Here is a 137,283-nt window from a genome sequence, read left to right on the forward strand (position 1 = left end):
GGGCTCACCTTTCTTAAATCACGACAAATTACGTTCTAAGAAATCAAAAATGGATCTCAATTGTCAAAAAGGAATAAAGATTAGGAAATCTTGAACAATCCAGCAAAAATAGATACAAAGGTATTTTGGAAATTTTTTACTTGGTGAGCCAAAGGTCCTTTTCTGGATCTTTGAGCGCACAAGTAGCCATGTGGCATGATCAAAGCCTTTGCCCACATGATCAAATTTTATGGCCACGCGCTGCTTGGAGTAAAAAGCTTCAAGTAAAAAGCTTCACGTAAACCAAGTAATAAAGCCGCTGCACTTCACAGCCACGTTCGCAGCAGCATCAGCGCAGTAGGCACGTCCGCAGAATCAACGCAGCAGATTCGCACTAGGTAGGTTCGCAAGTCCGCAGCAGCCACGTCGTCACCAACCAGGTATGTACCAGCTGTGCAGCAGTTTCGTAAGTTCACAGCAATTCAAAAACTCCCAGCAGGTTCACAATTCATCATCAATTAAATTCTGTTGCCTTTCACTTGAATCTGACGGCAAGCAGCAAACGAAAAGCGGCACAGCACACAACAAACAATAAACATTAAAAAATAGAGCTGGGTGCAACAATAAAAGCGTCGTGCAACAAAGTCACCGAGCAGAGTTCTAGCAAATCTGGCAATAACAGACCATCGAGGACAACAACAGAGATAAAGTCCGAGGAGAGACGAGTTACATAAAGCAAGGAGCTATAAAACAAAGAGAAGAGGGTGCTGGCGATTTTGGCTGAGAAGCTTAAAGCACCGATGGCAAAGCGTAAAAGTGGAGGAGACGGGCCAGTAGGAGCCGATAAGCCAAATAAGAGGAGAGCCTCTAACGAACATAGCAGAAGTGAGGGCGACCAAAGGGCGTTGTCAAGGCCATATGCAGAGAAGAGGAGATTGACAAGCACAGAGAGAAAAACCGATGTGCAGTAGCTAAGAGGAGAGAACTGCATGCCCCTTTGCATCACAGGAAAGTTATAGACAGAGCCAAATGCTATGAGTTTGACTAGAGTGGGTGGAACTCGAGTATGTTGATGAGTGGTGACAAGGACATCGTGCAGAGAGGTGGCTGTCGTTGGAAAGGGTCGAAGCTCCAATTGAATCGCTGGCAACAGATCTAGTTGCCCCTTTGGATCTCCATCATCTTCATCAGGAGGAGTGAGAGGATCATACGGAACTCCAAGCAAGAAATTACTCCTTTACCTGCGGCTTGGCTTGAGAACTGGCCGATCATAGTCTGGGAGTAGCGCACAACCTTCTCCTCAAAACTAGGAAAAGGCAAATAGATTTTTATTTTTAATCTCTTAAAGGCATACCTGAGCGGATTAAAGGGAAATTTGGATTTTCAAGAAGTGGCAGGTCCATATGATGTACTTTCGTGAGGGTGCCACATTTGACATACACACTCACCACTGTAATCCTTAAATATGTGAATACTGGGCTCAATGTGTATCTTGCTGATTTTGTAGGGATCCTTCCTTTTAGCATGGGCGTTTAGTCCAATCAATATGCTTGTGTTGTGGAGCACATGTTGCTTCTTTCCTGGATTCGACAATGGATTTACCGTTGTTCCATGCACACCAAGATGCAAGCATAGGTGATTACATATGGAGAAATGCCCTTGCTTTGCATCTGATAAAAACAACCCATAGCAGGTTTTGTGCGGGAAGAAGGCAAACTTTCAGTGCTTGCCCACAAGATTGAGCACCATTTCGTAGAGATAAAAGAGATGTATCCTTAGGTAATTGCAAAACAATATATGGGAGGCTGGAGGAAGCACACTGGATGCAAAGGAAAGGATTCTCGGCCTTGCACAAGGCATTGACATGGGTAAGAGAATTCATAGTGAGATTGGTAGCCGGTCTGTTGCAGATAGATGTCATGCTTGGTGGTGCTTTGGTCATGGACTCAAATGGATTTTTAGTGTAAAAAAGAGGGTGTGTATTTATCTCTTAATGCGTGTTTTGGGTATGGTAGGGAGGACATATATTCACAACACTGGACGTTTTAATTGCACAAATGCGACTCTATCTCAACAACACTACAAGGTTCGTTATCTGCATCTAGCACCCCATGACTATACGTTTGCTTGGCGCAACACATAAACGCTACGGGGCAAGGCACGACTTCCGTTTCTTATAATTTTTGGAGAGACCACAGTGCCAACTCTCCACCATACTTTTGTATGGCACCTCTGCATGACGTACACTACTTTGCAGTTTCAGTTTGTGACATTTCATCGCAAGAGGATATGTTTAACTATTCACATTGCTTTTTTGTAGCTTGAATCAAACATTGTCCTCCGGCTTGCATAATTGGATGACATTCGTACAAGATTATCAGGTCGGTAGTATAGTTCGATTTTTATACTCTATATATGGTTTTCGCATTTTTTGAGTTTGTCAAAGCTTCAGTTTAGCCATATGTTTTCCTCACGAGTGCATGCTCAATTTCGTTCATCGTATCTATATACCAAATAGACATACGTTTCTTTTCGCAAAATCTGAAAATTCAACCTATATATTGAAAATAAAGGAAAATTGACTACGGTTGATTGAGATAAGATGGGTGTCTCAAAGATCGTTCCACAATTTAGAGACTAAATGGTCGATATTACTAGATTGAATGGTGCCATTTGCAAACAACTACCAAACTAGGTTAACTTGCAACCCTTTTGCTCTATTCAATCACCCTCTTTAGTAGCTCAATTTCCTATATGGAGCACTATGGGGCATGACAACTTGCTTCTTTCCAATGTTCATCAAGTCCCAAAATGAGCTATTATTGGAGCCTGTCAATTGGTTCTATTCATTTTCTCGAGTCACCACAACAAAACCCAATGCGGCAGCAATCACAACCAGCTAACCAACTAACCAGCTACGCTCCAAAATCTATCAGATTATAAGTGGCAAAGGCCCACCAAGCAAGACTAGTTAAATTTGAGGGGTATTTTGGGAATTTCCACAAATTAGAGGGATATTTTGGTAAATTTCCCATGTTTTTAATAGTGAGCACTGGAGCGTCGACATCTTTGGAGCATATGCCGGGATAAAGTTGTACGCGGCGAAAGCATATGCTGCGCTCTCTCGCGCTGCGCAGCTTTCTCTTGGTTGAGAAGCCGCAACTCCCTAGCTCGTCGAGCAAAAGCCCACTCAGGTGTGTATATGAGAGAGAGAGAGAGAGAGAGAGAGAGAGAGAGAGAGAGAGAGAGAGAGAGATGTTTGCACGTAGAATGCAGACAGCACAGGTACTAAACCACGTGCAGCACACAAAGAATGCATAGGGCCTTGGATTTTTTAAATCGGGTTTATATTTCATCTTGGTTGGGTGTAGGTTGGTGTGGGCTCTCTCTCTCTCTCTCTCTCTCTCCTTCTTGTCCTTTGTTGCGGTCGTGTTTGCAGTCATGAAGGTGTTTGCTACAGCCCCACATGAAAATAAGATTCTTGTTGAGAAAAAGAACTTTGTTTTAGAGAAAAGTTACTGAATTTTGAGAGAGAGAGAGAGAGAGAGAGAGAGAGAGAGAGAGAGAGAGAGAGAGAGAGAGAGAGAGAGGGAGGAAATCAACAGATTGGCCGTGGCTGTCTTGAGCATTCTGGAGAGCCAATCACATAGCTGGAGGAGTTCCCTTTAGAATGGGTAACTTGCCTTCACATCAAATTTGATTGAAAGATCTAAACAAAAGCAAAAAGTATCGAGTTGTTCCTCTTCCTTCTTCCTGGAACAGCACGTCTTAGAATAAACTGCAAGAAGCTTGAATGCCCAAGTGAGAAATCAATAACAACACACGAATAGAAATGCAACAACTGAACTTCAATATATATATATATATATATATATATATATATATATATATATAGAGAGAGAGAGAGAGAGAGAGAGAGAGAGAGAGAGAGAGAGAGAGAGAGAGAGAGAGAGAGAGAGAAGAAGAAGAAGAAGAAGAAGAAGAAGAAGAAGAGTATTTAACGTCGTAGGAAACTATCCCAAGAGACCTTAAAGATCTATCCGCTAAGGAGAGTTGAACTCAAGACCTATTATTCAAGAGGGAAATGGCATAACCAATCTACCACACTTGGGTGATAGAAAGGTTATACCATTTTCCTCTTTTATTAGAGAGAGAGAGAGAGAGAGAGAGAGAGAGAGAGAGAGAGAGAGAGAGAGAGAGAGAGAGAGAGAGAGAGAAGAAGAAGAAGAAGAAGAAGAAGAGTATTTAACGTCGTAGGAAACTATCCCAAGAGACCTTAAAGATCTGTCCGATAAGGAGAGTTGAACTCAAGACCTATTATTCAAGAGGGAAATGGCATAACCAATCTACCACACTTGGGTGATAGAAAGGTTATACCATTTTCCTCTTTTATTAGCGCGCACATACGCACATCCCCGAGAAGAAGAGTATTTTAACGTTGAGGAAACTATCCCAAGAGACCTTAAAGATCTATCTGACGAGGAGAGTTGAACTCAAGACCTGTTATTCAAGAGGGAAACGGCATAACCAATCTACCACACTTGAGAGAGAGAGAGAGAGAGAGAGAGAGAGAGAGAGAGAGAGAGAGAGAGAGAGAGAGAGAGATGTTATCGTCTTCAAAAGGCCTAAATGACGTATGAGACCAAACTGATACAATCCTTGTGGATCTTGTCACGAGCACATCTAACCCTATGTGTACGTGGACAAGCTACTTCATGACTAGGGTTCAGTTCAGTTCAGTCAGCTTAGAAAGTGATCTGGCACTTTTGTGAGTCTGTTCGCAGACCGTGCATGTCCAGGCTCTTAGAGTAGATGCATATCCTCTGGTTGCACACAACATGATCATCATATTACCATCAGAACCCATCAGGAGCATTTTTACAGTGCATAGACCTATTTTCCCTATTTTAGCCATTTTTTACTTATTATTAATAAGTGACTTTGTTGAGAAACTGGGTAAGGCAAATTGGCCAAGCTAATATATAAGAAACCTAGCGCTAGCATTTTCTGGCAGAAGAGGCAACATACCAAGTGCACCTTCTCAGCAAGACCAACAAGAAGACCTAGCGTTTTCAAGCTACCAAGACCAGCCAGCGTTTTCTCAGCATTGTAGATCAGCCCAGCATTTTGCATTTGTAGATCAACCTAGCGACAACAGGACACGACAGGACCATATCGTTTTTGCATTAGGCCTCAAATCAGCTCAGCGTTTTTGCACCAGATTTTCAGCCTAGCATTTTTGCAGTTTCCGACATCATGACCTTCTCTGCATCAGCGTTTTCAGTTTTCAGCGTGGACTTCGCATCGCAGCCCCCAAACTTCGCAGATCTCACCTTCCCGCAGCAGATCCTCGCCGCACGGTCAGATCAGCTAGCGTTCGCAGATTGCTATTCGTAGATTTCAGCATCTGCGTTTTTGCCGCGTCGTCGTCGCATCGTCGTCGTCGTTACCGACATAGAGTCAGAATTCAGCAAATATAAGATTTGCAGATTTCAGCCCTTAACGTTTTCAGATTTCAGCCCGTCTCGTTGTCGTCCTCATCGTCGTCGACATCATCGGCAAGTCCATAGCATTGTAGAGATTTGTGCAATCAATAGTAGACCGTTCTCGCCATAGAGAGTGGGGCCCTTGGAGGAGGGTTTGACAACATTCTGTTGTCGTATTCTTCTCTCTCTATCTCTCAGTTTCAGCACCTTCATGCACAGTGTTTATCCACTTTGTTTGTGATCACTTGCACTCTCTCACTAAAGGAACGGAAGGCTCTCCCTTCTGTAAGTAAAAGGAACCCTTGAGCATAGTTCGGAGCACTCATTCTGAGCAAAGTTCAACATTCACATCCGTTGCACCTTACAAATCTAATCCAATGTCTGGGTACAAAAATAAAATGAAATAAAGTGAAAGACTAAAACTAAAAGACTTAAATCGTCAGCCTGAAAATCATCATCATCATCATTATCATCAACATCCATGCCCCACGATGCTCGGCATCGAGTGTTGTCCGAGAAAGTATTGCATCCGTCACTGAAGAGCTTCGTCAATGTCCGCCTTTTTAAATAATCATACTGGGCGTCTCCCATGTCGTGCTGGAATAGTTCTGATTCTCTGGTGGAGCCTCCGTCGATGTCGTGGTCGCCCCCGTAGACGTGGGCGTCTAGCTCTCGTGAGCTCAGTGGCTCTGTCCACTAATATACCTCTGGTATAAGTAGGCTCTAAAGTTTGTTATGGAGCATGCTCTTCTGGCTGTTGAGTCCTTGCTCTAAAGAAGTGAGTAATCTCCCTCTGTGAATGTCTTCCATTGCCTGATCTCCTCAAGCGACTCTCCCTGTGTCTGCGGAGCTCTAGCGAAAACAACCCGACGCATCTCTGATCCTGATATCTCATGACTCTAGCCAACGAGCCAAAGCCCTCTTTGAATAGACAATGAAAGTGGCCTCGTATCTCGTAGTATACCGGACAATGACAAATGTGATGTAACTCTGGCTCTGGCTCTATATGACATAATTGGCATATCCTGGCTTTGCTGGTACACTCCTTGCCAGTCTCAATCTCTAGCTCTAGTTGATGCAATGATGTGTGCATCTGACCAAGAGCACATCGTATCCCATAGGATAAATGAGTGTCCAGGCATAGAAAGCCATCTTTGTGCCCAACTCTTGTACCGGCTGTATCCATGTGCTTTTGGTATCTAGTTGAATCAAATTCTGACATTTAAGTCTAGTGGTCTCCATCCATGTGAGAGAAAGGGAGGGTGCATCCAAGGAGTAATGGAATGGAGGCAATCTATCCATGCTGAATCCGTCTGACTGAAACCATGATGTCATCTGCCCATACCAACATGCTGTGTCCCCTTGTAGCGCTAGCTGTCGGGATGACTCAAGTGCTAGCCGAGCATATCTGTCTCTGGGAAGGTCCCATAAATTATGCATGAAGGAGATTGATTTTGTAAGGGCCTCAACTACGAGAGGAGGGGCAGCTAGCTGAGCCCGAATAATCTCATGCTGCACTGAGGCCTTAGCCCTAATCATCTGAGAAATCATAGAGACTAGAGGCCTCTCTATATATCTCCATCCATCAGTGCTACCAGATCTGTCCTGGTGGTCCATTGAGGGCCCCCAAATCTGAACCCCATAAAGCTTAGCTGAAGCCACTAGAGTGTCAAAATTTCACAGCTTTGTTCAAGGTTCTTGAAACTGAACCTGCGAACACATCTTCTCCAAACCTCCCAAGGCTGCATAAGCTCTCGTCAAGCTAGTCTGTGCCGCTCTCTTCAATGAAAATGCCAGTCCACTGAAGACTACCCCAAGATAGGTGTATGCATGTGTATACGCCACCGTCTCCTGGCCATATTTAAAAGTTGGTGCTGACATCCTGACCCACTCTAGTGTGGTGTGGTGACAAACACCATAACCTTGGTTTTCCCATAAAGCTTAGCTGAAGCCGCTAGAGTGTCAAAAAGCCACAACTTTGTTCAAGGTTCTTGAAACTGAACCTGCGAACACATCTTCTCCAAACCTCCCAAGGCTGCATAAGCTCTCGTCAAGCTAGTCTGTGCCGCTCTCTTCAATGAAAATGCCAGTCCACTGAAGACTACCCCAAGATAGGTGTATGCATGTGTATACGCCACCGTCTCCTGGCCATATTTAAAAGTTGGTGCTGACATCCTGACCCACTCGAGTGTGGTGTGGTGACAAACACCATAACCTTGGTTTTCCCCAGGTTAAGAGACGATCCACTATCGTGGGCAAATGTGTACAAAGCATCTAAATGACGCTGCATCCCCTCCAAGCATCTAAATGACGCTGCATCTCCTCCGGGGAGTCGGAAATCATCACAATATCATCAGCATATAACAGTAGTGGGATCCATGTCCCTGCCAATTGTGCTCCTCTATCACCATCCCTCTCAATGTAGTCAGCAACCTCATCCACATACATGCCAAACAGTGTAGGAGATAGCGGGCAGCCCTGTTTCACCCCAATAGTGGAGTGAACCAAATAAGAAATTCCCTCTGGAGTGTACATGCCCCACTACTGACGTGTATAGAGCCATGATCCCCCAAGTTAACTCTCTTGGAACCCCCATCTCTTGCAGTCTGCGCGTTAATCTAGCTCTGGGCACTGTATCTAAGGCTTTGCGGAAGTCCACAAAGCAACAATAGAGCTGTCTCCCACGTGATCTCCCCTCCTCAATAATGGCTCTGAGTGTCAGGATATGATCAAGAGTAGAGAGACCTCTCTTGAAACCCACCTATCATGTTGCCCGTACACCCTCTCTCTCTGCCCATCTACTCAACTGTTGCTCAAGGATGGATGCGTACAACCGTGCCAATGTGTGTCCAATCATGATAGTGCGGTAGTTCCCAGGCTCCATAAGGTCCCCTGACTTGAAGATAGGTCAATCGTGGACAAACTCCAAGTATCAGGTAGGCCCTCAGAGAGAGAGAGAGTTGACACAAAGCAGTGGAGTTCCACTTCTAGATGCACCAGTCCCAAAGTCTGGCACCCCTTTCAGTATTTCTTTCTTGATTGATGATTATGAAAGTTTGACGGCTGGGAAGAGTTGCTTTGCAATCTGCTACTGAAGCCAGAGTGTTCACCCAAGGCACATATTTAAAGATACAAGGGCCCCTAAATTTAGGCACCCCCAAAATTGCTTTTCATTTGCTAAAAGCATGTCTTCGGAAAACTTATGCGCAAAAAGTTCGAGTTGGCTGTACGGGTCTCCGCATTTTGCGGCACGCTTTTTGAAGCTGCAACATTAGCGTGTTTTACGGCTAGAGTTCCCACGTCAACATGTCCTCAATTTTTGGGCCGACTTCTTTACTTAGTGGCCTTTTAGGTTCACCAGTTGCTCACCATGTCATTTGTAATCACTTACAACGAGGGATGCGACGAAAACAGAGGGATAATTGCAATTTACACACTTGGAAGTTGGCAACACTTAAGCACTTCAAAACAACTTGAATAACACACACACACACACACACACACACACACAGAGAGAGAGAGAGAGAGAGAGAGAGAGAGAGAGAGAGAGAGAGAGAGAGAGAGAGAGAGAGAGAGAGAGAGAGAGAGAGAGAGAGAGAGAGACGCAGAGTGGCGGAGTTCCACCCCTATACAACATTACCCTCAAAGACTGGCGCCCCTTTCAGACTTTGCTTTGCTTCTCCACGTGGCAAAATGCCAGAGTGAGAGCCTTGTCCTCATATTTAAAGGCCTTGGCCGAAATCAAAAGCAGCATATGAAAAGTAGCAAGTCTAAAAGCTGTGGAGCCAAAATTTAGCATCCAAGGGGTTGGTTTGTACGCTGCTGCTACGTGGCACAACCTCCGAAGAACAAAGGCCATCCATACAACTGCCATGTTGTAAGGTGCAGCCGAAGTGAATGTTGAACTTTACTCAAGATGAGTGCTCCGAACTGTGCTCAAGGGTTCCTTTTACTTACGAAAGGGAGAGCCTTCCGTTTCTTTAGTGAGAGAGTGCAATTATCACAAACAAAGTGAATGACACTATGAATGAAGGTGCTGAGACTGAGAGAGAGAGAGAGAGAGAGAGAGAGAGAGAGAGAGAGAGAGAGAGAGAGAGAGAGAGAAGAATACGACACCAGACGGTTTTCAAACCCTCCTCAAAGGCCCCCCCCCCCCCCCCCCCCCCCCCCCCCCTCCTATGGCGAGAGAGGTCTATGTTATTGATTGCACAAATCTGGTACAATGGTCTAGATGCAATGGACTTGGCGACGATGTCAACGGCAATGATGACGAGGACGAGGACGGGCTGAAATCTGAAAACGCTAGGACTGAAATCTGCAAATGCTGACTTTCTGCTGTATACTGACATTGTGTCGGCGAGGACGGCGATGGCGACGACGCGACGACGATGTCGCTGAAAACGCAGATGCTGAAATCTGTGGACAGCGGGCTGAAACTGAAAACGTTGGCTGATCTAACGGTACGGCGAGGATCTGCTGCGGGTAGGTGAGATCTGCGAGGCTAAGGACTGATTCTGTGAGGCTAAGTGCTGAAAACTGAAAAGCTGATTCTAGGGGCTAATCTGTCGCCAGAAACTGCAAAACGCTAGGCAGTCTGCAATCTTCAAAAACGCTAGGCAATTTGCAATGTGCTGGCTTCAAGTCCTAGGATTTGGAAACACTGGCTGATCTGGGAAGTCCAAAAACGCTAGGCTTGTCTTGTGGCTGAAAACGCAAAGTCTTCCGCCGCCTTGCTGAGAAGGTGCACTGCAAGTCGCTGGAACTTCTGCTGCCTCTTCTGCTAGAAAGTGCTAGCGCTAGGTTTTATTTATAGACACTTAGCAAATTTGCCCTACTCAGTTTCCCAACAAAGTCACTTATCAAATAATAAGTGAAAAATGGATAAATAGGGAAAATGGGTCTTGTGCACTGTAAAATGCTCATGATGGGTATTGACTGTCATGCTGATGATCATGCTGTGTGCAACCGGAGGATATGCAACTACTCTAAGTGCCTGGACATGCACGGCCTGTGCACCAAGGTGGTACCAAACGTACTGTACGTGGCGTATATGTACGTACTGTACGTTGTTCCGTACAGGAAAAATTTTTACGTACGTAAAAATACGTACTCTTGTAAAAAAACCGCAAAGTACTAAATTTTCTAGGACATTTCCAATAAAAAACAAGGGGGAAGCTAACAACTTATAGAGACATTCAAAGACACATTTTACAAGACAACCGTATACTGTGTAACTATTGCAAGAGATTTGGATTTTTATTTTAAATCAACACTGTACGGGCTTCCCACACCCCCTCCACAAAAAAAAAAAAAAAAAAAAAAAAAAAAACGACGTACGGATTGTTCCGTACGGTATGGATCTGTACATAACGTCCGTACAGTCAACCTTGCTGTGCACAGGCTCACAAAGGTACCTGAACGGTTTAGAACACTTCCCAAGCTGACCTGAACCCTAGACTTGAGATAGCTTGTCCATATGCACATAGGGTTAGATGTGCACGTGACACATGCCATCTTCTCCCTACACAATTTCCAGTGTGTGTGTGCTTTATTTTACTCTTTAGGCCCCATCGGCCGGGGTACTGTAAGCCAATATCGTTTATTTCTTATATGCACGCAGTACGTCGTGCGGGATTCTTGAAGGTGAACTGTCGGAACCTTGGCCTCTTGGTTGTTGAGTTAGGCAAGGCTGCCCCCTTAGTGCATTGTTGCATGCGATTGCAACTCACCCCTTGTTGATGCATCTCGATCACTTGACTTCCAATGCTTGTCTTCATGGCTTGCAGTTACCCTCGGTTTAGAACTTCATTGGGTAGGCATGTGAGTGCGCGTGTGCGGAAGCGTGAGAGGAGAGAGAGAGAGAGACAGTAGACACAAACACAAGGTATGGTGAAGAGGGGGCGATCAGCCCCCCATGACTACCATGAGCAAAAGACCCAATACAATCAGATGTGTGATCTCTGTGAGATGTGAAATGTGGAAGTGGGTACACCCCTGGCCCCATAAATAGGTGTGCCCAAGGGGAGTGGGGAAAGGCCTGATAAAAATCCCCACGACCCAACCAAGGTTGGATCAAAACGTACGTACTGATCCGTTCCGTACCGTACGAACGTTATGTACAGATCCGTACCGTACAGAACGATCCGTACGCCGTTTTAAAAAAAATAAAAAAAATAATAAATAATTTGGGAAGCCTGTACAGTGCTGATTTAAAATAAAAATCCAAATCTCTTGCAATAGTTACATAGTAAATGGTTGTCTTGTAAAATGTGTCTTTGAATGTCTCTATAAGTTGTTAGCTTCTCTCTTGTTTTTTATTGGAAATGTCCTAGAAAATTTAGTACTTTGCGGTTTTTTTACAAGAGTACGTATTTTTACGTATGTAAAATTTTTTCCTGTACGGAACAACGTACAATACGACATATGTACATATACGCCACGTACAGTACGTTTGGTACCACCTTGGACCCAACAGAAAAATGATATATGGAAATATATGTGGGCGCCCGGACAAAAGTGGGGTGGCCAGATTAGGTACAACCTAGACTATGGGTGGCCAGCCGGGAGACATACTAGCCGTACAAGTATGCCGAGTGGTGGATTCATCTAGGTAAATTTTTTAGTCGTACGGCGGACATGCAGACTTCACATTGTGAAGTTTTCGTCCGAGTTACAACCAGTTGATATTGTGTTAATTCTTTCTATCTTTTGTGGTGTGTATGCCCTATCAACTACCTCATTTTTGTGCTAATTTTTCTGATTTAATGCTTCTTTTAGTGCTAGGCTTCATTATGGCCGAGTCTGCCCTTGATCTCCGGAGTCATGACAGAAACTCAGTATGCTGAACTTTGTGTTGATGTATGCGCATGTGTGTGTGCGTGTGGTGTGTGTTGTGTTGGGGAGCATATGTTAGTACCTAGTTCTACACCCACTATTGGGCACTGACGACGTTAGTGGGGATGTCGTGGTATTTAGTCAATACTATGGATGATGGAGCTGATGGTTATATTGTCTTGTGGGTGACTACCATGGGTCTATACCTTGCACTTTCCTTCAAGGGTGAATCTGGGCTTATCCTGGATTCATCTAGGTATATTTTTTAGTCGTATAGCGGACATGCAGACTTCACATTGTGAAGTTTTCGTCCGAGTTACGACCAGTTGATATTGTGCTAATTCTTTCTATCTTTTGTGGTGCGTATGCCCTATCAACTACCTCATTTTTGTGCTAATTTTTCTGATTTAATGCTTCTTTTAGTGCTAGGCTTCATTATGGTTGAGTCTGCCCTTGATCTCCGGAGTCATGACAGAAACTCAGTATGCTGAACTTTGTGTTGATGTATGCTCATGTGTGTGTGCGTGTGGTGTGTGTTGTGTTGGGGAGCATATATTAGTACCTAGTTCTACACGACTATTGGGCTCTACATCACTATTGGGCACTGACGACGTTAGTGGGGATATCGTGGTATTTAGTCAATACTATGCATGATGGAGCTGATGGTTATATTGTCTTGTGGGTGACTACCATGGGTCTATACCATGCACTTTCCTTCAAGGGTGAATCTGGGCTTATCTTGGATTCATCTAGGTTTATAAATCTAACACCCCCTCTTAGCACCGGATGCTGAACAAACCGCATGAAGCCAAAGATGTGAGGCAAATGATGAAGATGTCTGCTGCAATGTCCACGTAGCAGCAGTCTAGGGTGTCCTGATCGCCAAGAAATCTCTGTGGTAAAGTGCCGTCACAAGCAGTATAGCAAACTGCTGTACTCCGCCTATACAGTGTGAAGGTACTGCGTGAAGGTCCCGAAGTGAGTGTGAAAACAACTCCTTGTCGTGAGAGAAGTGCCAATAGACTTGCAAGTGTCCTGCCTAATAGGATCTGTGGTGTCTGTAGTCAAACCGTCTGGAGAAAAATGGTGGAAGTCCAGGAACCGTCATGAGAATGACCGGAAGCCTATCAATGCATGAACTTGTAACCCAGTGTGGCTAGGTGGCTAAGGTGTGTGAAACTCCATGAAGGCCAGATGTAGTAATCTGTGCCGTAAACTACTCCAAATCAAGGAAAGCCAGACTAAACAGTCTGCACTGTAGAAGCTACCGTAAGCTGCAGCAGTCACTGATAAACCGCACGGACCACCACCGGATGGTGTCCTGTCAGTAGGTAGGGTAATCCAAGATGAGGGGAAAGCTAGACTCAACAGTCTGCGCTGTGAAGGGCCTTTGAGAAGAGGTGTGGTCAGACCAAGCTGTCTGCATCGTAATCATCCTATAGAAATAGGGAAGCCAGACTGAGAAGTCTGCGCTGTGAAGATCCTCTGAGAAGAGGAAAGGTGTCACGTGACACATCCAACCCTATGTGTCTGTGGACAAGCTACAACATGACCAGGGTTCAGTTCAGTCAAGTCAATCTAGAATAGGAAGTGATCTGGCACTTTTGTGAGTCTGTTCGTAGACCGTGCATGTCCAGACACTTAGATTAGATGCATATCCTCTGGTTGCACAGAGCATGATCATCAGATTTCCATCAGAACCCATCAAGAGCATTTTTACAGTGCATAGACCTATTTTCCCTATTTTTGTCATTTTTCACTTATTATTTTTAAGTGACTTTTGTTGGGAACTAGGTAGGGCAAGTTTGCTAAGTTTGTATATATAGAAACCTAGCGCTAGCACTTTCTAGCAGAAGAGGCAGCAGGAACTCGGTTCAACATGCACCTTCTCGGTAGGACCCCCAGCAGGCCTAGCGTTTTTGCATCACAGCAAGGACCTAGCATTTTTCATCCACATGACCAGCCTTGGCGTTTTTGCATGGCAGATCAGCCTCGGCGACCACAAGACACAGCAGATCAGCCCCAGTGTTAGCAGATTCCTACCGCAGGATGACATTCAGCCCTAGCGTTTTTGCATCAACCTAGCACCCTCAACGTTTTTGCAGATCTTCGCGACAGAACCAACCCATACACCAGCGTTTTCAGTTTTCAGCATAGACTCACTGCAAAACAAGTCCCAAACCTCGCAGATCTCACCTTCTTGCAGCAGATCCTCGCCGCACGGTCAGATCCTGCGAAGTTTGCAGATTCAGCCCGGAAAACGCAGATTTCAGCATCTGCGAATTCAGCGCGTCGTCGTCGCATCGTCGTCATCGACATCCTCATGGACATCCTCATCGACATCAGCCCGGAAAACGCAGATTTCAGCATCTGCGAATTCAGCGCGTCGTCGTCGCATCGTCGTCATCGACATCCTCATGGACATCCTCATCGACATAGAGTCAGAATTCAGCAGATAAAGATTTGCAGATTTCAGCCTTAGCATTTTCAGATTTCAGCCCATCTCATCGTCGTCCTCATCGTCGGCAAGTCCCAAGCATTGTAGAGATTTGTGCAATCTATAGTAGACCACTCTCGCCATAGAGAGTGGGGCCTTCGGAGGAGGGTTTGACAACATTCTGGTGTCGTATTCTTCTCTCTCTATCTCTCAGTCTCATGCACCTTCATTCACAGTGTTCACCACTTTGTTTATGTCCATTGCACTCTCTCACTAAAGGAACGGAAGGCTCTCCCTTCCGTAAGTAAAAGGAACCCTTGAGCACAGTTCGGAGCACTCATCTTGAGCAAAGTTCAACATTCACTTCCGCTGCACCTTACATTGGTATCAGAGCTTTGGCAGTGTTTTGTACTTGTTGCGATCGCACGTAACCCAAGTCCACTTGGGCGTGTCGATTCCTAATCTTGTTTTGAAGAGTGACAGGAAACCCAAGAAAGAAGGGCTTGTCCAGCCTCCCCTTCTACCTCTTTTTACTCATTGAGAGCGGACCGTGCACTTAGCGGCCGGCCAATCGACGTGAGGTGGGAAAAAGCAACCTTAGTGTGAGCGCAAGGCCGCTAAGGGGTGCGCCCGCGGAAAAGAGCAGAACTCGGGTGAAGAGAAGATCCTTCTCTAACACAGATTGCAAGCGAAAGAAGAACTCAAGAACCTCAAGACCCCGAAGAACCTCAAGACACCCAAGAAACCAAGACCCACAAGAACCCAAGTTCCTCGTGAACTTCAAAACCGAAGACTTCAGTGGATGGTCATCACTCGAAGCGGAATGGATACTTCGCTTGTAGGTGATGAGCATGAGAGTGGCGAAGAAGAATTTTCTCCTCTAGGAGGTTTTTCCGACTCTCCCCCTTCCCCATCTACGCCTCCTATGGAGGAATTGGAGGAGATGTTTACGGACGGCAAGTTCGAACGCGAAGCAAGAAAAGCAGAAATTGATCGTAAGTACGAAGAAAGAATGGAAGCCATAGCACGTGAACGGTAAGAAAGAGAAGCAAAATCTGATCGCGAGAACAAAGCAAGACAAGCAATGAACGACCGACACATGAAAGAGATGTTGCGACTCTTTTCTCAAGTGCAGGCACAAATGCAAGAGATTCGGGAAAAGGAGACTCTCTCAGTCTCTTCTTCTCCCAAGCATGACACACAGGATTTGCATGATGATAAGCATGATGAATTGCCTGATAATGATGAGCATGATGATGTGCATGATGTGATTTCTCATGAGCTGATGATTTGTATGATCAAGACGTGATTGTTCACAAGGATGATGGTTTAGTTGATGCTTTTTCTAGCAAAGCTAACCTCATTGCAAATTCGATCAACCACTAAGAACCGATCTTGGCTCTCGAGTCGAGGTTCACAGAACCCCCTCAGGAAGAACCGATCTTGGCTCTCGAGCCTAGGTCCAAAGAACCCTCACAGGAAGTATTATGTGTTCGAATGATTAGTTAGCACGCATTGTTCGAGTGTTCCATTCGTGATGCTTTCCTGTATTTTAGTCACTGTCCTTATGTGATCCCTTTTTACAGGCATGACATATTGTACGATGAGCACGATTCACTCGTGAATGAGCACGGATGTATGCGGATGATTCATGAAAAGATGAAATGTTTGCACCCAAGGAATTCACATTCCATGTCTCTTCCTTGGCATGACATAGTCTCAGAAAGAGCACAAGGAGGATTGAGCATCAAGCATAGGCATTTCCATTGTGTTTTGCCACAGTCGATTGATTTAGATCAGAAAGACAAGTTTTGACGTTTGCATGTGTTTGATGAACGGTTTTGCACTCCGTCACTTTGTTCATCTGCATTGCATGCACGGTTTTTCCGAAGGAATAGTATTTTTTTAGTCACTTTACATGGAATGGGTATGTTCATGTTTTTGTGTTGGAAGTGGTTTCAGGAATTTTCAGCCTCAGAGATTCTTGAAGAAGGTAGATGCATGACTATTGACGAAGTTGGAGCATTGAAGGAGCCACATATGACTTTGTCGCTTTCAGCGCGGCCCAAAGAAGAAGGCATTGTAGACCTTTATGAAGTTCAAGTATGCAACGAGCCACACATCAGCGTGGGCCGGCGAAGAGTCCTTTCCAGGAATCCGGATGTTATTGGCGATCTCCCGCGACGCCATACAGTTCGGTATCAGTACCTCACTTTGAAAAGGAGGGGATGTCACATGACACATCCAACCCTGTGTGTCCGTGGACAAGCTACAACATGACTAGGGTTCAGTTTAGTCAAGTTAGTCTAGAATAGGAAGTGATACTGTGATCTGGCACTTTTGTGAGTCTGTTCGCAGACCGTGCATGTCCATACACTTAGATTAGATGCATATCCTCTGGTTGCACACAACATGATCATCAGATTTCCATCAAAACCCATCAGGAGCATTTTTACAGTGCATAGACCTATTTTCTTTATTTTTGATATGTTTTACTTATTATTTTTAAGTGATTTTTGTTGGGAACTAGGTAGGGCAAGTTTGCTAAGTTTGTATATATAGAAACCTAGCGCTAGCACTTTCTGGCAGAAGAGGTAGCAGGAACTCGGTTCAATAGGCACCTTCTCAGCAGGACCCCCAACAGACCTAGCGTTTTGCATCACAGCAAGGACCTAGCGTTTTTCATCCACATGACAGCCTTGGCATTTTTGCATGGCAGATCAGCCTTGGCGACCACAAGACACAGCATATCAGCCCCAGCGTTAGCAGATTCCCACCGCAGGATGACATTCAGCCCTAGCGTTTTTGCATCCACCTGACACCCTCAGCGTTTTGGCAGATCTTCGCGAGAGAACCAGCCCATACATCAGCGTTTTCAGTTTTCAGCATAGACTCACCGCATAACAAGTCCCAAACCTTGCAGATCTCACCTTCCTGCAGCAGATCCTCGCCGCACGGTCAGATCCCGAGAAGTTTGCAGATTCAGCTCGGAAAATGCAGATTTCAACATCTGCGTTTTCAGCGCGTCGTCGTTGCATCGTCGTCATCGACATAGAGTCAGAATTCAGCAGATAAAGGTTTGCAGATTTCAGCCCATCTCGTCGTCGACATCGTCGGCAAGTCCCAAGCATTGTAGAGATTTGTGCAATCAATAGTAGACCGCTCTCGCCGTAGAGAGTGGGGCCTTCGGAGGAGGGTTTGACAACATTCTGGTGTCGTATTCTTATCTCTCTATCTCTCAGTCTCATGCACCTTCGTTCACAATGTTCACCACTTTGTTTGTGTCCATTGCACTCTCTCACTAAAGGAACGGAAGGCTCTCCCTTTCGTAAGTAAAAGGAACCCTTGAGCACTCATCTTGAGCAAAGTTCAACATTCACTTCCGTTGCACCTTACAAAAGGCCAGACCAATCTGCTTGCGCCGTCTTGCCTGTATCTCCTGTCTTCAATCCTTCGGTGTCAACCAAAACAGAATCCGTGCCAACAACGCCACCAAACCGCAAGTCAGTGTGGCTCTCAATGTGAATGAGCTGGGAGTGGCTTACTGCCCAGGTCGGGGGATAAGTCTGCTCTAAGGTTATCGAGGGTGAGTGTAAGCAACTCTGAAGGTAGCAATCCAAATGATCAGGAGTGTAGAAGAGCAACTGCACTACCATCCAAGCGAAGCTCCGAGTGACTCCGGATGTAGTCGCGTAATGATGCTTGATCTCCCTCATCTTGCGGGTAAACTCTCCAAGAGAGTCCAAAGCGCTGAAGTCCCACTCCAGTCTGTAGATCCAAGCAATTAACTTGTCCAAGAAGAGATCCAAGGACCTCTCCCTAAGCCCATGTAGATGCTCTTGTGTAAGCAAGTGATCTGACGTGTCGAGGTCAAGTGGTAAGTGTCTGTCCACCCAAGATGGTGGCCTCCTCTCTGGGAATGTCGGAATCCCATATGCCATGAGCATGGTCATATCTCGTGTGAACTCCTCTAATGAGTGCATAGGTGTGTCCATTGCAAACCACAAGTCACCACCCCCTCTGGAGTGTGCAACCGCCGAATGATGGCTGGAATGAATGGATCTCCCAAGGATCGTACGCCTATAGATGATCAAGCCGATGTCGAAGATACCGTGTACTGCAACAGTCATCGAGGCCGCACGGACCACCACCGGATGGTGTCCTGGCAGGAGGTAACTTCATCCTCTGTGAAAAACACAAGCCACATGGTTGCTCTCCACCCGGAAACGCAACTGTGAGGTGATGAAAATGCTGCTGTCCATCGATTTTCAGCGTGCTCATAAGCTCCCGGAAGGGTCCGGAGCGGTGCAGAGGGTGTAGGCAGGGGTGGTGAATTACTGTCACGGCCCCATATGGGCTGAAAACAGAGAGAACAACAAGGGGTAATGGCTGAAATCTGTAGATTTGAAGAGGAACTTCGCCGGCAAGGCTCCGGATGCCAAGGCTAGGTAGGTGGTGGCAAGATCCGGGGTGCAGAAGCTGAGCGCTGCCCTCCTGCTGCAAAAACGCAGGTCAATTTGCAGTCCACTTTTGCTGCACTTGTTGGCACCAAGAACCTTTTGTTTGCTGGAAAAACAAAGGCTTGATGGGTAGCCTAGGTGCCCAACAACTTGTGGAAGGTGTCGACGACACAAAGTGACCAATAAAACCGCCGAAAATGGGTTGAAAATCCAAAAACGCAGATGAAGGTCAAAAACGCAAATGGATCTAGTGCAACAAACTGCTGACGTGTCGACCTACTGAAGAACGGAGCTACTGGCCGTGGGGCCTAAACCCTAAGAAGAACAAGTAATAGAAGAAGTGTCACAAAGTGATGACGTGGTTGCTCGAGAGCAAAAACCCTAACCCTAATTTCTACCAGAAACCCTAATTTTGGAAACCCTAATCATAAAATTTGCAAACCCTAATTTTGTTGCCAGAAACCCTAAAACTGTAGAAATCCTAACCCTAACCCTAAGGGCAGATTTTCGCGTTTGGCATTGGTTGATGACGTGGCAGGTTGTACGGATTTCCGTGATTTACGTTGGCAGCTTTTGGCTTTGCTTTTGGACCAAAAGCTTTTGAGTTTTAAAGGCTTTTTATTGTAACTGCTTTTTAGGCCAAGGGCCTTTAAGTATGAGGCTAGGGCTCATTCTCTGGCATGCTTCTTGGCGAAGGTGCAGAGTCTAGAGTACCGGCTTGTACTGTGTTGATGCAATATAAAGAAATACCGAAAGGGGCACCAAGGTTTGGGGCCAATACTCTCTGGGGTGGAATTCCGCCACTTCGTGTCGCGTGTCGTCTCTCTCTCTCTCTCACTCAGTTCAGTTGTTATTGAAGTGCTAAAAGTCTGTTTAGTTTGTTCTTTTCTATTGGCACGTGGTGCCCGTCTTGTGACAGTGGTATTAGGGCATCAGGCGTGTGCTTTTCTGAAAGCATACCGGTCCTACAAAAGAGCAGACAAAGCTATTGATGGAATTTTCTTTGAGAGATCTTCGCCCTCCAACCTGGACCTATTAGCCACTCCATAGTTACCCGGAACGCGGAACGGGAACGGCGACGGGATCCTCCGCGGAACGGGGGAACAGGGTGGAACGGGAGGCATAAAATCACCCAAATAATGCAATTTCAAGCTCTTTGTGATTGAATAGAAGTAGTATCAGAGTCCTTTGACTCTTAACACTCACAAAACACTTGATTTGAAGACCATTCAGTCTTACTATGACAAACGTGTGTCGTGTAGACTTGAAAGCTTGAGAGGGGGAGAGAGGGAAGGGGGGAGAGACTCGAGAGAGAGCTTAAAGTTGAGAGAGAGAGGGAGGGAGCTTGAGAGAGAGTGGGAGAGCTTTTAGCCTTGTAGACTCTAGAGTGTAGACTTCAAAGCTTGAAAGAGGCTAGAGCTTGAGAGTCGAGAGTCGAGAGGGTAGATCTTTAGCTTTGGCTCTTGAAAGCTTGTGTGCATAGTGAAGGTAAGGGGTGGGGGAAGGGACATTTAACAAGGGGAAGGCTCATAAGACAAATCACCAAAATCTGAAAATCTGCCCGTTCCTGACCGTTCCGGGCTGTTCCGGGCCTGCCGTTCCGGTACCAAAAGTCCATGCGGAACGTTTGGCCGTTCCGGGCTGTTCCGGACCATGTAACCCCCCCGGAACGCCGTTCCGGCGTTCCCTGCCCATGGGATGGCGTTCCCCGGTAACTCTGAGCCACTCCCACCCTTACTTCATCGCGCATTGGGTGTGCTCCCGTCTTCACCGCTCATGTCTTACAGGGCATAAGCCAATTAAGATCACTTGCAAGAGAAGGATCTTGATTTATTTCAAGTCACTGTTTTTCTCAGAAGCAGTGCCATGCAGATGTTGATGACTACAGCTACCAAGTTGCATACTCCAAGTACTTGGCAAGCTTTTAAGAAAAAAAATAAAATAAAATTTGCCCGAAGTTATACGGTTTCTGACATCTTCCTTCGGAATGCAACTTTTGGCAGAGTGGGGTATCTTGAAATGCTTGCCATGGAAACCCTAGCAGATTATAACTTGAAATTTTCTCGACATCTCTCAGTAGATGTCTCTTCACGAGCAGACGACCTTGAAGGTCCGGTACGATTGTTATGTCTTGGGATCGGCTACGACCTCATGGAAGGAACCTAACCCTAATTTTTGGTGCAGGTTTCAAGATGGAAAATCAATCGACTTTTCGAGCTCGATTGATGTCGAGATTGCTTTTTAAGTTTGACTTCTGTTTGATCTTGTTTGGTGATCCTGTTTGTAATTTATTGATGGTATCTGTTTTGAACCTGTCTTGGTGCCGATTTGAATTGTTTGACTCTGGTTTTAATACTGGTTTCAATGATTGGTGATTTTACTCCTGGGTGGAGTAGTGAGAAATTATGTTTGAGAATGCTTGTTCATACTCATGGCTCGGACCCTTGTGGTTATTTGCGGGGGGAGTATTGAATGATTGAAAAGTGTTGTTTTTTTACTCATGGCCCGGACCCTTGTGGTTATTTACGGGGGGAGTATTGTTGTTGTGACTCTCGGCCCGGACCTTTTTAGGTTATGCGGGAGGAGTGATGAGGGAGTCGTTGAATATCTTCTGGCCCCGACCTTGTTAGGTTATGCGAGAGGAGTTTTCATCGGAGACTTTATGTTTCTATGTCTTGTAACATGTATATGTGAGCATTTGTGTTGCATTGTGATGTGCCAAGTACTGAATATTCCTAATTGGATGAGATTGCCTGGGTATGTAATTTTTTAGTGCATCAAGACACCCGTGGAAGATCAGTACGGTCTGGGTGCGATGGCTAATTTTACTACACCGGAATATCAAGAGTTTCGATCTGGACGAAAGGAGAAGCTAACTCCTTGATCAAAAGAGCAGAAAGGAGAAGCTAACTCCTTGATCAAAACAGCCGAAAGGAGAAGCTAACTCCTTGATCAAAAGAGCAGAAAGGAGAAGCTAACTCCTTAATAAAAAGAGCAAACTGATTGTCCCTTGAAATGTCCCTCGGAAATTTTTGACCTAACTTGAGTTGTTTTGCAGATATGCTGTAATCGCGGACGATTACTCTCTTTCAAGAAGGGGAGATGTAACAAACTGCTGACGTGTTGACCTACTGAAGAACGGAGCTACCGGTCGAGGGGCCTAAACCCTAAGAAGAACAAGTAACAGAAGAAGTGTCACAAAGTGATGACGTGGTTGCCCGAGAGTAGAAACCCTAACCCTAATTTTTGCCAGAAACCCTAACTGTTGAAACCCTAATTTTGGAAACCCTAACCCTAAAACTTGCAAACCCTAATTCTGCTGCCAGAAATCCGAAAATTACAAAAACCCTAACCCTAACCCTAAGGGTAGATTTCCGCGTTTTGCGTTGGCTGATGACGTGGCAGGCTGTACAGATTTCCGTGATTTACGCTGACAGCTTTTGGCTTTGCTTTTGGACCAAAAGCTTTTGAGTTTTAAAGGAATCTTTTGAGTTTTAAAGGCTTTTTACTGTAACTGCTTTTTAGGCCAAGGGCCTTTCAATATGAGGCTAGGGCTCATTCTCTGGCATGCTTCTGGCTAAGGTGCAGAGTTTGGAGTACCGGCTTGTACTGGGTTGATGCAATATAAAGAAATACCGAAAGGGGCACCAAGGTTTGGGGCCAATACTCTCTGGGGTGGAATTCCGCCACTCCGTGTCGCGTGTCGTCTCTCTCTCTCTCTCTCTCACTCAGTTTAGTTGTTATTGAAGTGCTAAAAGTCTGTTTAGTCTGTTCTTTTCTATTGGCAAGTGGTGCCCGTCTTGTGACATCTAGAGGGGTTTTCCATGACAAAGATGTCCAGAAATGGTAGCGTTAGCAAGGAAATCAGCAGATCTGATATTTCTTGCAAAAATGTAGGTGGCAAAGCATTCCTTCACGATGGAAGCTCTCCAAGTGTTGGCGCCACCACCTCTTGCAGGCAGATTTGCAGAAACGCTGATGCTTTCCAAAAAACGTTGGCTGTTGTGATCCCTTGGGAGGAGAACCTTTGCAGGTGATGAAGGGCTGGTCCCATGGAGAGCCTGAAGCTGCTGATACCATGTGATGCCTGAGCTCTGATACCATGTCCTGGGCTCTGATACCATGTGAGTGCGCGTGTGCGGAAGCGTGAGAGGAGAGAGAGAGAGAGACAGAGATAGTAGACACAAACGCAAGGTATGGTGAAGAGGGGGCGATCAGCCCCCCATGACTACCATGAGCAAAAGACCCATTACAATCAGATGTGTGATCTCTGTGAGATGTGAGATGTGGAAGTGGGTACACCCCTGGCCCCATAAATAGGTGCCCAAGGGGAGGTAGGGCAAGGCTTGATAAAAATCCCCATGACCCAACATAAAAATGATATATGGAAATATATGTGGGCGCTCGGCCCCAAACTCGGGCGGCCGGACCAGGTACAACTTAGACTATGGGTGGCCAACCCGGAGACATACTAGCCGTACAAGTATGCCCTAGACCTGTGAAGCAGCAGAGTGGTGTAAATCTAACAAGGCATATGCAAACGACTCTTTGTTTATGCCTTGCAATCGTTAGACTAATGTTCAAGTGATTATGGACGCTTTGGAGCTGTATGGACTTGCGGCTGGTCTTAGAATTAATTTTTGCAAATCAAAGCTCCCGCTGCTTAATCCTTGTGATTGGCATAATCTCTTGTGGCCAGGAGAGATTGTTCCTCCGAATGTGATTGCCCGGCATTTGGGCTATCCAATTGGATGGAATGTCACTCACATTCAAAAAGCGGATTGGGTTATGCAATAATGCAACGTTTGAATGTCAAATTGCATTACTGGAACATGGCCTTGGCATGTTAGACTACGAATCGTTCAAATTGTCATGATGGCCTACATTTAGTTCTACTTGCCATTGTTGCATTGGCCTCGTCATTGTATGAATTCTCTTATGTCAGCTATTTTGTCTCATATGTGGCGAACCCATGCTCACAAAAAAGGATTGCATTTGTTGTCGATTGGGAAACCTTGCACTCCTAAGCGCTTTTGGTGGCCTCAATATTTTGGACTTGTGCCGGCACGCTCTTGCTAGGAAAGCCATGTTGTTGCCTACCCTTGTGCAACAAACTCAGCCTTGGACTCATATGCTTGCCTACTTGTGTCAGCATGTTGTTACTTCCTCTTTTGGTCATTGGCAATCATCTCTCCGAGAGGTAGTGTTTGGTAAGATGAAAGGGTGCACTCCTGGATGTCTGTTCACTTCCAGTTTGATCTTTGCCTGAAAAGCTGTTACAATGCATTTATCATGGCATGATCAACTGCAGCCGGAAGGAAATTCGCTTCGTTTGGAGAGTCTTCGTTGGAGTCGGGCATTCTCCCTTGCTTTGGTTGACCGATTGCCTCAGTAGGCATATTTTCTCTCTTGTGGTGGCCTTCACGTGTTGGTGATGTGGATGATGAGGCAGTCTACACTCTCTAGTTTCCCCTTGCTGCTCGCCGTTTTGGAATAGGCATGCATAACCGTCAGCTCTGGAGAGAGCTTCATCACATGCTGGCTCACTTTTTACCCATTCTGCCTTTGGCTAATGGTAACCACATGTCTGATTGGAATTTCCGGTTCAGGCCTTTTGAGGCCATTTCTACTTGTCAGGTTTATGCTCTTCTTCTACCGTGGCCTTGGCTTGCGGACCATTGTAATGCCCTATGTTCCATGCACAAGTCTAATACTTGGTGGAAGAAGCCTCTCTCTGCCATCTTGAAGAGCCACTTGCCTACGAAGGAGCGATTGTTTCTTTGGTAATACTTGCTTGGAGTTCTCCTAGTGGGCACACGTCTCAGTGCACGTCATATCTACTCTTCTCCTTGTGTCTGCTGTTTGACATCGAAAGAGGCTGTTAGTCAACTGCTATGGGATTGATGCATTACTACAGTTTTTCTTCGCCGCATATCAGCTTGTATGTGGCTCCATTTTCCCTCTATGGTCTTCCACAGGCGGTTCTGAGCTTTTGTCATTCTCCCGCCTTCCTTGCAGCAATTTGCGTTCTTCATGTGGGTCAGATTTTGGGCCTATTGGACCCTGTGACGCCAGCGTAATGGCTGCATGCTCCACCGCTCTGATGCAGATCCTTTTCTGTTTTTCAAGCTTTCCCTTAGGCAATCTTTACATTTTACGTTGGAAGTTGGTGATATCTTCCTTGAGATACATCGGCTTTCCTATGAATGCTTTTGGCTTTCTTTCACAACTGAACGCTTTTGTGTTCTTTCTTTTGTATATGATCCTTTCCGTGGGTTTTCCTCGCCTTGAGGTTTCCCACTTGTAAATTAATCCCAAAGATTTGAGAGAGAGAGAGAGAGAGAGAGAGAGAGAGAGAGAGAGAGAGAGAGAGAGAGAGAGAGAGAGAGAGAGAGAGAGAGAGAGAGAGAGAGAGAACTGGTTATCGGCGAGGGAATTTGGCTATGCTACCACAGATTGCTTGGTAGGGGGATTCTCAGACACGTGATGAAGTTTTTTCAGTCATCACTAGTATTACACTATGGAATGTTTGGAGAGCTCGTTGTCTTCACATTCTAAGTGCGGCTCCACAGCTCCTTCAGGATACTCTCACTGCCATTTGGCTGGACATCATTCACACCCTGATTTGGCAGTGGGATTCTTCCTCAGGTACATCTCGAGCAGCCGAGGCTCGCCGATTTGCCTTCCTTCGGCGTTGGGCCCGATCCCCACTCTTCTTCACACTTACAGGTGGCCAGATTACGTGGCATTATGCCCCTCCTCGGTGGTTTCTCCTCCACTCATCACACCGACCACCATGAGATTGTTCTAGTCGAGTTGTCACTATAGTGGCTCTCATCCTTACATTCAGCTTGTACACCCCACGTGACAGGCTATTTTGGCATCCGCTGGGGATTATATTGTACTCAGTAATATACAGCCCTGACTTTTTCCAAAGAGAGAGAGAGAGAGAGAGAGAGAGAGAGAGAGAGAGAGAGAGAGAGAGAGAGAGAGAGAGAGAGAGAGAGAGAAATGAAATGTAATAATGTCTTTAAAAGGCCAAAATGACCTATGAGACCAAAAGGTTACATGTGGTGAATCTAATACCAGGGCCCTCTCGACATTGACGCAGATCTCGACAGAGGATCCATATCATACTGGCGCGACATAGGAGCCATCCAGACAGAGTGCTTACCTTGGAGGACATTGAACCTCAATAGCCTTTTGGATACTGATGTATATGTATATGATGCCTCTACTGTCAGAGAGCTCCATTGTATCAGCTCACCTTTTGTATTCCCTTTGTATCAGCTTTCACCCCAGCCCTACCCACTATTTTCCTTTTCAGTTCTTTGTACTTTTTGTACCCTCATCCGTGGGCGACGGGACCACCCCAACTTGGAGGACATTGAACCTCAATAGCCTTTTGGATGCTGATGTATATGTATATGATGCCTCTACTGTCAGAGAGCTCCATTGTATCAGCTCACCCTTTGTATTCCCTTTGTATCAGCTTTCACCCCACCCCTACCCACTATTTTCCTTTTCAGTTCTTTGTACTTTTTGTACCCTCATCCGTGGGCGACCGGGGAAAACCGTCGGGTTTCAAAGGCAGTTTAGTGAGGTGAGCGATAAGTCACCTGGAAGAGGCAACTCCGAAGGGAAGACCGAAGCAAGTCCCGCAGTACGTGGGCCTCTGAACAGAGGTACTTGGTCACTGTCACGCCCACCGAAATGGGTCTCTCAAGGGAAAAGTCATCGCCCTAAGAGTGTAGATAATTCTGGCCTCCCGAGTCCAGAGGAAACTAGTGACAAAAGCGTCTGCCTTCGGTTTCTCGGGGCATAGTCCTGGTCGTTCTTCTTGTCCACTTTTATGGTGGTTAAGGGGAGCGGCCGGGCTTGCCCCGCCCGACTCCGAAAACAAAACAAAAAAACCACCCCAACTCTATCGCTCGATCAAGCAGTATGCCTCTAGTGCCTTTGGTGCTCCTATGCTGTGGGTGTGGGGGCTCCTCTGTCTGTGACTGAAAGAAATCTGTAATTTGCTGCTGTCACTGGATCTCTCTCATTGTGCTCATGACTCTAGAAAGTGGTCCAAAACCCTCTCTAAATAGATAGTGGAAGCGGCCTCATATCTCATAGTATATTGGGCAGTGACATGTAATGTAGCTCTGTCTCGGGCTCTATCTGGCACACTTGACAAATTCTGGACTCAGTGGGTACTCCTATAAGTCTACCTGTCTCGATCCCTAGCTGATGTGAGGATATGCACATCATATCCCGTGGGATAGATGAGTATTCATGTATCCTGGTATGATCACAAAACCATGTAGCCTGTGGAATAGATGAGTATCCATGTATCGTGGTATGACCACAAAACCATCCTCCGTAAGCTGGAGAAGATGATCTCTACAGAAAGCCATCTTCGTACCCAACTCATGTGTAGGCTGTATCCATGTCCTCTTCGTATCCAACTGAATCAAGTCCTGTCTGATGAGCCTAATAATCTCTACCCTAGAGAGAGAGAGAGAGAGAGAGAGAGAGAGAGAGAGAGAGAGAGAGAGAGAGAGAGAGAATGAAATGAAATGTTATATTAAACGTCTTCAAAAGGCCAAAATGACCTATGAGACCAAACTGATACAATCTTGGTGGATCTAATCCAATGTCTGGGTACAAAATTAAAAATAAAAATAAAGTGAAGTAAAGTGAAAGACTAAAATCATCATCATCATCATCAATGCCCAACATCGGGCGTTGTCCGAGAAAGTATTGCATCAGTCGTTGAAGAGCTTCGTCAATGTCCACCTCTGTAAATAGTTGTGCTGGGCGTCTCCCATGTCGTGCTAGAATAGTCCTGATCCTCTGATGGAGCCTCCGTCGATGTTGTGGTTGCCCTCGTAGACGTGGGTGTCTACCTCTCCCGAGCTCAGTGGCTTTGTCAACTAATATACCTTTGGTATAAGTGGGCTCGGAAGTTTGCTGTGGAGCATGCTCATCTGGCTGCTGAGTCCTTGCTCTCAAAGAAGTCAGTAATCTCCCTTTGTGAATGTCTCCCATTGCCTGATCTCCTCAAGAGACTCTCCCTGTGTCTGCGAAGCTCTAGCAAAATCAACCCGAGGCATCTCTAATCCTGATATCTCATGACTCTAGCCAATGGTCCAAAGGCCTCTCTGAATAGACAATGAAAGCGGCCTCGTATCTCATAGTACACCAGACAATGACAAATGTGATGTAACTCTATCTCTGGCTCTATATAACACAACTGGCATATCCTGGCCTTTGCTGGTACTCTCCTAAATCCGCCAGTCTCAATCTCTAGCTGATGCGATGATATGCGTATTTGACAAATAGCACATCGTATCCCATAGGATAAATGAGTGTCCATATAGGCCGGTCTGATCACATATCCATCTTCCGTTAGCTTGAGAAGATGCTCTCTATACAAAGGCATCTTCGTTCCCAACTCATGTGTTGGCTGTATCCATGTGCTCTTGGTATCTAGCTGAGTCAAATCCTGACGTATGAGTCTAGTGATCTCTGTCCGTGTGAGAGATAGGGAGGGAGCATCCAAGGAGTACTGGAACGGAGGCTGTCTATCCATGTTGAAGCCATGTGGCTGAAACCATGATGTCATCTGTCCATACCAGCATGCTGTGCCCCCGTGTAGCACTAGCTGTCGAGATGACTCAAGGGCTAGCTGAGCATATCTATCTCTTGGAAGGTCCCATAATTTATGCATGAAGGATACTGATCTAGTAAGGGCCTTGACCACGAGAGGGGGGGCACCTAGCTCGGCTCAAATAATCTCATGTGGCACTAAGGCCTTAGCCCGAATCATGAGAGAGAGAGAGAGAGAGAGACGATTTGGCGTACTACGGCATCCTTTGATGGTTGACAAGCTGTTGCTGCTCGTCTTCCTCCTCTCACCGTCACGCTCCGTGCTGAAAGCAGCTGAATGTCCTCGTTTAGCCTTTGCGGGCGCCACCATCTGCTGGTTGTTGCACTACACCTCAGCATGAACCCACCCCCCCCCCCCCCCCCCCCCCCCCAAAAAAAAAAAAAAAAAAACCCCCCGGTGGCCCCCTCTCTTTTCCCTTGCTGTTTCTTGTCTTGTCTCTGTGTCATTTGCATTGGGTAACTCGTTGTGTCTCTTTCTTTCCTTTTCTATTCGTAGGTGTTTCTTTGTTTGCGTGTTTGTTGTGTGTGTGCATGTTTCGCCCGCGTGTGGCTTTTGTCTTTGTACGAATTGCTTGGGATGCATGTGTTCGTGTGGTTGTGTGCAAAAAGGGTGTGTGCGTGTATGCTTTCCTGGTTGCATGTTTCTGCATGTTTTGTTGTTTCTTTCATGAACTTGGCAGCTTCGTCTCCAGATTGAAGACCTCATTGTTTGCCTTTTTCTTGGCTTGTCGCTTTATGAGGGGCTTAGAATTCTTTGAGATGGCTGCAGGATTTTGGTTATGTAAGGTGCAGCGGAAGTGAATGTAGAACTTTGCTCAAGATGAGTGCTCCGAACTGTGCTCAAGGGTTCCTTTTACTTATGGAAGGGAGAGCCTTCCGTTCCTTTAATGAGAGTGCAAATTATCATAAACAAAGTGAATGATGACATTGTGAATGAAGGTGCTGAGACTGAGAGAGAGAGAAGAATACGACACCAGACTGTTGTCAAACCCTCCTCCAAGGGCCCCACTCTCTATGGCGAGAGAGGTCTATGCTATTGATTACACAAATTTGGTACAATGGTCTAGATTCTTGATGGCTGAAAACGCTAGGGAGTTCCGCCGGTCTTGTTGAGAAGGTGCACTGCCAGATGTTGGGTCTCTGTTGCCTCTTCTACCAGAAAGTACTAGCACTAGGTTTCTATTTTTACTTGCTTAGCAAAAATGCCCTACCCAGTTTTCCAACAAAGTCACTTATTAATAATAAGTGAAAAATGGATTAAATAGGGAAAATGGGTTTTGTGCACTGTAAAATGCTCATGATGGGTACTGATTGTAATGCTGATGATCATGTTGTGTGCAACTAGAGGATATGCAACTACTCTAAGTGCCTGGACATGTACGGCTTGCGCACAGGCTAACAAAGGTGCCGGAACACTTCCTAAGCTGACCTATTTCTGGATTTGAAGTAGCTTGTCCACATGCACATATGGTTAGATGTGCACGTGACATCCCCTTCTTTTTAAAGTGAGGTACTGGTACCAATCTGCATGGCTTCCTTGTAGGCTGCCAACAATTCTGGGTAATCTTTGAAAAACTCTTCATCGACCCACACTGCCTCGTGGGTTCCTCGATCCTTGAACTTCAAAAAGTACTGTCTGACTCGCTTCTTTGAGCCATGGCGAAACCGATGCAACAACACTTGCTCCGGCTCCATGACTTCAGCTTCATCGACAATCTCCGGCTCTTCTTCTTCGAAAATTTCCTTCGGAGGTGTTCTTTGAAACACTTTCAACGAAGAAACATAGAAAACGTTGTGCATTGACCATGAGTTAGGCAATTGCAATTTCATTGAAACCTCATTTATCTTTTTAATGATAGGAAATGGAGACAGTGACGAAAATACAACAAACCATCACGAATGAGATAGTTGCTAGGCCCTTGGGAAGCAAGAGCCTCGCAACCAGTGCTTACCAAACTCGGAATCTGCGTACTGGTTCTTCATGCTGTCGAAAGACACACCGTGAAGAGAAACTCTGGATCTTGACTCAAGAGCAAGGATCTGTCCTTGCGACTTAACGCATTTGCAACAGGGTTAGCTTTTCCAGGCACATACTCAATCAAACCTCCAAATTGCTCAAAAAGTTGTGACCACTTTGCTTGGCGATCACTCCAATGTGTACTAGGCATAGACTGGAGCCACTTGAGGGGTTGGTTATCTGTGCGGACTGTGAACTCTCTATCATACAAAAAATGCTTCCAATGCTTAAGAGAGTGAATGACAAAAAAAAGTTCTTTATCATAAACTGAATAGTTCTTTTCTGCACTATTGAGCTTCCAACTAAGGAATGCAACTGAACGGCCATGCTACTGAAGCACAACGCTTATGGCGACATTGCTCGCATCCGTCCATATCTCAAAGGGGTCATACCAAGAGGCAAGGATAAGACACGGCGCTTCTGTCACCGCAACCTTGAGAGCTGTGAAAGCCTCAGTGGTTGCTTCGTGCAAATTCACACGCTGTCGGCAAGTCTTTACCCCTTTCAAAACATCTGTCATGGGTGCGGCAATGCATGCAAAATTCTCTATGTGCGAACTCTATGCTTGACATAAACCAAGAAAAGAACGCACATCATATGCAGTTTTGGGCTAATCCCAAGTACGTACTTGTTCCACCTTCGTGGGATCTAGCTTGATGCCTTCTACAGAAATGATATAACCCAGATAAGTAACTTCAGTGAGAAAAAATCCAGATTTTTTAGCTGCAATGTACAACTGACACTCATTCAAACGGGTTAATACTCTTTCTACATCCTTTTCATGTCATTCCCATGATGCACACATACACCAACCATATCGCCAAAACGGCCTACCATGAGACGGTTAAATGTATCCACGACACCTGTCAATCCAAAAGGCATGACTACATACTCCCATTGCCCTCGCTTTGTGCGAAAAGCGGTCTTGTAGATGTCGCCTTTGAATACCCCTACTTGATGGTATCCACTTTTGAGATCGACCTTACTAAAAACCTTTGTCCCATTGAGCCTATCAAGGATATACTCAATGCGAGGCATCGGAAACTTGTTCTTGACGGTCATCTTGTTCAATGGCCTGTAATCAACACACAAACGAGACGAACCATTCTTCTTGCGGACAAACAAAATAGGAGCAACAAAGGGACTTACACTAGGACGTATGAATCCTCTGGCCACCAACTCCATGAGTTGCCGCTCTAACTCTTCTTCCTGAGTCTTCTTCAAACGGTAGGGAGCCTTACTGATTGACTGGGCTCCATCCGTAAGTTCGATGCGATGGTCCTCCGGCCGCTCGGGTGGGAGACGGGGTGGAAGAGCGTCCTGCAAAAAGAGATGCTTAAACTTGGTAAACAAAGCTGAATACCTGTCTGGAGCCTGAATGCTCTGGGTAACTGGAGAGGCATAGATGAATGCCGCTTGTGCTCCTCGTCGTAATTCACGCTTCGCTTGCACATGAGAAATGAGAGGCAAAGAATGCAGACCCTCCTCACCATGAATGATCATGGGAGAGTCACTTTTGGCATTTAGAGTGAGAGTATTGTCTGCCCAATCAACGAGAGGGTTATGCTCACGAAACCATCTAATGTCCAAAAGCATATCACATCCTGAGAGAGGAGACACGACAAATTTTCTACGGAAGGCAGCTTGTTGAATCGTAAACAACACATCAAGGCACTCTTGCGTGATGAGAGTCTCCATATCGGGAGCGAAGCCCGACACCTCGAGTGGAGATGTCTGACTAACCTCTAGGGGGGCTCTCTCTACAAGAGAGCCACTAATCACATCATGCATACTGCCTGAATGAAACAATATGACAAAACGCTGACCCTTCACATGACCATAACACTTAAAGAGAGACTCATCAATGTGTGTGTCAGAAACATGTGAAGATTCAAATTGGTTCAGTAAAGTGCTTGTGGTAGATGTTGGCATTAAATTGATGCATAATAATGAATAATAGTGGGGTTGTTGGAATCCAAATCTCTGCTTGAGCTACTTGATGAACTACCAACATCTTTGACCGGCTCGGGTTTCGAGGTAAGTACCTGTAGGACTTGGACCAACTCTTGCATGCGTTGGTCTCTTTGCGCCTCACACTCTAACTCCAAGGCCGCTCGTTTGTCTTCGTCCGCAAAGCGCGCTTGCTCGCGCTCACGCTCCAAGGTTAACCGTCTTGGGCTAGGTGAGATCTGCGAGGTTTGGGGCTGTACTTGCGAAGTGCTGAAATCTGGAAACGCTGATGCAATGGCTGATCTGACACCGAGAAACTGCAAAAACGCTAGAGCAATCTATAGTTTGCAAAAACGCTAGGGTTGATGGGGTACCGCTGACTGAAAATGCCAAGTGCACTGTAGCAAAAACGCCAAGGCTGATCTGTTGCTGAAAACCTTGGATGTCTTGATGGCTGAAAACTCTAGGGAGTTCCGCCTGTCTTGTTGAGAAGGTGCACTGCTAGGTGCTGGGTCTTTGCTGCCTCTTCTGCGAGAAAGTGCTAGCGCTAGGTTTCTATTCATACTTGCTTAGCAAAAATGCCCTACCCAGTCTCCCAACAAAGTCACTTATTAATAATAAATGAAAAATGGATAAAATAGGGAAAATGGGTTTTGTGCACTGTAAAATGCTCACGATGGGTACTTACTGTAATGCTGATGATCATGTTGTGTGCAACCAGGGGATATGAAACTGCTCACAAGGTGCCAGAACACTTCCTAAGCTGACCTAAACCTTGGACTTGAAGTAGCTTGTCCACATGCACATAGGGTTAGATGTGCACGTGACAGGTTAAGGGCCTTTAGTATTAGTAGTTGATGCTGTATTGCCTGGAGTATATGTAGGAAATGTATTAGATATTTCATATTGATGATGGAGGAGAGAGAAGAATTAGAATTAGTGGGCTGATTTCCTCTTTGGCTTCCTTGAGCATCTTGCGCTCCTGGTGCTCTAGCATGCATGCACCTTCCTCTTGTTCCTGCTGCTCTTTTGGTAGTTGAGCATCTTGCTTTGGTTGCTCTTGCTGGTCTCTCAGTGCTTGAGCGTCTTGCCCACGTTGCCGTCTTAGATATTTTAAAGCACTCTTGCACCTCTATAAAGGGAGCTCCTCTTTGGAAAGGAGAGCGTCCAATTTTAACTTGCCTTTTTCATAAGTGGCTGCTCATTTTGTAGGTTTGGGCAGCCGATTGCCTAGTCAAAAATTAGGTTAGTGACGTATGCTTGCACTGACACTACCTAGTGTCCCTGGATGCAATCTCATGAATAGACGCATTGCTGACAAAGAGTCCTTTGCGGGTAAGAACTTGCTTTCTCGAAAAGCAACTAAAAAGAAATTGCTTTTCCGAATAGCTTTTTGAGAAACTATCTTGGTTCATGTGCCTGGTCTGTAGTGCGAATTCAAATCTACTCAGACCATGAAACATTATTGTACCAGAGCTCCCATCACCCACCTTGTGATGCACCAAAAATGCTCATAACTTGGTGACTTTCTTATTGAATCTACGGAACAAATCTTTAGTGATGCTCTATGTGATCCAGTGATGCATTATGCATGCCCGTTTTGGATTGTTGGATACTCCTAGATGTTCAGTCACCAATTTGATCAAAAGTATCTGTTCTAAGTGGCCTAGTAGATATTCCCATTGGGAGTTGTCACAAGTTGCTGATGTGGCATGGTGGGCCATGGTGGACAATACTCGCAAAATCAGTGAAAGCTGTAAAAAATCTGGTGACATGACTGAAAGTCTGATTTTTGTGTTAAGATGCTGACATGGCATAGCAATACTGACATCCCGAAAAATCCGCTGACATGCTTAGGTGGCAGTACTTCTGCGAATCGCGCTGATACATACTGATGCGGCAGAAGTTTGCGCAAGGCCAGTTAGCACCAGCATTTGGGGGCAAAGCGCTTTTAGAATCTGATGCTTCTCAGGGGTTCTGCTTTTAGACCCAATGTACTCTTCCTACATGTGCCTAGGGCCTCACTCTCAGACGCGGAAGCCGTAAGAGCGTGTGTAGAGAAGGACCCTTGAGAGTTGTAATGGGATTGAGCAATAAAGAAAGAAATACTGAAAGGGGCGCCAGTGTTTGGGGCCCCAATGCATCTGGAAGCGGATGTGTGTGTGTGTTTTTGCGTGTGCATGTCACAACCTGGTGACATGGGATGCTGGCACTGGACCAAAAAAATAATGAAGAGCAGGGCCCAAACCAGGTGAAGCCTGCAAAACACGGGGGAATTTGCTTTGCGGTGAGATTCATGGGCTGTACGGATTGTGACTTGGCAGTTTGGGCACATGAGCTTTATGACGCGAAGTTTAAAGTGTTAACTTTTTTGAGGGGGTCAGCTTTTAGCAGATGATTTTGGGGCTTCTAGCCATTAGAAAGAAAGATGCCAAGGGCTTAATGCCTTGGGGGAGTTATTTTTAACTTGATGTTTGCATGAGTGGGCTCTCTCTGACGGTTGTATTTGAGAAGTTCGATAATAAAGGGGAGCCTGGTTGGGGGGGAGTACATCTGGGAGTGGAACTTCACCACTCAATGTCTTGTCTCAAGTGTTGAGTTTTCTTTTAGTTCAAGTATTTAAAGTGCTACAGATTTGTTCCAGTTGTTAAAAAATCTGGCCAGTCGTCTCAAGTGTTGAGTTAAAGTGTTGCATATTTGTTCCGGCCTAGCTAGGTTATGTCATATGATGTCACTATCTAATTACACTTCCGTGTTAGACTTACCCTTTTTGTCCAATTGGAAAGCATATTGATTGGTTTGATCTTTATTGTAGCCGGTTGTGTGCTTTATGTGATTGTTCCTTTCTGTATTGTGGTGTTTCTTTTGAAATTTTCAGGTGATACTATGGATCAGTTTTTATCTGTTGCTGTGGATGCTGCAAGGCTTGCAGGCAAGGTAATTTGTATGTAATCATTCACACGCGCGCCACCCACACGCACATGCACACGCGCACACGCACACGCACGCACGCGCACACACACACACACACACACATTTTTTTGTGTAAATCTGCTTTGATTAATTTACGAGTGGGAAACCTCAAAGTGAGGAAAACCCACAAAAAGAAAGGGATACAAAAAGCGGAGCACTATGAGGCTCCGAAGGCTAGAAACAGTCAAAGTAAATCCTGTAGGTATCAAGAGTGATGTCTCCAACGTCATAAGCAAAGTGCAACGCTTGACCAAGAGATAATCTAAAATAGGGAAAGGGGTCAACATAAGTGCCTTGGAACATTAAGGAGTTCCTATGGTGCCAGATGACCCACAGAGTCCAAAATCTGACCAAGGTCAAGAACACCGCAAACTGAGATTGCGGTGACTGGAGCACCCCAAAAAGCCAAAAGCATCTGTGAAAAAAGCCGGAAGGAAAACGCAGCCGAAGAGCAGTCAACACTTGCCGAATGAAGGCTTTGGAGTGGCGACAACACCACAATAAGTGTGGCACGGTCTCCTCAGCTTCAAGGCATCTGGGGAAGCAAGAAGGCGCAATATGCCGAGCATGTAACACACTGCCTACAGGTAGAGCTCCCACCAAGCAACGCCACAAGAAAACACATTCCTTCAAAGGTAGATGACTTTGCCAAATGCGAGACAATGTGTGTTGCCACCACAAGGATGACTCGGAAAGCGACCACAGTTGATTACCATGATGCACAATCCATACATCAGACTGAAGGATGGCATATACACTGCCAGCTGAGATGCAGCCCAATCTGGTAGTATCCCGATTCCAATAAGAGAAGCGAGAGTCCACATCCATAGGAGGAAGGGGTGAGTGATTAGCAAGCATTCTTTGAATTTCCCGCCAGAGAGGAGAATAGTGAGGACCCAACCGAAAGCGGGACACTGCATCAACGAACAAAAGAACATAACCCAAGTCATCGACCACCTGATGCACCTGACAGATTCCTTTTTGGGAAAGAAAATACACTTGGGAGGAGACCGTTGAAGCGAAGGCCTTGCTCCAATGCAGACTCTCCAATCGAAGAGAGTTACCCATAGAGGATTGTCGACCATTCCAAGCCAAATGCGAAGTGACAACCTTCCAATCAACAATGAGAGAAGAAGTAAAGGGACATCTAGGAATGTGTCCTTCAAGCTTCCCAAAAACATCCCAATAAGTCAGTTTCCAATGACCAAAAGATGGGGTGACAATGTGCATACACAAATGTGTGACCGTGAGGGCCTAGGGTTGTTGCTGCTCCACCAAAACTGGCAACAGCACAACTTTTCGAGCCAAAAGATGACGTCGCAAGTCCAAAATATTTAACCCTCCAATCCGCTTGGGAGAACTCAGCTTGTCCATAGATAGAAGCCGAAGACCCTTCTTGCCAGACGAGGTCCGCCAAAAATGCTCTAAAGTATTGGACATGAGGGACTGCAAGCGCAACTGAGGCCAGGATAACAAAGGCAAGTAAAACTGCTTATAAGACACAAGGATGCATTGGACAATCCTGAGACGCACATGAAGTGGCCACGTGGACAACTTCCAATAATTTAACTTGGAATGCAGACGTTGGAGCACCCAATCCAGTTTCTGCATAGCCGATACATTCCAACCCAACAGATAACCCAAATGGCGAACCAGAACATGTGGAGGAACAATCGCGCCAGGCCACAATATCTCATGCCAGTCACACTCTTTCAGAGGCAATAGCTTGGATTTAACTTCGAGACCTACTGCCAATCCAAACAAGTGAAGAGTGCATAATTTGCTGTACATCATCATAGTGATTGCGAGGCATAAACAAAGAGTCATCCGCATAGTCCTGACCAGTGAACGGACGTCCAGAAGGTAAAGTCAGGCCATGTAGCCTACCAGTGGAAGTCAAGGAATTCAAATACATAAACAAGGGATGAGTAGCGATCACATAAAGCAAAGCACTCAGAGGGCAGCCCTGCCTTACCATCAGACCCAAAGGCCAAGATTCTGTGACAGATCCATCCAGCAAGCCTGCAGAAGTGCTGTGTGCATACAAGAAAAGCACGACATTGGATAGCCTAGGCCCAAATCCCTTGTGTTGCATGGTATCCGCAATATAATCCCAAAGAACAATATCAAATGCCTTTTCAATGTCGACCTGCATGACCAAGACATCGTGTCGAGTATATTTTGCATATTCCATACCATTGATGACATTCGCGAGGTTATCAGTAATTTGACTTCATGGAATGAAGCCGTATTGATATTGATGCAAGCCTTCATGCCCAAAGCACTTGAGTCGATTAGCAAGCATTTTTGCCATTAATTTATATATCACAGGCATGAGTGTAATAGGCTGTCAATGAGAGAACTCTTCACACAATGCATGCTTAGGTATCAGCTTGAGCAAACCTTCTTTCCAAGAGGATGGCAATTCCTGCTATTCCTAAGCTCTATTCATCATGAACAACAGAGGCAGCTTCAAATAATCCAAGAAAGACAAGAAAAATTCCACAGAGAGACCATCCCAACCAGAAGCTCTCCATCGACCCAAATCAAGCAAGCTGGCATACAATTCCGATTCAGTGAAGACAGCTTCCAAGTCTTGAGCCTGCCGCATCGAAAGAATGGGAGTAACAAACTTGGACACTCCAAGTCAAGATTCTACCGCGACACAGCAGAGATTCACTTCAAAACAGTTCACAGTTCACAATTGATTCGACACGGCCCGGCGGAGTTCCTTGCCTAGAGATATTGGCCCCAAAGACTGGCGCCCCTTTTGGTATTTCTTTTTGTATTAATCTGAGTTCAAAGTACAAGGGAGTGGGAGGTGTCTCACTCTCAGACTCTGCGTCTAGATGCTCTGCAAAGTGGGAGCCCTACCCACCTATTTATTGATTTACAAGGGATGCCAAAAGCAGAGCCCCAAAAGCTGTCATATTTTAAAAGCATTAAAAATAAAGCAACTATTCAAAAGCTCTCTCTCTCTCTCAAGCATTGCGTAGGATTTTCCTTGCTTTTCCCAGCGCAAAACTGAGAATCCGTATAGTTGCCGCTTTTTCGTATGCTCACCCACGTCAGCATCCGCTTTTTGCGCCGCAATTCAGGGATCTGTACACTGCTGCCACGTCAGCACTGCAGCGTGTTTTACGGGATTCTGCAGCCAGCCGGGGTGTAAGTGTGTGTGCATCCGTTTTGGATTGCCCATCTGTCTGCAGGTGGAAAGATGACGAGAACTGCGCGAATGTTCTCCCAAACAGCCTTCCAAAACAAACTCGTGAATCGGGGATCTCTATCAGAGACAATTATCTCAGGTATGCCATGTAATGTGAAGATCTGGGCCACAAATAGTCTCGCTAAGTGATCCGGCTTGACTGTCTTCTTCACTGGAATGAAATGAGCTTGCTTGCTAAATCTGTCAATAACAGTCTAGATACCATCGTGCCCACTTTGTGTTCTTGGGAGATCAAAAATGAAATCCATTGCAATACTTTCCGAGGGGCGGGTGGGTATGGGTAAAGGCTGTAACAATCCTTGTGCTTTATGCTTGTCAAACTTGACCTTCTAGCATACAATGCAACTGCGTACAAAATCATCCACGTCCTTCTTGAGTCTCCGCCAAAAGAAGTTTCTCTCCACACCTTTCAAGGTGGTAGCAATGCCGTGGTGACCCGTAAATGGTGGACAGTGGCATTCAGTTAAAACCTTTTCCCTCAACGGCTGTGAAAGCACAACATCGTTTTCTTCATCAAGTAGCCATCCCGAATGGAATATCCCGCTACTATCTCCCCATTCCGTATTCGAGTGAAAATATCTGCAAAATCTGTATCTGTTTCATACTGATCGACCATATCCTTGAAGCTCCTATGATTTATCACGGAAATAGCCGGAACCAATGGCTTCCGGGACAAAGCATCCGCCACCAAGTTCTTCTATCCCTGCACATGGACAATCTGGAAGTGAAACTGTGACAAGATCAACACCCACCGCATCTTCTTTTCCGATAGCTGCTTCTGTGACTAGAAGTAGCGTAAACTCTGGTGATCTGTGAAGACTGTAAAATCCCATGAGAACATCACAACCTTCCAAAGGCATTATGTAGAAGTCCTCGTGCCCCAAATACCCCTGACAATGCAACCGAAGTTTTCCAATGATAGGTGTAATGGCTGCGTCCCTGTCGGGTGCCGCTAGAACTGCCTCTGCTTGTGGTCCCATCCCATCGGGTGTAATCTCGAGCCGCGCCGCCAATTCAAGTGAAATGAAGTTGGCCTTGGCTCCTCTATCAAAGAAAATTGGGGCTTCTTGATCTCACTTTGTCCCAAGCTCGACAAAGTTCTGTACTCTCATCAATCGTGCTTGGGTCAGTACCCATGCAATCTAGAACCAGTCCTGCTTTTATCTTGCCTTTCCGTCCACGTTCCTCAGTTGCTTTTGAACTCTCTGGCCTTTCTTCCTCTTTTTCTTTCTGTGCCTTTTTAGGGCACTTCGCGGAGATGTGTCCTTGTTCCCCACATCCAAAACACTTCCCCTCTTTAATGTAGTTGGCTCTCTCCTGAGGAGTGAGCCGGGGTCGTGCATCCTTATCTTTCTAATCTTGGGGGCTCTTCTTCTTTCTACTTTCTTTTTTAGAAGTCTGTTCAATTTTTTGCGTCATGATCTCATATGTGGGATAACTCAAACTGCCTGAGTGTATGGCAAAGCCTTGTTTGGCATGACTTATCAATTCTTGAATAGAATCTGACTTTTGCTCTAAGTAGTGATCTCGGATCTCCGTAGGAAGTCCCAAGGTAAACTGCTCAATATGTTCTTTAAATGAGATCTTCTGAAATGAAGAATTGGGTACAAAAAAGCTCCAAAATCTCTCGCAATATGCGTCCAAGGTATCTTTCTTGGTCATCCGGAGATGGTTCCAAGCAGTTCTTATGTCGTGTTCTTACTCCCTAGTCAACCAAGAAGAAATAAAAATCCTTTTACATTTCAGCCATTTAATTGGCCTTTCTTGTTCAATAGAAGAGTGGACCACCATGTTCGAGCATTTCCCTTGAAGTAAGAGGTAGCCCGCTGAATCTTGGAGTGCTTAGAGTAATGCCCTCCAGAGAAAGCTATATCAAAATGCTATATGAAGGCCAAAGCCCTCGAAGCATCTCGGAATCAAGAAAGAGTGTTAAATTTAATTGACTGTCCACCTTCTTTAAATTCTCGAACTTTCTTGCTTTTATCCTCCAGAAAGTCATACTGGTTGGCTTTATAGAAATTCTTCTTCTTTGCATAAAATCTGTGATCATCGGAGTTCGAACTATTTGAAGACAAGTCCTCTGTAGAACTCTCAAAAACTGGGCGAAACTTAGGCTTCTTTGCCTTTTTCTTGCCCTTTCTGAAGCTTTGCTTTTTGCTTCGCTTTTTCCCTTTGTTGTCTTCTTTGCTCGAGTCAGAAGAGCTAGAAGAACTGTCAGAAGAAGAAGAAGAAGAAGTAGAACTGGATAATTCTTCAAATCTGACATGCTTCTTCTGTTGCTGAGGCAAAAGCAGATCGACGACCCAAATAACCCGGGAAGTCAGTTCCTTTCTTCTGCTTTTTGTCGTGCTTTTTGGCTTTGTTGGTTGTGTCAAAAAGCTGGGAAAATTGTGTATCAACCACACCTTCTAATTCTTGTTCTGTAAACATCCTCGGAGTAGGAGGTTTCTTGAGTCCCGGTTTGAGGGGTCCGCCATTGAGAGTGCACTTGTCAAAGGATGTCTGCGTCAAAAATTTTGCAAATTTGGGATGCTTCGCAAGATTGATCATCATCTTTGTCGCATCGTCAACCACTCGTCGACGCTTCATCTCTTCAATCTCCGCCCGAGTAGGCCGAGGCGGGCCATACTCCTCGTGAGAATCTTCTCGTGATCACTTCCCGCATTCCCAGATGCAGAGGAAGTCGACTGATCTCTGTTTGAATCCTTAAGTGTCGCGAGAAAAGGATGGGATTCCCCAGTAGAAGAGAGATCGCGGCCGTGCTTTGATACCACTATAACAAACTTAGACACTCCAAGTCAAGATTCTAGCGCGACATAGCAGAGATTCACTTCAAAACAGTTCAGAGTTCGCAATTGATTCGACGCAGCCCGACAGAGTTCTGTGCCTAGAGATATTGGCCCCAAAGACTGGCGCCATGTTCGGTATTTCTTTTTGTATTAATCTGAGTTCAAAGTACAAGGGAGTGGGAGGGGTCTCACTCTCAGACTCTGCGTCTAGATGCTCTGCATAGTGGGAGCCCTGCCCACCCATGTATTGATTTACAAGGGATGCCAAAAGCAGAGCCCCAAAAGCTGCCATATTTTAAAAGCATTAAAAATAAAGCAACTATTCAAAAGCTCTCCCTCTCTCTCAACCATTGCGTAGGCTTTTCCTTGCTTTTCCCAACACAAAACTGAGAATCCGTACAGCTGCTACTTTTCCGTATGCTCAGCCACATCAGCATCCGCTTTTTCCGACGGATTTTGAGCCGCAATTCACGGGTCCATACACTGCTGCCACGTCAGCACTGCAGCGCATTTTACGGGATTCTGCAGCCAGCTTGGGTGTAAGTGTGTGTGTATCTTAGCTGCCACGTCACTGGTTTGTGACAATAGAAACATGTGACGCGCTTGGCGAGCTTCTCCCATGCCTCAAAAATCTTGCCATAATGAGAGTGTAGGGCTAGTGCTAGCTCTCAGATAGTGGAGGTCCACTCCCTTGACGGTAATTTCACTCTCCGTATAGCTTGAGACTGCTTGGACTTATGCAAATGTTGGAAGAATTGTTTAGAAGCACATCCTTTATCTGCAAAAGCCTGTTGACGAGCTCAAGTCTGCCAATTTCCTGTCATCATTGTGCTGTAACATAGCGCGAGCAGAAAGCAACTCAGTCATTTGAGTGTCAGTAAGAGAAGAATGATTAGCCAAGTGCATTAATCTGCTACAAGCATCCTTTGCTTGATGAACCTGTTCCCTTAATTGTGAAAAATAATCCTTGCCATAATCCTAGATAACACACTGAACACGCATAACAAAGCGGAACCAGGCTATGTCTATATCAACATACATCTGGGAGATCAAAGGCGGGATGATATCCACAATCATAGCGCGAAAAGGCGCATGCTTGAGATAAGCATTATTGACGTGCAAAAGTCTCTTCTTGGGTAGGGGGTCATTGACATCAAAAGAGCCAAAACGAAGTTTCAAGCATACGAGAAAATGATCCGAGAGACACATAGCATAATCAATCCTCATCTCGCATACAAAGTCATCATACTGTTGCATGTGAAAAATATACCAGCGATCGAGCCGAGCGCGATACATAGATTGAGCATTATGCTGAAAAGTGAATCCTGGATCAGTCGCATGCAAAATGGGCCACAAATCAAGCGCATTTTATGTCAACATAGATTGATCCCATAATTGCCGTTCCATATGAAGCATGTGGGAATGCCCAATAGTATTATCCGCAAGGTTTGGTGCATTATTAAAATCCCCACAGAGAAATGCATTGGAATGCCAACAATAAGAGGAGATAGCACTCCACAACCATGCCCTATTTGCAGAAGCTGTGTATGCATATAATCCTCCAAATTCAAAAACTTCCCCATTAACAATACATTGGATGACCATCCATCTCCCAGCCAGGTCATTGAAAACCAAGTCGGGAAGAGTTCATGTCGAACAAGTATAAGCACTCCAAAATAGCCAGTTGATCCTACATAAGCTATCCAGTAGCCTGCAAAGTAAGAAGTCTGTCCTGCAAATTGATGCTGGTTATGCTCTTGAATAACCACATTGTCCGCTTTACATGTATGTACATAGTGCCAGGTAAGCCGCCACTTGTCGTGATTGCATAACCCACTATAGGAGATGCAATTCAAAGAACTATGCATTCTATATGGTATATACAATGGGTGAGAAAATGGGAAAAAGGGGAGAAAACTCAAGTTTCAGTGCCCATCGACACATCCTCCCCAGCTGTAGGTACCTGAGGAGGTGGATCAAGACGTGGACCTGGATGATTGAAAATAAAGGCACCTTGTGATGAAGAGGCTTCTCCTGTAACAACTTCCTTGTAAGAGCGAACCACCTTGTCCCAACCTTCAACCAAAGAAGTGTTGTCATTACAAGCGAGTTTTTTCTGAGCAACATTCTTCAAAGGGGGCACATAATTACGAGAAGATGCCGGAATACGAGCTGTAACAGCTTTATCGGGGTTTCTTGGGCACCAACCAAGTTTGAGAGATTGAAACTTGTTCTTTTTCTTTGTCTTTAATATTTGGAGAAGCAGAAAGTGCATACAATTGTAATTGTTTCCCTTTGCCTTTATTCGCCCCAACTGTCAGGGAGGAGGTTCAAGCACCTTTGGTTTGAGCCTCAAAAGAAGATTTTGGAGGTGAGTGAGGTTGAGGAGTAGGGACAGCTGGAGGACAAATTTGCCCCATTTAAGCTTAAATGGACACTTTTCAACCACTGCATCCCCAGAATCGATCAAAATACCTGTTGGTGTGGGGATATTTGTGTCCCACAGAATACAAAAACGGTTTGTGTTTGCGTCCATCTTAGGAGGGCAATCGACTTTGCCCAACTGAGCAGCCAACAAAGGAAGAAAGTGACGGGAAGTGCGAGGAAAGTCGACCACCTCAACCCAGACGGGACACTTGTGACGGATGAGACTCTGATAGTCCTTGGTGAGAGCCGAGGGCAGTACATGAGTCATCTGCGTATTGAAGAAAAGAGGAGACATTTCAAACAGAGCATCCCGAGCATCCATGTCGGCCAGCAAGACTCCATAGAACCCTCGCGCGCCAAAGTAAACCGCTCGGACTGCTTGTTTGAGTAGGAAATCAACTCATTTGCCTACATCCTGAGCCGTAGGCATTCTACCCGGGAAAAAAAGAATCACCACGTTAAGTGCATATTGAGCAACAGGATCCATAAGCTCTTGAACAGGAATGCGAACTTCCATGACGGGAGCTGATCCTTCCCAAGCTTGACGGAGCGCACGCGCGCGTGCACACACACACACACACACACACACACACACACACACACACACACACACACACACGTGCACACACGTGCGCGCACGCGTAGACATATATAGAGATACATGTTTCCGCTTGTATATTTATTTGTGTGTGTGTGTGTGTGTGTGTGTGGGTGTGGTTTGTAGGTGCAATTGATCATGTTTATCTCATTGTTTTCATTGACTGGTTGGGTGTTTTAGGTCATTGCAGAAAACTTCAATACAGTAAAGCAAGTTGAACATAAGGGCCAGGTAATGCTGATATGTTTTGATCTTATCTTGTCAGGGATTAAGCTGATCACTTTTGAATCTTGCCGTTGCTATATGCCTTATTTCTTTAGTGTCACTTTCTTTGGTTTTGCTTAGCTATTATGATTTTTTCTTAAACTTTGGGATGGATAATGACATACCTATTGGCTACAAGCTTTGGTATTTACAGTTGACTCGTAGTTTTGAAGACCATTGTTATGGCACAATGGGTCACAAATATTTGGCATGGCTTCGACAATTGTGCATAATCATTACATTCAAGTGTAATACGCATTTTGTGCAGGTTGATCTAGTGACTGAGACTGACAAGGCTTGTGAACAATTGGCTTTTGAACATATCGAAAAAGTATTTCCTAATCATAAGGTCAGCTTTCTTGTATGGTAAAGATTTATGTGTTTTTTACTGCTTATTTAGCTTCAAGTTTACATTGCTTTTGGTGATAGTTTATAGGTGAGGAAACCACTGCTCTTTCCGGGTCTTTTGAACTCACCGATGCACCAACTTGGATTATTGATCCTTTGGATGGCACCACAAATTTTGTACATATGTGAGCAATGCATTTCTACTTTGTTGGCTAACTAGGATTACCCATTTTTTAAAGATGTGGTTGAGAGAGAGATTCTTCTTGCTATGTTGATGACACAATATGAGGAGAGCTTTTTACCTCTTGTATCGGATAGAATTGTTTATGTCAGGAGACCAAAGAGAGATAGATAGATAGATAGATTTATAGCTTTCATTATCGTCCTCAGAGGTCAAATATGACCCGTGTAAAACTTTCCAAGAGGGCTTCCAAAAATAACATATAGTCAATCACACTATTGTGTTTTTACATGTAAATCCATTGGTGCCGTTCCATAAATTTACACCATTGGCAATGAGCATTGCAGTGCTATTGCACATACATATAAGTGACTTGTCATATTGATCTGGCTCTTTTTCGTCACTAGAGGTTGGGCTATAAATGTGTACATCCTCTAGTCTACTTCAATTTTGAGGAGTTTGATTGCCATCAGCAGATCCCTTGTTTTTTGGTCACTCTCTTTTCCATCGCTCTTGGTCCATCTTTTAGGTTGTGTTACTTGCGTAGCCGGTAGGTGGGGTTTGGTTAAACCAGGTTCACTAGCTACAAAGATCGGCACACCACGGATACAGGTCTATTGTCACGGGGATGGGCACAATGTGCCAACAGAAAAGAATAGCCTGAACAACTTTAAGCACTTCAAATAACAAGTGAACTGAAAGAGATGCACGACACACGAGATGGGGAGGGGCGGAGCTCCACGTTGAGAGCATTGGCTCCAAACCTTGGCGCCCCTTTGGTATTTCTTTATATCGTTTGAACTCAGTACAATGCCGGTGCTTGCGCCTTGCACCTGCACCCAAAAGCGTGCAAGAGAATGAGTCCTCTGCGCATATTTAAAGTCCCTTGGCCTATGAAAAGCAGTTACATGAAAAGCTTCAAACACAAATGCTTCGGTCCAAAACACTGGCGCTGAAAATCAGCCAGCGCAAATTACGAAAAGCCGTACAGCTGCCACGTTAGCACAGTCATCGCCAAACACGGAAATCTGTACTGCTGCCACGTCAACTGTCAGTGCGAAATCGGGAAATCCGTACAACTGCTGCCACATCATCATTCTCCACGTTGTATGTGTGTGTGGAGGTCCTGCTCTATTTATTCTCTTTTGGTCACTTGGGCCCCATCGGACGGGTCCCGTAAGTTGATGGTAACTCTTTAAAAATTAGGCCTCAGCGAGACTTTGCAAGTTGATGTGAACCTCTTCTTCTTCTTCTTCTTCTTCTTAGGGTTTAGGCCTCTCAGTCGAGATCTGTAGGTTGGCTCCGTTCTTCAGCGGCTTGACATGTCTGCAGCTTGTGACATCTATACACCGGGAGACTCCCATTTCTCGGATACAGTACGACTTCTCGATCCCACCATAGAGGAGGTCCCTCTACAAAGGTTGTTGGTTACTGGTCGTCCAAACCAGGCTCTCTCTCTGATGCCATCAATTTGGGCACATGGTGAGAGACTGCCCTTCCCACCCTCCTCGTCGCCCTAAGCCATAGAATCCCCCACCTCAGGGTGTAGCTAAGGGTTGGCAAAAGGCCCCTCGTCGCCATGCCTTTCGGCGGGTGCCGCCTCCTGCCGCGCCATACCCACCACCTCGACAACCTGCCTCCCGGACAGTCTCACAAGTTTCAGCTACTCAGTCGATTCAGCCGATACCGGACATACCCTCTACTTTGCGGCATCCCCCCATAGCTACCTCGACTTTCCACCTCTACGATCTTCGCCATCCCCTTCTCCCATTCTGCCCCCACCCGATGACACTACAACTCATACCACCCACCCCAACCCTCCCAACCTTCCCCATAGCATATCACCCTCTCCACCTCTCCTGTGCCCCTCACCACCCCCCCATGTTCCTCGATTCTTCATAGTTTCTACGCCACCAGCTTGGCAATTTTCTAGAGTTGAGTACAATGGTGATAGTACTGTTATTTGTACATTTTACGGCGTGCACAAAAGGCACGCTCTCTTCTAGGGAGTCGGTAGAGTCCCATGCTCTCCTCCCTACCTTTTACTGGCACGGAGACATGGAGAGAAGTTTTAGTGATGGATTTTGTTACTCGCCACACCTTGCAAGCTATTGAGACTTGGGTAGGCTACATTTTATCATGCATAGCTAGGGATAGAGTGGCACAGAGCATAGGAGCTATAGAGTGGCTACATATAGAGGACTGTTGTCGTTTATTATTGGTTCTGCCACCTATAGAGTGGCTACATATAGAGGACTACACGACTGCTGTTGTTTATCGTTGGTTCTGTCATTGGACCATACTACCCTGATCCCTCGCACCATGCGAGTATGGTCATAGTGGGCAGCAGTCTCCACATTGCGATGCCCTTCTGACTACTTTGGTTCTTGGTTTACAGAGGCATCACTCCTTTACCCCATGGTAGCTTCTACGACCACTACCACATGATGAGGATGCACTTCCATTGGCTTCGCCCGTGGATCAAGAGAACTCGGCATCGATCCTCAGTCTTGTAGCCGTTGACACAATTCATGTACGCCTTTGAGGTTTTGGACTCATCATTGGTTGACACATGGATTTACATATTGTCACTTGAAATGTCAATGGTTTGCATCACATTAGCATTAGTGGTCCCAGACAGAATTTACTTCGTAGAGATTTGCGTACTCATGTAGAGCGAGATGCGGATATACTCCTGTATAGATAGTATCGTAAATGTAGCAAGTAGTTGAAACTGGCCAGTAGGGTGGTAGACTTTGGCTTTCACCCGAAACTTTACTTGAACTTTAGGACACAAAGGAACTCCACGAATAAACTTGTGACTGTAATCAACACTTCAAGACATTTCACGAGTTGGTAGCTAGAGCACTACCAAGCAGATAGCAACACCCTATAGGTCCCGAAGACTGGCGCCCCTTTCGGTATTTCTTTATTCTTATTAAACTTGAAAAATACCGCATGGAGCCCTAGTACTAGGGATATGTGCATGTCTGTATGCTGAGGGTAGTACAACCATGCAAATGCATCAATCCAGCTAGCTCCATCCAGTGTCAATAGGAGGGTGTAAAATGTGGTACATGGGAGGGTCGTGAGCAAGGGCTCGTCTCTCCTCAACAGCTCGACACGCTCGGGTCTGGATCTCCTCAATCTGTCTGCGGTGGAGTCGTGGGGCCCGACATCTAGTAACATGTGGGCGTCGTCTGGCCCGACTCATCTCAGCCTGCTGGAGAGTCACTCCCCTCGGTGGATCTGGGAGTGGAGGCGGTGTGGTCCTCTGGAAAAAAATTGTAAACTGTGACTGTCTCCCTCCTCCTTGTGTCTGTGTAGGTGGCTGTAGCAGTGTATCTCCGTGCCTCTGTATCTCCAGCAGGTAGCGCCCCAACTGCCTCTTATCTCGGGAGTGCATGATCTTGCAGAGGGTAGGCTGGCTCTGAAAAGTAGCTGGTATCTGCCTCTAATATCATCATAAGCTCTGCATCTGCAAACAAAGTGCTCCTCACTCTCCACCTCCTCCGTGCACACTCGGCAGACTCCCTCCTCCTTGGGAATGTCATGAGCGCGCTCCATCTCTATCTCTAGCCTGTGTAATGATACTCTGAGCTGGCCAATCGCCACTCGTGGGTTGTGTGGTATGTAGATGTCCATATAGCGTGGTCGCTTTATTAACTCGTCCTCCAATGATCCGTGTAGCGTGACATCTTCCGCTGAAGGGGAGATGTGATCCAAGTTTGTCTAATATATAGTTGCTAGAGATCCTTTCGGAGCACTATGTTTCTCTCAGTACGTGAGAGATGAACCTCAGGTAATTTAGGGTCATACTGGAAAGATGGCAGGCTCTCAAGATCAAGGCCATGTGCTCCGAACCTTGCTCTAACCTGTGTGTACCAAGCTTTGTCATACCCAGATTGTGCTATCTACATGGCTAACTCAAATGCTTGCCGTGTGAGTTTGTCGGCGGGGAGCTCTCTCAGTCTCTGGATAAAGCAGCTTGTCTAAAAGAGTGCCTCCACTACCACGGAGGGGGAGGCAAGCTCTGCCCTGATGATGTCGTGTGGCTCTGTATGCTTGCCTCGAAACAAAGCGGGAGATCATATATACCTGTGTTCTCTCGATCCGCGTCCATTGGCTATCTGTCAATCCGGGTGCCCACACTGTTGTTGCATACATAAGGACTGGAGTGACTAATGTATCATATAGCCAGCCCTTCATGCGGGGCTTTTGAAAGTGTGCCTGATAACATCTCCGCTCTAACATGGCCAAAGGTGCATATCCTCGGGTGAGCTTGTCAGTGGCGGCCTGTGCCATAGAGAAGGGTCCTTTTCTGCTAGTGAAGGTGACTCCCAGATAGACATAGGAGGTAGCCACCTCAACTAGGCCTCCTACTGTTGTAAAAGTGGTTGCTCGCCAGACTGATCTGGAGGTGTGGTAGATCATGACCTTGGTTTTTGAGAGAGAGAGAGAGAGAGAGAGAGAGAGAGAGAGAGAGAGAGAGAGAGAGAGAGAGAGAGAGAGAGAGAGAGAGAGAGAGAGAGAGAGAGAGAGAGAGAGAGAGATTATCGTCCTTGGAGGTCATATATGACCTATGGGACCAAAAAGTCAGACCATACAAATGATTCTCTTGATAAGAGGGTAGTGAAGCGTGAGTAATCATGGATACAGTAAAACTTAGGGGAAAAACAGCTAGTAACTAAGGGGTGGTGTTTGCGACGGTAGAGGGCTTGGGAGAGAAAACTCTCGTATGATAGCCTTCCCCTCGCTATATACCGCCCGTTGTCCTTTTCCTCGTGCTGCATGCACTTTCTTGAGCTCTGCGCTTTTGTTTTTGAGTTGTGATGGGGTGAGTTCTTCTGCAATCCATAGCTTGGTGCCCTTGAGAAGGTGTGTTTGTTGTAAGAGCTTGAGTCGATCTTCTCTCTTCTCGAATTCGAGAATGGCTTGTCTTCCATCGACCATTTCTATCTTGTCAGGGTTGAGCTTGATCGGCTTGAGGGTTTCATTGAGGAAGTTGATGCGCTCCCAAAAGTCCTTGGCTGCTTTCCATGCTTGTGGTATTCCGCCGATGCGGACCTTGAGGGCATTTGCTTCTTGGCGCTTTCGTTCTTGGGGTTCCATTGCCACACATGTCTCTACTTGAGCGAGCACCGACGATGTAGCTTGGGTGATCTGTGTTGCTATTTCCATTACCTTATTGGTGGCAATATTGATCGTTGATTCAAACCGGGCCTCAAGCACGCTAAGGCGAGCTTTAAGGTTACGGTTGTCATCCATCACTCGATCAAGGGCCACTTCAAGTTGTCTTAGGTGATCGGCCTTATTCGGAGCCGCTATGACAGTTGCAAAGCTTAGCCGTGGCCGCACCGGGGTCTTTGAGAGACCCTCTTTGCTGGAGTCTTCTTCAATCGGGGTTGTCCTCCTCTTACGAGCCATTTTCTGAGAGCCCAAGCTTGCTTCAAAACTTCTACTTCTCTTCTCTAAAACTGCTATAGAGGTTTTGCTGGCACTCCAGCGCTGTGGGCTGAGGGATACACAAGCGTTTAGAGGGGGCGTCGTGGGCTGAGGGATACACAACCTGTGGGCATTGTGGGCTGAGGCACTATGGCCATCGAAAAGGTGAGCTAAGGTTTCAAGGGATTAAGGCCGCTTCCCCATAACGGATTAAGAAGGGCGCCATGATCAGCACAAGCACAGAAGAGCTTGCAGCCGCTCCTCAAGTTTTTACTCTCACTGTGACCATCGACTAGGGGGAGGGAGGGCGTGGCTTTCAACTAACGCCCCCCACAGGGCAGCCCTTGCCCAGGGGAGACAGCAGCAGGCAGAACACACACACACACACACACACACACACACACACACACACACACACACACACACACACACACACACACACACACACACACACACACACACACGCACGCACGCACGCGCGCGCACGTGCACACACACACGCACACACACGCACGTGCACGCGTGCACACACACACACACACACACAGAGAGAGAGAGAGAGAGAGAGAGAGAGAGAGAGAGAGAGAGAGAGAGAGAGAGAGAGAGAGAGAGAGAGAGAGAGAGAGAGAGAGAGGGGCATATTAATGATCCGGCATCACACGCGACACCGTTGTACAGACACTATGGCAGAGATCTTGTTGGCACCCTTCACACTTGCAGAGCTCCATGCTGCTATAGAGAGTCTTGATCCATCCTCCTGTCCAGGAGAGGATGGCCTCACTAGAGCTTTCTTTTTGACATATTGGGATGTATTGCATATACCACTGCTTCGCGGTTGTCAGGACATCTTTGCATCAGGATATATGCATCCGGATCTTTGTTCAGGTCTCATATCTCTTATTCCGAAGGGGGGTGACACCACTCAGCTCCGACAGTGGAGACCTATTACCCTACTCCCTTCGGTCTATAAGATATTAGCGTTAATGATCAGCCATCGCTTGCGGCCGTTCTTACAAGATATTATTCATACTTCTCAGATAGGCTTTGTCATGGATCGATGCATCCTTGATAATATCTTCACTTTTTATGAGGCAGTGGAGTGGGCCAGATCATCTTCTGAGCCTCTCGCTTTTTTCATCCTTGACTTCGAGAAAGCATACAATCGTGTTGAGTGGGACTTTCTTGAAGGAACTTTAGCTAGGATGGGTTTCCCTTCGAGATGGATCTCAGTCATTTCCGCTCTCTTCAGGACTGCCAGCATTGCTATTACTATTGGTGGTCGTGTCAGTCGCAGTTTTGAGCTTTCTCGATCTGTCCGTCAGGGATGTCCCCTAGCAGCATATCTGTATCTGTTTGTAGGAGAGACTATGTCCGACTTTCTTCGTGCTCAGAGTCATGCATTTTGTGGCTTGACCATGCCAGTACCTACAGCTTCAGACCTTATCGATTAGGAATTTGCTGATGATACTATGCTCATGTTACGCTATTTGCTAGCTGCTCTTGATGCCATGTGGGAGGCCCTAGAGGTTTTTTGCATTGCCAGTGGTGCACGCATTAACTGGCATAAATCCTATGGATTACTGGTTGGCAGTGATGACATACCTACTTGGGGGGTAGCTGATGGTTTCACATGGCTGCGATCGGGTCAAACATGCAGATATCTGGGCTTTCAGGTTGGATTAGATGCTACCTCACAGCAGCAGTTTGCACCTGTACTACAGTCTATTCGCAAGAAGCTATGCCATTGGTCTTCACGTCATCTGTCATTGGCTGGCCGTGCATTGGTCGCCAACCAGGTCATTTTGGCTACAGTATGGTATACGGCTTCTTGTTGGATGTTACATTCTGGTGTGATAGCTCCGCTCCGCCGCCTAGTGCGGAACTTTTTATAGAGTGGCACAGATGGGACTACTGATACCCGTGCTCGAGTTCACTGGTCCATGATTATTCGTCCTAGGTCAGAGGGAGGCATTGGCATTATTGATCCAGAGTTACAGAGCCGCGCCCTTCTTACCAAGCTTATTGTTCGGGGTCTTTTTTCCGGACAAGAACCTTGGAAGATGCTTCTTCAGGCCGCTCTTTGCGCAGTGACTCCACGACTCGGCACTCTCTTATTAGTTCGTTTAGACACCATGCTGTTCACATTTGATACTGACCAGTCTGAGGGGATTCATGCTAGATTGACATATGATGCCACCTCTCCGCACCCTGTCCTTCCCGAAGCTCGATGGGAGGCCATCAGAGTAGTTGGCTCCCGCGGGAAGCGTCGTTGTGTTGACCCCCGTTTCGCTTCTGCTGATGCTGCACTTTGGAGGCTTTGGGTGTGGGAGGGTCGTGCCCTTTCGCAACTTTATTGGGATCCAGGAGAGTGGCATTGGCCTCACTCTGACCCCACCTGTGCACCTGTATCCTTCTTTGAGTACACTGTCAAGATTGGACGGTTAGCATTGAAGAGACAATAGCCAGAGCAGACCACTCGTATGTGTTTCTGGTTACATTCAGGCCTCTCTCATGCCTATCTGCAGCAGTTTTGGTCCGCCATCTGGGATTTACATGTGGCTCGTCGTATTGCTTTTTTCATGTGGATGATTGCACATGCGGGACTTCCAGTTGGGACTTGGCTAGCTCCTATGGGTCATGATCCGTTATGTACTCGCTGTCCTTGGCGACTCCTTGAGTCACCTGCACACTGTCTTTGGTCATGCTCAACTTCCCATGTAGTGTGGCTTGCAGTTTTCTTTCTACTTAGCAGAGCAGGTGCTCAGCATGGATTTCTTACTTGGGGATCTGTCTCATGGTTGATGCTGATGCCCGGCCCCCATCTTTTTTACGAGGGCTCAAACACAGATCCAGCCTTTATGCTTACCTCGGCTGGTTATCGGCGAGGGACTTTGGCTATGCTACCATAGATTGCTTGGCAGGGGGATTCTCAGACACGTGATGAGGTTTTTTCAGTCATCACAAGTATTACACTATTGCATGTTTGGAGAGCTCATTGTCTCCACATTCTAAGTGCGGCTCCACAGCTCCTTTAGGATACCCTCACCACCATTTGGCTGGACATCATTCACACCCTGATTTGGCAATGGGATTCTTCCTCAGGTGCATCTCGAGCAGTCGAGGCTCGCCGATTTGCCTTCCTTCGGCGTTAGGCACGATCCCCACTCTTCTTCACACTTACAGGTGGCCAGATTACGTGGCATTATGCCCCTCCTCAGTGGTTTCTCCTCCACTCGTGACACCGACCACCATGAGATTGTTTTAGTCGAGCTGTCACTATAGTGGCTCTCCTCCTTACATTCAGCTTGTACACCCCACGTGATAGGCTATTTTGGCATCCGCTGGGGATTATATTGTACTCAGTAATATACAGCCCTGACTTTTTCCAAAAAAGAAAAAGAGAGAGAGAGAGAGAGAGAGAGAGAGAGAGAGAGAGAGAGAGAGAGAGAGAGAGAGAGAGAGAGAGAGAGAGAGAGAGAGAGATAGATGATAAATTAACGTCTTCAAAAGGCCAAAATGACCTACGAGGCCAATCTGTTACATACTGGTGAATCTGATACCATGTCTTGAGTACAAAAAAGAGATACTAAATTGAATCTAGAAGTGTTACTCTTGGAACTGTGTGGGGTATGTGTGATCACTAATACAACGGGTGCCTAATACAAGAGAGAGATCAAATGGGTGATGAATCCATCCTCATTTGTACTCTGGATGTCGAGATAGTATGGCTCGAATCCATCCTCTTCTGTACTCTCGATGTCGGGATAGTATGGCTCGAATCCTCTATTGTAGTCTCCGTCTATGCTGTGAAGCTCCTCTCCTCAATTGTGGGTGTCTCGATCTGAGAGAGAAAATGAAATGAAATGAAATGAAATAGGCCAAAATGACCTATGAGACCAGAGCGTTACAATGTGATGGATCTGATACAAAGTTAGAGCAACAAAATGATAAAATAAAAATACTATGGAATCCTAAACTGGTAGGTGTGAACTAAGCAGCTAGCTGGGATAGCTAAATTACAAGTCATAAGAGATCCAATATCGGTCGCTGGCAGATCTCATCAATCTCCTCCATGGTCAGCATATGACCGGGCGTCGTGCATGTCGGGCCAAAGTGATCCGAATCCTTTGATGTAGCCTCTGTCGATGTTGTGTAGTCCTCCGCATTCGTGGGCGTCTGGATCTCCCTAGCTCCTCCAGGTGTCCAATGTCTGCTCTAAAGAAGTCTGTGATGTGTCTTTGAGACTGGCAGCCACTGGCTGGCCTCTCCTCTTATCGGACTCTCTGTGTGTCTGTGCAGCTTGAGCAGAAACAAACCCAAGCATCTCTGATCCTCGTACCTCATGACTTTGGAGAGTGGTCCAAAAGCAGTGGAAGCGGCCTCGTATCTCGTAGCAGAAAGGGCAGTGGCATGTGTAGTGCAACTCTGTCTCAGGCTCCACACAGGGGGCATGTCCTGGCCTCTGCTGGTACTCCGTTGAATCTCCCAGTCTCGATCTGCAGCTACTGTGAAGATGTGCGTATCTGGGCCAATAGCACACCGTATCCCATGAGACAAGTGGGTGTCCATGTATCTGGGCCTTGTCACAAAACCGTCCGCAGTAAGCTGGAGAAGATGCTCTCTGTAGAAAGCCATCTTCGTGCCCAGCTCCTGTGCTGGCTGTATCCATGTCCTCCTGCTGTCTAGCTGAGTCAAGTCCTGGCGGATGAGCCTGGTGATCTCGGATAGTGTAAAAGTCAGAGAGGGTGCATCCAATGAGTATAGGAAGGGTGTCAATCTATCTATTCTGAACCCATGCGCTTGGAACCATGATGTCATCTCCCCATACCAACATGATGTATCTCCTTGCATGGCTAACTGTCGAGAGGACTCAAGTGCAAGGCGGGCGTATCTGTCTCTGGGAAGTTCCCACATGCGGTGTATGAAGGACACAGATTTGGTGAGCCCCTCAACCACTAGTGGGGGGGCAACTAGCTTTGCTCGGATAATGGCACGTGGTACTGAAGCCTTAACTCTAATGAGCCGCGAGATCATAGAGACCAGAGGCTTCTCCATGTCCCCCCATCCAGCAATGCGATCTGTCCTCCTGTGATGATCCAATGAAGGCCCCCATATCTCAGCTCCATAGAGCAATGCAGAAGCCACCAAGGTGTCAAAGAGCCGTATCTTTGTCCGAGGCTCCTGAAACTGAACTTGTGAACACATCCTCTCCAATCTACCCAATGCCGAAATAGTCTCTTCTGCTCTCCTCAATGAAAATGCTGGTCCATTAAAAACCACTCCAAGGTAAGTGTAAGCATCTGTATATTCCACTGTCTCCTGGCCGTATGTGAATGCGAGCGCTGACCTCCTGATACACTGTGGGGTGGTATTAAATACCATGACCTTGGTTTTACCAAGGTTGTCAGACAAACCACTTTCATGGGCAAACCTATGCAAAGCATCCAAGTGACGCTGCATCCCCTCCGGAGAGTCGGAGATCAACACAATATCATCAGCATATAACAATAGCGGAATCCATGTCCCTGCCAACAGTGCACCTCTATCACCATCTCTCTCAATGTACCTCATCCACATACATACCATATATATATATATATATATATATATATATATATATATATATATATATATATATATATATATATATATATATATATATATATATATATATATATATATATAGAGAGAGAGAGAGAGAGAGAGAGAGAGAGAGAGAGAGAGAGAGAGAGAGAAATGAAATGTTATATTAACGTCTTCAAAAGGCCAAACTGACCTATGAGACCAGAAAGTTACAATGTGGTGGATTTGATACAAAGTCAGAGTAACAAGATGACAAAAATGAAATGACAGAATGACAAAATAAAATACTATGGAATCCTAAACTGCTAGGTGTGAACTAAGCAGCTAGCTGGGATAGCTAGATCACAAGAGATCTAGCATCGATCGTTGGTGGATCTCATCAATCTCCTCCATGGTCAGTAGTCTGACCGGGCGTCGTGCATGTCTGGCCAGAGTGATCCGAATCCTCTGATGCAGCCTCCGTTGATGCTGTGTAGTCCTCCGCAGTCGTGGACGTCTAGATCTCCCCAGCTCAGTTGCTCGGTCGATCAGTGTGCCTCTGGTGTGAGGCGACGAGCTCTGCTGTGGTAGTAACTCCTCTGAATGTCCACTGGCAGCTCTAAAGAAGTTTGTGATCTGTCTCTGAGACTGGCTAGCCTCTCCTCTCATCAGGCTCTCTCTGTGTGTGTGCAGCTCGAGCAAAAACAAACCCAAGCATCTTTGATCCTCGTACTGCATGACTCTGGAGAATGGTCCAAAGCCCTCTCTGAACAAGCAATGGAAGCGGCCTCGTATCTCGTATTAGACGGGGCAGTGGCATGTGTAGTGCAACTCTGTCTCAGGCTTGATGTCACACAGGGGGCATGTCTTGGCCTCTACTAGTACTCCGCTGTATCTCCGAGTCTCGATCCGCAGCCGGTGTGAAGATGTGCGTATCTGGCCAATAGCACATCGTATCCCATGAGACAAGTGGGTGTCCATGTATCTGGGCCTTGTCACAAAACCATCCACCGTAAGCTGGAGGAGATGCTCTCTGTAGAAAGCCATCTTCGTGCCCTTCTCCTGTGCTGGATGTATCCATGTCCTCCTGGTGTCTAGCTGAGTCAAGTCCTGGCGGATGAGCCTGGTGATCTCGAACTGTGTAAGAGTCAGAGAGGGTGCATCCAGTGAGTACTGGAAGCGAGGCAATCTGTCTATGCTGAACCCATGCGCCTGAAACCATGATGTCATCTCCTCATACCAGCATGCTGTATCTCCCTGCATGGCTAACTGTCGAGAGGACTCAAGTGCAAGGCGGGCATATCTGTCTCTGGGAATTTCCCACATGCTGTGTATGAAGGAGACAGATCTGGTGAGTGCCTCAACCACTAGTGGGGGGGCAGCTAGCTCTGCTCGGACAATAGCACGTGGTACTGAAGCCTTGGCTCTAATGAGCCGCGAGATCAGAGAAACTAGAGGCTTCTCCATGTCCCCCCATCCATCACCTCGGCCTGTCCTCCTGTGATGATGCAATGAAGGTCCCCAAATCTCAGCTCCTAAAAACCACTTCGAGGTAAGTGTAAGCATTTGTATACTCCACTGTCTCCTGGCCGTTTGTGAATGCTGGCGCTGACCTCCTGATCCACTGTGGGGTGGTATTAAATACCATGACCTTGGTTTTACCAAGGTTGACGGACAAACCACTTTCCTAAGCAAACCTATGCAAAGCATCCAAGTGACGTTGCATCCCCTCCGGAGAGTCGGAGATCAACACAATATCATCAGCATATAACAATAGTGGAATCCATGTCCCTGCCAACTGTGCACCTCTATCACCATCTCTCTCAATGTAGTCAGAAATCTCATCCACATACATACCAAATAGAGTAGGAGAAAGCGGGCAGCCCTGCTTCACCCCAATAGTGGAGTGAATCGGTGTGGATAGACCCTCTGAGGTGCGTACATGCCCCACTACTAACCTGTATAATGCCATGACCCCCCAAATGAGCTCTGTGGGTACTCCCATCTGTTGTAATCTGCGCATCAATCTAGCTCTGGGCACTGTGTCAAATGCTTTGCGGAAATCCACAAAGCTACAATAGATCCGTCTCCCACGTGATCTGCCCTCCTCAATGATGGCTATGAGTGTCAAGATATGGTCAAGAGTAGAAAAACCCCTCCTGAACCCTGCCTGCCCGGCTGCGCGTATCCGCTTCCTCTCTGCCCATCTACTCAGCTGCTACTCAAGAATAGATGCGTACAACCGTGCCAATGTGTGTCAATCATGATAGTGCGATAATTCCTAGGCTCCAAATAGAGAGAGAGAGAGAGAGAGAGAGAGAGAGAGAGAGAGAGAGAGAGAGAGAGAGAGAGAGAGAGAGAGAGAGGACTTGTTGTACACGCTTCACCCAAGCTCTTCATTATAGTTCACGCACGTCCAGCTGGTCTTGGACGCGCCTTTGCCTCCTGAGGTTTTCACGTACGGTCTTTTATTTGCCATTTCAGTAATTACCTTAATAATGTTGCCGTAAACTGTTGCCGTGCGTTCAGCCACCACTGTTCTTTAGTTCCGTAGCCTTAAATTGGTTGCACACTGACTGCTGTTGCCCTAGCGACGCCGGCCCAACCCTACTGTAATGTGCAACGGAAGTGATTTATGGTGATAACTTAGGATGAGTGTTTAGTGCGTACTCAAGGTTCCTTTTATTCATGAGAGATGTGCAGTAAAGTAGAGAGAGGAGAGATACTGAGTGAAGGTTATGTGAGTGGAAGAGAGAGAAAGAAGACTTAACACCGGATGGGGTTCCAAATCCCTCTCCAAGGACCCCCCTCTCTATTGCTAGAGAGGTATTTGCTTTAGATTGCACAAATGCTGATACAATGAATCTAGATGCTGAGATGCTGATGGGATCTTGCGGTAGGTGCTTGGATCTGTGAGGCTAAGGGCTGAAAACAGAAAGCACTAGTGGCGAGGATTTGGAATCTACAATTTATTAGCGATGGTAATGATGAAGGCATGCGCTAGGGCTGATCTGCTCTTGCCATGAAGATCTGCTAGCGCTGAGGGAGTCTAATGAAAGACGCTGAAGGCTGAAGATAGTGCTGCAAAACGCCATGTGCTTGTAGATTTAAAAACGCTAGGGAATGCTTGAGGGTGTGCCCACGACTTCATAAATTAAAGCTATATGTCAATTATTAATAAGTTAAAAGACATATATATAAGAGGTGCTTCCTATGCATATACTACCTAGGCTTGATACTAATGCTTTTGTATGGGAACACTCCCCAATCCTACACCTAGAAGACAGTGGCTATGCTCATGTGCAATCAGAGGGTATGTAACTACTCTAAAGTGCTTGGACATGCAGGTCTTGCGTACAGGCTCATAAGGGTGCTAGAACATTTCCTAGGCTGTCCTAAAGCCTAGGAAATAGTAGTAGATGTGATGTGACATCCCCCCTTTTTATGGTGAGGTATTGGTACCGAGCTGCATGGCTTCCTTGTATTCTACCAACAACTCTGGGTAATCTGTGAAGAAATCTTCGGCAAACCACAATGCCTCGTGGATTCTTCGATCCTTGAACTTCAAAAAATATTGCCATGCTTGCTTCTTTGAGCCGTGGCGAAAACAGTGCAGTAAGATCTGCTCTGGCTCCATGGCTTCAGCTTCGTCTATGATCTTGGGTTTGTCCTCTTTAGGAATCTCCTTTGGGAAATCTCCTTGAAACAACTTCAACCAAGAAACATGGAAAATGTTGTGCATTGACCATGAGTTAGGCAACCACAATTTCATAGTAACATCATTTATCTTTTTAGTGATGTAAAATGGACCATACATCCTAAAAGCATCTTTGGACAATTCGACTCTGGCTCCATGGCTTCAGCTTCGTCTATGATCTTGGGTTTGTCCTCTTTAGGAATCTCCTTTGGGAAATCTCCTTGAAACAACTTCAACCAAGAAACATGGAAAATGTTGTGCATTGACCATGAGTTAGGCAACCGCAATTCCATAGTAACATCATTTATCTTTTAGTGATGTAAAATGGACCATACATCCTAAAAGCATCTTTGGACAATTCGTTCCTGTAAGGTGCAGCGGAAGTGAATGTTGAACTTTGCTCAAGATGAGTGCTCCGAATTGTGCTCAAGGTTCCTTTTTACTTACGGAAGGGAGAGCCTTCCGTTCCTTTAGTGAGAGAGTGCAAATGATGACAAACAAAGTGGATAAACATTGTGAATGAAGATGCTGAGACTGAGAGATAGAGAGAGAAGAATACGACACCAGACAAGTTGTCAAACCCTCCTCCAAGGGCCCCTCTCTCGATGGCGAGAGAGGTCTATGCTATTGATTGCACAAATCTAGTACAAGATGCTGATGAAAGTTCGTGAGGCTATGATGCACTGTGTATCTAGGTTGGAGACGACGGCGACGACGACGACGATGTATGGCTGAAAATGCTATCTGCTGAAAACGTTGGATCTGCTGCTGTCTATGCTGCTGAAAACGCTGAAGTTGCTGCTGATTATGCTACTGAAAAAACACTGAATTCAGGCTGTCCAAAACACCAGGGGGCAGGCTGCAAAAATGCTGGTTTGCTGGCTTTGGAAACGCTGATTTGCTTGCGTGAAAAACGCTGACTTGCTTGCTTGAAAAACGCTGGTCAATGGCTGATTTGCGATGAAAGTGGCTGCTGAAAACCCTGGTTTATCTGATGGGGAAAATGCCAGGCTTCAGGAGTTCTTGCTTGAGAAGCTGCTAGGGGTGCCTACTGCATGTAACTGCCTGTGCACTTCCTTCTTCTTCTACCAGAATCCACTAGCGCTAGGTTTTTTTTAATACTAGCTGAGTCAAATTGCCCTACCCAATTCCCAACAAAAGTCACTTAAAAATAATAAGTGAAAAATGGCTAAAATAGGGAAAATAGATTTTTTGCACTATAAAATGCTCTTGATGGAATGTGATGGTAATGCCGATGATCATGCTGTGTGCAACCAGAGGATATGCATCTACTCTAAGTGCCTGGGCATGTACGGTTTGCGAACAGACTCACAAAAGTGCCAGAACACTTCCTAAGCTAGGCTAACTGAACCCTTGTCATGAAGTAGCTTGTCCACATGCACATAGGGTTAGATGTGCACATGACAGTTCCTACTTTTGCTAAGACGTTGCTTCATGATTCTAAGATACACCCAATCCCCTTCCTTGATAGTAACATCCTAACAATGCTTGCTAGCTTGCCATGAATAAGATTCATGAGTCTTAGCCGAAGCTTAGTAATCTCGTCCAAGGACTTGCTCTCAGCATTGGCATTAGGCAACTGACTGACTAATCTAGCCGATAAAGAGTGGAACGGACGGCCAAATGCTACCTCATACGGAGTTCTACGAATGGCACTAGAATAGAATTCATTCATATTTGCTTGTAGTAACGGTAGGTAATGCTCCCAATGAGACTATTGATCGACTTCAAGACACTGAAGGCTAATTGATTGTAAATATGAATTTGACCATCAGTCTGTGGATGAAATGCAGATGATAATTTTAAAATTTTTAAAGAGTGTTGTAATGTGCAGCGGAAGTGATTTATGGTGAATACTCAGGATGAGTGCTTAGTGCATATGCAAGCTTACTTTTACTTCATGAGAGTGTTTCTTTTACTTCATGAGAGATGTGCAGAGACTACAGAGAGAAGAGACCTCAGATAATGTGAGTGAAGATTGAGAGAGAGAGAGAGAGAGAGAAAAGACTAACACCAGATGGAGTCCCAAACCCCCCTCCACGGGCCCCCCTCTCTATCGCTAGAGAGGTATTTGCTTTAGATTGCACAAATGCTGATACAATGATCCTAGATTATCAGGTGTTGGTGGGATCTTGTTGTAGGTGCTTGGAGCTGCAAGGTTAAGGGCTGAAAAAGCATAACGCTAGAGATGCTAAATGGGATTTTAATTGCGACGAGGCTATAGGCTGATCTGTTATTGCCGATGTTGGCGATGGGCTGAAAACTGAGAAACGCTGGCTGATCTGAGGGCTGAATCTGAAAACGCTTGCTAATTTGCTGTCTTGGGCTGAAAATTGAGCACACTAGTACTGATAGCGGGATCTGTGACGGTGCGGAGAGGTTATGGCTGTCACAAACCGCTGACGTGTCAAGTCAGTGAAGAACAGAGCCAACCTTCAGATCACAGCCGAGGGGCCTAAACCCTAAGAAGAACAAGCAACAACAGAAGAAGAAGTCCTACCATGGGACCCCGTCCGATGGGGCCCAAGTGACATAAAGGCATATAAATAAAGCAAGACCCACACACACACACACAAGGATTTGCGTGGATCTGATAACGTGGCGATTGTATAGAAAATCCGGATTTTGCACTGACACGATGACGTGGTAGACTGTACGGATTTCCGCGTTTTGCGTTGATTGCTAACGTGGCAGTTGTATAGATTTCCGTGATTTACGCTGGCAGCTTTTGAGCACCTGCTTTTGGACTAGTTGCTTTTGAGTTTGAAGCTTTTCATGTAAACTGCTTTTGGGCCTAGGGCCTTTAAATATGAGGCCATGAGCTCTTTCTTGGGCATGCTTTTGGACGAAGGTGCAGAGGATGGAGTACCGGCTTGTAGTTTGAGATGCAATATAAAGAAATACCGAAAGGGGCGCCAAGGTGCCAATACTCTCTATGGTGGAATTCCGCCACTTTGTGTCGCGTGTCGTCGCTCTCTTTCAGTTCAGTTGTTATTGAAGTGCTAAACGTCTGTTCAGTCTGTTCTTTTCTACTTGCACCTGGTGCCCGTCTTGTGACAGTGGTATCAGAGCATCAAGCGTGTGCTTTTCTCAAAGCATACCGGTCCTACCAAAGAGCAGACAGAGAAAGATGGCACTTCCAAAGTCTATTGGAATCTTATTTGGAGTATCTTCGGGTCTTGACCCCGGATTTACTAGTCACTCTCACCCTTACTTCATTGCACATTAGGCGCGCTCCCGTCTTCACCGCTCATGTCTTATAGGCATAATCACCCGGAACGGGAATGGGGAACAGGAACGGGAGGGTCTGGAACGGGACGGGAGCGGGAAGGGGAAGGGGGGGCCAGAACGGGAATAGGGTTGGAACGGTCGACTACAGTAAGTCTTGAATTACCTCCATTCAGCTTAATCCCAAATGAACTTCTAAACAGCCCCAAAACTGCCCCCAAATGTGCCCCCAAACCTGCCCTCAAATTGACCCAAATATGTCCCCAAAACAACCCCAAAATGCCTACTTTTGCACGCTCCGCTGTTCCATCTCACGTTCTGCCCTGTTTCGGAACACCGTTCCGGTTATACCCCGTTCCGGAACGGCGTTCCGTTCCCGACTCCGAATACGGGAACGAGACTCGTCCGGAACGCCATTCGGAACGTTTGGGCTGTGTTCCCCCCATTCCCTGTTACACTACTTATAGGGCATAAGCCATAAAGATCACTTGCAAGAGAAGGATCCAAGATTTGTTTCGAGCTGCTGTTTTCCTCAGATGCAGTGTCATGCAGCGGTGAAAGTCTATATAGCTACCAAGCTGCTCACTCCAAGGACTTGGCAAGCTTTCAAGAAAATTATTGCCCGAAGTTATATGGTTTTTGACATCTTCCTTCGGAGTGCACCTTCTGGCAGAGTGGGGTATCGTGAAATGCTTGCCATGTGAAATTTCTCGACATCTCTCAGTAGATGTCTCTTCTCGAGCTAATAACCTTGGAGGTCCGATGTGATTGATATGTCTTCGGACGACCATCGCCGCCAAAGGAACACTGTCTGTCCAAGAGCTGACGAACCATGTTGTGGTCGGCTACGACCTTATGGAAGGAACCTAACCCTAATTTTTGGTGCAGGTTCCAGGATGGAGAGTCAATCGACTTTTCGAGCTCGACTGATGTCGAGATTTCTTTTTAAGTTTGAGTTCTGTTTGGAGCTTGTTTAATGATCCTGTTTGAAATGGATGGTTTTTAAAAAAAACCTGTTTTGGTGCCGATTCTTGTTTTAATATTGGTTTCATTGATTGGTGATTTTACTTCCGGGTGGAGTAGTAAGAAATGTTGTTTTGGTATTGTTAGAACCTGGGAACGACGCATATGTGATGTCTAGGGAGCGTTTCGTTGTATGCTAGAAAACCTCCGAACGACGCAGACGGGATGTCTGGGGAGCGTTTGGTTGTATGCTTGAAAAATATTGTTGTTGTTACTCCCAACCCGGACTTGAATGGTTATGCAGGAGGAGTGTTAAGAAGTCTGAGTAGTAGTTACTCTCAGCACCTCCAAACGACGCAGGCTGCGGTCAAGGGGGCGTTTGGTTGCTTAAATGGGCGCTTTCCAACCACTGTATCCCTAGAATCGATCGAAATACCTGTTGGTGTGGGGATATCCGTGTCCCACAAAATACAAAAACGGTTTGTGTTTGCGTCCAGCTTAGGAGGGCAAATGACTTTGCCTAACTGAGTAGCCAACAAAGGAAGAAAATGACGCCAAGTGCGAGGAAAGTCGACCACCTCAACCCAGACGAGACACTTGTGACGAATGAGACTCTGATAGTCCTTGGTAAGAGCCCAGGGCAGCACATGAGTCATCTGCGTATTGAAAAAAAGAGGAGACATTTCAAGAAGAGCATCCCGAGCATCCATGTCAGCCAGCAAGACTTAGTAGAACCCTCGCGCGCCAAAGTAAACCCCTCAAACTGCTTGCCGTTTGAGTAGGAAATCAACCCATTGGCTACATCCTAAGCCGTAGGCATTCTACCCGGGAAAAAAAGAATCACAGCGTTAAGTGCATATTGAGCAACAGGATCCATGAGCTCTTGTATAGGGATGCGCACTTCCATAACAGGAGCGGATCCTTCCCAGGCTTGACGTGCATCCTCAAAGTCCTCAGAACATTCTTTGATAAGACTCCAAGCATCCATCTCCGAAGTTTCCATGGCTTTCCGACGCTTATATACACACTGATCAATCGAATCCATGTGAAGCTCTCACACACACTCTCTTCTGAAATCGAACTTGTAAACACATCCTCTCCAATCTACCCAATGCCGAAATACTCTCTTCTGCTCTCCTCAATGAAAATGCTGGTCCATTAAAAACCACTCCAAGGTAAGTGTAAGCATCTGTATATTCCACTGTCTCTTGGCCGTATGTGAATGCGGGCGCTGACCTCATGATCCACTGTGGGGTGGTATTAAATACCATGACCTTGGTTTTACCAAGGTTGTCAGACAAACCACTTTCATGGGCAAACCTATGCAAAGCATCCAAGTGACGCTGCATCCCCTCCGGAGAGTCGGAGATCAACACAATATCATCAGCATATAACAATAGCGGAATCCATGTCCCTGCCAACGGTGCACCTCTATCACCATCTCTCTCAATGTACCTCATCCACATACATACCATATATATATATATATATATATATATATATATATATATATATATATATATAGAGAGAGAGAGAGAGAGAGAGAGAGAGAGAGAGAGAGAGAGAGAGAGAGAGAGAGAAATGAAATGTTATATTAACGTCTTCAAAAGGCCAAACTGACCTATGAGACCAGAAAGTTACAATGTGGTGGATCTGATACAAAGTCAGAGTAACAAGATGACAAAAATGAAATGACAGAATGACAAAATAAAATACTATGGAATCCTAAACTGCTAGGTGTGAACTAAGCAGCTAGCTGGGATAGCTAGATCACAAGAGATCTAGCATCGATTGTTGGCGGATCTCATCAATCTCCTCCATGGTCAGTAGTCTGACCGGGCGTCGTGCATGTCTGGCCAGAGTGATCCGAATCCTCTGATGCAGCCTCCGTTGATGCTGTGTAGTCCTCCGCAGTCGTGGACGTCTAGATCTCCCCAACTCAGTTGCTCAGTCGATCAGTGTGCCTCTGGTGTGAGGCGACGAGCTCTGCTGTGGTAGTAACTCCTCCGAATGTCCAGTGGCAGCTCTAAAGAAGTTTGTGATCTGTCTCTGAGACTGGCTAGCCTCTCCTCTCATCAGGCTCTCTCTGTGTGTGTGCAGCTCGAGCAAAAACAAACCCAAGCATCTTTGATCCTCGTACTGCATGACTCTGGAGAATGGTCCAAAGCCCTCTCTGAACAAGCAATGGAAGCGGCCTCGTATCTCGTATTAGACGGGGCAGTGGCATGTGTAGTGCAACTCTGTCTCAGGCTTGATGTCACACAGGGGGCATGTCTTGGCCTCTACTAGTCCTTGGGCTGTGTTCCCCCCATTCCCTGTTACACTGCTTATAGGGCATAAGCCATAAAGATCCCTTGCAAGAGAAGGATCCAAGATTTGTTTCGAGCTGCTGTTTTCCTCAGATGCAGTGTCATGCAGCGGTGAAAGTCTATATAGCTACCAAGCTGCTCACTCCAAGGACTTGGCAAGCTTTCAAGAAAATTATTGCCCGAAGTTATATGGTTTTTGACATCTTCCTTCGGAGTGCAACTTCTGGGAGAGTGGGGTATCGTGAAATGCTTGCCATGTGAAATTTCTCGACATCTCTCAGTAGATGTCTCTTCTCGAGCTAATAACCTTGGAGGTCCGATGTGATTGATATGTCTTCGGACGACCATCGCCGCCAAAGGAACACTGTCTGTCCAAGAGCTGACGAACCATGTTGTGGTCGGCTACGACCTTATGGAAGGAACCTAACCCTAATTTTTGGTGCAGGTTCCAGGATGGAAAGTCAATCGACTTTTCGAGCTCGACTGATGTCGAGATTTCTTTTTAAGTTTGAGTTCTGTTTGGAGCTTGTTTAATGATCCTGTTTGGAATTTGTTTGAAATGGATGGTTTTTTTAAAAAAACCTGTTTTGGTGCCGATTCTTGTTTTAATATTGGTTTCATTGATTGGTGATTTTACTTCCGGGTGGAGTAGTAAGAAATGTTGTTTTGGTATTGTTAGAACCTGGGAACGACGCATATGTGATGTCTAGGGAGCATTTCGTTGTATGCTAGAAAACCTCCGAACGACGCAGACGGGATGTCTGGGGAGCGTTTGGTTGTATGCTTGAAAAATATTGTTGTTGTTACTCCCAGCCCGGACTTGAATGGTTATGCAGGAGGAGTGTTAAGAAGTCTGAGAAGTAGTTACTCTCAGCACCTTCAAACAACGCAGGCTGCGGTCAAGGGGGCGTTTGGTTGCTTAAATGGGCGCTTTCCAACCACTGTATCCCTAGAATCGATCGAAATACCTGCTGGTGTGGGGATATCCGTGTCCCACAAAATACAAAAACGGTTTGTGTTTGCGTCCAGCTTAGGAGGGTAAATGACTTTGCCTAACTGAGTAGCCAACAAAGGAAGAAAATGACGCCAAGTGCGAGGAAAGTCAACCACCTCAACCCAGACGGGACACTTGTGACGAATGAGACTCTGATAGTCCTTGGTAAGAGCCTAGGGCAGCACATGAGTCATCTGCGTATTGAAAAAAAGAGGAGACATTTCAAGAAGAGCATCCCGAGCATCCATGTCAGCCAGCAAGACTTAGTAGAACCCTCGCGCGCCAAAGTAAACCCCTCAAACTGCTTGCCGTTTGAGTAGGAAATCAACCCATTGGCCTACATCCTAAGCCGTAGGCATTCTACCCGGGAAAAAAAGAATCACAGCGTTAAGTGCATATTGAGCAACAGGATCCATGAGCTCTTGTATAGGGATGCGCACTTCCATAACAGGAGCGGATCCTTCCCAGGCTTGACGTGCATCCTCAAAGTCCTCAGAACATTCTTTGATAAGACTCCAAGCATCCATCTCCGAAGTTTCCATGGCTTTCCGACGCTTATATACACACTGATCAATCGAATCCATGTGAAGCTCTCACACACACTCTCTTCGTTTTATGGGAGTTTTTGATATATGACTGCTATATACACAGGCAGACACACACACCGGCTAGCTATACAAAAACACACACCCCTCTCTCGCACACAAGACGACGGAAGGATCGCGTGCAGGCGAAATCAAACTTCCACCCCCGGCGCGCTGTGAAGGGCCTGCACAGGGTAGATGTTGTGTAGAATAGAGTCGCGCGACAGACGAGGCCGAAGGATTCACCACACCCAAATCCCCCACGAGCGTACACACACACACTCGACATAGACACACCTCTCTCTCTCTCTCTCTCACACACACACACACACACACACACCCGAGAAGGAGAAGAAGAGAGAAATGAAATGAAATGAAATGTTATATTAACGTCTTCAAAAGGCCATAGTGACCTATGAGACCAGAAAGTTACAAGGTGGTGGATCTGATACAAAGTTAGAGTAACAAAATAACATAACAACTGTACAAAACAAAGATATATACTATGGGATCCTAGATTGGTCGATGTGAACTAAGCAAAAAACTAAGCAAAAACTAGGCAAAAATGGGCGGCTTGTTGGGATAGCTGAATCACAAGAGATCTAGCATCGGTCGTTGGCGAATCTCATCAATTTTCTCCATGGTTAGTAGTCTGACCGGGCGTCATGCATGCCTGGCCAGCGTGCTCCGAATCTTCTGACGTAGCCTCCGTCGATGCCGGGGAGAGAGAGAGAGAGAGAGAGAGAGAGAGAGAGAGAGAGAGAGAGAGAGAGAGAGAGAGAGAGAGGGTGTGTTAATTTGTGGTATTTTTCAGGTTTCCATTTGTTTGCATTTCAATCGGACTGACAATTGAGAAGGTTCCGGTTGTCGGAGTTGTTTACAATCCAATCCTTGATGAGGTGAATCGGCTCATTCTTCTTTGCACATGATTCTGAGGAATTATGTTTTAGTTTTGTTTCCGTGAAGTTCTCTGTGTTTGATTGCCTGTTTTTTCCTAGAATTGGTGTGCCTTATATCTTTGCCACTTCTGCACAAGTATGAGGGTAACCATGATTTGGAAATATTTAACCTTGAAGAGGACTGACTGCCTGTGTCCACATGGTGCGGTATCTTTAGTAGTAAGAAAGGATAGCAGAAATATATGTATGGGGCCAAACTTATTTGTAGGACAAGAGAAACACGACAAATGATCACTGCATTCCAACTTCTGGACGCCAAAGGTTAAAAACACCAAATGGGAAGAAAGTGTCCATATCCAGGTACAAACATGACACATTCACCATTTAATATTGTTTGTGTGTGATTGGCAAGAATTCCTCAGATTAACTGCATGTTTGATGAGTTCATGATTCATCATGACCTGCAATTCTACATGTAGCAAGCCTGCACATGCGAAATGCATAGACATGATGCTCCGTATCATGCATGCAATCTCTGAATACATGGAGTCCTTGCTTCGGTTTCTCCTTCTAGTGTGCTTTCGATAACTTGAATGATTAGGTTAACTGCCACTTACATTGTAATCGACCTGAAGGCATGCAGGAAAGCTTGCCTCTCTTTGAGGACCATCACTTTGGTGGTCGGTTTGGTAAGACGATTGGTATATTTCCAAGACAGATCACTCTATGAAACGTACCCTCTTCAAAATTGGTAAGAAGACTTAGGAGTGAGTTTTGTACACACAAACAAAACTGATTTTTTTTTTCCGAGTGAAAACTGCCCAATGGGCTACAACTCTCCTCTCATAATGAACAATTAAATATACAACGGCTAAATCATAGAATGGGAGGAGGGAATAGCCACACAGGTGAACGTTAGTGCCACTGAATGTCCTGGCCCACTGTGAAGGCTGACACACCTCTATGAAAGTGTGATGATGTCTCTCTGTGCTGTCAGAACGTTCTAAATCCTGCTGTGCTGGCCTTGGAGCGTGTGTATGAGCTGCAGCCAAAAAGAATACACTATCCCAGTTGGTGTCTCGGGTCTGCCATCAAACACTCTGAAGCAGGGGGGGCGCCATACAAACCACTGGCCAAGGCTACTGATCAGCTGCTACCTGAGGTCTCTCACCTGTGTGGAAGTTGTTGCTGAGAAGTCACGCATCAGACACTGTTGAGGTCAATCTGCCACGACTCGAATCCCAAGGTTGTCATGCTCTGTCTCATATCCAAGGGCTGGCCTTGAACATGCTGGCCATATCCTGAGCCAAATATGTTGGGCATGAGGGCAATCCCAAAGACAGCGGCATCCCAAAGACAGTGCCATTGAGTCTCTCGAGACTCGAGGATGTCCATACCTAGGGCAAGAAGAGTGGTGTCCACCATATGCAAGCCAGACCCCCACTGCAGTACCTCTGTGTGCTTCCAACCATTGGAACACAGTAATCCTTCGGGCTTTGTGTCTAGCCCAAAGCTGAGTCCAAAAATTTGTTAAGAAATCATCCATGATCCCTTCCTTGTTGGTGCCAACGCTCTAGTGCAGGTGGGATAGCTTGTCGCTTGGACATTAGAATGTGTCGCCCAAGCCGAACTGGGTACCGGAGAAGCGGGGTCCCAAGGTTGGTAGGAGAAGCAAAATGATCTCGCTGGAATCACTCGTCAGACTCACACTACAGTTGAGCTAACGGTTGATCAAAAAAGCCCATAAACTCAAGTTCCCACTGACTGCCTCCAGTGGATTTGGATCAAGCGACCACTGGCATCCATGTGAGGCAAGCACTCTCATCCTCTGAAAAGTGCATTCTGAGACCACATCCGCCTACCACTGAACGTGGGATATTTGACCCTCTGCCTGCACCTTGAAAAAAAGCACTTTCTCTCCTCTGTGCATGCTTTGACTGCTATCAAAATCTCTAGTTGCATAAAAGCGCCCATCCGCATTGGGGGTGTGCAGCTCACATGCCAATCAGCTGAACGTGCCAAATGCATATCTTGGCACATAGTCAAGCCTTCCCAAGTAAGGCTCTATCTATAGTCTGCACATCCTTATGAATACTACAAAACTGCATACACTCTCCAAAACTCTGAGCCAGTCCCACTGCCATGGGCGCCTAGGCTATGTGTGGCCGAGTACTTAGCATATGTCCATGCTTTGTGCGAAGCAGGAGGCTCAATATCATCAAAGTCCGCCAAAGCTGCTCCTCCAAGCAAGCCAGTCTGTTGTGACTCAGGCCAGTGCACAACATCTCCCAGGTCCTAGGTAGACCCGGGGCAAATTTATCCTTCCAACGGTGACTCAATCCAACTCCGTGCACCTCTGAAATCTAGTGAATCTCTGGGTGCCACCGGCTACTTGCTAAGCGGCTAGAAGGAGCTTGCGAGGACTGGGCTTCCCTAGTAGGGCCCTACTTTGAGGCTGAGTGGATGGGCCCGAGCCCACCTTAGTAGTGGATACTGTGGTGATCGACCAAGCAACCTTGGCACCTATGGACTACCCTCTCTACCAGACCATTTAAAGTTTCTGTTGAGTTGTTGAATCTGGCCGTTACATGAGTTGTTGAATCTGGTCTATCCAGCAAAATCTAATGTACCACATCGTCCCCAAAAGCATCTGGTTGTCTGCCACAGTGCGTTCTCCAAAGTTAGGCGAACTGAGCTCCAACGTACAAGCTTCCTCTGAATGCTCAGGAGGAGAGGGGCATCTGCTGGTCCAGTGTCAAGTCAAGTCCAACCTGGCATCCCAAGGATCACACTGTTGTCCGAGGTGGATCCATCTGAAGCCCTTACCAGGGGACTAGTGTGGGGTGCGTGTCTTGGCAATCCAAAAACAATTGTCTTGCGCCAGTGATCAGTGCATTTGAAGGCATACAAAAAGTCTCGACTCTCAAGAGCCTGCTGGGCTCTCTAAAGGTTGGCCTCCTAACCATCCAAGTACGATGCAGTGCCTTCAGCAAATTCTGCATCCAACAACTCCTCCTCACGCATAGGCATTTGTAACCCTCTGAGCCCGATGTCGTGAGTCATGAAATAGCTGCTCAACGCCTCAACAAAGAACAAGAATAGAAGGGGGGCAAGTGGCCAGCCATGTGAAAGATCTCGTCAATGCAATTATTGTCCCTCACCCCCGACAATCAAGACCTGGCTATGAGTAGACGAGACTCAAGTACTCGAAGAAACTCATCCTCAGCATGGTACCCGCAAGAAAGCTCTAGTCCACACGATCGTATGCTTTCTCAAAATCAAGTGAAAAGTCATGAGCTCCTCATCTCACATATGGGCCAACATTGCAGACTCCCAAAGAGTGAAGATGCTGTCAAGGATATTGCATTCCTTGGTGAACCCCGTTTGAGAATCATGAATCAACTCTCTCAAGAATTTTAAAGGGTGAGTTGAGGACAGTAATAGGTCTCAACTACCTGATGTCATTGAACCCTCCTTGGGGACGAGATACATCAAACCCTCTGGTAGACCGGGTGGAATCACACGTGCATCCAATACATGCTGCAACCCACTGCATAGACCAGACCCTAACAACTCCTGCTGTCTCAAGCAGTCAAGGATCAGGCCATCCTCTCCCGGGCAGCTCTGATGCATCCATCAACTCAGACTTGGAGAGAGGTCTCTCAAGCCTAACCTCTGCTCTACAAGTATCCATATGTGTTGATAGGCACCTCTGTTGCCAAGAGCTCTCTGGAGACATCTGTAGCAATCTCTCTGACCTCTCGTGGCTCCTATGCAAGCTTGCCATCGTGTCTTCGAAGCTGGTGAACCCCGATACGAGTGTCAAGGTCCAATGATCTCAAAACATTCGCAGTACTGAGATACTCTATCCCCAACTTAAGTCCACTGTGAAGCCCTCGTGTGGAAAGAGTAATTGTGCCTCCTATCCTCAAGATCTTTGAGCTCTCATCTCCCCTGTGACTCAATCCGTGCACTTTGTGGCTATCTATCCTATATCTGCCGAAGGGAGGCCGAGCCCCTCCAAAGACGTTGCTCCTGCTCTCTGACCTCCATCAACCGTGCATGGGCTGTGTCGTGAAAGGATCTACTCAATGTGCAATCCCTGATGCTGCCCTCCGAGCTGCATCTCCCACACTATTCATAGATGTCTGCCAAATCATCTCCACCATACTAGACAAGCTGGCATCCAAAAGAACGTTTTTAAGAATCTGAAGTGTTTGGCTAAACTCCCTCTCCCCCTCCTCAATTACAAGAACCCCTTGTGCATGGTCGCAACCTGCCATGCCTCAGCCTCAGGCCAAGAGTCCTGATAGATTAATTACATAAAAGTGGCACCTGTGGATCAACAATTATGCGAAAAGCCAAGTGTCTCCAACATGAGCCATGTGGAACTGACAATACAAAGCATGCTAGTGGCCAAAAGGTCTTTGATAAATCAGTCATCCCCGGACACCATGTCTTTCAAGTGATGGAAGAACTCCAAAACCTGGGTGCTCATATAACTGGAGACACTATCCATTGACAACTCGTGCTGACCTGTCCCACACAAGGAAAAAGAGAAGCCAACTCCTGAGTCAGTGGCCTTATCTTGTAACAAACTTGGACACCCCAAGTCAAGATTCTACCGCGACACAGCAGAGATTCACTTCAAACTTATTCACAAATCACAATATAGTCGACACGGCCCGGTGTAGTTCCGTGCCAAGAGGTATTGGCCCCAAAGATTGGTGCCCCTTTCGGTATTTCTTTTTATATTAATCTTTGAGCAAAGTACAACTCCCACGGGTGCTCGCTCTCAGACTCTGCGTCCAGATGCTCTGCAGAGTGAACCCCTTGGGTTCATTATAACGGTTACAGAGGAAAGCAACTGTTTCCAAAATCTGTAGTAAAAGCAGTCAAAATCAGTAAGCGTAATTTTTGAAATCCGTACGCTGCCACGTCAGCATGTCAGTGGAAATTGCAGAGCTCCGTACGGCCTGCCACGTGAGCTTGTTCGCAGTGTAACAGGGAATGGACAGAATGCAGGCCAAACGTTCCGAAACAACGTTTTGGACGAGTCCCGTTCCCAAAATGGAGTCGGGAACAGAACGTTGTTCTGGAATGGGGTGTAACCGGAACGATGTTCCGATACGAGGGGAAACGGGGCAGAACGTGAGGCAGAACAGCAGAACGCGGTGTGGAACGGACAAAAGTAGGCATTCGGGGGCAAAAAAGTAGGCATTTGGAGGCAGGTTTGGGGTTGTTTGGGGAACATATTTGGGGCAGTTTGAGGGCAGGTTTGGGGGTAGATTTGAGGGCAGTTTTGAGGGCAGTTTTGAGGTGTTTAGGAGTTGATTTGGGACTAAGTTGAATGGAGGTAATTCAAGCCTTACTTTTATCGACCGTTCAGGCCCCGTTCCCATTTTGGCCCCCTCTCCTCCTTCTCGTTCCCGTCCCATTCTAGACCCTCCCGTTCTCATTCCCCGTTCCAGTTCCAGGTAACTATGGCTTGTCGGCGTGTTTTCTGGGACTTGCTGTCACGTCAGCTTGGCGGCGCATTGCTTGCTGGCCTGCCACGTTAGTAGTGTGTATCCGGGGCCTGTTGCCATGTCACCAGTTTGTGACATACCCCCTCTTGAAAGAATTGTAGTCGCCCTCGATTACGCCTGCAAAACAGACAGAGGCCATAAATTGTCTTAGTAGACACTAATTGTTAGTACGGATGCACTAGACACAACACATCTAGCACTTGTACAAATCAACAGTCACATCATCGGACATCACAGGTAGCACTTGACATCACAGGACATCACATGACAAATCACATTCAAATTCATTCCAAATCTCAAACCATGATTAATCGGCAACGTATTTAGTAATCGCATCTAGATCCAGTCGGGACCTCATAGATGCCCGATCAACTAATCCTTATTGCAATCATGTCTATAGAGATTTATGAGACTGAAATGTTACAGTCATTTCGTCTTTCAGTTCCTGCAGTCAAACAAGTCAAGTACAAATCAATCAGTGTCATTTTCGGGAATTCCATTTCATAAAGTCATACAGCAGAATACTATCAGCCCATTAGTATCCCTGAAACCCAAAGGGGCATCAGTGACTATATCAAAATCGGGGTAATCTGTTGACAAAGGAGCGGAGTGACTTCCCTCTTGTCGCTGCACTAGATTCACCCATGCTGAAACTGGGGTTCTATCGGAGTAGGCTATGCTAAACCGAATGCTTCAAGGTAAAGTTCCAAAATCTGAGGAGTATCTGCTAGGTCCTCCTCCTCCATCCACTTCGCATCCAATGCAGGAGTTTTCTTGAATTTAACCAAGAACCGCCTAATCACTTTACCTTTAATCTTTCTATCCTTGTGTTCCCATATCTGTTCTGGAACGAGTATCTTCTCGTTTTCCTCCACTTCAGGTTGCTCATCTGACTCCTCATCATCGGGCACATCGCTCAGTAGACTCCCATGAAATGCATTGTGAATCTTCCAAGTATTGGGCACCTTGAGTCTAAAGGAGACATCATTTATCTTTTCTTTTATCTGGAAAGGGCCATAATACCTCATGCCAGGCTTTGAAAAAAGCCGCTCCTCTCGTTTTCGTTTTCTTAGACATGCCTTCTCAAAACGTAAGAGCACCCAATCGTCCTCCTTCAATTTCAAATCGTGACGATGTCGATATACTGCCTTCTTATGTCTTTCTTGAAATTTCTCTAAAGCCTTCCGGACCTTGGCAAAAGCAGTGTCCAAGTCCCTCGTGTATTGGTTGGCTTCAAAAATCTTATCTTGGGTCTGGGAAATGTTCTGATCTACCATTTGATTCTCTTTTTCCTTTCTTTCCTTGTGCCCTGGGACCGGGGTAGCGTCTTTCGCTTCCGTGTCCATTGGCACGTCAGAGTCAATCATCGAAACCCTAAGACGTACTATCATCCGATTCCTCTTTCTCTGGAATCCTTTGATGAACTTGGATTGGTTTCCTTAGTTCGTCGGAACCCTCTAATTCGCCAGAATCCTGTGATGAGCTATTTTCTGGTTCCCTTGATTCATCCTCTTCGCTGGAAGACTCTTGCCTTTTTGATACTATCCTGCCCGTCGAATAAGTCAACGACCCGGCATGCTTTTTAAAATAGTTGCTTAGGCATGTCCCATAGAGTCAGACTTCTGGTTTAAAGCATAGTCTTGAATCTCTTTAGCAAATCATAGCAAAACCGCTCGATCTAGTCTTTCAAAAGAATCTTTGACAAGTATCCAAATCTCTGGCAGTAGTCATCCAATGTATCTTTCTCGGTCATTTTCAAGTGATGGCAAGGCATGATGACATCTCTTGCATATTCATCGTTCTTTGCAAGTAAGATGTTGCCTTTCGCTCCCTGAAATGTTCTGAGAACCACGCTCCAGAGAAGGCGACGTCAAACTGTTGTTCAACTCAAGGGCTCGATGGGTGTCCTGGCTTGACTCCCTTCCTTGAACTCCTTGGTTTTCTTGTTGATATGGTCATTTTCAAAAGAGGACGACCTCTCCTCCTTTAAATGGCTAGATGGCCTTCTATGCTTCTAGACTTTGTTTCAAAAATCGTCTTTCAAAAGAATCTTGTCTTAGGTGCTTATAAATTGAAGAAGCTTCTTAGCACCCTCGAAACACTTCAAATGGCGTCTTTCCCGTGTGTCGTTGTAGGCAAACTCCACCAAGGGCAAATACTTTTCCCATGTAGTCTTCTGCTCCAAAGAAGAAGACTTCAACAAATCCAGTACGACTGAATTTGCAATCTCAGTGTAGCAGGCTACAGTGTCACTTTCACAGGACAATTAGTACAGTTTGGACTTTACAGTTGGTCTTTGGTTGGTCGGTTCACATTGGACAGACTCGCTGGGCAGTGACACGTGGCAGGGATACGGTGGTCTAGTGGACATCGTGGCCAGGTCACTACCACCACTCAGTGGAGATAGACTTAGGTGCTGTCATTTATGAGCCGTTGGTGGCTCTTTATGGTTGTATATATGAGTAGTAGCGGTTTGGTCATCGGAATCTTTATGTAGTCATTTAGAGTGAGTCTATACACAGAGCACATCTTCACCATCCCTGCGCATCTGAGCCTCGACACCCCATTGTACTTGAGAGTCCTGGCTGGAGCTGAGTGTGCTGCCACGCCAGAGTCTGTATCAGTTCTTTGAGATAGTCGAGTCATTTGTTATGGTCTACGGTTGCTGTTGTTGCTGTTGTGTGTTGCTATTGTGTCTCTGAGAGCTCAGTTGTTGTCTATTGTTTCCCTTCTTTTCAGTTTGTTTGAGTGAGATTGTCACGCACATTGCACTGAGGACCACCCACTGTAGAGAGCACGACACATTATCCGCGCTACAGGTGCTCTCATTTTGGCGATCACGGTGGGACCTCAACTGAAATATCACTCTGTGAAGTACAAATCTTGAAGCTAGTTGGGTCTATCTAGCTTCGCTTACCTTGCCTAGCTTGGCCTCCCTTGCCTTGCACTGTTCTCCTCTCGCCTGGTCCAACTGGTCTAGTCCTCCTTCATCCTAGTCATCTCTCGCCCTGGTCCAACCAGCCCTCGTCTTCGTCTAGTCCTCTTGGTCTAGTCCTCCTCGACCCTGGTCTAGTCCTCCTCATCCCTGGTCCACCCTGGTCTAGTCACTAGCCTGGTCTAGTAGAGTCTAGACCAGTCTTCAGCCAGTTCAAGGTTTTCTTGCCCAAAGGTTGGTTGGATTGGTGGTCATTGCATGACACATCCAAGGCGGTCAGTTGAGCGTCAAAGCGCACTACTGAGCCCTCTGAAGTACTATAACAGAAGACGACCTTTGGTACCTAGTAGAAGTCCATCAACCTCATCACCTATTGCTCCGCATACATCACCCATTCCTTCATCTGGTTCCATATCTTCCAGATCACCTTCTCTAGTAAAGCTCTCTCCTATTCTGCTACAGCAGGCTACTGAGTAATAGGCTCAGCAAGGGGCCATGGAGCCGTTGGCTAGCGTTTTGGCTAAGGTAAACATCAAGTTCCCTACATTCAAAGGACTCTCTTCAGAACATGTTAACGACCATGCAAGGAGGTTTGTATCTCTCTGTAGCGGTCGTGGTCTTAACATGGAAAATGCTTATTTGGTACTCTTTCCATCCACCTTGGATGGCTTAGCAGACAAATGGTAGAGCCAGTTTGCAGAGAACCATTTTGCAACCTGGGCAGCCTTAAGGCAACAGTTCTGTGCAGCTTTCAGGCCCAGTGACTACCAGGAGAAGGTGTTGGATGAGTTAGCCAACATGGTGCTCCAGCCGGAGGAGACTTTTGCAGAGCTTATGACTAAGACCAAGTCTCTGGTTGCCAAGCTTCCCCAACAACCCGGTGAATTCATGGTTAAGAAGTGGGTGGAGAAGGCACTTCCCAAAACTTCTCAGCAAAAACTGCGAGAGAGTCTTCGACCCGACGCCACTTTGGAGGAGTTCATCGCAGCTGCTACTAGGATAGAGGGGGCTAGCAAGCTGTTCAACAACTCCCCTCACATAGAGACCCCCTCTGTGTTTTCGGAAAGTCCTGCTGATCCATTGACTTCAACGCGCTCTCCAAGAATAGAAATCAATCTCTCTTAGACAAGAGAAACCACCACATCTTGAGGCTTTGGATCAAATCAAGAGAGAGCTAGAAGAGCTTCGGTCTCAGCAGGAGACTAAAGCTATGGTATGGTGCAACTCTTGTCGTTCTCCAGGGCATCCTCCACAGGACTGTCCCCTTCGGGCTTATTGCCACTTCTGCGAAAAATCTGGGCATGAAGACAAGGATTGCTACTATATCAAGGGATTGCGGCAAATACAACAAAGTCTAGGTCCTTCTCTCCAACAAGGGCTAGCACCTGCATCGAACATGGTCTCACCCTATGGCCATCAAAACCCGTTGCCACCTCTGCTGACAACACCTCCTATGCAGCAAGGTATGCACAACAATTTTGCATCTCCCAGCTTTTATCATGCTAGTACTCCTTCAGTTCCCCAAAGCTTCTACACGTCAGCATCCGGTCCAATGCAGCAAGGGCCGAGACCACCTCGCCCCTCAAATAGGCCAATTTTGTGCTACAGGTGCGGGGAGTATGGACACTATCAGAGCAAATGTCCCTTACCAGAAGGGTCCCCTCCTTGCCGACATTGCCCTGAAGCTAAGGATCACTATAGTAAGGATTGCCCAAAACAACGACCGTCCACATCTGCAAGCACAAGCCAGAACCAACAGGAGTTTACATTTCCAAAGCTTAACCTCATCACAGTAAGCTCTATTCTACAGGCACCGCCTTCCACTCTTGTAGTTGCCTCTCAAGAAGGGTTGAAGCAAGTGGAAGAGCCGGCTGGTGTGCTCATACGGGCACAGAGAGTTGCTCTTGGCCTCAGCCTCCCTGGCAATCCAATCTTTCCATCTCCTGTCACACAAATGAGTCAAACTCCATTAGTAACTGACAAGCCAGCAGGTAGTGTCAAGAGCCAACCTACCTCGCTTCTATTAGATATTGATGGTGCTTTCATCGAAGCAGTAGAGGACTTGCAGAAGCTTAAGATACCAGAGCAAGATCTAATCAAAGGAAACAAGCCCACAACAGAGTCTATCTTGAAAAACACTTTTCAGCAAGTGTCACTATACAACATGCTTCGACTTGATGCAAATTTTAGAAGTGACACCCTTTCCATCATCCAGTCTCTGTACCCTGTGCAGCCCTTGGAGTCCTACATGATTTCATATCCAACTGCTCCCCTCACCGACTACAAAAGTCCTCGTCTCACTGTGTCTATTCTTGGGCATCAATTCTCAGGCGTCATAGTGGATGGTGGATCTGGGATCAATCTGATACCAGAATTTACTATGTTGGCCTTAGGTCTGTAGCCTACCCGCCCTGCTCCATTCACTGTTACATTGGCAGACCAGAGGACAGTCTACCCTGTGGGCATAGTAGAGAAGGTGCCTCTGATGATACAAGACTTCACATTTAGCTTGGATTTTGTGGTGGTCAGTCTTCCTCAGGTGGAGGGAGGATTTCCTTTGCTGATTGGTAGACCATGGTTGCGGCGTACCAAGACACTTCATGATTGGGGAAACGACGCCATGTGGATACATACTCCTGGCTCCCCCATGCAACCAATTCGGCTCGAAGGAGGTATGGATCCTGTGGTTCATCACAGCTCATTGTCTATACAATCCAACCCCGACCCTGAGCAGCCCATCCCACCTGACGGGTCTGACGAAGACCTGCTGCAGTGGTTGGAAGCTACCGCCTCGATGCCATGCTATGTGGTCTCTATTCAAAACTCACATGTGCCGGTAGCACTCTCTCTCCCAACTCCTCAGGCGGACACAGATGTCACAAGTCCTACACCAAACAGTAGTCCTACAGCAGACAATGGACGAGCCCCAAATTCTCATGATTTAGATGATCCTCCTATGGAAGCCCTCGGCCTCGGGGAACCTACAACACATCACCGAAGAGGGAAAATATCTCCTCTGCATGAACTCGCCAATGATTACCCCTTCCTCTAACATCTCTCAGGTCGGATGCCCCGCCCACTCAAAAGCACTCTGTTATGTCTGTATCGGAAGATTTACCCTTCGATGAGCTTATACCAGGATGGTTACAAGAAGAGTATGCAGAGTTTCCAATCGATCAAACGCAAGCACATGATGTCTCGAAGCTCCAAGAGGCAGCTCATTTCTCAACTTCTGAAGTACCCTCCACAGTTACATCTCCTGACCCGATCAAAAAAGTCAACCTGGGCGACCCCGACAACCCTCAGCACGTCCTCTTAGCAGCTTGGTTATGGGAGCATCCCGCATTACTTGATCAGGTAGTTTCTTTCATACACTCTTTTAAGGATGTTTTTGCTTGGTCCTACAAGGATTTGGAAGGGATCCCACCAGAATTGGGTCTCCACACTATCCCTATGGTTGAAGGGGCTATGCCTGTCACAGAGGCCGAGCTTACAAGCTCAACCCAAAGTATGCAGAGGCTGTCAAGTCAGAGCTCGAAAAAATGCAAGAGGCAGGGATCATTATAATGGTGGAGCACTCTGAGTGGTTATCACCCATGGTGATAGCGCCCAAGAAGCAGTCCAATAAAATCCGTGTGTGCATAGATTACCGTGCTCTGAACAAGGTAACTATCCCAGATGGTTTCCCCACACCTTTCACCGAGCATGTGCTCGAAGATGTAGCAGGGCATATATTGTACAGTTTTATGGATGGGTTCAGTGGATACAATCAGTTGGGCATCCATCCAGGTGATCAGCTTAAAACGGCCTTTGTGACTCCTTGGGGTATTTTTATCTACACTAGGATGTCGTTTGGGTTGAAAAACGCTCCACCTTTCTTCAATCGAGTAGTATATCTTATATTCTGTCCTTTACTTACGGGCCATCTTCGCATCTTCATGGACGATTTTTCGACTTTCTCAGGTGCCCAATGTTCAACCCCAGTGGAAAATCTAGAGGAGCACCTCGCTCAGCTCTCTGTTGTCTTCCTCAGGTGCAGAGAGGCACGGCTAAAACTCAATCCTAACAAATGTCACTTTTTGGTCACTGAGGGTACACTTCTAGACCATGTGGTGTCTGCCAAAGGTTTAGCATCTGACCGAGAGAAGATCGTGGCAATCTTGAAGTTACCACCTCCCATCAACCCGAAAGGTGTTCAGAGCTTTGTAGGCCACACAAGATATCATCGTAGGTTCATACGAATGTATGCACAGGTGGCTCAACCATTGACCCGACTCACTAGTGCTACAATACCCTTTACATGGTCAAAACCTGAGGCTGAAGCATTTGAATACCTCAAAAAACGCCTCATTGAAGCACCTATTTTAGTGGCTCCAGATTGGTCTCTTCCTTTTTATGTGCATACGGATGCCAGTCAACTGGCTGTGGGGGCTGTGCTGACTCAGCCTAGTAAAGAGTACAACCTGGATCGCCCTGTTCACTATGCAAGTCGCCTGCTCACCAAAGCGAAGCGCAACTACAGCACCACAGAAAGGGAAGGTTTGGCTATGGTGTATTCTTTACAAAAGTTTCGTCATTACTTGTTAGGGGTTCACTTCACTATCATCACAGATCATCATGCGCTACGCTATCTTCTAAATAAACCACAAGTTGCAGGAAGGGTCTGGAGATGGCTACTCATATTCCAGGAGTTCGACTTCGAAGTAGTTCTTAATCTAGGCAAGCGGCACGTCATGGCTGACCATCTCTCTCGCATACACACAGGTGAACCCAATATTGGGGTTGATGATGATTTTCCTGATAGTCATTTTTTTTAAGGTGGACACAACCCCAGAATGGTACGGAGATGTGTTACATCTGCTCTCTATTGGCCTATATCCTGAGAATGCTTCTCCCTTGCAAAAAAGAAGACTCTTGTGAAGTCTAGACCGTTCTGTTTGATTGGCGGACAGCTCTACAAATCTGGGCCAGATGGTGTGCTGCGCAGGTGCGTCTCCCCTCATGAAGTAGACCACACTGGAGGATGCACACAGTGGTCCTACAGGTGGCCACTACCCTGGTCACATCACGGCGCAAAAAATCTTACAAACAGGCTTATGGCGGCTCTATATATTTAGAGATGCTATTGCTCATGTCAAGATTTGTGATGTCTGCCAGCGATGTGCGCCCAAGCCTAGCAAGCAATCAAATCGCCCTCTGCAGGTATCTATGGCGTGGTTGCCTTCTGAGAGATGGGGCTTGGACTTTGTTGGTCCAATTACTCCATCTGCTCAACTAGGCAATCGTAAGTATCTCTTGGTAGCAACAGATTATGCAACAAAATGGGCCGAAGTGGTGGCTACCATCGACTGTACAGCCGCCACTGTCGCAAAATTTTTGTATGAAAATATTTTTTGCAGGTTTGGGTGCCCTCTGCAAGTCACAAGTGATCGAGGTAGTCATTTTGTTGACGACCCGATCTCCACACTCCTCACGAATTACAAGATTTTTCATCGCAAGTCTTGCTCTTACTATCCTAGAGCAAATGGACAGGCTGAAAGCACTAACAAAGTGCTGATCGCGCTTCTCAAGAAAGCTTGTCACTTGCATCAAACATCTCGGGCTCAGGCTATCCTCGGCATAGTTTGGGCTTATCGCACCTCCTTCAAGGCAACCACTAACTACATCCCATTCCAGCTAGCTTTGGCCTAGAAGCAATTGCACCATATGAGTTCAACTCAGGTTCAGCAAGAGTGGGAAGCGTTCGTGTCACAGCTGGGATTGCTTCAGCAAACCTCTCTCGTCTCTCAATGTTAGAAGAAAGCAGGAGGTTAGCTTCACATGCTCTCCAAGCTGAGCAACTTCGTCGCAAAGCGTGGCATGATCACCATCTCCGAAAGCCAAAAATAACGCAGGGAACCCTGGTGTTACTCTATCAAGCTAAGTATCTGAAGAAAGCTAAGAAGTTGATCCCAGCCTGGCAAGGGCCATTCAGGGTACAGGAGATTTTGCCACAGGGGGCTGTCCAGTTAGTCACTTTGGAAGTCGTTCCTTTGCCACTGGTAAATGGATCAAGAATAAAGTGCTATCACTCACTTGCCTGACTCTATAGAATCTGGTTGTGTTATAACTCCCACATACAGTTGTATGACTGTCCCGTCTCAATCTTCGGCTCTCTCCATCTCTCCATTTTCCCTCTTCTTAGATTTACCTTATCGCAAGTTCTCATCTCCGTTGTAATCTGTGTTATCGTTAAAATTCTCTTGTTTTATGCATGCATCAAATTCCTTCTCACCTCATTGATATAATTCGAGTTGGATTCCAGCTACTCTCTAACTTTTTCTTTTTAATTATTGGAATTCACACATAGATTGGATAATCAGCTTCCTCTTGTTTCTTTCTGTCTCCGTGTCTATCTGTATCCTGGGTATCTCTATCTCTTGTCCTTACAGCTTACAGCTTTCTCTCTACTAACCTCTCTCCCTCTCCTTGTGGATTTCTTCAAAATGGCCGACGTACAACTCTAATCGGATAGAATATGGATTTTCTCGATATTCTGGCGCATCTCTCTCTGTCTATCATGTATCTCTCACACCTGCTCACACACACTAATGTCATTAGTTGCTTCTCACACACACACTGTTTCTATTAGTGTGGAAGTCCTGACCGGCCATTAATTCTGTGGCATCTACACTCTCTATCCGTCTCTCTCTCTCTCTCTACCTTCGACTCCGAATTGCTGGCACCTGAAGCCGCTACTGCAACTATTAGCTGCTTACTATATTGCTTTGTGCTTTTGCTTACTGCTTACTGCTAGCTTTGCTGGCTTTTTCCCTTTCCCCTACCCAATATTGCTTTTTGCTCTGCTTACTAAGTGGTGCTTCCCCTTGACATGCTGACTTTAACTCACGCCCCTACCCTCCCCTTACTCCCCTCGTCCCTACCCACCCTCTCCCCTCCCCCTCGCCCTCGCCCCTACACACTTTTCCCTCGCCTCTACCCAGCCTCCCACACCCCCTCGCCCCTACCCACCCTCTCACACCCCCTCGCCCCTACCCTCCCCTCCCCTTACTCCCCCTCGCCCCTACCCATCCTCCCACACCCCCTCGCCCCTACCCCCATCTCTGGCCCTCGCCCCTACCCTCCTCTTGGGCCCCTCGCCCCTACCCTCCCCTTACTCCCCTTGCCCCTACCCTCCTCTTTGGCCCTCACCCCTACCCTACCCCAACCTCCTCGCCTCTACCCTCCTCTTTGGCCCCTCGCCCCTACCCTCCCCTTACTCCCCTCGCCCCTACCCTACTCAAACACCCTCACCCCTCACCAATCCCCTCGCCCATACCCAGCATACACCTCGCCCCTACTCAATGTGCCCATACCCCAAACCCCTCGTCCTCACCAATCCCCTCGCCCACCCTCCTCTTCCTGCATCCGCCTACTCGTCTTCTTGCTTAATCACGCTTTTTCCAAGTGCAGCTTCCTGCATAATCAAGATTTTTCCAAGTGCAGCGCTACATCTCTGAATCTGGAGTTCCATAGTTCACCCTGCACACTGGCGAGGCAAGGCAGCTAGCTTTTCAGACCAACCGACGCTTTTCAGGGTTGAAATCTGCAAACAAACTTTACGCTGGCTGGTACAAGCAAACAAGTTAGGAAGAAGAAAGCTTTGTCTCGACAGAGGCCAACTGAAACATCCCAAAGTTTTGCAGAGGAAGAGGATGTGGATACCTCCAGCCATGGCCTCACCGATCTGTCCTCCGCTGATCACAGTGATGAGAATTACAAAGCGTATGACTCGGGCTCTGGCTCTGCTTCTGACTCTGAATGAGAGTCTTCTAGCCAAGAGGAAGAGGAAGATGATGAACGCGAAGATGCTGTGAAAAACGAAAAGAAGAGGAAAGCCAGGAAAGCCATCACGCAAGTACTGAGCTATCAAGTTCCTCGGCCTCCTTCTTCCAAAACTCAAACCAAATTCACTTTGAACTTCCATCTACAGCAGCCTCATCCGTCTCTTCGAGAAGTCTTATCGAAAGATGAGCCTACATACTCTAGGTCTGCAGCATTAGTAGAGGCCGATCTGCCTTCTGATATTCCCATGGATATGGCGCACGAGGTTCTCAAGTTTTTTTCCAAAGTCAGAGGACACCCAGTGACTACTACACGCATTGGTCATGCTTTGGGGATGACAACCTTTCCTGCAGTAAAACCAACTACAAGAACCTATTCACAACTTTCGAAAGATGCGACCATCGAGGCATGCAAAGAGCTACTTAGTATGGGTCATGCTGACTATGCAAGGAATAAAAAGCTCTGGGCCATTTTCAAGTACTACTTTTTGGTTAGAGCTGCTAAAGTAAGCAAGGGCAGATGTAACGTGCCTACTATATTCTCGCACTGCGAAGGCCTATATTGCCTCATCCACACCATCCCGTGTGCCTTTAATCAAATTCTATTTACCTCTTTACAGTCGAGGGCAAAAAGATTTAGAGCTCAGGTACAACCTGTGCAATCTAGCTTTCAATGCTTTGCAGCTCCCATGTTGACCTGGGTCATTAACATACCTGTTAGTCCTATGGATGTGGATGCGGATATGCGGCGTAAAAGCTCTAAGGTAAAAGGGAAAGATATTGAACAGATAATGGATCTCCGTGGGAAGCCAAAGAAAAGAGGGCAAAGGTAGTGAAGGACAGAGTAGAATCTTTAGTATCACTGCCAGTTTAGGAAAGCCAGCAACTTCGAATGAAGCAACCTGTTCGACGTTCCTCGCATACTTCCGCTACTGATTCGATGGTAAGTTCAGGTGTTGCAGATCACACTATGCATGTCACAGCTGTGGCTTCTACAATGTGTGTTCCTCTCTCTACTGCTGCTATTTTTACCCCTACCACAATGACTAGCTCCCAAGTCCCAGTGGGAATTGCTTCTTCTCCTATGCCTAGTCCTGCTGCAACCACTCCCACCATGTCTACTCTGACAGAGAGGCATGCTCCCAGTCCACCACGAGCAGTGCCACTTGCCACACCAATCCCACCAGCTGTACCACTTGCCAGCTCTCTTCACCCCGACACTGTTACAGGACCTTCCACAGTGTCGGACTCTACATCACTTTTTCGGCTATCTAAAGATATATTGCAGGAGTCTAGGCAAGCCATTGCCACCATTGAGCTTGGAGCAGAGCGGTTAGCAGCTACACACCAGCGTCACGCAGCTACTTATGCAGCTATGGAGGGATCTCTGTGAGTTGCTGAGAGCGCCATCGCCGATAGGGATGCCACTATTTTCGCACTCCAACAGGCCCTGAAGTTAAAGTCTCAAGTGATTAGTGACCTTCAAAATGAAGTACAAGGATTTAGAGAATTGCTCTTACATGAAAATAGGGCAACCCAACCTACGATGATGGATATGGGGTATGGGTGGACTGGAGCAGGTACACCAGTGCAGCATGCAGCAAAACGGGTCCTTCTCAGCAATTTATGGGACTTTACTCACAGACTCCAGTTCAGTACTACAATCAACAACAATAGTACCCTCCTCAGGGGTTTCAGTCGTCACCATTGCCTCAGATGCAAAATGTGACTTGCTGTGACGGAATTGCTGGAGCACATCGCCATGGCTGTGTTACTCGACGTCCTCAGTACACTACAGGACAGGTGCTACCATCTGCCCAGCAGCAGGTGGCTGGTCCCTTCCCAGGGGACCGAGTTACTGACAGGAGAGCTCACATACAACAGGGCCCCACAATTGATTTGATGGCTCCACCTCCAGAGGCTGATACTTCAGGTGCAGCAGTGGCCACCACTCTATCTCTGGATGACAGATGCAGGAGCTCACCATTATACATATGCAGTAGCTAGTAGTTTTCTTTCACAGTTTCAGTCTTCCTCTCACCGAGACGGTGAGCGGTCTTGTGGCGAACAACCTGTAGCAGGCTACAGTGTCACTTTCACAGGACAGTTAGTACAGTTTGGACTTTACAGTTGGTCTTTGGTTGGTCGGTTCACACTGGACGGACTCGCTGGGCAGTGACACGTGGCAGGGATACGGTGGTCTAGTGGACATCGTGGCAAGGTCACCACCACCACTCAGTGGAGATAGACTTAGGTGCTGTCATTTATGAGCCGTTGGTGGCTCTTTATGGTTGTATATATGAGTAGTAGCGGTTTGGTCATCAAGATCTTTACGTAGTCGTTTAGAGTGAGTCTATACACAGAGCACATCTTCACCATCCCTGCACATCTGAGCCTCGACACCCCATTGTACCTGAGTCCTGGCTAGAGCTGAGTGTGCTGCCACGCCAGAGTCTGTATCAGTTCTTTGAGATAGTCGAGTCATTTGTTGTGGTCTACAGTTGCTGTTGTTGCTGTTGTGTGTTGCTATTGTGTCTCTGAGAGCTCAGTTGTTGTCTATTGTTTCCCTTCTTTTCAATCTGTTTGAGTGAGATTGTCACGCACATTGCACTGAGGACCATCCTCTGTAGAGAGCACGACACATTATCCGCGCTACACTCAGATTGCCCATCTGTCTGCAGGTGGAAAGATGACGAGGACTGCAACCGTGTGCGAATGTTCTCCCAAATAGCCTTCCAAAACAAACTCGTGAATCGGGGATCTCTGTCAGAGACTATTGTCTCAGGCATGCCATGTAATCTGAAAATTTATGAAATGAACAGTCTCGTTAAATGATCCGGCTTGACTGTTTTCTTCACTAGAATGAAGTGAGCTTGCTTGCTAAATATGTCGATGACAGTCCAAATGCCATCATGCCCACTTTGTGTCTTCGGGAGATCAAATATGAAATCCATAGCAATACTTTCCTTGAGGCGGGTGGGAATGGGTAAAGGTTGTAACAATCCATGTGCTTTATGCCTATCAAACTTGACCTTCTGGCATACCAAGCAACCGCGTACAAACTCGTCCACATCCTTCTTGAGTCTCGGCCAAAAGAAGTAACGCTCCACACCTTTCAAGTGGTGTCAATGCTACGGTGACACAATGGATTTAGTTAGAACCTTTTTACTCAATGGCTGTGTACATTATCGTTTTCTTCATCAAGTAGCCATCTTGTATGGAATATCTTGCTACCACCTCCCCATTCTGTATTCGAGTGAATACTTCAGAAAAATCTGGATCTGTGGCATACTGATCGACCATGTCCTCGAAGCTTCTATGATGAATTGCGGAAATAGCCAAATTAACGGCTTCTGGGACGAAGCATCTGCCACCAAGTTCTTTTGTCCCTGTACATGGACAATCTGGAAGTGAATCTGTGACAAGATGTTAGCCCATCGTATCTGCTTTTTCAAAAACTGCTTCTGTGACAAGAAGTAGCGTAAACTCTGATGATTAGTGAAGACCGTAAAATCGGCTCTGAGTAGGTAATGTCGCCACTGAGTAAGAGCATGGATAACCGCCAAAAGCTCTTTCTCATAAATCTTGTGCTGTCAATTCCAGCCTTGAAAACAATCGGCTCTCATAGGCAATGACATGGCCTTATTGCATTAAGACCGCACCTAGACTACAACCACAAGCATCACAATATACTTCAAATGACTTTTGCAAATCCGGCAAAGTCAATACTGGTCCCGTAGTCAATTTCTCTTTCAATGTCTGAAAGGCTGTCACCTCTGTGGGTCCCCACGAGAAAGGGACTCCTTTCTATATCAGAATGTGCAAAGGGTAAGCTACCTCTGCAAACTTTCGAATGAACCGTCGGGGCCCGGTAGTAAGAACATAAGCCCAAGAGGCTTCGAACTCCATGAACATTCTTTAAATCGGGCCAATCACGTATAGTGTCAATCTTGGCCGGGTCCATCTGTACTCTTGCTACTGAGACGATGTGTCCCAAAAAGTGCATCTCCGGCAAAAAAATTTCACTCTTTTTCACATATATAAGCAATTTATGCTTCCTCAGTGTCTTGAAAACCCACAAATGATCGGTATTCTGTGAAAATCCAAAAAGTTGTCCTGAAATTTGTCTTGTAGATGTCTCCAGGAGCAATACAGATCTGATGATAATCACTTCATATCAATTCGGCAAGTAGAATTCTGAAGTCTATCGAGTATATCATCGGTCCTCGTAATGTGGAAATCTGTTCTGGTTCATTGTTTCTTTATCTTGGCCTTGGCTAACGTTGTAAGGTGGCCGGTTCGGTGGTGTAGTACCACGAATCAATCATGTGATCTTCACGACGTAAAGGACTTAACTCGCTTTGTACGCCTTCCGAGAAACAGTTAGCCTCTATTGCAGAAAAATCTTGTCGTTTCTTTTCGAGGTCAAACATATTCAACCTTCAATCATCATTCAATTCTCTCAAGAAAAATGGAGTAAGAAACTGAACTTCATCAAGTACAATCTCTTTGCCCTTCATTTGTCAAGTCGCTTTCTCAGTTCAATAGTCAATCGCGGCATTATTCTTGCGTTACCAAGGGATTTCAAGGAGGACGTCGCAACCTTCCTAAGGGCATTACGTAGAATCGTGCCCTAAATACCCCTGACATTGCAAACGAAGTTTGCCAATGGTCGGTGTAATGGCAACATCCCGTCCGGGTGCCGCTAGAACTGCCTTCATCTGTGGCCTCAGCCTATCGGGCGTAATTCCAAATCCAGCCGCCAATTCAAGAAGTTGGCCTTGGCTCCTCCATCAAAGAAAAATGAGGGCTTCCTGATCTTTCAGTTTGCCCCAAGGGTGGCAAAGTTTTGTACTTCCGTTGATTTGATTCGGTTCGGGCCCACTCAATCTGGTACTAGTTCTGCTTTCATCTTTCCTTTTCTTCCGCACTCGGCTGCTGCTCTGTATCTCTCAAGTTTATCTTCTGGTGGTCCTTTGAGTTCTGGTCCATCTCTTCCTGCGTGTACAGGTTCGGCTTTTCTGCACTGGTCTGTCCTTTCGGCTTTCCTCCCTACCTAGAGGAGATGCTTTGCATAGTGAGCCCCCTTGGGTTAATTATAAAGGTTACAAAGGGATGCTAAAAGCAGAGCCCCAAAAGCTTCAAACTCAAAAGCAATAGATCCCAAAAGCAACTATTTCCAAAATCTGCAATAAAAGCAGTCAAAATCAGTCAGCGTAATTTCCGGAAATCCGTACGTTGCCACATCAGCATGTCAGCGGAAATTTCAGAGCTCCGTACGGCCTGCCATGTCAGCCTGTCTGCGCGTTTTCCGGGACCTGCTGCCACGTCAGCCTATCGGCGCATTACCCGCTGGCCTGCCATGTCAGCAGTGTCCAGGGGCCTGTTGCCACGTCACCAGTTTGTGACATATCCCCCTGAGCTATACAAGAAAGATGTGAACTCTGATGGGTGAAGGAGTGACATCTGCCTCTATATTGCCCAAAAACCGTGTGACACCGCCAGCCCACCAGGATTTGACTAGGTACTGCCGAGATGGGAAAGATCTGAATTTGTATACCTCAAGGACTCACATCCCGAGATAAGGCCCCTCCTAGTGAGCGTCGCATAGGAGGATGCCCAACGTCTGCCAAACAGCCAATGGGAGACTGCTCGCCAACACAGGAAGGTGGGGGAGGAGGTGAAAGGGGTAGTGTAGAACAGGAGGAGACCCATGAGGCGGGAGGAGGAGAGGGAACAAAGGCAGGGGCGGGATTTGGAGGCGGAGGGGTGGAGGCGAGGCTGATGTCGAGGTAGTCACTGCAGGCTGGTGGCCTTCTATGGAAATAAGCCTTTGCCAAATGCCCCATCTGACGGCAAATAAAACACTAAATTGGGTAACCCCAAGTACTCAACTCTCTGTGTGATCCAACCAATGCCCACCTTCGGAAGAAGAATCTGCTGGGGGAGGGCCTAGGGGTCATGACCAAAACTTGAATCTTCAGTATACCTTACAGTCTCAATGAAAGTGCCAAATCAAATTTCCCATACGAGGTAGTAAGGGAAGGTACTCTCAGCGCAAGCCAGAGAAGCAAACTGATTTTGGAAACTTGGAGGACACCTGTACAGGACAGGAAGCAAGCGACAGAGAACGGGGGCTGGGGATGGGGGCATGCACGATAGCGAGGAGAGGGCAGCGAAAGTGGATGGGAGGTGAGAGGCAGCGGGAGGGGGGGGGGAGCCTGAGTGGGCTGGAAGCGAGGTCCGCGTGCGCGGGGGGGTTGTCCAGCAGTAGCAAGGGCAGAATTTTTTGTTACTTAGCTCTGCAGTTTTTTGATAAACATCCCACACAAATTAAACTTGTTCTGGATTCATGTTGAGCCACCTGTTTCATGACTATGTAAAGTATTGGTTTCTTGTGCAGTATGACCAGCATCATAGCCCGACTAGAAAAATTGAGCTGCCATACTAGTTTTTATTCACAGTGTAAACGTTTTGATTTTGAAGCTTATGTGCACATTATTTCTCCTTCTCAACTGCATCCCTTCACCTGAGTACTGCTAAAACTTGCTCTCTTATAAACTATGTTTTCAAAGATGAAGCACCACTTATTGGTTGCTTTCATGACATTGCAGCTTTTCACTGCAGTAAAAAATGGGGGCGCATTTTTAAATGGAGTTCCAATCAGAGGTCTCATTGAAGCGGAATTTGCCCAGTTTTTATTTAACCCCATCTTGTATTTATTCTAAGATTTTGATGATATGTAAAACTTACAGCTTCTTTACAAGAAGACATTGGCAGTGCTCTTCTTGCTTCTGAAGTGGGCACTAAACGGGACAAGTTGACAGTGGATGCCACGACGAAACGGATAAATAGTCTTCTATTCAAGGTAAAATACAAATAAATGGTAAAGTGTGCTCAGATTAGCATAGCCTGGGCCTATGCTGCACAGAAGCTATTTGAGAGAAGGCAAATTTTTGAGAACAAATTTGAGCATGCATTCTATCTATATGTTGGTCAGGTTCGATCTTTACGCATGACCGGTTCTTGTGCTCTTAACCTGTGTGGGATTGCGTGCGGGAGGCTTGACATCTTCTACGAACTTGGCTATGGGGGTCCTTGGTAAATTGCATAACTACATTTCAATACTGTTGATATCTTTCCAGAAAACATGTCATTTTTATTGCGTTTTTGAAAGGGACGTTGCTGCTGGAGTGGTTATTGTTCAGGAAGCAGGCGGGCTAATTTTTTCCCCGTGAGTCATTTGAACAATATAGCCTGGCTGCTTGTTTTGATCTGCTGAGTCTGGTCTTGAACTCAATACACATGGTTCTTGATTGGCCAGGTCGGGGGAAGAATTCAACATTAGCACGCAGCGCATTGCTGCATCTAACAGTTTCTTGAAGGACAGTTTTGTGAAAGCTTTGAAAGAAACTAATGCTCTTGACAATTGAATGGAGGCAGTTCTTTCAAGTACGATTCTTTCACATGACTAGAGAGAGAGGGATAACCAGGTATATTTGCAGATGACATTCTTTGCATTATTTTCCTCGTAACCACACATAGCAAGAGTAATATGCTCTTATTCTAATGCAAACTGGTAACTTGTAATTCTTTCCGACTCTCGTCAAATCAGAAATTTTAAAAGTTTTCATATGGTGCAACTGCTAGTATGTTTGTGTATGAATGAATTGGCATGCACGTGCACGTGCGCCGATGCCCACACCTGCACCCACATGCTACCATCTCATTTCTCAAATTGTATGCTCATTTCTTAAATTTTGATATAGGTATATGTGTGTAGAAACAAGCTTGATTTGCAATGGTAGTTTGCTGGTGGAAAATGTGAAAAGCCTTTTGTACAGTATGAGTCATCTTGATTACTTTTGTAGAAGACTGTAGAGTTGTGTGTATACGATATCTGTGATTTTAGAATGAAGCTCTACTTGGATTCCATTGCCTGGATATGTATCCATATTGTGGGATCCATGGATAAGCAACGCTTGGTTGACCCTATGGTGCCCACTGAACAGGCGTTGCATGCGGATGTGTTGGATTTGGGGGGAACTGTCACTGAGCGAGAGCTGCCGTGGGCCTTGGACTTGGGTGCTGCTTATGGTGGTATTCTATTTAGATGTTCCTTCACCAACTGGCTCCATCCACGCCTGTGGCATGGCTTCGTGTTTTGGGAGTCTTTCCAGGGCTGGTGCATGTCATGCATACTGGCTCGCCTGTGTGCACTTGGTCTTACACTGTGTAAGCTATGGTGCGTACTGGCTCACGTGTGTGACCCGTTTTTGGATGATGATCCACACCTCTTCAAGGTCATTTTGAGGAAAATAGGCTTGCCTTTGTGCATCTGGTCTTACACTTATTGATCCGTCGCCAATATTTTGATGTGTGTGTGTTTGTACCGCAGTATATATGTGAATTGATCCCAATGCAAATCATTAAAAAAATTTTGAGTTAAAAATCACATTGAAATTAATCAATGAGCATTTGCAATGAGGATCACAAAACAGGCTTGTTCTCTTCCTCGGGGCGATCTCCTTCAAAACCACAATAGCACATTTTGCCCTATCCCATCTCAATTCTAGGCTTTCTAACATTCCAATTTCCAATGAATTCATTATGATTGGGCCAAATGAAGCTAGAGCGGATGTGACGCACTCAGAGAGATTTCCTGATGATTGGAGACACCAAGATGAATATATTTAATGGAGAATCAATGTTCTATATGCACCAACTAGGTGATTTTCTTGAAGTTAGAGACAAACAGGATTCATGGTCACAATTGAGGGAGTTGATGTATGTTATCTTTACAATGAGTATCAGATGTGCAACACATCATGTGCACCACCATGAGTGCTTGGGAAAGTACTAGCTAATGCATTTTTGGATGTCAATATTTCTATGAGTCGATTGTTTTGTTTTTTAAGACTCCATACAAGGCACATGTTCGCTCGACAATAAACCAAACACTACATCTGGTATGTGCTAAACTGATCGTGCACTTTGCAATGCACTAAAAAAATACACTTTGATTTTTCTTGCATGCACAAATTGGGCATTCCTATCTGAATGTGGATGTTTGCTATTAAAATTTTCATGTAACACTAGACTCATGGTTACAATAAAAATTTCATGGTACAGGATGAGTAATGAAAGTAAGGATGATTACCTATAAGAGAGTGCGTATTGTGACTTGCATAAGATCAAGAATCATGGGTGAGCCAACTATCAAATGCAGGTTTTGTTTCCTCTCTTTATGTCACCTACTACAAGGTGAGAGTGATAATTGGTAGAACTATGGATACTCAAGAATACAGTATTGTTAAAAGAGAGATACTTTGAATGTGAACACATAGAGCCCTTTCTAAGACTTGAATGCTATTGAAACTTTTGCTCATCTAGAGTTAGCCAAGATATATTTTTTCATCACATTATCAGTGGATTTATTATAGCATTAGAGTTGAGATAATGATGTGTACATTCAAGCAAGATTAGCCCCTTGTTATCCACATAAGATAAAGTTTACCAAGGATCATCCCAATTGATTAAGGTACCAACTTAGCTTATTTTAACATGGCAACTTGCCTTCAAGCCTCTATGCTCAGAAGCCAGTTAAACATGGGAGGACATTCATAGTCGTACCATAATAGTAAGCTGAATTTGAAAGGACATCAATCCCAATAAGCTTTACTTCAAGCTGTCGTGTTGAGAAGTTGTTTGTAATATTGGAACCCCAAAACACCATCAGAGCAACACCACAGGGAAATATTTATGTGAGCTTCTAATTTAAAGCTTTACAATTTTTTTTTAAGAGCTTTATGTATATGTTTGTACAGGCACCCGCGTTCATGCTTAGTGTCTTGTCCTACTTGGGGACAAATTGGTAAGAGACACTAACTTAGGCATTTACTTTATCCAACATACCAAAACAACCAAAATTTTGGAAGAGCTCATATGGAGGCAATATATGTATAAAGATATAAAAATACTCACTTTTTCTCAAAACTCATTTAGACATGTAAAGATCTAAAAATATGTGAGCTAAAAATTCCAAAGTATATTGCATCTCAGTCAGTGCTTACAATCACGAAAGAAACTTTCAAGCCATTAATGTCTCTCTATTGATTTTCCCACCGAGCAAAAGCTTAATATTTTTTCAAGCAGATAATTGCTTTGAGGTGGTTTTGTTATTTCATTTGGTACCTGCTTGTTCACTATACTAGGAGATTCTAGTGGCACTTGTGGCTTAGCACCACAGAGCCCTTGAGAATGAGGCTTGAGGAGATACTAGAGGGTTTAGCAGTAAGTGAATTATGGTCCTCTAACTAATCCTTGCTTAAAGGTAAGCTCTTGCTATATGCTACCTGGTACCATAGCATAGAAACGTCCGCCAATAATGTGACAACCTATGGAAAATGATGTGTCTAGCCTACCTATACACTTGCAAGAAAGATTTTCCAAGCTAAGGTTGTAAGATCTTAGAGGGTTCAAGCTTGGGTTGACCTAGAAGAATTAAAGACTTGCTAGCAAGTTTGATTTAATTCCTTCATCTAGAAAACTGCTTAGAGGCATTCGAGTCCATATGTGTCTTTTAAAACTAATCAAAATCTTGGTTGGTATGGTTGGATGAAGAGGCTCCAACAAGGCATATCATCCTTTACCTTGCTTCTTCATTGGTTGTATATTAGCTTGCACTGCTTCATGAGTTTTTAATAGCTCTAGACTAGCAGGGGTTGGAGCTTTGGGCCAATTTGGTGCTATCTCTTGAGATGTACCTTGGTTGAATTTTCATTGATGGTTGACAAGCACCACTTCATTTTTCTATGTGTTCTTGGCTAGTACTCTGTGGAGCTTCTGCTTGATTTTTTTGAGGCTTTGACAATGTACCTACTTCACTTGACCCACAAGGTTTAGCATGTTCAAAGATAAGAAGTGTACCTTTGTGTACCTCATTGAAGTTAGAGCTTGTACTAGCTACATACTTAAGGCACATTAACACTAAGTACGCTCATTTCTTTGGTTTGACTCCTTCTACTACATGTCTTGAGATCTAAGAAGATCCATTATTTGTTGAGGTAATATCTTTATCGGTTATTTGGGGGTTGACCTGGGAAGTGAAGACTTAGGAGGAGTGCTAGGCTTTGGCACAAGCTCATTGGTTTGTGGGGAGCTAGATTGATCAAGTTTGTGTTCCAAGCCTTGAGAATTAAGGGCTTCTTTGGAAACTTTTGGGTTTTGTCTCAAATTGAAATAAAACAATACCTTTCGTAAATGTAATATTATAAATTTTCCAATTTTTTATTTAAATAAAATACCCATTACTTTGAGCTCACGTGGTACACTTACATTTTTTAAGTGCACTCCTCAAGGTGTGGACTTGGTCTTAAGTAGGGATGGGGGGAGCCTTAAGAGTCCCCCTCTTAGCTATTTAGAAAATCAAATGATGATGATGCTTGCTTGACATTGGCTATGATGAAGGAAAGTCTATGGTATTCCTCTTTCTTACTATGTGCAACGGTACTCTCTAGCACATCAGTCTACATAAACCCCCTCCTCTTGTTGTAATCTTGACTCACCATTCTCTTGTTTACATGTTCTGATGCTTTGTTACGGTGGCTACATACAATGTTACTTGATTGGTGGAAGAAGGTGTGTGTAAACTCTCTCTCTCTCTCTCTCTCTTTTTCTGTCACACACACACACTAGGAAATTGAAGGAGTGTATTCGCAAAAAGTAGAAAGATGCGAATACACTCCTTCAATTTCCTAGTGTGTGTGTGTGACAGAAAGAGAGAGAGAGAGAGAGAGAGAGAGAGAGAGAGAGAGAGTGGGAGATAGAGAGAAATAGAGATAGGGAGAGGTAGAGGGAGACAGAAGGGGAGTGAGAGAGAGAAGATAGAGGGAGGGGAGAGGGGGAGAGAGAGAAAGCTTGCTTCGAAACCTCTTTTTGGAACAAGCTTTTTAGAGCAAGCTTTTTTTTTCTAAATTTGGTCAATTGATCAAAATTTGAAAAAAGCTCACTCCAAAACTCGCTAAAAAATCTTGCTCCATTCCAATCCCCAAAGTGTATCAATCACTTCCTAAACTTGTTCTAGAGTTGTGAATTTTTTCCAAGTGTGTTAATCTTATTAAAGAGGATGAAGCACACAATCCTCATTGAGTGTATATGGTGCTCCAAGAATAAAAGTAAATCCTACTTTAAGCGGCAATTAGCGTGTACCAAGGATTAATTTTTTTTATGATGAGCTCCAATTGAGTCAGACATCAATTTATTGGGAAGTGTCTTAAGCACGTTGGCACGACCATAGGCACCTTGATGAGAGCATAAGTTTCAAGCATCTCAAATCAAGAAAAGTGGCTTCTCTAACCTTGGCAATTCTGGTTAATGTGACATATCAAAATACTCATAATAGGATCTCACACGTCAATTTTGGAGCATACTTGGAAATCCTTTTCTTTGAAAAGAGACAACACAATGCCTGTTGCACTTAGCATCCAAAAGCACTCGAAGAAGGTGGAACTTCAAGTGATGGCCCCAAAAGGGATGCTTGAAGAAGTAATTCTTGTTTAACAATGAATGGTTCAACACCAATGCTATCGAGGAGCAACAACACTTCTTACATCTCTTATAGGACTAAAAATCCAATTCTCACTACTGCAGTAGGTCAGTGGACAAAAACCATAATCAATTATAACGTCTTCTAAGACACATGATTCAATGCTACCTCTCTCTAGCTTTACAACTGCCACTTATGAAGAAAAGGAAAACCTAAAGTGGAGCACTATAGTTCCTCTCACCTTGAACTTCCAAATGCTTCTCCATGGAATAATTCGCAAGATGTCTTTACTCAAAAGTAGGACAATATGTCATAAATTCCTTCAAGGGGCCCAAACACCAAACCCCACAACAAGCTATAAAGGGGAAATAGAAGGTATAACATTAAAACAACTTTGATATGTTTGGGTTCATTATATATAGTGAACATAGAGTGGGCAAGCCGAGAGAGCTAGTCTGCATTCTAGAAGTTCAAAGATGGGGGTCCACACAACAAAGTGCATGCATAATAGGCTAGTGGGTAGGCATGCCACAACATATATAGCTTGACAATGAGATGCACTCATCATTCCCTCTATGATTGGGTGGAGAGCACGAGCCTCTCCCTCTTGTCAACGTGCTTGCCTTAGTAATGCTTGGCTAGTAAAGACCTAGCCTTCCGTATCAAATTCATCTCAATCATGCACTTTTGCTCATGCATAACATGAAACTAACACAAATTGATCTTTGTTTTGGATAGATCTTTAAGATCTCTTGGAATAGTTTCCTACGATGTTAAAATTCTCTTCTTCTTCTCTCTCTCTCTCTCTCTCTCTCTCTCTCTCTCTCTCTCTCTCTCTCTCTCTCTCTCTCTCTCTCTCTCTCTGGAGGTCCCATACACTGTGTATAAAGGATACTGATCTAGTCAATGCCTCAACCACGAGGAGTGGGGTGGCTAGCTCGGCTAGCCTTGGAGTCGTCCCGACAGCTAGCACTGCAGGGCAACACAACATGTTGGTATGGGTAGATGACATCATGGTTTTAGTCACATGGTTTCAACATGGATAGATTGGACAGAGATCACCAGACTCATACATCAGGATCTGATTCAACTGGATACTAGGAGCAAATGGATACAGTCGGCACAGTAGTTGGGTACAAAGATGGATTTCTATACAGAGCATCTTCTCCAACTCATGAAGAACGGTTTTGTGACTAGGAATGCATACATGGATACACACTTATCTCATGGGATACGATGTGCTATTGGATAGATACGCACATCCTCACATCAGCTTCAGATTAAGACTGGCCGATTTTGAGGGGTACCAGCAAAGGCTAGGATATGTCATTTATATCGCTAGAGCTAGAGACAGAGTTGCACTACACATGTCATTGCACGGTATACTATGAGATATGAGGCCACTTCCACTGTCTGTTCAAAGAGGGTTTTGGACCATTTCCTAGAGTCATGAGATACGAAGATTAGAGATGTCTTGGATTGTTTCTACTATAGAGCTACACAGACATAGAAAGAGCTTGCTAAGACTTCACAAGAGAGCCAATCTCAAAGATATATCACAGGCTTCTTTACACCAGCTAGGGGACAGCCATAGGAGCAGTCATCACAACAGATCTCAAATCCCGCCCACACCAAAGGTACGCGGATCGATTGAGCCATTAAGCTAGGTAGATCCAGGCGCCAACGACCAGGAGGCGGCCCACATCATCAATGAAGATGGCAGCAGAGGATCAAGACATTCTAGCTCGACATGTGAGACGACTAGTCAGAGTATTGACCATGGAGGATATTGATGAGATTCAGCAGCAATCGATGGGCGACCGATGCGGGATCTCCTCTGATGATTTGTATCTCATTTGATCCATCTTTGTTTCAGCTTTGTATGAGCTAACCCATTATATCAGTCCCCACCCCATCATCGCTCCCCACCTATCTCCTTTCAATTTCGGTTTCAATTTTAGTTTCATCTTTCAATTCTTTGTACCTTTTGTACTCAAACACTGTATCATTCACCAAGTGTAACTTTTGGTCTCATAGTTCACTTTGGCCTCTTGAAGACATTAATATAACATTAAATTTTCATTTCTCTCTCTCTCTCTCTCTCTCTCTCTCTCTCTCTCTCTATATATATATATATATATATATATATATATATATATATATACACACACACACACACACACACACACACACACACACACACACATATATATATGTACATATATATATCCCCGTCTCTTTTTTTTTTTGAGAGAAACCAAACATCCTTCAAGGGATAATGGTCAAAATCTCTCTCTCTCTGTGTGTGTGTGTGTGTGTGTGTGTGTGTGTGTGTGTGTGTGTGTGTGTGTGTGTGATGGAAATGACCTATGAACTTTGAGAATAGCGGAATTCAGAGAATTAAAGTGAGCATTTTTGTGAGATCACTTTGAGAACATAGAGGGTGAACTTAATTGAAGGTAGCAACATGAACATAGTACTTAATTAACTTGGCATGAACAATACTTTTTCAAGAGAGAGAGTATTAGAGAACACGAAAATAGTTGAGGACCGGGTTTACTTGGAGCCGTTCCCCCATCCAAAAGACGTTTGTATTATAGATTCTCCCATCAAGAGAGACTTGGTACAATACAATCTTTGTGTTCCTTGTGACCTTGGTGATGCTATGAAGATGGAAAGCTTCATGCATCACGAGCATAACATAAAATTTGCAAAAATCATTAACTATCCCAAGCCTCAGTCCCAAGGCCCCAAACACCTTCAAAGGTGGAGAGAGCTAGTGGGGAATGAGGGTAGGGAAGAGGAGCAAAAATCATTCATAGGAGAAAGAAATAGTTCTTCACTTATCATCACTCTTCTTGCTTAGCATAGCATAATAGCATAGTAATGAAGATGAAGAAGATGGCAAGCTTAAGCATTGAAGCATGGCTCTTGGTTGGATTTTCATTCCATAGCCAAGATTATTGGTGTAAGCTCTCAACTTCTCAACAAGCTCGGAGAAGGAGATGGAGCTCTTGCACTTTGCACTTCACACAATGAGTGTGTGTGTGTGTGTGTGGGGGGGGGGGGGGGGGGGGGGGGGGGGGGGGGGGGGGGGGGGGGGGGGGGGGGGGGGGGGTCCATCTCTCTCTCTCTCTCTCTCTCTCTCTCTCTCTCTCTCTCTCTCTTGCTCGTATTATTTAATTATATCATTTGGACATGTGTCCTTTCTTTCCTCTTTGAGAGAAAGAACTTAATTATTTATTTTTATGCATCTAAATTCTCACTGAACCCCTTTAAAGTCTATCCAATAGGATTCAAGCACATCATGAGGGCCACATGTAGAGGATTTTGACATGTGTCTTTTATGCTTCTTAAGTCATTGGGTTTGAATTGAACACTTCGAGCACTTAGTCAATTAAGCATGGAAACCGTTTATGCCCCTTGAGAGTTTATCTTTGAATTGAACACTTCAAGAACCTTAGTCATTTAAGCATGAGAATCACCTCAAGCTTGGGCGAGGTTCCCACAAACACTTAGCAAGCCGACAAGCACCTCATGCTTGGGTGGATTCCCACCTCAAGTTCAGCCCTAGCTTGCCTAGGTCAAAGGACTTTTTAACACTAACTTTTGGAGGTCTTTAATGAAGCTAACACTAAGGTCTTTGAAGCTCCATTAGATGACGTTTCTCTTTGATAGACTACCTCCTTTTGGACCCCTATTGTTACCATATACATGTGGTAGTGATGTGTGTGAACACACTAGGACCGTCGGGGCATTTTTTCTCTTTAATAGGTTTTTCCCCCCAAGCATTGTATATAAGTCCATCACTCTAGGGCTATCTATCTTTCCATTGCACACTAAGTAACACACTCTCTATTGTGTGCCTTGAGCTTCCTTCGTCTTCTCCAAGCTGTGTGCGTTTCTGTGCAACCCTAATTCCAACAATTCGTATCAAAGCAGGTTGCATCCTCTCGGGCTCAGTCGCCAACAACTCCAACATACACCTGCTCACTTTCTTTGATTTTTGTGAGCTTTGGCGAGCGATCGTAGGTTGATAAAAATTTTGGGCTCATTTCGGCCTCCGTTTCCACTACAGGCAGTATTGCACATGCTATTTCGTCATTTTGTGCAGAATTTTTGTCAGTACAGTTTTCTACATAACAGGTGCCTTACAGTCTTCTACGGTTCGTGCTATATAGCACGTGTTGTTCCCGCTCCATTTCTCCTATTTTTGGACAGTTTTCACATCAGGTGCAGCATTTACCATGGCTGACAACAACACTCATGTGTTCAAGATGTTTGCTGCTGAGGACAGATTGGATGGGGACAATTATCCTATGTGGGCTTACATGATGCAACATGTTCTTGTGTCAAAGGGCGTCTGGAATATTGTGCAGGGCATTGATGTACGTCCTAGTTATGAGGATGTAGGTGATGTTGAGGATGTTGCAGGTCTTCCTGCAAGGATTGCTGCTATCAGAGTTGTTTTGCCTATGGCAGAACAATCTCGTTGGGATGTAAAGGATGCATAGGCTCATGCATTGATTGCATTGTCTGTGAAGCGCACCATTTTTCCTCACATTCGTTCAACAAAATCTGCAAAACAGGCTTGGGATATTCTAGCAGGTCTTTATGCAAGCCACAATGAGGCTAAAATTTCTTTACTGCGTAAAGAGCTAGAGTCGAAGATTATGCATGAGGAAGATGATATGGACACTTTCCTTACTAGTATCAAGGATATCAATCAGCAACTTATTTCTGCAGGTGAATTCATTTCAGACAGTTTCCTTGTGTAGACTGTTCTTGATACCTCACCATATTCTTACCAGAATTTTGCTAGTACTTGGAGACTTATGACCCAAGGAAATCCTGAAGTTGTCAAGTTTGATGCATTATGCACATTGTTGTTGCAAGAGTCACTTTCCAAAAAAAACAGGACTAGACAGCGTACAGTTGAACAGGCTTTTATTGCTTCTTAAAGAAAGGGTGGTAACAGTAATGCAGCCACTTCTTACGGTTCTGCTGCTAGTGGCAAAACTTTTGTTCCCAATGCTTCTGCTGGCAGCACTTCGTCTGGCAATTCTGGTGATAAGGGCAAAAAGAAGATGCGTTTCCATTATTGTAAATCTAATGATCACTTGATCAAGCAGTGTCCTAAGTTGAAGGCCAAAGAGGCTAAGAAGAAAGAGGGTGGTTTCACTGCAAATGCTGGTTCCACTACAAATGTAGGCATTGTTGAGTCTTCTATGAAAGGAGACTGTGATGCTGATGTTGATGAAGAATGGGCTTTTAGTGCAGAGTGCACTTACAATCCTACTGTCCATGATGCATGCTTGTCAGTTACTGCCTGCAGATTCACATGTGTGGTATTTTGACAGCGGTGCTACAAAGCACCTTACCTCACATCGTGAATTGTTCACTCTCTTGAGTCTGTCCCTCATGGGATTCAATCACTTGTGCCAACAATGCCTCTTATCCGGTTCAAGAGGTTGGAAAGATTGTACTTACTGCTACAAATGGAAGTTCTTTCACACTTGTTGATGCACATTATGTACCTGGGATCAAGAAGAATCGTTTGTCTGTATCCGCACTCGCTAGACTTGGACTTGTAGTCAAATTTGTGGATGACAGATGTACAGTTCATGATCTCAGTTTCGGTGATGAAATTGTTGCATCTGGCCTTTTGTGCCGTGGGCTGTATAAGCTCACTTCGTATGAAAAGTGTGGAAAAAAATTTGTAAATGCAGTTGCAGATTCAAGGGCTATTTCAGATGCAAAACTTTGGCATGCACGTTTTGGGCATCTGAATTTTGCCAGTTTACTGCGTTTGCAGAAATCTGATATGGTTGCTTATTTGCCGCCTCTTGAAGCACCTATCAAACATGTTTGTGAAGGCTGTATTTTGGGTAAAATGCAGCTTTCTAAGTTTCCAAAGGATGGTTCAGTTAGGGCCACATGTAGGTTGCAGCTTGTGCATAGTGATGTTTGTGGGCCCATGCAAACTCCGTCCTTGGGCAATTACCTATACTTCGTGACTTTCATTGATGATTACTCCAGGCATGCATGGCTATTTCCTCTTAAAGCAAAGTCCGAAGTTTTTATGTGCTTCAAACAATTTCTGGCTATGGCTGAAAATGTATCGAAATGTACTATGGGCACCCTCCGTTCCGATCGAGGGGGGAGTATATGTCTCATGAATTCAATGCATTTCTGGCTAGTCGTGGGATAAAACACCAATGTACAGTGCTGTATATGCCTCAGAAAAATGGTGTTGCTAAGAGGAAAAACAGGTCTCTTATGGAAATGGCAAGATGTATGGTCAAGAGTCAAGCTTTACCACATTCTTTTTGGCTCAAGGCTATCATGTCTGCCACTTATGTACTCAACAGGTGTCCTACAAAAGCGTTGCAGTCTATGACTCCATATGAAGCATGGCATGATAGAAAGCCATCTATTGAGCACATGGTGTTTTTGGTTGTTTGGCTTATGGTTTAGTGCCACAAGTGCAGCGCTGAAAATTGGATGATAAGACTGTCAAATGTTTTTTTTTTGTTACAGTGCTGAAAGCAAAGGTTACATGTTGTATCATTCGCAAACAAAGCGTATTTTAGTTTCACGGATGTGTATTTTTGTGGAAGATTGAAAGGGCTGAAAATGAGCAGGCTAGAGGTATGCCAAAATGGCTAGTGCACGCTTTGCATGACATTAAATTGGATGCACCTTTGTCTAGTCGTACTCGTTCAGGATCTCGCCATGCATCTTATGCATCAGATTGTTATGCTTTGGATGTGTCTAGCTTACATGAGGTTGAGTTGATGAAGCAGAAAATTCAAAAAATTGGATGGCTGCCATGTAATCAGAATATGATTCACTTATAGAAAATGACACATGGACTTTATGTGATTTGCCTCCTGGCAAAAAGTCCATTGGTACGAAGTGCATTTACAAGTTGAAACACAAGCCGGATGGTGAGATCGATCGCCATAAGGCTCGACTTGTTGCAAAGGGTTATGCACAGCAAAAAGGTATAGATTATGAAGAGACTTTGCTCCAACTTGTCGTATGACTACTGTGCGTTTTCTATGTGCATTGGCAGCTCATTTTGGTTGGGATGTACATCAATCAGACATTGTTACTGGTTTCTTGAATGGTGACATATTTGAGGAAGTTTATGTAACGCAGCCTCGCAGTTTTGTCAAGAAAGGACAAGAGGAGAAAGTGTGCAAATGTAACAAGTCTTTGTATGGATTGAAGCAATCTCCTTGTGCTTGGTATGAGAAAGCTGGCACTCATTTGGTCAAACAAGGCTTTTGTAACAGTCCAACAGAAAGCACACTATATGTAAAGCGTGAGTGTGATGTACTTCTCATGGTGGTTCTTTATGTAGATGATTTTTTTGATCACTAAACCAAATGAGAGACATATTACTGAATTTAAGGCTGATTTGAATCCTACTTTCAAGATGAAAGATTTGGGGCTGTTGCATCATTACTTGGGCATACAGTTTAAGTAGTGTGATGGTGGTATTGCCTTGTGTCAGAAAAGTTACATAGAGACATTGCTATGTAAGTTTGAACTTGAGGATTGCAAACCTATTGCCACTCCCATGGAAACAGGTCTAAAATTGAGTCTACATGATGTTGGTGATCCTGCAGATGTCACTCTTTACCAAACTGTTGTTGGATGCCTCATTTATGTATGCAACACGAGGCTAGATATTCAATTTGCAGTCTCACACGTCAGCAAATTTATGCATAGCCCAGGGTCTAAGCATTGGCAGGCTGTCAAGAGGATTTTTTTCTACCTTAGTGGCACTTTACATCTTAGCTTGTTTTATCGCAAGGGGGGATCATTGCCGCCAGACTTACATGCTTTTTCGGACTCATATTGGGCTGGTTGTTTTGACACGCAAGTGTCCACAAGTGGTTTTTTGTTTCATGCTTGGCAGTTCATGTATATCATGGTTGAGCAAGAAGCAACCTACTATGGCCACTTCAAGTTGTGAGGCTGAGTACAGGGAAATCTTCACAGCTATGGTTGAATGTGTATGGCTCAGACGCCTTATTGGCTGATTTGGGTGTTGGACAGGACACTGCCAACACTATCTACACTGACAGTCAAAGCGCATTGGTAGTTGCAAGGAACCCAGTTTTTCATGCTCGCACAAGGCACATTGAGGTGCATTACCACTATGTCAGGGAGAGGCTCTCAGCAGGAGAGGTCAACTTGGCTTATGTGCCAACACAGGACAACCTTGCAGATCTTTCCACAAAGGCATTGTCTTGTGAGAAGCTTGGAGCTTTGCGCAAAGCTTTGGGCTTACTCCCCTTTGTGGACTGATCATGTCCTCAGGGCATGGCACTTCCCTTTACTCATGTGCCAGCTCTCGTTCACCGCATCACTCCAAGGGGGATTTGTTACCATATACATGTGGTAGTGATGTGTGTGAACACACTAGGACCACCGGGGCATTTTTTTCCACTTTAGGAGGTTTTTTCCCCCGAGCATTGTATATACGCCCATCACTCTAGGGCTATCTATCTTTCCATTGCACACTAAGTAACACACTCTCTATTGTGTGCCTTGAGCTTCCTTCGTCTTCTCCAAGCTGTGTGTGTTTCTCTGCAACCCTAATTCCAACACCTATTGAGATGTTACCATCTCTCCTCTTGGTCCCTTGCTGAGGTAAATCTACAAGCACTTATTGCACATTGCTCTTTGGTAGACCGTCTCCTTTTGGAGCCCTATTGAGATGCAACCATTTCTTCTTTTTGTCCCCTGTTGAGATAGGTCTAGAGGCACATATCTATATCCTAACTCTTGTTCCCCTTTTATATTCTCATATTAAATGATTAGTTTAATATGAGAAAATCATTTGGTAAAGTTAGATATTATATTTTATGACGTTACCTTTCTCTTGAGATCATAGTTGTCCTCGACTATGAGGTAGAGAAGATAAAGCCTAGTCATTAGTCCATGTTTCTTACCGGGTAGAGGATCCCTTTTTACCCTACAACATCATTCCAGAATGGATGACTAATCCATTTGGTGCTCGGGAGACTTAGCTGCCGTAAGCATGTCTGCTCTTTAGTCCATATCATACTTCCAAAGTAGAGTGACAAGTTCTACTTGGTATTTGAGAGACGTCATCACCCCCACAAACATGATCCTAAGCAAGCATACTTCTTAAATTTTGTGCACAATAAAAGAAAGAGAATGAGTCTTATTTATAAGACAAGAACATTGTTCATTTAAAATGAATTTTCATTTGCTTACTCTAGTGTAGCATTGTAAGCATTGGCAAGGTTCATATTATCCTTAAGGTAGGTTCCTTGCATCCATCTAGCATCTTTAAAAGGATAATTCTTAGACTTAACAAGATATCATTGGATAACGTTGCCATTTTTTAGTACCTTGTCTTCGTGTCGAAGAATCGATTCGGGCTACAACACCTCTTCTTGATCTTCAATCTGTGGCGGGTCCTCCATTATTGGTTCTTTTGGTGCCTCTCCTTTGTAAGGCTTGAATAGGCTTAGATGGTTAGCATTGTGAAGGAGCAATGGTTGGGAAACTTTAACTAATGAGCTAAGAATTTTAAAAGAAAGGACCATAGTATCTTTTGGCTAGTTTAGCATAATACTCTTGGTGGCTCGTAGGATTCTTGCCCGTAGTATGACTTAGATGAGCCTTGAGAAACTTTAGCAAGACCCAATCATTTTTCTTAAAGGCTAAGGCTCTTCTGTGCTTATTAGCAACAGCCCTTTTTGGCTTTGCTTTGAGATAGATATAATCTTTTTAATCTTTGGAAAAGATTCTCATAAGTCTCGGCTATATTCATCCAGCAGCGAAGATCTTTCCATGTACTTTAAGTAGTAAGGGACTTTTGGATTTTCCCTCTTTAACCTAGGAAGGTGGTTTCCCCAAAGAAGTATGTACAATGTCATTGTACGCATACTCTTTAAGAGGTAGGTACTTCTCTCATTGAGAAGGTTTATCTACTTCCATGACATAGGCTTTTAGTAGATTCAAGAATCGTTAGATTAGTTATTTCACTTTGGTCATCCGTTTGTGGATGATAGGCCGAAAGATAAATTTAATCTATTTCCTAGATTCTCAAAGAGACCCTTCTAGAAATTATTGGTCATTCTAGGATCTTTGTTTGACACTATGGATGTTGGCAAGCCATGATACTTGAAAATTTGAGATCTAAAGAGGGTTTCCGTTTGATGTGCCTTAATAGTCTTTTTAACAGGTATAGAGTGTGTTTTCTTGATAAACATGTCGACTGAAACAATCCAAGTTGCTTCCCTCGATCAAATTTCAATTTTGGTATACCACGCATTTTGAAACCTACTCTTGTATGTTTATTTTTCATGGTAGACCAACAGAAATACATTTCTACTCCTCGAAGAATAGATTATGGAATCCCTCTTTGCCCCGCATAAGGAGAAGTGTGAGATTCATACATGACTTTCTTATTGTATGGGTGAGTAACACATAGCCTATTGCCATTTGGAAGATAATCATCCTCCAAGGTGAATGGTTCTTTTTTTTCTTCCCTAATGCAAAGTCTGTAGTTACGTACTTAAAGTCTCAGTCAGTAGCATACTCATCTATCATAAAAGATAGATCATTGTGAGTTGCTATAGACACCACATTTACCCTTGGTCGTTGTGAAAGTGCATCGACCACTTGATTGTGCTTGCCAGCAATGTGAGCAATATGAAATTTAATTGCGAAAGAAAATTTGCCCACCTCATTTGTCTGGCGCAGAGCTTGATTTGCGTCATGAATTTCTTAAGGCTTTGTGATCCATTTGTAGGATGAATGGAGCCCGCAAGAGATAGTGCTTCCATGTGTCTAGGGCATGTAGAACAGCTAAAGCTCTTTTTCATATATGCCCAAGACCCGTTCATTGGCATTGAGCCTTCAACTCTCATATGCTATGGCATGCCCTTCTTGAAGCAAAACTGCTCCAAGGCAATCACCACAAGCATCACATTGGACCTCAAATGGCTTTGAGAGATCCGAAAGCGTAAGGACTGGTTGGAAGTTAAGCTTCTCTTTGAGCTTGTCAAAAGAATTTTGTTCTTTAGCAATCCATGAGTACTTAACATTCTTCCTTGTTAAGTCATGCAATGGTCCTGCTATTTGAGACAATTTTGGTATGAAGCGTCTATAGTATGCACACATACTAATAAAGCTTCTTAGCTCATGTAGATTCCTTGGATTAGGCCATGCTTTTATTACCTCCAACTTTGATGGATTCATACATATACCATCTTGAGAGGTAATGTGACCTAAATATTGAATCTCTTGTAGGAAAAATTCGCTTTTCTTTTGATTAATGAAAAGCTTATTCTCTTTCACAACTTGAAAGATTACCTGGAGGTGTCACTTGTACTCCTCAAGAGAATTTGAGTGGCGTGAAGATTTTTGTCCATTGTGAGTTTGAATGCGGCTGGAGCATTTGTTAGGCCAAAACTTGTAGCTTATCAAATAGATCTTCTACCCGCAGCACGGGAATTTATTTTTCTTTAAAGTTATCATATTTACTGCTCTATAGTCGGCACACATGTGATATGTGTCATCTTTCTTTTGCACTAAAAGTATACCTTTGTAAGCTCCTTTCTCCTTGGCCTTGTTGTTGTTGGTGTTGGTGTTGCCTTGGGAAGAGTTTTGAGCATTGCTCTTTCCTTTAGCTTCATTTCGATCGTTGTTTCCCATGGGCTTGAAATTTATTATCGCCCCTTGCTGGAAATTGATCCTTGAAGCAACCATAGTGTGGTGGATGACCTCGATAATAGTGCTAGGCCGTTGTGAGTTGACATACTCAACCATTTCTTCAGGTAATCCCGCACAAAATTGTTGCTTTTGTTTGGCGAAGTTTATCCTTTGAAAGACTGTAGATTTGAGATGTAAATCCCAAAACTTGTCTACATATTTGTGGCTAGACTCATTGAAGAGTAGCTTCAAACTTCACCATTCAGTGAGCACTTTGTCCTTGGCATCGCTTGCAAGGAATTGCTTCATTATGGCAACTCGTAGAGTTTTCCATGTCTTTGGGGCTTTGTCGTTGCCACGAAGGCTAGCCCACCATTGACGAGCATATTTTTGGAAGTGCATAGCTACATGGTGGGGAATCCGTGAAGCCGTTGTCTCCAAAGGCCACATCAAATTGTTGGATGAAGGCCAATACTTTATCGGTGGCACCAAAGGTGCCATCATAGGTGAGAAAAGAGATACTCTTTCCTCCCTCTTTGAATCTCTTGAGGTTTTGGGACCTTCGCCATGCAAGGTGAGGTTTGTGATGTCTTCTCCTCTTGTATTCTCTAGGAGAATAGTTGTTGCTTTCATCAAAATTGGAGGAAGATGAAGAAGAAGGAGAAGAGGGTGACCTCTTTCTTGCCTTTTTCTCCCTTTGTTTCCTCTCTTCCCTTTTGAAATGACAAGGACAAGGCATATGGGTTGACCATTTCCTCTTGGGAGGAGTTGGAAACCGTCTATACCACCGTCTTCGTGGAGCCACATCTTCAGAGAAACTTAGGGATTCGCTTCTTTCACGTTCTTTGGATTCCTCCTCTCTTATGGGAGAGAGAGTCTTCTTTTGAGAGACTTATCAAGAGGCCTCCTAAACTCTCTCTCCTCTTGGAGAGGAAGGGAAATCCCATAAGCACGAAGTTGTTGGGTAACTTCGCCTTGCAAAGTAGGGTTGCTCATAGCTTGCTGCAACCTTGTAACAAGATAATTGATAAACATGGGGGCATCATCATTAGCACCTTCAAGTGAAATATCAAAGTTATCAATGTTCATTCTACTCTCTTGGTTATTGTCAGCCATGCTAATTATACTTACGCGTTTACTTAGTGTATTCTTTGGAAATTCAAAACCTTAGTTGCTACTCTTCTAAGCCTTTGAAAATTGGCACTTAAGTATCTACACCCACGGCTCGAATTGGTTAATTATAGAGAGTAGTGAAGTGAGTCTAACATAGCAAAATTGTCAAGGGATAGCTAATTTTGGACTTCTTATGGCTCAATAATGGTAAAGCCGTAGGCAAGTCTAAAAAGACCCTGATATTAAGACCAAAGCTCCCGAGGTATGCACCATATCCCACATAGTGAGCTCAACACAATCGATAATAGATCCCAGTCCCACTTACCCTAATGTAATTAACAAAATCAACCATTAATAGGCTACTTAAAGACCTCTCTTCTTAAGCAAGAAAAGAGAAACCGAATGCTTCGATACCAATGTAATGAAAATGGCCTATGAACTTTGAGAATAGCGGAATTAAGAGAATTAAAGTGAGCATTTTTGTGAGATCACTTTGAGAACATATAGGTTGAACTTAATTGATGGTAGCAACTTGAACATAGTACTTAATTAAATTGGCATGAACAATACTTTAGCAAGAGAGAGTATTAGAGAACATGACAATAGTTGAGGACCAGATTTACTTGAAGCTGGTCCCCCCTCCAAAAGGCGTTTGTATTATAGATTCTCCCATCAAGAGAGACTTGGTACAATACAATCTTTGTGTTCCTTGTGACCTTGGTGATGCTATGAAGATGGAAAGTTTCATGTATTATGAGCATAACATAAACTTTGCAAAAAGTATTAACTATCCCAAGCCTCGGTCCTTCGAAGGCCCCAAACACCTTCAAAGGTGGAGAGAGCTAGCGGGGAATGAGGGTAGGGAAGAGGAAGAAGAATCATTCATAGGAGAAAGAAATAGTTACGGGGCTAAGACTAAATTTTTCTAGTCAAAGAACTCGGCTCGAAAGACTAGTCCCCCACTACTCGCTGCTACTGCCACACCCACCCTCTCACCATCTTTGCCCCCATGTCCTCGTGCGTCGTGCCGGGTGCACCTACTATACGTAGTCCTCCAGCGTGCCCCCGCCCCACCCGTTGCCTAGCCCGCCCGCTGCCCGCTACCCAACCTCACCCATCACCCTGTCCGCTACCCACCCACCCTTCGTCTCGCTACCCTACCCGCCTGCTGCCCTGCCACCGCCTCCCAATCCTTCCAGCCAGCCTTGCTTCCTTGCATCCCCGGCCTCCTCTTGTCAACGACTCTTCGCTTTTTCTTCACAACAGCAGACACAGATGGAGGCTCAAGCTCCGCCACAGAGGGACTCCTCCGAAGTCCCCTCGCCCGACCCTGTTGAGCCCATCATTTGACTTTCTCTTTCACTGACAGAGCAAGCGAGCCTAGCCGCATAGGTAGAGCGCTTGCAGACGACTTTTGTCATCTGCAAGATTCTCGGCACCATATCTAGCAGAGGAGAGCTGCATGACCTTCTCTAGGCCCGCCTTCTCGCAGAGGTGGGCAAGATCTTGGACGTTCAGATCCTCGGATGAGGCTACTATCAGATTGAGTTTGAGACCTCCGACATGGCGTCCAGGTAACCGCCATAAGCCCCTTGATCATCCAAGCAGCTTGAGCCCACTTTTGAGAGTGGAGACATGGTTTTGACCATGCTTTAGATGTTTTGGTAGAGGAGGCAGACATTCCCATCTCCGTCTGCTTTCCTGGTTTGCGGAGGGAGTACCTACCACTTTTGTCCAGGATAGGCTCAGTGATTGGGACTGTCCTGGAGACACCTCGCATGGCAGCCTCATTAGCTGCCAAGGCGGTTGGCATTCCCTCAGTTCACGTTCTAGTTAGGGACACTCGCACTCTCTCGAAGATCATCCTCCTTCCTCGGGTGAGTGGGGGTTGGTTTAGATAGAGCGTGGAGTACTCGGGCCTCCCGAACCAGTGCTTCATTTGTCGACAGATGGGCCATCTTGTGAAGGCTTGTCCACGGAGGAGGCCCCGACCTACACCACAGACTTAGCCCCAGCCTGCAAGGGCTGGCCAGCAACCCACAGGTAGAGACACAGAGCACACAGGTAGAGCCACCCTCCAAGCCTTGGGCTCCAGCGGAGGAGGGATGGCAGCAGGTTCGTGATCGACGACAGCAAGGGCCACAGTGATAGCCTGGCACTCAGGGTGGTTCTCAGGCTCCTGCCCAACAGCAAAGGGTTCCCATGGGGAACCGATTTGGTCCTCTTGAGCAGGACGAGGTTCGTGCTCCAGCCCCCACCTTAGCTTCGCCCTCGACAGTCCCCCTCCCCCCGAGTTCCCCCCCTCCTCATCACCCCCCCCCCCCCCCCCTCCTGCTCCAGTTCCACAGTCGCCCCAGGGGACAGGGCCATCCCCGACTTCTAGGAGATATCTTGGCAGCGCCTTTGCCACGAGTCGCTTGGCGAGAGAGGGACAGCCTTTCTTGCAACCCCCTTTACAGGTACAAACATCTCCCTTTACATCATTCCCTTGTGGTCTGATGAGCTTTGACATTCGGCGCTGATGGGACTTTTTTTACTACGACTTTACACGCTTTCTCGGTGACTCCTCAGCAGACCATGAGTCTGCCTGCTTCAAGATTCATGTTCTATTCCTTGCAGCTAGGGGATAGAGGTGTTGGACTAAGCGGTTAGCTTCTCTTTTCCCCTTTGCGGCAGTGACCAGACTGAGTGGACTCTTGACTTAGTGTTGGAGTGGCTACATACAGAGGCCCTAGAGTTCTCTCACCACATGGGAGACCTAGGAGTTACATACATGCTTCAGACTCTGTGGCCATTGGCCAAGTTTGCGGTGACCCCTCCAAATGTAGCAGGATGTAGACACATTGTGGTTCACTTCTTTGCTAATACATAGTGCTCGCCATGCAATGTACACATTCATGAGGACTCCTTGACAGAGGAGGTTGCTTTACGTACGGCTCGGTCTACTTGGGCTTGGGCCAGGCACTCTTTGCAGTCACGCCTATCTAGAGGACGCTCGGATGCGGATTACTCCCCATCCAAGCCAGCCTCAAAGATAGCACATTTAGCTGCTGCGGGAGTATCTATTCTCTCTTGCTCCCCATGAGGATCGTCTCATGGAACGTGCAGGGTCTAGGTGGGCCCCAGTTTCAGTGTCAGAGGGGCCGAGTGCGTCAGGAGCTTCAGCGTTTTCTTATGGGGGGCGAGATTGATCTCCTTATGCTACAAGAGCATCAATTGTGTGAGAGCCGCATTAGACGTTGTGGTCAGCTCTTACGTGGACGATATGATACTTTTTGGTCAGCTGCTTTTGGACCTGGAGCCATCCAGGGTGGGGTATGTATGACTATTACGGATTCTTTGCAGCAGGCCATTGTGGGCAGAGGGATTATTGTGCCAGGTAGGGCTCAGTGGATCACTATGTAGGTTCAGGGTTGCCTTGTGGGCTTCCTGAGCATATATGCACCCAATGTGGCAAGTGCACGAGTAGAGTTTTGGTCACAGATTTTTGAGTCTCTACCGCAGGCAAAGCAGCGGTGCATAGGGGGTGACTTCAACATGTTGGAGGACCCTTCTAACAGGATTGGTGGTAGCCATGCCACTATGCATGGAGTTGAGCTGGCAGCTTGGGAGAGGTTTTGTATGAATATGAGGGTTTCGGATGTGTGGCAACACTCTCGCTTTGTGAGGCCCCCAGACAACCTGGCCTTCTCTTGTTCTGACCGCAAAGTGGGAGGAGTGAATCTATCGCGGATAGATCGCTTCTACTCTAGTGACCATTTCTGTGACTTGGGTGAGACAGTTGGAATTTTGGCAGGGACTTCCTTCTCGGATCATGCACTAGTGATCCTCACAGTGGTGGATAGACAGAGGAGGGGGAGCACGATGCTTCGCATCCCTGAGAGGGTCTTGTTGGACTCTGCACTCAGAGAGCGAGTAGAGGCTTTCTGGACAAAGGGCTTGGACATGCAGGATTCTCCTGCTGACAAAGTGGCCTCAGGACTAGCTCAGCTTAGTCATTTCTTTCTCCAAGAGTCGTTGGCTCGCCTGGATGCAGCAAGAGAGGAGGAGCAGCGTCTCAGACGGGGTGTTGCTTCCTTGCAGAGGATGTAGGAGCAACATCCAGACAGTCCTTGGTTGGAGGAGCAGTTACAGCAGGCTCACCAGGAGCTTGTTAGCACAGAGGAGCGGCGCCATGAGTTTTCTTTCCATCGACAGGCATCTCAGTGGACACAGGTGGATGACAGAGCGACTGGTGCTTTCTTCGAGGCAGTGGGACCTCGGCATACGCATGCCAAGGTCAGTCGGTTTAGGAGGCCCGACGGGTCAGTTGCTTCTGAGCTAGAGGACATGTGTGCAGTTGCTGCTGACTTTTATCGTGAGTTACTGTTTGCAGAGCCTCAGTCAGAGTGTCATGATGAATGCAGGGAGCAGGTGTGGGCACAGATGCCTTGCCTTGTGACTGAGGAGATGCGTCAGAGGCTTGAGCTATCACTTCAGTTTAAGGAGTTGCACGCGGCTCTTAGTGCACTCCCCCGTGGTACCTGTCTAGATAAAGATGGCTTGACTCCCATTTTTTTCTTGGAGTATTGGGACTTGCTTGGCCGAGATCTTTGTAGTGCTTTTCAGTACATCTTGCACACAGGAGAGATGCCTGACAGCATGAGTGAGGGTCTCATCTACCTCATTCCCAAGGAGGGTGGCTCCTTGGATGACATTCGACAGTGGCACCCCATCACCATCCTCAACTCAGCCTACAAAATTCTTGCCAAGGCTCTAAGTTTGAGGATCCAGCCACTTCTAGAGAGCCTTATACATGGGACTCAGACAGGTTTTGTCAAGGAGCGCAATATCCTTAACAACATCTGTACTTTTTTGGGAGGCTTCTGCCCTAGCGTGGCTCCGTGGTGAGGATCTGGTGATTCTTCTTCTAGATTTTGAGAAGGCCTACGACAGAGTTGACTGGGATTTTCTGGAGGGCACTCTACGGGCTTCTCAGATGCTTGGATCAGAGGGGTGTTAGCGTTGTATAGACGGGCACACAGTCATGTACTTTTGTCAGGGGGTAGGGGTGATCGTTTCATGATCACATGTTTGGTCAGACAGGGCTGCTCTCCTGCCCCATTCCTCTTTTTGTTCTATGCTAAGGCGATGAGTAGGTTTTTGTGTCACAACAGGTTGGTGTATGGGGTTTAGCACTCCCTATTCGGGGAGATGAGCTATTGGACGTTGAGTTTGCTGACAACTCAGCCTTGTACTTGGATGGCCATGAGGCCAACCTTCACAGTTGTGAGTAGGCTCTTGAGACTTTCTGATGTGCATCTGGTGCACTGATCAACTGGAGAAAGATAGTGGCTTTCTCAGTTGGTAGTGCTCCTGTACCCAATTGGATGCCAGTGAGGTATTTAGGTGGATTCCCCCAGGGACTGCAGTTCGATACTTGGGCTATCAGGTTGGTTTGGACTTGTCTCTCGAGCAGCAGATTGCTCCCCTCCACCTGTCTATCAGGAGGAAGTTGTTACACAAGAGCTCCGCACGACTTTCTTTGGCTGGCAGAGTTGTAGTGGCCAACCAAGCGTTGTTGGCTATTATATGGTACATCACTTCTTGCTGGATCTTCTTGAGTTCTTGTATCAGCCAGGTAGAGAGGCTGATTAGGAACTTCCTTTGGTCAAGGCGTGACACTCAGACATCCCGGGCCAAAGTGGATTGGCATGTCATCACTCTTCCTTGTTCACAGGGAGGGCTTGGGATCATCGACCCAGCACAGTAGAGCAAATCCCTTCTTGGGAAGCTCATCGTCCAAGGACTTCTTCCAGGTGAGGAGCCCTGGAAGGAGTTCTTGCTACAGCGGCTTCGTGCTAGGGTGCCTCAGGCAGGAGGCCCCTGGCAACCTTCGACTAGATGGATCTTCACAGAGATGCGCAGAGTTGGTTTGAGCAGGAGACTGGAGAACCGCTTTGTTGTGGGTTTGCTTCAACCTTGGGAGCACTTGCGGCAAGGCCTGGAGCAGTGGCAGCCTACTTGCACGGAGGAGCGCCAGCGATAGCCCCTTGTTTGGAACCCCATGGTTAGCACTCGGAGAGACAACTTGGTCGGTAGTCGGGCTCATGTTTCTTGGGGTCCCATGGCAGTGGGTCCAGCACGCTCTTTAGGTGATTGGTTACAAGTTTCAGGTTTGTCAGAGGAGCTGCAGGGCTTTCAGGTTTAGGGCATGAGAGGGGTGCAGAGCATGTGCTAGGACATCTCAGAGGCAGTTCCAACTAAGTGGCTCACACCTCTCGAGTCAGTGGCACTCAGATGGATGGGAGCCTTCACGCGACTGGAGGTTCTTATCTCAGTTTGGGCTTGCTCAGAGATTGTTCCATCCCTATTTTTTGAGTTACAAGGTGAGGGACACTTACAGCGAGTTGCAGTAGAGGCCCCGCAGGTGGTAGAGTGTTGTTTTCAGAGAATCCGAGTGGTGGGCATCTGTGGGAGGACTTGTGTCATCAATCCTGACCCAGCTGCTCTTGAGATTAGACATTGGAGACTATGGGCTTGGGAGTGATGTCCATTGGCATGAGTACAGTGGGATCCTGGAGAGTAGCTTTAAAGGGATCCTTTCTTTTTTGCAAACCACCCAGGTGTCCCTTTCTTTCAGTACACTGTTCGACTGGGACGTCACATACAGGCAGCACAGAGAGAGACTCGCCCTGCTGCAGTACCTCATTGGCAGGAGGAGGGTCTCACAGTTGAGATCTTGACAGCTTTTTGGGAGAGGTTGTGGGACTCAAGATAGCCGAGGTGAGTCACTTTGTTTTAGTGGCTGGTTGCACACAGAGCTACAGCAGTTGGGAGTTGGCTGGTGCATAATGGTCTCTCGGCCGCATGTGCAGCTTGTGACCATCTTGTGGAGATTCAACGTCACTGTCTTTGGGACTGTCCCTTGGCACAGCCGGTGTGGCTTAGTGTTCTTCAGCTGATGCCTGCTCTTTCTACGGCTTGGCAGTACACTTTTGGGGGCAGCTGCTTGGTCCACTCTCATGGGCCCGGCACTTCAGTTTGATCTATCTTCCACCAGCAGGATGATAGTCAAGGGGCGCGACCTACACTCCAGCCTGCCACAAAGCTTACTCCACAGGAGTGGTGCAGTGAGAGAGAGGAGTGTTGGGAGCTCATCAGTGGCCTGACACTCTGGTTCATTTGGCGGGCCCGTTGCTTCCACATCTTTGAGGCTCGCCATGTACCACCAGCAGAGACTGTTCGCGATCTTTGGTTAGAGCTGATCCACACCCTCAGAGGACAGCTCGAGAGACTTCGGGGCATCTCCGACCGCATGAGGGAGCGCAGAGAGGCCTTCCTTCGACTTTGGCACCCTGGGTCTTTATTCACCATGGTTCAAGGTGTACTCAGATGGCACTACCGTCCACCTGTGTGGCTTTTCCCTCCCCCCATTTCTTGATTTAGCCTCATTGTACATATGTTGTTTTTTCATTGGGAGAGTCTCCCCATCATGGTTGTTGTAGCCCTCTCTCGAAGAGGTGGTTGTAGCCCTATGGGCAGTTTCATTAACTAATAGAAGGATCATTTTCTCGGAAAAAAAAAAAAAGAAATAGTTCCTCACTTATCATCAATGTTCTTGCTTAGCATAGCATAATAGCATAGTAATGAAGATGAAGAAGATGGCCCAAGCTTAAGCATTGAAGCATGGGTCTTGGTTGGATTTGCATTCCATAGCTAAGATTGTTGGTGTAGGCTCTCAACTTCTCAACAAGCTTGGAGAAGGAGATGGAGCTCTTGCACTTTGCACTGCACACAATGAGAGTATGTGTGTGTGTTGTGTGGGAGAGTATTACCCTGTCATGCTTCGTCCATCTCTCTCTCTCTCTCTCTCTCTCTCTCTCTCTCTCTCTCTCTCGTATTATTTAATTATATCATTTGGACATGTGTCCCCTTTTTCCTCTTTGAGAGAAAAAACTTAATTATTTATTTTTATGTATCTAAATTCTCATTGGACCCCTTTAAAGTCTATCCAATAGGATTCAAGCACATCATGAGGACCACATGTGGAGGATTTTGACATGTGTCTTTTATGCTTCTTAAGTCGTTTGGTTTGAATTGAACACTTCAAGCACTTAGTCAATTAAGCATGGAAACCGTTTATGCCTCTTGAGAGTTTATCTTTGAATTGAACACTTCAAGAACCTTAGTCATTTAAGCATGAGAACGCCTCAATCTTGGGCAAGGTTCCCACGAACACTTAGCAAGCCGACAAGCACCTTATGCTTGGGTAGGATTCCCACCTCAAGGTCATCCCTAGCTTGCCTAAGGTCAAAGGACTTTTTGGCACTAACTAACTTTTGGAGGTCTTTAATGAAGCTAACCCTAAGGTCTTTTAAGCTCCATTAGATGTACGTTACTTTTTGATAGACTGCCTCCTTTTGGACCCCTATTGATATGTAACCATCTCTCCTCTTGGTCCCTTGCTGAGGTAAATCTAGAAGTACTTATTACACATTGCTCTTTGGTAGACCGTCTCCTTTTGGACCCCTATGAGATGCAACCATTTCTCCTTTTGGTCCCCTGTTGAGATAGCTCTAGAAGCATATATCTATATCCTAACTCTTGTTCCCCTTTTATCTTCTCATATTAAATGATCAGTTTAATATGAGAAAATCATTTGGTAAAGTTAGATATTATATTTTATGGCATTACCTCTCTTTTGGGGAAAACCCACTTAATCTCAAACAGATAGATTCTCCATTTATAGCCTCACTTTAAAAGAGTTGGCCATTTTGAAAAATTGCTTCTTGACATCAAGTCATAGCTTCTCTAAAGTTTGTGTGTTCATTGAAAAAAGCTCCCCATTATAAGCTGCATATACAGAGACATTATGCCTTAAGAATGATTGGCCCCGAACTGAAAACTCAAGGTTGTAATACAGGAATCTCCCGCCATTCAACAAGTCCTCCCTTTTCTCAACATGAAGAAGCGTCAAAGTAACCTTCGAGTTACTTATGAAGCTCTTGAGAATCACATCTTGTGCCACATTAGGATCCCCTAACTTGTCAAGCCTGAAATCTTGAGGAACCAGTGCAACTATCACACTAACATTGAGCTGTCCACTAGGCCCTGGTGAACCAAATGCCACAACTAGATCCACTAAGCTTGAAGTTCTTGTGTTTGCCACGGCTGCTTCCCCGTATAAATGCTGCTTTTCAGCTTTCTCCCCATCCCGGTATAATAATCGTTGATCTCTAACCCATCTAATAGAGCACCCACATCTGGAGTACTTTCTTTTGGAGGAAAAAGGGAATGCCGTGTTGGAGTTTTTGTTTTCAATTTGTAAAATTGACGGGAGAGAACTTACTGTCATAAAAATAGAAAGCCAATAAAAATTTAGCCGCCCCCCAAATCGCTCCCAAAAAAAAGAAACCGACATCAGTCTCTCCCTCTTATCTCCCTCGCGCACTCTGTCTTTGTCTCTCTTAGATCCTTCGATCTCTACGTGTCAGAGCAAACTCTCTCTCTCTCTCTCTCTCTCTCTCTCTCTCTCATATAGGCGCGCATAGACGTGCCAGTCCTCTTGCCTGTCCACCGTCGCCACTGCCCTTGCAGTTGGTGCTATGACTACAGCCCTTATAATATTGCCACGTAAGTGGCAATATTACTATAAGATAATATTTAAGTACTAACACTACCGTTCGTCGGGGAATTTGTGAAATTGAGGCATTGTGTGAGTAGGGTAAATAAACTCAAAATTCTTCTCGGGGCCTCTCTTGTGGCCATTGATAGGGTAATATTTTTGTCCATCTATTAGGGTAAATAAACTCAAAATTCTTGTCGGGGCCTCTCTTGTGGCCATTGATAGGGTAGAAGGATAGTGAAAGGCCAGCATTAAGACTGAGGATGAAGCTTGTGATGTGGAGAGACCAAGTAAAGCACACTAACTGAGAGTAGGCAACATCCAAGGGGATGTCTGCCGCGGCTGCAATGTCGCCTCCTTTTGGTGCCTGTCACCATTTTGTCTCGCGCAAGGAGCCATGTGAAGATGCCCTAACAGAAGTAACGCCTTTACCAGCAGATACAGAATTGTGGGTGCTCCTCCTGCATATAAGAATATTGATGTTGCTGATGTTGGCTCGGATGGGGACGTAGGCACAACAAAATTGCTTCCCAGCAAATTGCAAACTGCCATTTTATAATCATGCTTTGGATCTCTCTCTCTCTCTCTCTCTCTCTCTCTCTCTCTCTCTCTCTCTCTCTCAAGCCCAAGGAGATCAAGAGGCGGATTCCCAGCACGCCTCCAAGGCAATGACAATGGTGCTTATGGATCTTGCAAGGTTTTATGCCTTCATTCGTGTAATGCCTTCATTCACATTTTTCTAGAATGGATCTCCAATCAAGCATTTATTAACTCATGGTAAGCAGCGCTTGCAAGAAGTTTTCTGCCATGTGCTTGAATGGCTCTTGGAAAATCAAGTTGAATGATCTTGCAATCTCCATCATCTTCCAAAGATAGCACTGACAGCATCACAATAGATGATGGGTATTGCCTTGACTTTCACATTGACTAGTACCAGCAAAGTAGGAATGACATAATGCATTTGGAACTCTACTCAATGATTTGATAGTGCATTTGCAACTCTTGTCATTGATCTGACACACTAGACATGGTACACCAAAGGAGAAGTAGCATGGGCACTGGCACATATGTGTTTGTTTGTTTGTGTGTGTGTGTGTGCGTGTGTGTGTGTGTGTGTGTAAGAGAGAGAGAGAGAGAGAGAGAGAGAGAGAGAGAGAGAGAGAGAGAGACTTTCACCATTAGCCCTAGAAGAATGTTTGATTTCTCTCAAAAAAAGAGAGACAAGGAGAGAAACCATAGGCTATGTATAAATGTTCCAAGACTACATTATATTGAAGATTTGGCCTCGTAATGCAAACATAAATTATGCAACCAATAGCATACTAATAGAGAGTGACATCAAAGTGGTCTCTAGTATCATGAAGACTAAGCTTCAAGCCTACTTCCATATTGAGTAGTAATATGGTTGAATCTGCACAACAATGTCTCTATATAGTTTGTCTGACACATAGCAATACCTCCATCATCCTGCTTAAAATGTATGCCCAAATAATGTTGCAAAAGCCCCAAATATGAGATCTAAAGAGAGACAATCAAATCAACTTAAAACTAGGATATGTCTCATTTGTTGTATTAACATTTCATCACCATAGAGCACAATGATAATAAAAAAACATCATCCACACTTTTGACATACAAAGTGCTCTCAATTGGGCTCTTTTGAAAACCATGTGCAACCATTTTAGCATGATTCTTTCTAAACCAGAATCTTACTTTAAACCATACAAATCCTTCTTAAGCATGCACACATTGTTTTCCTACCATGCTTGAATAAAACCATGAGGTTGCAATACATATGCTCTTAATAAAAATCACCCTTTATGTCCAATTTATGTACATTCCAATCATTATGCTATGTCAATGCACAAACTCTATGAATGATAGTCATACAACAAGTGGGATCAAAAGTTTCATCAAAATCAATGCCCTTTTCTTAAGGATACCCTTTTGGTAGAAGTCTAGTCTTATCGTGATCAACACTACTGTTAGGCTTACGTTTTAACTTGAAAATTCACTTAGTACAAATGGGAGATTGGAGCAGGGTATTTTCTTTTACCCTGGTTGATCAGTCACCTCGTCAAGCCTACTTCCTCTCTGGTCGTGGCATACGCACGGTGGATGATGTGGTGGATTCATCTGGGAATTTGCTTACCTTTTCTCAACCGGCAGCACGCTTTGGGTTGGGCCTACATTACTGTCAGATTTGGAGCTTGCTTCGGCATATGCTGGATGCTTTTCTCCCTGTTCGGCCACTGGCTAGTGGATTCCGTATGCAGGATTGGAATTTGTGGGACTCTTCTTTGGATACGATTTCTGCTCACGATATCTATGCTTCTCTCATGCATGACTCTTGGCTGGCTTCTCATTGTAATTCGCTCTAGGATTTACACAAATCTGATCAATGGTGGAGGCAGGCTCTTACTACCATCTAGAAGTCTCGCTTGCCTCTTAAGGAGCGTTTGTTTCTTTGGCATTGTTTGTTGGGAGTTCTTCTAGCTGGAGCACTCCTTGCGGTGCGCCATATTAGCTCCTCTCATTGTGTCAGTTGCTTCGTTGCAGATGACACTGTCAGACATCTGCTTTGCGAGTGTTGCTGCACCAGGGCTTCCCTTTGTCGCATTTCTACTTGTATGCACCTTTGATTTCCCTTAGCGGTCTTCCACAAATGATTTTGGCTTTTTGGCATTCTTTTGAATCTCTCCAGCAATTTGCCATTTTCTTCGCATGGGTCAGATTTTGGCCACTATGGTCCCTGTGGCACGGTCGCAATCTCCACATGTTTCACTAGCATGATGCAGATCCTTTTCCATCATTCAAGTTTTCACTAAGGCAATCGTTATATTTTGCCTTTGACACTGGGGACATAACCCTAGAAACCTTGCAGCTCTTTTATGTTTTTCTTTAGTGTTCTTGTATCGCAGAGCACTTCAGTGTTCTTCCCTTTGTATATGACCTTTTTGGTGGGTATTCCTTGCCTTGAGGTTTCCCATAGGCAAATTAATCAAAATAGATGTACAAAAAAAATTTTGTGTGTGTGTGTGTGTGTGTGTGTGTGTGTGTGTGTGTGTGTGTGTGTGTGTGTGTGTGTGTGTGTGTGTGTGTGAGAGAGAGAGAGAGAGAGAGAGAGAGAGAGAGAGAGAGACAGAGAGAGAGAGAGAGAACTACTTGCCTGTAGCGAAGAAGAGAGAAGGAGGAGTCATGGGTCGCCATAAAGCAAGCGTGAGAAGCGTGAGAGCTAAGGGGGCTACCATGGGTTCATTCCTCCCATGAGGAGGATGAGATGGCATGTTGAAGGGTGACCGAGAGAGAGAGAGAGAGAGAGAGAGAGAGAGAGAGAGAGAGAGAGAGAGAGAGAGAGAGAATTCACCCATGTATGAGCATGTGTGTTTGATATAGATAGTGTAAGTGTGACGTGTAAAAGTAGAGAGATAGTGTGTGTAAGATGTGTGTGCATGTTGTTGATAATATGTGAGTGGAGAGATAGAGAGAGAAACACTTGGAGCTTGTACGAGAGTCGCTAGATAGAGAAAAGAAGAAAGAAATAGAGCGAGAGGGGTAGAGCTAAAGAGCAAGCAAGAGAGAGGGCATTAGTGAGAAAGAATAGTGTGATAGTGAAGAGAACAGATAAGAGAGAGAGAGAGAGTGTGTGTGTGTGTGTGTGTATACGTTGATAGAGGGAAAAGTGAGCAAAGTGGTCGTTAGAAGGAATGATTGAACAAAACCTAACATGGATGAGAGCACTAAAGTGGAGCTTTGGAGCAGTGAGGTTGTGAAGACAATCCAAGAACAAATCATGAAGAGAACTCTAAAGCAGTAAAAGGTTGGTCAAAATTTTGAATTATGATATAAATACAAACATAAAAGTACACAATAAAACAATGAAGTTTGAATATTGAGCATAAAAGGTTGAAACATAAATGCATTTGCATATGTGTTTATGATTTTGCATTAGTATGGGTGTCTGTTGGAGATTTAAATTGAGAAAATAATGCATAATAGAAGCATTGGGATCGGGGAGAAGTGAACATTTGCAAAATAATAAATCATTTGAATACAGAAATTACAATATTCACCAATTTATTGTGGAAGTGTATTGAACAAGTGAGAGTGAATTTTGAATAAAAACATCATTTCTATTATTTGTCAAGTTCATATATCATTTTGAAATTGCAATCTTGTGTCTATGGTTGTTGTGATAAAGAAGTCATTTCGAAATGAGACATTCAAATAGAAATACATATGTGATATGTGCTAGTGTATGTCAAAAAGAAATGCTTGTAAAAGTAGAGTTTGCAATGCATTCTTGTGTGTTTTGCACTTGGTTTTAGTAGATTTAATAACACGTATTGGGTTTTAGAGTGTATTAGAGATAGTTGAACTACGTTAGAAAGACTTGGAAGGCTTAGTCCTTAAGCATAATCTAATTGTTATGGTACCTCAGATGTTCCAATTGCTTTGTTCAACGCCATGGCAAAGTGGTTTGAAACTTCCAAGTTCAGTGCTAGTAAATTCTACTTACCCTCTCACTTAGAGAAGAAGGAGGTGTAAAGCTAATGATTTACTCTTACTTGGTATCTTACTAAGCAACGCTTCAACACAAAGGAATTCCTTGCTATGCTCACATATTAAGCAGTTGTTATTTAAAAATATTGAAATGGAAACTAAGTGAGCTCAAAGTAATGAGCTCACCTTTAAGTACTGCTTCTCTTGCTCAGAGTATCTTACTCTGCATCAAAGGTGTCGTAGATCAGGATTGCGCACCATGCTACAAAGGTGGAGTGCCTCACAAATTTTGAGGCATCTATCATCAATTAGTAAAGACATTATAATTGCACCATTGGGCCTATCTTTTAACTGTCCAGGTCACCACCCCTACAAAAGGATTTTATCTTTAAGTTGGCCCAGGGTATAGGCCTTTGGGTTTATTGCATCCCAAGTCCCCAAGTCAAAAATACATAAGGCCTAGTTCAGTCCATGTTAAGGGTATAGCCTTAGCCTAACCTAGTTAGGTTTCCTTTGTGATCTAGTTAGGCTATGAGTTAATTAGGTCTCATTCAGTATTCTCAGCTAGGTAGTGGTAGTTAGCCCATTAACTTATTCAAATATTCAAGTTAGACTAACTAGCATAACTTACTTGACTGACAATTAGTTCTAACGTCAACTTTAGGGCCATTTTCCCATACCATAGTGTATTTCTTCAGGAGAAACCAAATTTAAGCATTTAAAGGCATGCGGTGTCTATCTCAATGAATGTGTAAAGAGGAGAGAGAGAGAGAGAGAGAGAGAGAGAGAAATATAGTTACATTATTGCCAATTGTCCGAATGGCACATGGGGAGGTCTTAAAGAAACGTAGAAATGCACCATCGCACCATACAACTACATCCCGGAAAAAAAACTGCAAGTTATGAGAGAGAGAGAGAGAGAGAGAGAGAGAGAGAGAGAGAGAGAGAGAGAGAGAGAGAGAGAGAGAGAGAGAGAGAGAGATAGATAGATAGGTTAGAAGTTATGGGAGACTTTATTGTGATGGTGATATATATATATATATATATATATATATATATATATATATAGAGAGAGAGAGAGAGAGAGAGAGAGAGAAGTATGGTTGAATAATTACCAATTGTCTGAATGGCATTAATTGCCAATTGTTTGAATGGTGCACGAGGAGGTCTCAAATGCACTCAAAAATATGCCACCGTGACATACAGCCACACCTTGAAGTTAGGAAAGTTATGAAACAGAGAGAGAAGAGAGAAATGGAGAGGGTAGAAGTTATGAAAGTTTCCCTTGTGAAGGTAGAGAGAGAGAGAGAGAGAGAGAGAGAGAGGTCTCACGCTCCACTTTTTCCAAAATTAGCTCCATGCCCTGGCTTGCCAAACATAGCTCTGATACCAATCTAGCACCAGAGGGAGCACCCCCGAGCTTGGCTCAAACTGGACCTCCTAGCCTATGGCCCTTAGCCTAACATTTTTGGGCTCAATCAAACCTCAAGTACTACCAAGTCAGTATGGAAATCACGATGGAGTTCAAAAAGGTGCACCTACCAAAACAAGGAACACCTCCAAAGGGCACTAGAGGTATCACACAATAATATTCCACGTAGAGAACAATGTAGGAAGTGAAGGGCATGGTGTGTGCCCATGCATGCATGCGAGAAGGGGAAGAAGAAGAGGAGAAGCAATTGGGGGATAGAGCACACACTGAGAAGTCATGACTCAAATGCTCATAACGATAAACTCGCAGTATCAATGAGATGACACTACAAAGACACACTACTAGACCTATTAGGATACCTTTTTTATGTGCACAATATTAGCTTTTAGTTGTTATAACCTATCTAATTAGGTGTAGCTATTATTTTTATTTTTGAGAGTACAAGAACTTTGAAACACACGCACACACCCTATGTACAACGGCCTCACAGGTAGGGAGAGAGGCATCCCATCACACCTATGACTCTACCAACTGAGCTATTATTGATGTTGTTAGCCAAGTGCACTCTAGAATCTGCATGCTAATATTTTCTTTTCGAAACCTCTACATCCATGGGGTGTTCAATATATGTAAAAACTACTATATCACATGCATTAAGGGAATATTAGAAAAGTCCCAATTGCTCAAGATTATAACACGTCCCGATTCTACTAAATCTTTTTTTAAAGTTCTTTAAATGATACCCCTCAGTAAATAAGTATGTTGCTTATTTTATGTGACTTCCCAAAGTGTGATGTAACACTATTTATTATACATATTTGCTTCATTCCATTATTATACATATGTTGATCTTTAAGTCCATAGTTCATAAATATATCCTCCCAAAGAAACCTAGCAGATGCTTGCTTGTGATTCTGTGAAGTATGCACCCTCGGATCTAGTTCCTTCTAGCAAAGAAAAGATGTCTCTAGACATTTGGCTACTAATGTAGTTCCTCCTAGCCAGCACTGTTATCAAACTAGATGTTCCATAAGTAGTTTCTCTTCATACTTGCGACTACTTTGAGTACTAGTCTATGGTGAAGTGTGTACTAATCTTTTACTGCCTCCCCTACCTACATTAAGGTGTTTTGAAATATCACATGCATTTGATAGATTTTTTATTTTTTATTTGTTTTGTCAAATTCATAATAGCGAGTGTATATATAAATATTACGAAAACAAAAAAGTTACAATGAAAGCCATGCTTTAGCCTTTTAACACACTTTGAAAGTGTGTATGCAAGGAAAAGGAAAAGAGAAAGAGCACTCACATTTGGCCAATGTCAGCACAAAGATCTCGGGGAAGTGAAGCAAAAACTAGAAGAAAACACACACACACACACACATATATACACAAATACACAATCAATCTAACATAAACCCCCACAAAAAGCATATCTTTTTGTTTTAGGAGGGTGTGTCAGTGGAAACCCAAAGCCGGGTGAGCCCCAATGTGGTAGATGTGCAAGTATGGAGGAGGAATGCCAAGGAGAAGAAGCAAAAAAATGCAACAAAAATGCAAAAAGAACCCACGGCTTCTATTTTACAAGTCAACATAGGTATACGCATCAAAATATGTGTCGGCATATGCGTCAAAACATGGTCGGTACACGCGTCAGTATATATTTTGGTATTTTAAAATTTGATTTTTAAAAAAATTGAGTCTCCCTCCACTTTTAGCAATGCATATACCGACACCCACCAACGACATCGATAACTTGGCATCGTTTACTCAAGCATTCGGGCAGCGGCCCAAAGTAAAACACTCCGCAAAGGTCAAGTGATTAAGATACATCAACAAGGGGTGAGTGACAATAGCATACATCAAAGCGATAAGGGGCAACTTTGCCTAGCAGAACAACCAAGTGGCCATGATTCTATCAATTCGCCTTCCAGGATCCCTGAAGAAGTACTACAAGCATACAAGAAATAAACCATATTGACCAATTTATGACCGAACCCTAGACACCTCATCGTGGTAGCACCCCAAAGTAAGACACTCCGCAAAGGTCAAGTGATCAAGATACATCAATTGAAGACCATGTGTCATCTCTTCCCATAAATCCTTGAGCTAATGGTTTTGTACAATGTTAGGCAAAACCATAGGTTGTGATAAACACTAAGTAGGATAGAAGAACCATGTATTTTATGCAGAAGAATCTTCCTGTAGGGTGGTAGGAGTGAGGGTAGGAGAAAAAGATGGATGAGGGTCATAAAGCCATCATGGCAATGCAAGGTTTCTCAAGGAGCATTACTTCAAATAGAATTTCCAAGCATTGCAAATGTCTAGCAGATTGCACACTCTAGCTATGCATCCCCATGTCATTAGGGGGAGTCAAGATGCACCATAGTATTAGCAAGGCAATGAGTTTTAGCATGCACAAGGGAGAGCCCATGCATTACTACATATATCAGGCAGGAATCACATCGACAAGGATTTGGAGCTACAGTACTTACATGTATAGATCATGGAAGGGGAAGCAATAAAGACTTGCATCTGCAAAGGGAGGAGGAACCTCATTTCGAGTGTGGGAAGTAATAGTCAATAGAGGGCAGGATGGCAGGAAGACCAATGCTCGGTTATGAATGGGGGAGGTAATAACTGCCATGCCAACTCCAAGAGTCCAAGAGAGTGGGTTTATAAGGTAGGATCAAGTGAGACACCAAGGCAAACTTTCAATATGAGAAATCAAGGGTAAAATTTATTCAAGTGCGGGTGAATTGGGGAGGAACACAAACAAAAAGGGTTCAACAAAGCATTGATAGTGTGTAATACATACTGCTCCGATTAAGGGTGAGCCCATAAGAGGGGGAAAATTATTGTGCAGGAGGTGTTAGGAACTAAGCAAAGCCTTGAGATGTGTGCACCATTAGTGGCTCCAATGTGTGTGTGTGTGTGCGCGCACGCGCATGCGCACGCATGTGCACATGTGTGTGCTTAAAGGAAGGGTGGGAAGGATTGCGATTACCCTTCTCTCTCTCTCTCTCTCTCTCTCTCTCTCTCTCTCTCTCTCTCTCTCTCTCTCTCTCTCTCTCTCTCTCTCTCTCTCTCTCTCTCTCTCTCTCACACACACACACACACACACACACACACACACACACACCTTTTTTTGTGTAAATCTGATTTGATTAATTTACAAGTGGGAAACCTCAAAGCGAGGAAAACCCACCAAAAAGATCAGATACAAGGGGAAGAACACAACTGTGTTCTGCAATGTAAAATCTCTAAAAGCAAACATAGAAGAGTTGCAAGATTTCCAGGGATATGTCCCCATTGTCAAAGGCATATTGTAATGATTGCCTCAACAAAATCTTGAAGGATGGAAAAGGATCAGCCTCACGATGGTGAAACATACGTAGATTGCAATGGTGCCATAGAGACCATAGCGACCAAAATCTGACCCATGCGAAGAAGATGGAAAAATGATGGAGGGAAGTTGGAAGCAAATAGCCAGAACCATTTGTGGAAAACACACATGTGGGTAAGCTTGTGTGTGTGTGTGTGTGTGTGTGTGTGTGTGTGTGTGTGTGTGTGAGAGAGAGAGAGAGAGAGAGAGAAAGAGAGAGACCAAAGGCTGCACATAATTCATTAAGGCATGGCATTGATCACATTTTAAAGGCCCAAAAGAGTAGATATGATGAGTTAATAGTTTGAGATTCATGCGCCTTTATTGTTAGGAGGCAGATAACCATGCGCAAGTGTGTGCAAATGTGCTTGGATTACAACATCCCCCAAAGTACCATTTTTCACAAAGAGCTTGAGATGCAAGATTTATTACAATGAGTGGCGGGCAATACAATTGCAAACCCTCGTGGGGCTCACATGTAAATATGTAAAGATAGCATGTGAGACAAAATGGGTTCTTTATGTCAATTTTTTGCACGTTTTTAACATACAAAAGGGTACCAATCAAGTGGAATATACACACATTAGAAATACAGTGTATTAAATTATGAAAAATGTACAAATATTAGAGATTTTTAAACTAGGCCTTGAATGTACATGATATGGAGGGTTTACATTTAGTGAGCCCCCTATGCAAACCTAGCATGCATCCATGAGACTAAGAATAGCCTATATGATGCTTTTTTTTTTGCATGTCATGTGACATGGTGTAGTTCACAAGTATTGATACAATGTTAACAACGAGGCTATCACATTAAAGTGTACAAGTTCACATCATCTCTACAAAGGTGTGAGCAATTGCTAAAGATGGAAGCAATGGTTGACCCTAGTCAAAGATGACTGATGATGGTGGAATGGCATGATAAATTATGATCAAGGTGATACATTTGATCATCCTTTATCTTGGTGCAACATACATCATTTACCTACTTGAAGGCGAAACTGCTCTACATCAAACGAGAAATTTTAGACAATTTACCTCGTTGCAACACAAATTTTGCAAAGCTATTCCTCTCAATTTAATAGTTAACTTTTGGAGGTGTAAAACAACGAAATCATTTATTGAATATCTACAATAACCTCACTAAAAGGGATCTGGAAAATATATTTGTATCATAAGGTGATGGCACCAAGTTGGGAACTTGTAGAGGTAGACTATAACCACCTACTTGACTACATACTTTGGAGACTTTCCAGATAGAGATATAGCTAATATCTCTAAGTAGAACAGAAGATAAGTTATTCTCCATGTTATGGAAAATCCATCTACCAAAGGGATCTAGGAGATTCGCTTATAGTAGCTATAAAAGTGTGTAGCAATGTCTTACTACAATTGTTTCTAAGAGCCCCCAACCTAAGAGTCCCTAGTAGTCTCTAGGATGCCTATTGTACATAGTTGTGCCTAGTGCCAAGATGTGCTTGAGTACAAACTTGCCATTATCTAGAGATTCTAACATGGTCATGATGAGTAGTGTTGATGAGTAGTGCCAAGATGAGTGCAGTTGATGGGGCAACACACTCACACTAAGGGAGAAGAAAAATTAAACCTTCTTGTATAGTGTTTTTGATTGGAAACACACTCACTTTGGGTACATTGTTCTAGGTATTATCACACTCATTGTTGGGATTCGGCATTTCCATATCTCATAAATTTTATTACTTCATATCATTGTGTCTCTTTGATATATGGGTTCCTATCACCTTCTTTAAGGTGATTTGGAGTACATGCTATGTATCCCAAGTACTTGATCAATAAAAAAATTCATTACTTCATATTGTTATGTCCCTCTCATATTTGGGTTCCTATCACCTCCTCTCCTCTCGTATCTCATCTCCCCCAATGTTTTCACATCGTATCAAAGGGACCCTGAGTTGTTCACATACTATGAGGTCAAAAGATTGCTAGGTATCCTCAAAGTGTCAATTTCTACTTTTTTGTCATGTTGCGCAATTGATTCCTTATCTTCATCTTTGACTCTTCTTGGAAAACCATTCTCAAACTTGAGAATGCATGATGCACATCTCTTTGCTCTCAAAAGAGAGAATGATAACTGCCATCGAGTATGATGCCACATCTCTTTGCCCTCAAAAGAGAGAATGGTAATTTCCCTTGAATACAAAGGCACGAATAAAGATTAGTAGGTTATGATACTCTAGAATCGTCATCATTGAAAGATGGTATTGAGGTCATGAAGAATGAAAGCAGTTATGGAAATATGTTTAATCATTGATGATGATTTTAATGCAGCAAATAAAGTACAAGAAATTTGAACTAAAGAAAATCACCATCAATAAGGGCATCCAGGACCAAAATTCCAAAATCGGCTCCACTAGCATCATTTCTCATGCTTGTGTGGTCTTGACACCATGTATTTGCACTTTTGTGCATCATCACTACATTTTTAGTTTTTCTCATGAAGAACGTGATGCACCCTCAAAAGAATTCACACAATAAGGGTTTACTTGGCAAGTTGCACCGGCATCATGAAGGGCAGCGAAAGCAAGCAAATCCTCCATGAGTTCAAACACCACCATGGCTTGGTTGGAGAGAGCATACGTGAAACATTGTGTGTGTGTGTGTGTGTGTGTGTGTGTGTGTGTGTGTGTGTGTGTGTGTGTGTGTGTGTGTGTGTGTCTGTGTGTGTGTGTGTGTGTGTGTGTGTGTGTGAGAGAGAGAGAGAGAGAGAGAGAGAGAGACAGAGAGCTAGATGTAGTTGGTAGCATCGATGTTTCCCTTTTGGCAAGTGATCTAGTTTGCATTATTCATTATAGGGGGCAACAACATACTCAAGAATAATAAAGAAATTATTCATTAGGGGGTTTAAGTCGGACTACATTACTTGCTACCACATTGTTGCCATGTTTTGTGCTCATGGTGAGAAAATTGAAAATTGGATGTTATTGATGCAATTTTGCAAATTTGGTACAAATTGGTGATTAGTATGTGTGCTAGGTGCGACTACAAAAGGTGGGTCGCAAGATTTTTATGCTCATAAAGATAAAATGCTAGGAATTGATTTTGGGATCGAGCAAAATTTTACCAGGCTTCAATTGGGTTTCAACTCTATGTTCGATACATAGACATGGTATCGTAAAACACATTGGTGTATGGTCATGTATAGCATTAACTATAAGATATGGTAATGTAAAACTTATCTACATATGGTTGGTTGTATTGTTGTCTCTATGGCCATGTAGATATAGTACCGAAAAACTCATCCACGTATGGCCATCTATAGCGTTACCTCTATGTCTGATACATAGACATGGTAATGTAAAACTTATCTACGTATGGCTAGGTATCTCTATGGCCATCTAGATGTGGTATCACAAAGACATCCCTGATGGCCATCTATAGCTTTATCTCTATGGCCATTTAAATATGGTGTTGTAAAACGCATCTATGCATGGTCATCTATAGCGTTCACTCTATATCCAATACATAGATATGTTGATAAAAACTATCTACATATGGTCAACTATAGCATTATCTCAGATGAGGATATGATCATTTACATGTTCTACCATATGGTCATCAATATGGTGGGATATATGCTTCAAGATATATCACTTCGAAAAATTGCAATAGAGAAATAGTAAGATAAAGATTGCATTTCCACTTACAATGGGGTTGCATACAATTTGTTAGTTAATGGGAGCTATGGAAAATCTTTGTTTAGGAGGGCTCACTTAGATGCTCCATAGATAATGAGCACAACCTCAAAGAATTTCTTCAAGCAAAAACCTATATCCATCTTAATGTGGACCATTAAGAGTTTTAATGTTCTTGCTAGACCTACACCAACGAGATAAGCACGAGATCCACTTTCCAAGAAAAAATATATTATGTCATGAGGTAGCCGAGGTTTTGAGATTTCAACAATCCAAAATACAATAAAGATCAATTTTATGTCAACCTTTTTTCAAACTAGAGGACCTTAAGCCTATTTGTCGCAAAACAAACGCTACCACTACTCTATCTAAATAGGCCTTTTGTAGATTGATTGTCCAAGCAAATATTACGGATTTTTTTCTTATTTTTTCCATTTTTATAGTAGTTTTTAGCTTTTAGTATTTGGCTTTCTACAAAATCCTTTTCACAAATCTCTCTCTCTCTCTCTCTCTCTCTCTCTCTCTCTCTCTCTTAGCTCTCCTCCTCCTCCTATTTTAATAGTAGTCTTTAGTTTTTATCAGTGATAAAAACTAAAAACTACCATCACTTATTTATTCCATTTCTAATAAAAGTTTTTAGTTTTTATTCATCTTTTCTTTGTTCTTTCAATTGTCAATAAACAAATTAATAATAATAATCTCTCTCTCTCTCTCTCTCTCTCTCTCTCTCTCTCTCTCTCTCTCCACCAATCTATGAGAGAGAGAGAGAGAGAGAGAGAGCGAGAGAGAGAGAGAGAGAGAAGAAGAAGAAGAAGGAGTATTTTAACGTCGTAGGAAACTATCCCAAGAGACCTTAAAGATCTGTCTGACGAGGAGAGTTGAACTCAAGACCTGTTATTCAAGAGGGAAATGGCATAACCAATTTGCCACACTTGGGTGATAGAAAGGTTATACCATCTTCCTCTTTTATTAGTGCACACATGCACGCATGCGCGCACACACACACCAGAAGAAGAGCATTTTAACATCATAGGAAACTATCCCAAGAGACCTTAAAGATCTATCCGGAGAGAGAGAGAGAGAGAGAGAGAGAGAGAGAGAGAGAGAGAGAGAGACTACCAACCTGCTACAGAGCTTGAAGATAGAGAATGTTGACACGGGTCTTGCGATCTATACAAGCGATGTCCACAGAGGGATAAAACTTGCACTCTCTCTCACACTCCCTCTTGATATACCAAAAAGCCTTGAACTCAATCCTCGTGAAGACCAAATGTGGTCACCATGTGGATATGTAATTATCCACGTAGCTCGCCGACTTACGTGGTAGCTCGTAAATTGTACCAACATAACTCGACAAGTTACGTGGCACATTACATTATCCATGTAACTTGAAGAATGGTGTGGATACCTTGCATATTCTTATTCTACGCACGACGCATGCAAGTTGTCCACGTACCTCGATGAATTACTTGGGTGAAAATCCGCATAACTCGTCAGGTTATGTGGCTTGTCTACATTGACGAGTTGAAATATCCAATGTGTAATTCCATGAATTATGCGTTGGATATCCACGTAACTTATCGAGGTACATTGGAATGTCCACAATGGTGATTTTAGATGCTCATCGTGGAATGCAACAATGGTGGCCACCTAACTTGTGGAGTTGCAAGCATTGCTTTTTTTCTAGGCTTGTCCTTGCCAAGTAACTCATCAACTTCTCAAAATGGCAAAACCTACTACAATTCTATCACTAGTGCAAGAATGCACACAAAGATAGAGAGGGAGAATCTCAAAGGTACATGACCCAAGAAAGTAGTATTGTTGTGTGCGCTTGTACAAAGATGAGGCTTCCTCTACAATGATGCTCAGCCAGAGGAAAAAGAACACCTAGTGGTTGGGGACAAAAATCCGAAGTGTGTTCACCTACAACACTACCATATCATGGTAACATCTTATCCTTGAGACTCTATTTTTGTAACCCTCTTTCATCTCTATGCCTCTCTTTGCTCTGCTCTCTCTCCCTCTTTGAAATCTTCTGCCATTTCCTCCAAAATTTCTCTAATCTCTCTCTCTCTCTCTCTCTCTCTCTCTCACGCGCACGCACTTGCACACACATTACTAGGCCTTGAGACTAAGACTTTGGATAGATTTTTAAGGCCCTTGGGACAGTACTTACAATGTTATATTCTATTTAGCGAATCTTGCTTAGCACAATCGGAAGGCCCGTGTCAAGATCCTATCGTACTTGTCATCAATGTCCTAGCCACATACTTGAACTCGTAACATACTAAGAGCAATGTAAGACCAACAATGAGCAAAATGGAAGCGACAAGCCGAAGACTCACGTTATGGACATGGTCGGCTTGTCAAAGCAGAATGCAAAGTATTCATGTAATTTCAAACGTAAAAACGTAACTTTTTTGAAGAAAATGTGCAGAACAAGGACCCTTCAAGTCAAACATAAAAACGGAACTTTTTGGTTTTGTTGGGGGGGGGGGGGGGAGAGGGAGGGATGCAAAACAAGGACCCTTAAAAGTACTTCTAAGCCCTTTAAATTAATAATAGGGATCCCAGGAGACACCAACCAATCAAAACAGGACTGAAAAGGACTGAACGTTGGGCCAAAGCCACACTAAGGCATGGGCAGTAATACACCATCAGGAGGGAGATAATAAGAGGAAATGAGAGAGGAAGATCCAACTTTAAGAGGAAATGAAACAAGCGCTCTCTGAGCATAAAATGGAACCAAGCACCCAAGAACTGCAATTGCACTAACCCAAATGTGTAATAGTAGGATGAACTCAGATGAGCTGAGCTGCAAAATTGGCTAGCAATTGTCCTTCCTATAGGACATCTGCGCACTTGACTTAGGGAAGGGGAAGGTAGCTACATCCACTAGAGTAGGGGGTCAGGTAAGAGTGATCTAAGGTGAGTTGGGTAGAGCCCATTCACCCTTATAGCTTTGCAAGAAGGGCTACAGCTACATACTCAGCCTCAGCGGTAGAACGAGAGCTTACAGTTGGTCTGCAATCTAATTGCACCTCCTACGAGCATGAAAGCATAACCCAAGGCCAAGTGCATATTGGCATCTACGCCAGCCCAATCAGCAAGAACCATCACACCTCGGACCAGGGAAAGAAAAAAAAAGGCAAACAAACAAGAAGCAAAAGTGCACATATGCAAAACACAAGAAAAAAAGACCTCTCTCTCTCTACACAGACATTGTATCAAATTCACCATTTGTAAACTGTTTTGTCTCATGGGTCACTCTGGCCTTTTGGAGATGTTAATATATCATTTCATCTCTCTCTCCTATCATTTCATCTCTCTCTCTCTCTCTCTCTCTCTCTCTCTCTCTCTCTCTCTCTCTCTCACACACACACACACACACACAATGAGCAGGTGCTAACAATGCTTTGGTAGTGTTGTCCATGTTTTACTTGGATACTTTGAATTGCATAGATTTCGACAACTTACCACCACCATAAGACGATGTCAACTAATCGTTGTCATCACCAATATTTGAGCCCCAAGAGAACAAACATTAAAAAACTGCGACTACAGAGAACAGAGTTTTGAGTAAAGAAATGACGAGAAATTTTTTGAGCTGTAGCGCTTAAAACCTCACCGCCAAATTTAGATATCTACCCATGTGCTATGACATGCGTGAGAAAGTCAAATATTTTCACAACATAAACAAATT

At 45.0% G+C, this 137,283-nt stretch overlaps 2 protein-coding genes and 2 pseudogenes across 3 annotated transcripts; 2 read left to right on the plus strand and 2 right to left on the minus strand.

Moving 5' to 3' along the window:
* The first annotated feature begins 3,019 nt into the window (after positions 1 to 3,019).
* Positions 3,020 to 94,069, plus strand: VTC4 (Inositol monophosphatase family protein). Of its 2 annotated transcripts, XM_086503902.1 has the most exons (14): positions 3,594 to 3,653; positions 35,699 to 35,757; positions 45,014 to 45,064; positions 45,366 to 45,446; positions 45,527 to 45,630; positions 69,244 to 69,328; positions 92,229 to 92,283; positions 92,370 to 92,482; positions 92,615 to 92,715; positions 92,792 to 92,848; positions 92,939 to 93,008; positions 93,090 to 93,107; positions 93,627 to 93,714; positions 93,795 to 94,069. In XM_086503902.1, exons 1-14 carry the CDS (start codon positions 3,650 to 3,652, stop codon positions 93,851 to 93,853), a joined length of 945 nt encoding a protein of 314 aa, XP_086360028.1. In that variant the 5' UTR covers positions 3,594 to 3,649; the 3' UTR covers positions 93,854 to 94,069. The 2 variants fall into 2 exon arrangements, with proteins under 2 accessions (XP_086360027.1, XP_086360028.1); XM_086503901.1 differs by lacking the exons at positions 3,594 to 3,653; positions 93,627 to 93,714; positions 93,795 to 94,069 and adding an exon at positions 3,020 to 3,173 and having other exon boundaries at positions 92,939 to 93,245.
* On the minus strand, positions 50,194 to 51,590 carry LOC147421287 (uncharacterized). Its single transcript, XM_086505118.1, has one exon. It carries the CDS (start codon positions 51,051 to 51,053, stop codon positions 50,307 to 50,309), a length of 747 nt encoding a protein of 248 aa, XP_086361244.1. The 5' UTR covers positions 51,054 to 51,590; the 3' UTR covers positions 50,194 to 50,306.
* Positions 85,389 to 87,006, plus strand: LOC147421288 (uncharacterized; annotated as a pseudogene).
* A 25,636-nt stretch (positions 94,070 to 119,705) lies between the features above and the next one.
* LOC147421289 (psbP domain-containing protein 7, chloroplastic-like) lies at positions 119,706 to 121,139 on the minus strand (annotated as a pseudogene).
* Between the last annotated feature and the right edge of the window lie 16,144 nt (positions 121,140 to 137,283).

Source organism: Adiantum capillus-veneris, chromosome 28, assembly GCF_014529385.1.
Source record: "Adiantum capillus-veneris isolate H3 chromosome 28, ASM1452938v2, whole genome shotgun sequence".
Classification (NCBI taxonomy): Eukaryota; Viridiplantae; Streptophyta; class Polypodiopsida; order Polypodiales; family Pteridaceae; genus Adiantum; species Adiantum capillus-veneris.

Bases quoted from the DNA above. Each gene is read 5' to 3' on its own strand.
- LOC147421287 (XM_086505118.1), bottom strand. From the start codon at position 51,053: ATGGCTCGTAAGAGGAGGACAACCCCGATTGAAGAAGACTCCAGCAAA.
- VTC4 (XM_086503902.1), top strand. The intron at 45,631-69,243 runs GTGAGCAATGCA...GGTATTTTTCAG, and splicing joins ACCACAAATTTTGTACATAT to GTTTCCATTTGTTTGCATTT. The intron at 69,329-92,228 runs GTGAATCGGCTC...ATGACATTGCAG, and splicing joins ACAATCCAATCCTTGATGAG to CTTTTCACTGCAGTAAAAAA.